This window comes from Delphinus delphis, chromosome 1 (genome assembly GCF_949987515.2).
Source record: "Delphinus delphis chromosome 1, mDelDel1.2, whole genome shotgun sequence".
Taxonomy (NCBI): domain Eukaryota; kingdom Metazoa; phylum Chordata; class Mammalia; order Artiodactyla; family Delphinidae; genus Delphinus; species Delphinus delphis.
The window spans coordinates 182,359,122-182,503,300 of record NC_082683.1 but is presented as its reverse complement, the minus strand read 5'-3'; the positions used below and the strand labels follow the sequence as shown (position 1 = coordinate 182,503,300).

Sequence of the window (144,179 nt, the reverse complement as noted above, 5' to 3'; positions counted from 1 at the left end):
GGCGCGCGCTCAGGGGAGCCTGTCCCGGGCGCCGCGGGACGCCCCCGGGGCTGACGGCGCACACGCGCGCTCAGGCGGCCTCGCCTGCCCAGGCTGCGGGCCGGCCGCCACAGCAGGCCGTGTCACACCCAAAAGGCGGCGTGTACCCCGGCGGCCCGACGGCACCGTTACGGCTCGGAGGGACGGGCGGCCCCTCGGCCGTGTGCGGTGAGGGCCAGGCTGTGGTCAGAGCCCGTTCCTTCCCGCCCTTCCCTTCCCAGCCGCCACCCGTGGCAGGTGCCTTCTTCCTTGTCTGCTCCCCCACCCCTCTCTCACACACACATACACATGCATACACATATACACACACACATATACACATATACACACACATACACACACATACACTCACACACATGCCCACATACACACACACACATACACTCACACACATGCACACATATAAACACACACACACACACTCATACACTCACACACACATATAGACACATACACGCACACACATACACTCACACACATACACACACTCTCACACACATACACACACACACACACTTACACACACACACACACTGCACGCGCATCTTCTCTCTCTGTCCAAACCAGACCCGACTGGGCCCATCGGCTGTGGCCAGCCTGAGCCACGGCCCCTTCCCGCGAACCAGATAAGAGTTTTCAGCTTCTTAGGAATCATGGGGCCAGAGCTGAACACGGCAGGTAGCTGTTCAGATAGGATTGGCACTCCAGGCCAGAGCCCCCACTCCCACCCAGGGAGGAAAACTCTCAGCCCTTCCAGGGTCTGCACCCCCCTTCCCCGCACAGTGGCCTCCCCGCCGCCCCCGCCTTGGGCCCCTCAGCCTGGCCGGGCCTGGAGCCTGGGACTCGAGGAGTTGGTGGGGTCGGGGGCGCCCAAAGCCCTCACCAGACTGCAGGATGATGCCGCTGTCGGTGTCGCTGACCTCATCCTTGCTCTCCATGGTGGACTTCTGGGAGGAGGGGGCACAGAGGAGGAGGGGCCGACACCCTTCCCAGCCTGGGCCAGGATGTGCAGGTGGCCTGGAGTTTCCCCAGCTTTTAAAAGAACAAAAAATGATACACGTAAACCCCCTTGCCTCCAAACAGAGCTGTTGAGTCAGGTGGGTGAGGGTGGGAGATGTGGCGTGAGGCCCATGCTTCCGGGGGAGTGAGTCTGGGATGGGGGTGTCAGTGCTAGGGGCGCTGCGGACAGAAGGCTCTGTGGGCCTCTCCAGCGCACCTGCCCTGGGCCCAGCCTGGGCCCCTGCCGCCTCCTTCCCAGAGAGGCCTCCGAGCCCAAGGGGTGACAGCAGTGGTGGCCACAGGGACCACGACACTGGGGAGAAAGCCCATGAGGACAGGAGCAAAGAGAGAGGATGGAAAGGAGGGAACAAGAAAAAGGTGGGAGGACAAGTCAAGGAGGAAGGGAAGGAGAGGAGGGAGGGGAAACGTCGGTGCCAGGAGGGAGGCACGGCTGACGGTCCTCAGCCCGAGACCCATCCCGCCGCCCCCGTGGGTGAGGGCACCAGGCACTCAGCCAGGCCCTGTCCCGAGGCCCACAGCCCAGGCTGCCTGCTGTCTGTCTACACCAGGCGGTCCACCCGAGGGCAGGTGCCCAGAGCCGTGAGCCAACTCCCGGGCCACCAGCTATGCCTGGGAGGCCCCTCGAAGGGGAGGGGGCCCGGACCTCACACCCCACAGCCGGGAGCGAGGCAGCGCGCACGTGCATGTGTGTTGGGCGCGTGCTGCCGGGGCTGGAGGGGTGACCAGAGCCGAAGCTGCCCCAAGATGGGAAGGAGACCACGGCCACTCTGCTTGCCCGGGCCGGGCGCACGTGTGCAGCTCAGGTAGAGTTCCAGGTGTGCGTCTGCCGGCAGCAGTCACCCCGGCCGCACCCGCTGGCGCCCCCTCTCTCCTCGCCAAGTCTGCACCCCTGCTCAGGGTCCCAGCTGGCCGGGGCCTGGCGGCGGCTGGCTGGAGCCAGGGTGGGGAGCGCGGGCGGGGCCCGGGCAGGCGGCCTGGAAGCCCAGCCACCTGCTCCCTGAGTCAGCCATTGAGCAACAGTGCAGAAGTCCTCCGGAGTCTCTGTCTGGAGCTTCTCCTGCTTCTCCTCAGGGCATCACTGCTGGGCAAGGGGGCTCCTCAGCCAGTGGGAGACAAGCTGAGCCCGCAGCCAGGCCCCTGGAGGAGGGACCGCTGACGGCCAGGCCCCAGGAGCACCTCTCTGCCCATGGACAGCTTTACAGACCTACAGAAACAGCACAGCCTATCAGAGCACCTTGGGCCTGTTAAAAACCTCGCCCTGAAAACAATAGGTACCTGCACTTTGGAGTTTCAGTTCTCCAAGGAAGTCTAGAGAGTGGAGGGGAGGATTTTTTTTTTTTTTAAGTTTATATGGGGCCTTTGCGAAGATGCCAAGGAGAGAGCCTGGCCACACGTTCTGGGAACCGAGACCAGGGTACTGGGCGTGAGTTAGCTCTGCCCGGTTCACCCTCCCAAACCCTCATCCCTCCTGGAGATGGAGCGGGACAGACGGCAGGCAGCTCCCCCGCCGCCCGCTGCAGAGCCCTGGGCAGCCTGTGGGCCTCCCCAGCAGCCAGGGGCAGGGCCCTGTCAGAGCAAGGAAGGAAGGCCGTCCTAGCACGTCTGCTTGGACGAGGGAGGGGGTGATGTGGGAGGGAAGCCATCCATTACTCACACTTACTAATTAATTATTAACCATTAAGGAGTCGCCTTGGGAAGCTCTGACAACTCAGCCCTGCTTCTCATGCTGTTGCCTGTTGCAGAGTGAGCAGGAATTGCAGGGACCGAGGGGTGGCCCAGCAGAACGGCCCCCTCAGCCCCTTCCTCCCTCTGGCCAGGGTCGGGGGCAGGCCTGCTCCAAGTAGGGCAGAGAGCACGGACCGGACGTTGGGAGCCCCAGATTCCAGCCTGGATCCTGCCATCACCTATGTGATCTTAGGGGAGCTCACCTCACCTCACCTGGCTGGGCCTCCCGTCCTCACAGGCACGGTGACAACTGGACGGTACCCGGGGCCCTGGCCAGTCCCCACACTGAATCTGGATAGCGCCAGGTTGAGCAGGAAGGACCCACACGTGGCGGCCCGCTCATCTGCCCCCCCGGGGGCGGCCCTCCAGCTTCGGGGACCCTGTCCCAGGGCCTGCAGGCTCCCGTGGGTGTTGAAGGCATGCCTTTCAGATACAGGCAGTTCTGGGAATATCCCCGCTTCTCCGCATGGGAACCCTCCCTGCCCTCCAGACCCGCAGCCCCAGGTGGCAAGCCCTATCCGTAAGAACGGAGAACAAGCAAACGAACGCAAACCCCCAGGAAAAGGCAGAGGAGGACAAAAGGGGAGGAAGGGGAGCGCCGTGCACTTGCCCTCGGGCTGAGCCACTGGGACCCTCTCCCGTCACAAATGTGGCCCCAAAGGGAGGCCCTGGGACTCTCTCGTCCCAGCCTTCCCCGCTCCCGTGGAAACAGGCCTGGGAACTACAGTGCTGGGTCCTCATCCGAGCCCACCAGCACCCCCATCACCCCTGTGCCCTGTGGCTGACGGCCACTGCTGGGCCCCCCACCCCTAGGCCGGCTTGCCCTCGCCCCAAAGACCCGCTCCAGCTGCCCCACCCTCACCTGCTTCCAGCTCAGTCCAGGAGTCCGGGAAATGCCCCCTGGTCCCAAGTCAGGGGACCGAGGGGCCTGGCATGTCTCCTCAGGGTGTCCCAGGCCGCCCCGTGCTCTCTGGCCCACTTCCGCTCCCCACGCCGATGGCCGGTGGCTGTCCCTCCCCTGGTCCCGCCTGTGTCCCTCCCAGGCTGCCCGGCCAGGGGAGCCAGGTTACTTGTTCCAACCTGAGTCAGAGGGAGGAGCGGTGAGCAAGCCCTTCCCAGAGCAAAGCCTGCCCCACAGGCAGCCCGGGCCTCTGCACTTCCGGGGGCCGCACAGGCGGGAGAAAGGGGCTCCCCACGGAGGAACCCCAGAAGAAGGCAGCAGGGATCAGGCCTTCGCGGCCTCAAGGGCCCCCCTGCCCTGTGCTGAGCCGCCCGCCCCCCCCAGATTCCGGCTCCGCGCAGCGCCCAGAGCAGGCGAAGACCCCAGCGCGTGGGGACCACCGGCGAGAAAACTACATGCTGACAAGGAGGGTCCCTGCTCCCCAGACCCTGAAGCGGGGCCAAGGCCAGATGAGATTAGAAACTCCGGGCCGGGCCGTGACCCCGGAACTCCACGCGGGGCGGCTCTGGGGTCCCACAGCAGGCCAGGCTGTTCTGATCACAGACATTTCCCTCCAGAATCATCATGGCCGCCACCTCCCTGTTTATCTTTACAACCATCCCTCCACAGGGCCCATGGCGCATTGACCTGGACCCCAGTCCTCTCCCTAGTCCACAGGAGGGCCACTGGGACCCCGGGGTCTAAGCTCAGTCCCCAACCACCAGGGGCCAGAGACCAAAATGGAACTTGTTCCCTACAAGAAATGAGCCTCTGGGTCTCCACGCCACTGACCTTCAAGGAAAACCAACAGTTTGGAATTCACTCTATTTCATTGGTGGAAGCAAGGGCCAAAGACACTGTGACCCATCACAGGAGGCAAGAAGACAGACAGCGCTGCACACGAAGGAGACCCCTCAAGGCTTAACGCCACCTGCTTTTCTCACCACGCCCCTCACCTTGGGATCCCAGCACTCACGAGTCTCCAATAGCTCCACTCCCCCAACACCAAGACGACCTCGCCAGACGCTAGACCACATCCCCAGCCCCAAGACCACCTCCCCAGCCCCAAAGACCTCCTCCCCAGCCCCAAGACCACCTCCCCAGCCCCAAAGACCTCCTCCCCAGCCCCAAGACCACCTCCCCAGCCCCTAGACCACCTCTCCAGTCCCTAGACCACATGCCAAGCCCCAAGACCACCTCCCCAGTGCCTAGACCACCTCCCCAGCCCCAAAGACCACCTCCCAAGCCCCAAAGACCACAACCCCAGCCCCAAAGGTCACCTCCCCAGCCTCTAGACCACCTCCCCAGCCACTAGACCACCTCCCCAGCCACTAGTCCACCTCCCCAGCCCCTAGACCACTTCCCCAGCCCCAAGACCACCTCTCCAACCAGAAGACCACCTCCCCAGCCAGAATACCACCTCACCAGTCCCAAAGACCACCTCCCCAGCCCCAGGACCACTGCCCCAGCCTCTAGACCATTTCCCCAGCCACAAGACTACCTCCCAGCCCGCAGACCACCTCCCCAGCCCCTAGACAAATCCCCAGCTCGAAGACAACCTCCCGAGCCCCTACACCAACTCCCCACACCTAGACCACCTCCCCATCCCCAAGACCACCTCCCCAGCCCCAAAGACCACCTCCCCAGACCCAACGACCACCTCCCCAGCCCCGAGACCACCTCCCCAGCCCCAAAGACCACTTCCCCAGCCCTAAATACCACCTCCCCAGCCCCTAGACCACATGCCGAGCCCCAAGACCACCTCCCCAGCGCCTAGACCACCTCCCCAGCCCCAAGACCACCTCCCCAGCCCCAAAGACCACCTTCCCAGCCCCTAGTCCACCTCCCCAGCCCCAAAGGTCACCTCCCCAGCCTCTAGACCACCTCCCCAGCCCCAACGACTACCTCCCCACCCCCTAGACCACCTCCCAAGCCCCAAGACCACATAGCCCTTAGTCCACCTCCCCTGCCCCAAAGACCACCTCCCCAGCCCCAACGACCACCTCCCCAGCCCCTAGTCCACCTCCCCAGCCCCTAGTCCACCTCCCCAGCCCCAAAGACCACCTCCTCAGTGCCTAGACCACCTCCCCAGCCCCAAAGACCACCCCTCAGCCCCAGGACCACTTCTCCAGCCCCAAAGACCAACTCCCCAGCCCCTAGACCACCTCCCGAGCCTCAAAAACCACCTAGCCAGCCCCAAGACCCCGCCCCCAGCCGGAACACCACCACCCCAGCCCCAAAGACCAACTCCCCAGCCCCTAGACCACCTCCCCAGCCACTAGACCACCACGCCAGCCCTAAGAGCAACTCCCCAGCCCCTAGCCCACCTCCCCAGCCCCTAGACCACCTCCCCAGCCCCAAAGACCACCTCCTCAGTGCCTAGACCACCTCCCCAGCCCCTAGACCACCTCCCCAGCCACTAGACCACCTCCCCAGCCACTAGTCCACCTCCCCAGCCCCTAGACCACTTCCCCAGCCCCAAGACCACCTCTCCAACCAGAAGACCACCTCCCCAGCCAGAATACCACCTCACCAGTCCCAAAGACCACCTCCCCAGCCCCAGGACCACTGCCCCAGCCCCTAGACCATTTCCCCAGCCACAAGACTACCTCCCAGCCCGCAGACCACCTCCCCAGCCCCTAGACAAATCCCCAGCTCGAAGACAACCTCCCGAGCCCCTACACCAACTCCCCACACCTAGACCACCTCCCCATCCCCAAGACCACCTCCCCAGCCCCAAAGACCACCTCCCCAGACTCTAGGCCACCTCCCCAGCCCCTAGACCACCTCTCCAGCCCCTAGACCACCTCCCCACCCCAAAGTCCACCTAGCCAGCCCCAAGACCATGTCCCCAGCCAGAAGACCACACCCCAGCTCCAAAGACCAACTCCCCAGCCCCTAGACCACATCCCGAGCCCCAAGACCACCTCTCCAGCCCCAAAGAACATGTCCCAGCCCCAAAGAACACCACCCCAGCCCCAAAGACCTAATCCCCAGCCCCTAGACCACATCCCGAGCTTCAAGACCACCTCTCCAGCCCCAAAGAACACCTCCCCAGCCCCTGTCCCAGCTCCCAGGGCAGGGATGACAGAGGAAGTCACCCCCCCAACCACCTTCTGTGGAGCTGTGTCACCAACACAGGCAGTCTCCCCACTCCCCCTGCACACACACCCATCTCCCCTCACATTCCTGTGCACACCCTCTGTCCAAACAATGTGAGCCCTGAGCCCTCCAGGCTGACCACCGCCTTCTTTACCTAGGCTGAGGGGCCCCAACAGGGGACAGCCCCCCTGTGCTGGGGGGCCTACTCTGGGTCTCCCAAAGAGCCCGCAGCCCTTCCCTTCCCCCCCACAGGTTTGTCACAGTCTTCCCACAACAAACAGAGGAGTTGACCCTGAAGCTGCCTCCACCCAGCCTCCACCTTGCCCATCCCCCAGCTCCGGGGGGGGGGGGGAGGGAGTGATGGAAGTTTCTAGAATCAACTCACAGCATATTTTTTAATGCATAAACTAAGATGAAGAGAATCACTAAGATAATGGATTATATTAAATACAGTTCTAAAAACAGTGAAACATAGTAATCTATATATGTTTCTTTATTAACATCAAACAGGATCTAGTAGTGGGCAGTTCCGTAGCAATGACGATGGTAAACGATGTTTCATGACCGACGGTAAACCAGGTTTCAAGACAGCGATCACAACTGCACCGTGATATGAAACCCTCTGTGGTGTCTATTAATGGCAAATCACAGATACTACCAAGGGTTACAAGGCAATGCTAAATTTCAGTAAAGGTTAGTGAAAAATAAACCCTTCCCATCCGAGTACACGACCCTCTGAATGCTATCCACAGATGCTTGGGTGCCCACGGACCCAGTTAAGAATCCCGCCCTCAGGTAACCACCCCCATCTCTGAGCTCAGGGAGAGAAGGACAGAGGACCGACCAGTCTCCGCGTTGATCCTCTGGAATCCTCCAAGGCCCCTTGCTCCCTCAAATTCACACGCAGCATTTCCCAGCCCAGCAGGATCTGAGGCTTGGAGTGGGACAAGCCAACCAACTCTCCCGACCCCCAAGGCCATGGATCTCCCTGGCTGCCATGCCCTTCAATTCAAAGTATCCAGAGTGGGCATTCCAGAGGCCTGCTGAGAACGTGGGGTTCAGCGCCCTGCTCCCAGCCAGTGCCCCGAACCCCAACCCCACAGCATCATTGGTGAGGAATGGGGTTTCCCCACACACTTGGAATCTGATCTTTGAAAGAAGGGAAAAAATTGCATCTCTTTAGGGTTTTCATCTCCTAAGGAAAAGTCCTGAATCAGAAAACTCTTGCACCTCCTGCATCCATCCACTCTCCATTATTTTTTTTAAGTTCCTCCTTTAAGTTTCCTGTGATACATGAGATCGGAAGTCAGAGCAAGGGCCCGACCTGACGCCCCCAACCAGCACCCAGCAAAGAAGAGTCTCAGGCGCTCCTACAATTTCACTTAAACAATTAAGGAGCCAATGGTCGGCTGCTCGAGCCAAAACAGTGAAAAGAGAAAGGAGGGAAATATCCCGGGACCCTCCAGGCGAGGGGGGCGGGAGATGGTTCCTCAAACTGTTTTCTTTCCCCTCTCCTCCCTTCCCAGTGGGAAAGGTGCTCGCCTCCAGCGAGCGATGGTGGAGCGGGCTGAGACAGGGGACTCCACGACGGCCTGGAATGCGCCCTGGAATCAGACCTCTAGGCTCTCCTCAAAAAGCCCCTTTGTCCGGTCCACCCTGCTCCCCTCCCCCACCGCGCCCTCCGCGTCCAGGCGGCCCGAGACTCGGCTCCTTTTGTCTGCCTTCCCGGAACCTGCCAGGGGATCCACAGGCGTGGGGAAGGTCGGAGGAGAAAGGTCGAGGAGACGGAAACATGCATTTTCGGTAGGAACTCGGAATTCCCACCCCCCGGCAAATTCCCCCCATTCCCCGCAGGGCCCCCTCCTCTAAGGCGGAAGACTGTGGGTTAGGGGCTCGATCCCCCCGGCTCCCGCGTCGCGCCCCGGCGCTCCCCCTTACCTGTCCCATGGAGATCCCTCGCCGCCCGCCTGCCCCCGCGCCCCCCGCGCGCGCCTCGCAGCCTCGGGACCTGCTCGTCCAGGCCAGCTCTCCTCCCCCTGCGACTCCTCCCGGCCTCCCCTCCCCGGAGGTATTTCATTTAACTTCGGCATTTGCAGCATCCCAAATGTTAAAGATCCCAAGACATCTGTCCCCTGGGGCGTACCAAGGCCCAGAGGAAAGAGGGGAAAGACGCAGGAAGGGACCCGGGAGTCCGATCCGGGAGCCGGGGCGGGGCCGCGCGTCGGGGCGGGGAGGTGCCCGCGGGGGTGGGCGTCCCGCGGGGACCCGGGCGCGGGGCGAGGCCGGCCCCCTCTTCCCGCTTCCGGAGGCGCGCGCGGCGGGACCCCCCCGCGCAGCCAGTTCCCGCGGCCCGGCGGGGGAGGCTCCTCCCGGACCCGGGCCGCCTTCCCTCCGCGCGCTCCGGCCGGCCCGGCGGCTTCCGCGCCTGGAGACCCGGGCTGAGCCGAGGGGGTGCCGCGCCCACCCCCAAGGGCGCTCCCCGCCCCCCGGTCCCCCATTGCCGCGGCCCCGCCGCCCCCCGGCCCCCCTGCGGCCCCGGCCGGGCCCCCTCCCGCCGCTGGCGGCCCCGCCGGGAGAGGGAGGTGCGCGCTCCGAGGGGTCGCCTCCTGCAGCGTACCGCGAGCCGGCGCCCCGCCCGTCATTCATTCACTCACCCACTGATTCAGGGAACACGCTGAGCACCTACTAGTGCCCGTCCCGGCGGATCAAAGTTAAAGGGCTTCGGGGATCCCCAAGCTAGCCGAGCAATCCCTTGGCAAGAGGGTCAGAGAAAGAAGGCCGGCAGCACCTAGGCGGGGGGGCGGCGGGGCTGACCGAGCGGAGGACGGCACAGCCTGCCCGAGGAGGCCATGCCAGGGAAACTGGGGGTCGGGGCGCGAGGAGGAGCCCACGGCAGCAGCGATGGGATGCGCAGAAGCAAAATGGCAACGGAGCTCAGGAGGGTCTAGGCGCAGAGGGCACTTGGGGTGTGGGGCCAGGAGGGGGAAGGGACTAGAAGACTGGAGCCGCAGGCAGTGGGCCGGCAGGAAGCAAGGCCGCCCCGTGCGGTTGTCCAGGTTGTGCACCAAACTAAGAGGGAACGCTCACCCAGGCTCCACCCACCAAGCCGTGGGCCTTGGCCAGAGCCGCATCTCCCCAGAGGCGGTGGCTTTTTCCAATTTGTACTGAGGCGCTAGGTGAGCTAAGTTGGCTGAAGAGTCATGTGGGCTGACTAAGGATTTCAGATTTTTATCTTGAAATTGAGGAAGAGCTCCCAGGAAACAGAACCAATAGGGGATCCCCCGTGTGTGTGTGTGTGTGTGTGTGTGTGTGTGTGTGTGTGTGTGTACACACAAAGAGAGAGGAATTGGTCCACGCCATTCCTATTCCAAAGGCTGACAGGTCCACAACCTGCAGGGTGGGGCTGGCAGTCTGGAGACTGGGGGGAGTTGCAGTCCGAGCCCAGAGGCCGTCTGCTTGCCAAACTCCCTCTTTATTAAAGTCAGTCTTTTTGCTATTCAGGCCTTCACCTGAGTGGATGCGGCCCACCGACATTATGGCAGGTCATCTGCTTCACTCAGAGTCTACTGTTTATTTCAATGTTAATCTCATCTAAAAAAAAAATACTTTCGCAGAAACATCTGGAATAATGTTTGACCAAACAGCTGGGTACCGTGGCCTAGCCAAGTTGACACATAAACTTAACCATCACACTACAGAAGACAGTCCGCCCGAGGACAAGCTGGGCAGACTCACGTTCCCGTCACTTTGGTGTGTGAGTAATTGGTGCGGGGAGAGTTGCAAAACAGGGGAACCGTGGAGAGATGGCATTCAGACAAGGGGTGAATTCTCGCTGTGGAACTGGGGGGACGGGGGGAGTCAAGAGCTATTTGGGACCTAGTCTGACTCTGTAAGTGACTGACTAAAGGCTTGGCAGAGAGGAAAGGGACGAGCCGGGGGTTCCCGTGTCTGCTTGAGTTCAGGGTAACGTGTGTTCATTTTAGGACACGGGTGATAATGTCCTGAGAGCAGCCAGGCTGCAGGGAGGGCTTGGGAGCCGCAGCAGAGCTGCAGCTCCGGGACCGGGTGAGATCACCCGGGAAGGGTGTGCAGGACGAGAAAGGATGGGGGCGGGGGGAGGAAATTCTGGGAGCACTTAAGGGGTGGACAGGTCGTAAAGCACCTCCAAAGGTAAGCATTATTATTATTACTCACGCGATGGAATAATTTGTTGAAATGTTGATTGGTAGCCCCTCCCCCTCCCAGTCACCCCTGCCTTTTCTCTTGCTGGGAGGCAGTGGCTTCCTGAAGGCCTCAGCTCTGGGCCCACTGAGACAATGCCAGGGGGCCCGAGGTGCAAGGGTAGGGATGTGGCTTTGAGGGCCCGGACACAGAGGGGAGATAGACTGGGAACGGGAAAGAAGACGCCCTGTGCAGCGAGGACCCTGAGGTGCCTCGGGAGGTGATGAGACCTCAGTAGAGATGGGGGTCGGGATGCGGGGCCCCAGATTTCTGGCCTCGGCAGATTCTTCCACTGCACGCGTCCAGGGAGCAGGAGCCCTGGCGACAAGAGACCCCCCGGGGGCCAGAGCCACTAGGATGGCTGCCTTCCCCCTGCCTTCTGGCCTCCTTTAAGCCTTAAAGGATACTGCATGAGAAAATGCAATTTTTTGCCATCCCAGCAGGCCCAGGACAGAATCAAACTGATTTAAAATAAATTAAGTAACATATGTGTCTTGCAAGCCTGCGCTTGTAGGTTGAGATTTGCAGCAACGCTGTTCCCTTCATTTACAGGTAAGGAAACTGAGGCCCCGAGGAGCTCAAGCTGTGTTAAAAGCACACAGCCAGTAAGGGACTGATGTGCTTTTGCGAGGTAGACCTTTCTGATTCCATAGCCCTAACCTGTGGCCGAAAAACTGCAGACACGCAAAGGGACCGGGCAGACACGGTGAAGGGAGGAAGCGTGTCAGGGCCGAGTGCTGGTCACCACAGCTCTTACCCGGCCTTGGTGTGTGTGGCAGGGGTGGGGCAACTGTGGAGGGCTTCCTGGAGGCAAAGTTCAAACACTCAGGCTCTGTCTCAAGGGGCCATCGCTGCAAACGTGGTCATAAGAAAAAGGCGTCTGTTTCAAAGACAAAGCTGGAAATCCACATTTTCTATGTGAAATCAGATGGGTACACCTTTGATTTTCTTGTTAAAAATTCAGAAGCGTCTGGGCTTCCCTGGTGGCGCAGTGGTTAAGAATCCGCCCTCCAATACAGGGGACACGGGTTCGATACCTGGTCCGGGAAGATCCCACATGCCGCGGAGCAACTAAGCCTGTGCCACAACTACTGAGCCTGCGCTCTAGAGCCCGCAAGCCACAGCTACTGAGCCCACGTGCCACAACTACTGAAGCCGTCACGCCTAGAGCCCGTGCTCGCGACAAGGGAAGCCACCGCAATGAGAAGCCCGCGTACCACAACGAAAAGTAGCCCCTGCTCACCGCAACTAGAGAGAGCCTGCGCGCAGCAACGAAGACCCAACATAGCCAAAAATAAATGAATTTAAAATAAATTTTTAAAAAAAGTATAGGTAAAAAAAAATTTCACAGGGGTCAAGCAAACCGTGTCTACGTGCGTTGGGCTGTGGGGCAAGGTGCTGCTCCGGGACCCGCCACCTCTAGGAGCCCGAGTTGGAAACTGGTTTGGACAGGAGGCCCGGAACACTGGAAGATGCTGGGCTTGGAAACAGAAGCCGGGCCCTCACTGGGGACTGACCGGCCCAGACCGTGGAGGGAGGGGTGGGTGCAGTTTGGGAGAGCCCACCAAGCCCGGATCAGCCTTCCCTCCTGTGCACTTTGGCTGAAGGGGGCAAGGGCACGCCTCCATCGGCCATCAGAGGGGCTTTTGGTGGCTGGGCAGCGGCCCGTCTGCACCCTGAACCCACCCACTCACACCCCTGCCCCAGTGGAGGGGGCTCACCCATACCTCTCCCTGCCCAGTGGGAGCTGCCCTGGTCCCGCTGACTCGTCCCCTGGGGCCTCAGGCCCAGCAGAGAGGATGCGGCTCCCCTTGCCCACCCCTCCCCCTGCTCTGTGGCCCAGACGGTGCCCTGTCGGTGCCCTCGGCCAGAAGCTCTCTGGAGACTCCAGGATGACTCGGAGCCGAGGCCCTGCTTCCTCTCCTGACCGCATCCTGCAGCTCGCGGCGGGGGCAGGTGCAGGGGAGGCACTGCCCCAGGCCTCTGTCTCGGTTGCCAGAAGCTAGAACTTGTCCGGACGGCCGCAGGTTGGTGAGTAGCTCTGCGAAACTCAGACAACTGACTTTGGGGCCAAGCCAGGGGACTTCATCCCACTTCTTCTCAAGGGAAGGGAACCCCGACACTGGGGCCAGACAGGAGTCAGGGCTGCTTGCAGTGCAGGGCAGCTCTGCTGCCTGGGGCTCAGGCTCAGGGCGGGAAAGGACCCACTGCCCAAGAGGCCAGCATCCTCCAGGCCGGCGGCTCTCGCTGGTTTCTCTCCAGAGTTTAGGGTCCCGCCCCGCACCCTCCCCGCCTGCCCTCTCTCTCCTCTTTCATTTTTCCTGTGCCTTCTCTCTTCCTTCTCTGCTTCATCTCCAACGCCTCCATCCCGGCCTGCGCACTGCCTGGACCAGGATCCCTGAGGCGCCACCCTCTCCTCGGCCCTGCTCCCCCCGCCGCGACCACCAGGGGGCGACAGTTCCCGGCGGAGCCTCCGGTCTCCGTGCGACGGCGGGGGGACAGGGATGGAGAGCCAGCCGGGGCCTGGGGCTCTAATCCAGCAGGGTCTCTACCTCGCTTCCCGCCCGCGAGCCCCCTGGCCCCGCTTCCCCTGCGTCCGCCGTGGGGCCACGTGTCCAGCCTGCCCCACCGCCCTGGCCTCTCTGGCCGGACCCCCTTTCCTTTCTGGAGACGCAAAGAGAACTGGGAACTTAAGAAAAGGCAGTGAATGGTGTTGAACATAATACAACTGCAGAGATAAGGCTAGATACCAGAACAAGGGGAGACAGGCATTTTGGGAGCTTTTTCCACCGTGGCAGAGACCAGCATCTAGACCAGAAGACACCCGGGTCCTGAGGGCGGGTCCAGAGGGCGGCTCCGCCCCAAGCTCCCCAGCGGGAAAGCGTGTCTGCTTGTCAGGTGGCAAGTCACTGCCCTCCTGGCCCCCACCCATGTGGCCCCTGGGTGGGTGGGTGTGCTGGAGAATCCCAGGCCCCAGGAGCAGCCCCGCCGCAGGACCCCATGGTGCTGCCCCCCGGAAAAGGCTGAGAACCGTGCAGCTGGGGGTGTGTGTGCCCTGCCCAGGGCTGGATTATCGCCAATACTCCAGTAACCCCTGCCCTTTTCAAAGGCCCGGGCTGGAGGTGCGTCTGAAATAGCGCCGGAGCCCCCCCAGCCCCCGGGCCCTTGCATCACTTTACCTGGCAGGTGCGAGCGTGCAGAGTGGCTCAGGGTCATCATTTAGGAGAGACGTTAAAACACGTGGGTTTTGGAGTCAGACAGCCTGGGTTTCTTCCTCTGTAAAATGGTGGGGATGGGATCACGCGTGTGGCCGTGATGAGGATAGTGAAACTGCGCGGATAGAATGTCCTCTGCACAGAGTAAGCTCTCAGAAAGGCAGTGACTTGTTGAAAGATGTTTTTTCGACATTCCTCATCTTATAAAAAAAAAGTTTTTCTTCTTTCTCGCACTCAATTCTCAGGAAAAAATAATAATATTTCTGCACGATAATTGCATCTTTCATGTTCCAAACCTGTTACCGGTGACCAAGTTCCACTTCCTGTGGTTTAGCTGCTTCAGGCTTCAGAAGGCGCACCTCCTCCTGTGACCAGGCCGCCGGGCCCGCGGCCTTGGCACCGGTTAACTGAAAACAAGCTAGTGCCTCACACCTTTGGCGTCGCTTAAACTCCTCAGTGATGAGAATGGAAGGGAAGGGAGTGTGTTGAAGGGAAGTTGGTTTAAACTGAGGTCAGATGCTGTTGAAATGGTCCATGAACGCCGCTGCGTGTGACCTTTCGGCACCTCCCTCAGAGCTCTGGTTCCAGTCACTCCTGCCCTCACCCTCTGTGACCTGGTGACTTAGGTCAATGCATTTCTATTGATTTGTTCATAAATGCACTCACCAAAGTGTTCTAGGTGCTCTGATTACTCTGTAGGGGGTAGGTGCGTTCCATGGAGTGGCCGAGAGGCCCCAGGAGGAGCTCAGGCCGGCTGGGCACTTGTGATGGGACGGGCAGAAGGTCCCAGGCTGGAATCGGGGGGAGATGCCACCCGGTTTGTTCAAGGAATGTCAAAACTTCACTGTTGTCTTGGAGGCTGGAAAGTGGGTGATTTCCATCTTCTTACGCACTGTTGAGAGCTGGGATTTCCAGCAGGAATAGGTAAGAAATTGAGAAGCGATTAATATGCACCCACAGGGTAACAGGGCGGTGGGGGGAGGTGAGAGGACAGAGGGACGTAAGCTTTACCATTTCTGCGTGAGCTTTTTGTTGTGAAAATGCATTCTCTGTGTATGTGCAATTTCTGTAATGAAAATAGTGTAAAACTTGATATGAAGACTTTCCAACATTAGTAGAAGCAGAGCCTAGTATAGTGAGTTCCCATTTATCATCACCTAAACTTAGTAATTATCAACATTTCCCTGTATTTCCATAGTTTATTTTTTCTTTAGTGAAATATTTTAAAGAAAAATCCCAGGCCTGGTAACCTATCACTTCTAAATGTTTCAGAACGCATCTCAGAAAAAAAAAAAAAAAAAAAAAACGCACCTTTTTCTTGTATAAACATGTGGCCATTTTCACAATAACTCCTTAGTAGTACACCTAACACCAAATCCACTCAGAGTCCTTCGGTTGTCCCAACACTGTCTTCTAAAGTCAGTCTTTCTATCTGGATCCAGTAAGGCCTACACGTTGCATTCTGCTCTTTTAATCTTGTGTGGGTCCCCTCCCCACCCTGATTGTTTTTTAATCATGTCAGTGACTTTTTGAAATCGGGTTAGTCGCCTCGTGAAATGGCCTACATTCTGTGTTTCGTCTGCTGCGTTCAACTTGCTCCTAACCCCACATTTCCTGCGACCTGGAAGGTATCGGCAAAGCCTTAGACTGGGATCCTGGCTTGTGTTTTGGGTGAGAACACCTCACAGACGGTGTCCGCTGCTCCGTCCCCCCCTCTCCCAGAGGCAGGTAGCCTCTGGTCGCCTCTCTTACAGCAATGATGTGGAGCTGACATGGGGGTTCCGGGTGACAGCGATCCTCCCCCATCAGACTGTGTTTTCCCCTTGTCACTGGGAGATAATCTGTGAGGTGACACGTCCAGCCCCCATCAGCTCCCACCGAGTGGTTTTAGTATCTTTTTCTCTAACAAACACCCATCACTGTGGCCCGAGTCAGTTATTGTACTGAGACTGCCGAAGGAGATTTTCTATGTCTAATTAAAATAGTTTTTCTCTTAAAAAGCAATAAATTCCATACGATGTGAGCAATTTCCTTCTTCGTGATCCATTTTCCCAACTCAGATTGTGACACAAGAAAACCCCCAGAAGACGTCCACGCTGGTTTATTACATTTTACAATAACCTCCCTATTTATACCACATGCTGGGGAGCCCCAGTGCTGGGGTCTTGCCCGCAGCTGCCCGACTGTCCAGCACTGGATACAGCACCTCAGCAGAGTGGTGACCGTGGGTGAGGCTCTCAGCCCCTCTCACTGCAGGGAACACTCTGGCCTCTGCAGGACATTCCCCGGCCGGAGGGACCAAATGTCCTCGGTCAACTTGAAGGCTTTCACTGAAGGGTCCCTGGGATTAACTGATACCCTGGAAATCAGTGATGTACAAAAAGTGGCTCAGTCACAAGACGGAATGCTGTGTGTGATTTTCAGTTTCAAGAAAAGAGAACTAGGAAAAGAGAAATAAAGCTTTACCCAAATTAAAGGTCCACCTGGCTTTATTTCCTTCTTTGATGCCAGTGAGGCTACCATCCCCATCTTTTTTGTGTTGCGGCTGGAGACTCAATTTACCGGGGTTATCCTGGAGGCGAGCCGAGACTCTTTTTAATTTCTGTAGTCCTGTGGTCTTGCACGCTGACTGGCACATAGTAAACTCAAAATGAAAATGAGTTGAATCAGTGATTTTGAGAAGAGAAATCCAAAACGATGGTATGACTCAATTCTATTTAACGAATGTCTTTCTCGGGTTTTTTACTCCCAATAATTATAGCAAACATACGATGCTTTTTTAATATGTGTCAGATAGTCCCGAGCACTTTTCACATATTAACACATCTAACTTTTTCACATTGTGCTACTTTTCAAGGTGCTTTGTTCCCGAAGCCGCTGCTCCTGGGGAAGGTGAGGCGGTCTCCAGAGGCGATGGGTCACACGGGGCCCGAGGGCCGGGAGCCCCGAGGAGGGCCGGGTGGCAGGGGGTTTGGGACCCACGTACAAACCAGCCCTGTACCAGGAGGAGGAGGTGATCACCGCACACACTGACCAGAGCAGGGGTGCTGGCGTCTCAACTGTCTGACAGCGGAGGCCCCGCTAGTTACACGCAGTCTGGCCCCGGATGGAGCCTTCAAAGGGACCACTGTGACATCTACGTGGTGGCCAAGAAAAATGCTGCTAATACCTTCCGGGGAAAAAAAGCAGAGCACCTTGTGATTGCAGTAACGTGACCTGGGACCATGACAGGAGAAGGGCTGGGGAGAGAAGGTCAGAAAATGAAAATGAGTACAGTTAGGCTGCAGGATCCTGAGCTAGTCTACTCTGAATGGGGCCTTGTCTCTCTTTATAGTGATCACAGTTTTAGAAAATGAGACCTGAGAAGGTTTGAGGCAGTAGCTTATATAAAAACTGAAACTTTGGGCGAACCTGAGACCCTCCCCGGCGCTGTGACTTTGCGGGCACGGGATCTGGGGTAGGGACAGCCCGGGCGTGAGCTGCTTGTTTTAGGGTATCTGTGTGGCAGGGGAAACGGGGAGTGTGCACACCCGAAGACGGTCGTTTTCAGAGCAGGACGAGCTAGATGAATCACCCCTCGTCTGGCGCCTCTTCCTGGGCAAACCACAGCCTCCCAGACGCTGCAGTTTCAGCTGCTTCGCGGGCCAGTGCCTGAGGCTTCTCCCCGGCAAAGCCCAGCACCTTCCACCCGCCTGTGGGGTTACCCAGGCAGCCCTGGGCGGGGGCGGGGGCGGGGGCTTTAGCACTGCTTCTCCCAATCCCGACCCCGAGCCCAGCACGCCTGGGAAGAGCCCCCTTCCCCCTCTTAATCGGATGCCCAAACTCCATCTCCTGAGGGGACCCTGGTTGTATTAGATTGGGTTCTTCAGAGAAACAGAATATATATAAAGACGTTTATTATAAGAAATTGGCCCAGCCTTCCCTGGCAGGCCGGTGGTTAAGACTCCGTGCTCCCAATGCAGGGGGCACAGGTTTGACCCCTGCTCAAGCAACTAAGATCCCGCATGCTTATCACGGCCACTCCCCCCCCCAAAAAAACACAACAAAACAAAGAAACTGGCCCCCGTGGTTATGGAGGTTGAGAGGTCCCAGATCTGCACTAGGCAAGCTGGAGGCCCCGGAGAGCCGATGTGAGGGGTCCCAGTGCCAGTCCGGGTCCGCAGGGAGCAGAAGCCTGATGTCCCAGCTCAGCGGGTCGGGGGAGGCTGGGTTCTCTCTGACTCTGCCGTTGTGCCCTAGTCAGGCCTTGAGCGGAGGCATGAGGCCGCCCCTGTGATGAGGGCCATCCGCTCCACTCAGTGTCTGATTCAAATGTTAATCTCATCCCAAAACACCCAGAATAATATCCGACCGAGCACCCAGGCGCCCGGTGGCCCAGTCAAGCTGACACGAGGTTAAGCGTCACACCCGGATCTTCTGAGAGCAGAAGCAGGGCCAGTGCCGGTGGCCTTCACCCCAGGTCACCCTTTGGTTTAGGGCTAATCGGTGAGAAACAGGGTAAGCCGGGCACCAGCAAACTACAAGAAGTGGAGGATGGCTTGAGCTGGGCACCAGGATATGGGCTTAAGTCCTGCCCTGGGCGTGACCTCGGCAAGTCAACACACCTTGGTGTTTGAGTTCCCATCTATACGGTGGGGGCAATAACACAAGTCTTTAAGGCAAGTTACATGAACTCTCCAAGGCTCGATTTTTTCATCTGGTGAACAGGGAGAATAATATACATGCCATAAAGTTGCTGTGAGGATTAATAAGATAGTACATATAAAACCCTTAGGTCAGGGATTCCCTGGTGGCGCAGTGGTTGAGAGTCCGCCTGCCGATGCAGGGGACACGGGTTCGTGCCCCGGTCCGGGAAGATCCCACATGCCGCGGAGCGGCTGGGCCCGTGAGCCATGGCCGCTGAGCCTGCGCGTCCGGAGCCTGTGCTCCGCAACGGGAGAGGCCACAACAGTGAGAGGCCCACGTACCGCAAAAAAAAAAAAAAAAAAAACCCTTAGGTCAGCACCTCTCATATAGTTTGTGCTCAATAAATATTAGCCATTATTTTAACACCTACTTCAGAGTGATATTGTAATAATATGTTGTATAAAAAAGGTATTTGAAATAACATAATAAGATGGTAATATTGTATTCTTTTACACTTGGGCAGATACCAAATTGGCAAATATTTTTTTACGAGAATAACGCCTGGTGTTTGTTCAGGGTGTGGTGAACGGGCACCCGCATACCTCCAGAGAGAATGTAAATTTTTCAACATTTTTGGCACAGTGTACCGAAGTCTTAAATGTTCATAATCTCTGATGAATAATTTCACTTCTAGGAATTTGTCCTGAACAAAGAATCAGAAGTGAATATAAAGATTTTTGTCCAAGGATGTTCATCACAGAATTACGTATAAGAATGAAAACTTGAAAAAAAGTTTAGGGGCTTAGTTAAATAAATGCGGTTACATTTCATATAATGATGTAATGTAACCTTAAAAAGATGTTTAGAATAATATATATATATATATATATTTTTTTGCGGTACATGGGCCTCTCAGTGCTGTGGCCTCTCCCATTGCGGAGCATAGGCTCCGGACGCGCAGGCTCAGCGGCCATAGCTCATGGGGCCCAGCTGCTCAGCGGCATGTGGGATCTTCCCGGACCGGGGCACGAACCCGTGTCCCCTGCATCGGCAGGCGGCAGGCGGACTCTCAACCACTGCGCCACAAGGGAAGCCCTAGAATAATATTTAACGACCTGATAAAATACGGCATTTTGCAAGTGAAGGAAGCATGCCACAAAATAAAGTATATAACATATATTCAACAAACTGTTACTGAATGCCAAGTTTGTGCCAGGCACTGGGTACACACTTGGAAACACAATAGACTCAGTTTTTGGTCTCATACAGATTGACCCCAATTTACTGGTTTATTTATTTATTTTCATTTGATTTACTTTATTTACTTACTCATTTATTTTTGGCCACGTGGCAGGCAGGATCTTAGTTCCCTGACCAGGGATTGAACCCATGCCCCCTGCAGTGGAAGCGCAGAGTCTTAACCATTGGACCGCCAGGGAAGACCCCAATTTAGCTGGGAAACAATGTACATGTCTATTATTATATACACAGAAAAAGAAGGTATCTTCAAGGTGGAATAATGGATGTTTTCCATATTTTTCCTTTATATTTTCCCGTAATTTCCTTTTTTAAAAAAAACAAAGAACCTGCATTACTTAAACAATCGGGGGGGGGGGTACTTAACAATTTGTAAGAGAGAGCCTGGGCCTGGGCATCCCTGGGCGTGAGCTGGGTGTCACACGGGAGCGGGTGACAGGGTCCAGAGAAGTCGGGAGGGAGAGACAGAGGCTTAAGCTGCCCTGTTGCTGGTCTGCGACCCTGACCAGGCTGCTTCCAAGCCCAGCCCCACCATCAATAAAATGAATGGATCATTCCTGCCTGCCCCAGGGTCATGAGGGCCAAGGAAAGCATGTCTATGTGCCTTTTACAAACGTGTGCTGTGCTGCAGAGATGCAAGTGGTCGCCGTTACCTTAAGCAGGTGAGTTTCCGGGTCTGGCCCTCCCTGTCCCCGACTTGGAACGAGCAAAACGGGCCTCCAGCTCTGCAGGCCTGCGATGGACGTACTTAGGGGTCGCACACAGCGCCCATTCTCATGAGAGATGCAATGGCACGCGCAGAGACACTCTGGTGACAATTCACCTCCCCGCTTCCTCCTTCCCTCCCGCGAGCCCAGCATCCCTGCCCTTGGGCTCCCGGGTCTTTCCATCCTTTGCCCCACTGGACTGAGCGGGGGTCTTGGTGGGGACGTGGGTGGTGAGGAGCTTGGGCTCTGACGAACGAGATGTCCTCACCATGCCCAGAGCGACGGTGGGGCTGAGTCATCTCACCAAGCGTGGCTTCACCCACTCTGCCATTCCCATGAACTCCCCAGATCACTCACCCAGGGGCCTGGGTGACAACACGGTGCCCTGAGAAAGGGCCCAAGAAAGCCCAGAATTAGTCACAAGTTCAAATCAGAGTCACACAGGCCGAGGTGCCCAGCCTTTGCCCAACGTTGACCTTTAAAAAACCCAGAGAGGGCTTCCCTGGTGGCGCAGTGGTTGAGAGTCTGCCTGCCGATGCAGGGGACACGGGTTCATGCCCCGGTCCGGGAAGATCCCACATGCCGCGGAGCGGCTGGGCCCGTGAGCCATGGCCGCTGAGCCTGCGCGTCCGGAGCCTGTGCTCCACAATGGGAGAGGCCACAACAGTGAGAGGCCCGCGTACCGCAAAAAAAAAAAAAAAAAAAAAACCTCGGGCAAGGGGAGGGGGCACCCTTGGAAGGGGAGGGGCAAGGGCAGCCAGGCCTGGACCCAGCTAATCCTGAGGGTTGGGCTCCTGTGATTTCTCATGTACGGCTGAGCCCCTTTGCTGTGCACCTGAAACTATCACAAGGTCGTTAATCCGCTATACTCCAATACAAAATAGTTTAAAGAAAAGAACGTGATTTCCCTCGATCTGTGAGGTGCCTGAGTAAACTAGAACCATCTCCATCCTTCAGATGAAGAACCAGAGGCTGGAGGGAGCTGGCAGAGATGCCCAAGGAAAGCCCCCGCCGGGACTGAGCCAGGTCAGGACCGGCTCTGTCTTCAGCTCCAGCACCGGGGCACTGTGACTGCTCTTTGTTCGCTGACCTTAAAAGAAGCTTGCAGAAAATTTCATGACAGAGACATGGAGGGGAAGGGGCTACCACTCCCTCACCCCTACAGCCCTTTCCTGTGTGCCTAGATCGTAATACCATGCAGCAACCCCGCTTTTACGCTTCGCGTTATTATCATTTCGGATGACGACGGGGTCCCGATGACCGTTCCCTCCACGGGGGGTTCATGCGTGTCCCCTTCCCCACCAGACACTGGGGACACAGCCTCAAACCAAACAGACATGCTCCCTTGGCTTATGGAGCTCGCATTCTCAAGGGAGAGACAACACAAACAGAGAGAAACGGGACGGCTTCCCACTAGTTGAGAAGAGAGACGCCTATGGCGCTTAACTGGAGCTAGAGAGGGAAAAGCACAGAAGGTGGTTTTTACCCAAAGGACCCTGTGGTTCCTAATGTTTTGCTTCGACAACACCAAGGCTAACAATTATTTTATATCCTCTAGCCTTGAAGTGTGTGGGTGTTTATTTAACACAAGCAACTCTGTTACCCCTTTTTTCTTTTCACTTATCAGCATTTTCCAATCTCCCAGCAGGGGGAGGGAAATGCTGAGCTTTGATAACTGCTGTGCTGGGGGGAGCTGGAGAAGTTTTCTGTCTGTCTGTCTTCAGGGAACTCAGTTCATCAGCAAGTCGGGAGAAGCAAGGTGACAGGGGTCCAGGTAGGGGCTCCGTCCGAACAGCCCAGTAAAGCCCTTCTGCTGTAAGTTGAGGTCCCATCATATGAAACGGTCACCTCTTGCCTCGGAGGGCGATGAGGTGAGGATGGGGGCAGCCCCGATGTACCGAGGTTAAAGTGTCTGGACTCGGTCCTGCCGGCCCGGCGACCCCACAGGCTGCAAGGCCTGCCTCCCTCGGGTGCGTGGGGAGGACGTGCCCAGGTGTGCTTCTTCCCAGCTTGACCTCCCAGGGCCGCTGACAGGCGGGTTTGAACTGCTCTAACCCATCAGCCCCAAAGACTGGACTCCACGCCTGCCCGGGGGTCTGGCGGAGAGGGGGGCCCTCAGAGAGAAATTCTGAGCTCCTTTCCGCAGCGACCAACACTTCTTCAGGCCAAATCCTCTTAAAAGTAGAAACACCGAAATTTCAACCCCTCCAGAAACCTCAAACGATGTCACAGAGTCAGAAAATGGACACCCTCAACATTTGTACTGGATGGTCTCAAAAGGGGTAGGAGAAAAAGCCCTGTGCTGATCTGAGAATCACAATGACACATTTCCTCTTTGAAGTGGCACCTGGCTGGCAGATGACCTTAAATCTTTTTTTTTTTTTTCCTCTTCTCTCTTTGAAACCTTCAAAATGTGAAGCATCCTTTAAAATAATGAGAATTAAAAGCTATGCCGCCCTCCCGTGGGACTGCTGTGCCCACGGTGGGATCAGCTCTCTCGGTCCCTGACCTTCACCCCAAATTCCGATCACTTTGAGGTCAACCTCAACTCCTGGGTTGAGTTTTGTCTGACCCAGTGTTCCATCCGCCTCTGCTCAAGTAAAGACCGACACAGTTGTCGGGCGAGGGCAGCGAGAGTGTTTATTGAGAAAGGGGAACTCACACTGAAGGGCCTGGTGTCCGGGCTAGGGGAGAGAGAATCCAAACACCTGATGAGAGATGCCGGAACCCTCTGTCCAGAGGGAAGGTCCAGGATAACTTCCAGGGTGAGTCCTGCCGCTTGTTGGGAGAGGGGAGAAGATACGGAACTGGGGCAGGCCCGGGCTTCTGGGGAAACTCAGGAGGAATGGCTGGGTGAGCCGATAGCAGGACTGGTTCCCACGCTTTGGCAAGCTTTGAAAATGAAGATCTGAACTGATGGTGACTAATGATTCAGCAAACTCTGCCCCAAGACCGCTGAGTATAAAGGGCTGTCGGTTTCATAGTCTGTAGGATCTTTTGGAAAGTGAGGGGCCAGAGGGTCTGGCTTGGAGGAGGTATTTCTCAGACGGCAATGGCGATTGTAGGGACCAAAGGTAACAGAGCCCAAGACAAGAGTGGCTTTTGGGGGGCTCTGGCCAGTGTTGCTATCCACGGGGCAGAGAAGGGAGGCCCACTTCCCTTTCCCCTACTCGGCGGACCCTGCGGTGTCCGGGCTGCTGTGGGCTCCATCTTGCGGGACCTTTCTTGGGCTGGAGACAAAGAGCCCAGGTGCCCGCGGGGCCGAGCGGGAGAAGACCTGGTCTCAGCCGCCTGGCGTGGGGGGAGTTCGAAACGCTGAGGTTTTGGGAAAGCTGGTGAACCAGACCCGCGGGGTCTAGGCGGTGCCGGCGGAGCCGCTCTCCGCGCTCGGGAAGGCAGGTCCGGGGAAGGCAGGTAGGGGGTTGGGGGCGGCCCACCTCGCTATGCCTCCCGCCCCTCTCCGCGCGCCGCTGCCGCGCGCTCCTCCGGGCTGTCCAGCTATGGGCCCACGGCCGAGGAGGCGTTCGTCGTCTGGGCTCGGCGGGCCGGGCTCCGGAACGGAGAGCCGTAGTCCTGGGAGAGCGAGGACGCCGAGCTGCCCCCGCGCGCCGCGCGCGCCGCGCGCGCCGAGCGCCAGCAGGCCCCGCGCCGCCGCAGCTGCGCGCGGAACGAGCGGTCGAGCAGCAGGTAGATGAGCGGGTTGGCGCAGCTGTTGACGAAGGCCAGGCAGGTGGCGACGGAGAGGCCCCAGCGCAGCGCCAGCAGCAGGCGGCAGGGCAGCGGCAGCGCGCGCAGGCTCGCCAGGTGGAAGACGGCGCGCAGCGCGCAGAAGGGCAGCCAGGAGCCCACGAAGGCGCCCTCGACGGCGAAGATGATGCGCAGCGAGCGGTTCCGGGCGCGGCTCAGGTGCGCCGGCCCGCGCAGGCGGCGCGACACGAGGCAGTAGCAGACGACGGTGACGGCCAGGGGCAGCGCCAGGGTCAGCAGCAGCGACAGCAGGCTCAGGCCCTGGAAGGCGTCGGACGGCTCCTCGGCGCACTGGCTGCCGTGGCCCCCGGGGAGCGGCCGCAGGCGGCGGAAGGCCAGCGAGGGCAGGCCGGCCGCCAGCGCCGTGGCCCACACGGCCCCGCACGCGGCCAGCGCGCAGCGCCGGGTGCGGCGGGCGCGCGCGGCCAGCGGGCGGCCCACGGCCAGGTAGCGGTCCACGCTGAGGCCGGCGAGCAGCAGGGCGCCCGCGCAGCGCGTGCCGGCCATGGCGAAGCTGCTGAGTTTGCACAGGCCCTCGCCGAAGGGCCAGAGGCCACCCCGCGCCGCCGCCGCGGCCCACAGCGGCAGCGTGAGCACGAAGCCCAGGTCGGCGGCCGCCAGGTGCTGCACGAAGGTGTCCACGAGCCGCCGCGGGCCGCGCCGCCCGACCAGCAGCCACAGCACGAAGGCGTTGCCCGGCAGGCCCACGGCGAAGGCCGCCAGGTAGAGCGCGGGGATGTAGGCGTAGCCGTAGGGCAGGTCCCGGGCCGCGCACAGCTCCTCCTCCAGCTCCAGCTCCTCCGGGGCGCCCGACCCTGAGTAGTCCCAGGACGCCGTCCCCGGGCTGGGGCTCCAGGGCTCGGTGGGGCGCATGGCTGGCGAGACCCGGGCGGACGCGGCGTCGAGAGGGAGGGTGGCTCTTCACGAACGGTGCCCAGCACCTCCCTTCCTGTCACCCACCCGGGGCCGAGGCGACTGGGTGGGCAGGAAGGGGTGGGGGAGGACGGGGGGGAGGGGGCGGGGAGGAGGGGGGAGGGGGGAGGAGGGAGGGGGGCGGGGAGGAGGGGGAGGAGGGGGGAGGGGGGCGGGGAGGGGGGAGGGGGGCGGGGAGGAGGGGGAGGAGGGGAGGGGAGGGGAGGGGGAGGAAGAGGGGAGGGGAGGGGAGGAAGAGGGGAGGGGAGGGGGAGGAAGAGGGGAGGGGAGGGGGAGGAAGAGGGGAGGGGAGGGGGAGGAAGAGGGGAGGGGAGGGGGAGGGGAGGGGAGGGGGAGGGGAGGGGAGGGGGAGGGGGAGGGGAGGGGAGGGGGAGGGGGAGGGGAGGGCCAGGCTCCTGGGGCGGAGACGGTGGCCGACGATTTGGGGCGGGGTCGGAGGCGGGGGCCGGGGGGCTTCCCAGCTGGGTCCTAGGAGGAAAAGTCCCCAGGGCTGGGACGCGGCCCTGCCTCCCTTGGGAGCCTAGCCTGTCCCTCTCCGTAAGTCGCTCGGTTTCTTTGTTTGTTCATGGGCCAAGAACGGCAACCGTCTCAGGGGTCTGGTGGCCGGTTGAAGAGGCGCCCAGAGCCCCAGGCGGTCCTCATCCCCGCTTCCCCCGCTCCCCGCTGCTGTCTGTCTCTGGGAGGAGACAGGACCAGGGGTGAGTATTTTATCTGGGGAGGAGCCTCTGCCGCAGTTCCCCTGCCTTCTAGGAAAGAGGGGTCTGCCATCTGTGCACAGCGGGCATGTTGCGGGGAGCCTGCCCTTGGGGGGCCTACCTACTATCAGGGACTGGCCACCAGGCCCTCGAATGGTGTTAGCTCCCTGAGATGCTGGGCCGCGTGCCTTAGCCCAAAGGGTGGCTTTTCTGACCAACTCAGGTTCCCAGGGAGCCACAAGGGAGGGCTTGACCCTGGAGGGGGAGGGTCAGACTGTCCAGATGAAAGGAGCAGAGCCTGGAATCCAAATCCCAGCTCTTCCCCACCTTCCTGCGTCGGCAAAACCTACCTGTTAAGCCAGACACAGATGTAAGTTCAGTACGAAAGATGACACGCGACGGTACCTGACTCAGCGGATTAGTCGTCCTAAATCAGGAGTCAGGATCTTAGAAGGCGGGCGAGATCCCTCGTGCACTGAGAGAGGTGGGGAAGGATACACGGAGAAGGGTGGGCGTGAAGCCTGGCCTTGAAGGAGGCGGTGGGGCCAGGGAGGGAACGGGGAAGGGTGCGCGGGGATGCTGGACGACTCCAGTTAGGTCCCAACTCTTCTTAGCAGACTTCCTCCCATGAGCTGCTGTGTAGCAACTGATGTGACAGTGTGCGTGTCCCCCCAGAGCCCCCGCCCCATCGTCACCAGGAATGAATGAACTGTTGGGCCATCTGGCTTTAAAAATTTGAGGTGGATTATCTATCCGTTTTATAGCATACCGTCCCGTTACAGCGAGCTCCTCCGTGCGCAACGCCCTGTTTGGGCGTCACAGAGATGCCGTTCTTGACCTTGGAGGGTGTCTGAATAGGAGGCAAGGGAGACAGATTCATGCACAGGACGTGCAGTGGCCAGCGTGCTAGAGGTCAGATGGCCTGGAGTGAATGTTAGCAAAGTCCCCCTGGAGCTCAGACGGGAGGGAGCAGCTGCCTCTGATGGGAAGAGTCAGAAACCTTTCCCGGCACCTGAGGTCAGTTCCAGAAAGGAGCTGGAAGGTGAATTCTTCGAGCAGCAGAGCCCAGGTGGGAGGAGGGTGTTAGGAGGGGATGCAGCAGAGGCAACAGGGGACTTGGATGTCACCAGTAGGAGCCCCCAGACATGTTGAGGAGGGCAGTCCCCCCATCTGCTTTGCACAGGTCAGTGCAGAACTGTGGACTGGATGGGGAGAAGCTCCAGCCGGGGGACCCCACCGTGGGCTGTTGTCATTGTTTGTGTTGGGGAGAGGCAGGGTCGGACATAGGGAACTGGACGAGGGGACAGAAAGGAGAGGATCTGTTCAAGAGAATTGCGGCACCGAGGACCTCAGCGCAGAGGAGTCGGCTGGGCCTGGACGGCCAGTGGGGAACGCCAGGGGCACTGCCCATCCACTGAGGTCGGGGCCACGGGGCGGCTTGTGTGTGCATTCCGTTTCATGTTGATTTGAGGTGGGGTGATGGAATAATTCTTTTTTTGTTGGTTTTTGTTTTTTGTTTTTGCGGTACGCGGGCCTCTCACCGTTGTGGCCTCTCCCGCTGCGGAGCACAGGCTCCGGATGCGCAGGCTCAGCGGCCATGGCTCACGGGCCCAGCCGCTCTGCGGCATGTGGGATCTTCCCGGACCGGGGCACGAACCCGTGTCCCCTGCATCGGCAGGCGGACTCTGAACCACTGCGCCACCAGGGAAGCCCTGATGGAATAATTCTTGATCCACAGCAGGCACTTCTGAGAGTGAAAGAAGCATTATCACGATCAACCTGGCCCGTTCTGCGCAAACTGGGACATGAGGTCACCCTAGCTGTGGCCCCTCTGGTCCATGGAGATCCCCAGGGGTGGCAAAGCCTAAGGAGGGGTGGGCGTGCGTGTCCACGCCGTTCCGGTCAGGAATTTCTCTCCTGGGCCAGTTACAAGACGGGAGAAGCAGGCAAGGGAAGAGGCTGGGGAATGGAAGGCTCTGGCCCAGCCCTCCACGGCATCCCAGCCCCCAAGCCTGCGTTTCTCCTCAAGACCCACATACAGCGTGGACACCTGAGGGGCCACGGGACATGTGGAGCAATTTTTCTGATGTTTGATCACGTGCTTGCTGCTGAGGGATGCTCTCGTCCTGGGGGGCCTGGGGGCCACAGCCTCCTTCCCCAGAAGGCCAGCCGAGGTGCTGCTGCCTTGCAGGAGCCCGGGACAGTCAGGGACAGGCCCAGACCTGCCGGGCGCCTCTCAGCCTGGGGCATAGAAGGGGCGTAAATCTGAAAGCTCAAGATGAACGGCCGGAAACCTCCAGGTGGAAGAGAATAGGGCAAAGAGACCAAGAGGGTCATGGAGGCAGGGGGTGGAGGGGAGGCAGAGTGGCCTGTTTATTAAAAACACAGAGGTTCTTGTTTCCTGGGCTGTGGTCTTGTGGTCCCGAGCACATGGCGGATTTTCTCTGCCAGGGCCTGGGCGTTGGGCCTTTCCGCATGTCTCTTGGTGGCAGGAAGCAGCTCGGGCCAGAGCTGGGGGCGCTGCTCTGGGCCTGGCCTGCCACGTGTCCAGCCTGGCTTCAGTGACTAAGGCCAACTCCATGACACTGGTCTCTCCTCCCCTCTTCAGGGGACCCCCCTCAGGGTTAGAAACAGTCCATGAGTGGAAACTCATCGCGGTCAGCTGAGAATCCAGGCCACTGCTGATGGGTGTCAACACAGCAGAGAGGAAATGGTCCTCCCTCTCTCCATCCCACCCGGGGGCCTTCCTAGGCCAACGGGCCCTCCTCCCTCTGGACGGCTGGAGCCCGGGTGGCCTGGTCACCTGGGCCAGCCTCACGCTGCCCGTGGGATTATCAGCTCCTGGGGTGAGGGAGGCTCGCCATCACCGCGACTGGTACAAGCCTGAGATCAGAGGAGATACTTAATAAGTAAATATCCGACGCTTTGAACTAGATGGCTTCCAGGAGCATTTTTATTTCTGGCCCTTTATGGGCTGTATATTTAAGCCCTTACCACTTCCCCCCTCAATGTTAATTTTTCTGTACAAATAATCATCTTAACTCTTTTGGAAAAATTTTGAAAATTATCTCGCCTTTTTCGTCATAAAAACCACAGTCACGTCGCAGAACGTGGAATAAGAAAAGGCGTCCCAGCCCTCGTGAAGCATGACGTGGTGAATTTCTTTCCTACCAGTGAAAGACATTTTCAGAAGTGGAGAATTCGTCTGTAATCCCATTATTCTTGGGTTTTCTGTTTTGTCAACATTCCATTTCAGATGTTCTCCACGTACATAGATTTTACACAACTGTTTCAGAGGCATGTATGTCATCAGAATGTGCCCTGTTCTATAGTCTGCTTTTCTCAATTCATGCAAATTCACATTCTTCTATGTTGCTGAATTTTCTGATCCCTTAATATTGGACATTTAGGTTGTTTGCAGTATTTTTTGCTGTTATAGAGATTTGTAATGAGTAACTGCACTTTTAGCTTTTTTCTTCTTTCACTGTTTTCAGGGTATAAATGCCCTCGTGAAGGTCAAAGGCTATAAGCATTTTCCTGGCTTGATACAAATGCTTGCAGTGATCAGTAATCACCTGGCATTGTAGGAGGGTACGGGTTCAGTGCAATCTTGTTAGAGACATTCATCAGTAAAATATATTTTTCCACTTTAATAGGTAATGAGGTCAAATGGTACCTCATTTAAATCTACATTTCTTTGAAAAAATAAGACTGAAAATCTTTCTAGATGTAATTCCTCTTATGTGAACAGCCTAATTACATCTTTCAGACATTTATCTATTATAATCTTTTGTATTTCTTATTAATGTGTATGGACTATTTTATTTAGGATAAACCATTGTCCCATTTGGTTTAAATATTTTTCCAGACCTTTTTCTTAGCGATTTTTAATTTTTTGTTTTACATTTCCATAGTCATTTGTTGCTTTTAGCAGTTTCAGAGTTTAGAATGTTATCTTCTCTTTGATGATCTAAAAACATTCAATTCTATTCTTGTTAAAATTTTGTATCTTTTTTAATCCACCTAGAGTGTGGTCATTCTTTTTAGATTTCTGTCGAAATTCCCCAACACCACTAAATTAAAAGTATTTTTAAAAACCCTGCTGTGTTGTGATGTCAAGTTCATCATGTACACACCTCACACGCTATGTCCGAGTGTCTGCTTCTGGCCAGTGAACAAACGGGTCAGATTGTTACTGACCTGAGTTTGGCTCCCACGTCAGTTTTATAACTTGACAGTTGTGTGCAGCTGGGCTCCAGTTCCTGTGTCTTAGAGCGGGCGGGAGAGGGTCTCCCTGAGCGGGTGAGGATCACATCAGAGAGCCCTGGGGAAGGCCCCCCTCCAGCAGGGTCTGAGCAGGGGGGTCAAGGGCTCCCCCCCACCCGGAGCTGCCAGGCTCAGCTTCCCCCAGCCCCATCCCCTCTTTGCTTTCTGTGCACAGAGTGGGTGGTGGGTAATGATTTGGAATTGCTCTGGGGAACTACCAAGGGATCATCCCCATCTGGGGGCTTGTAGACCTGACCACCACAGGTCCCTGGGCCTGGGCTCATGGGTGGTGAACTCCACGGGGTGAGGGGGCTTCTGCTGCAGATGCTGACGGGGCTGAGGCAGACAGGTGGCATTTTGCCAGTTCTGCGGTCGACGGGTTAACGGCCCGTGTGTGTACCTGTGTGTGCATTGTGCATGCGCGTGTGTGCATCCGAGCATGTGTGCCTGTGTGCGTGTGCAGGGCAGGGAGGGGTGTCCAGGGAAGGAAGGCGGCGGTCCTGCCCCTGCCCTGCAGCCTGCCCAGCCGAGGGGCCCCACCCTGGCTGCCGGCCGAGCACTGTGTCACATGCTCGACTGTTTCAGAAACTCTCAGGAAATAAACCTGGGTGGCGGGGAAGGGGCATCAGTGTACCCCAGGTGCGCCGAGGTGACTCAGAGTGAAAGCACCTCAGGGCTGCGACCTCACTGCCAGCCTGCGGGTCGGGGGTGGGGGTGGGGGTGGGGGTCGGGGGCGGAGGGTGGCTTTCAAGGAAAGGGAGACTCCATCCCCTCCATGGCCGGGGCGCACACAAGGCGGCAGGAACCTGACAGATGGGCGGCAGGGAAGTCCCTCGGCAGGACCAGGACCCCAGAACGTGTTTGGAAAGGAAGTCACAGCTCTCGGTAGCCATTACTCAGCCCACACAGGCTGCTCGCTAGGACCTGCCATTACTTTCCAGTGATTTCACTGAAAGCTGGAGTGGGAAAGTGGGTGCACATTTCTAGTCATTTCAGTAGGAACTGGAGCGGGGTGGGGGTTGGGGGGCGGCTCTCTTGGTTCTGTGACCCTGCCCTTCCCACCCCATCCTGCCCGACCCTGCCCTTCCCATCTGACCCTGCCCTTCCCACCCCGTCCTGCCCCTCTTACCACGGGGTGGATGCCCCACCTGTCAGGTAACAAAAGACAAGAAGAAAATGACGCCCTGCTTCCCTGAGAACCGCTCTCAACGTTACTGGAGAGGATGAATTCTACCACATGAATCAGCATGACTCGAGGCAGCCCGCGGCATCCTGTCCCGGGTGCGGGCAGCGGGGCGGCCTCGCAGAGAAGAGGACTGCGTCGGGGGCAACGTGATAAGCGGGGTGATGTCCTGAGTGGCCCCAGCGCCGAGGGGTCACAGTCACCCCAGCACCATCCTCCCCGCAGCTCGACAGACACAAGAGGAGTTAAGATAAGCCCAAGACCGTCCTTACAGTTTGACCTTTTCTACGAGTACCTTGATGACTTACCTCGGAATGTCAGACTGTCTTCTTTTCGCGGTGTCTACTGGGGATCTCCCTGCCGGTTGCCATGACAGTGACCCGGCCGGCTGGGGAGGGCTCCCGAGGCGAGGTACGGGCCCAGGCGAGGCGGCCCCGGGGTTGTGGCGGGGAGACACTCGAGATGCATCGGGACCCGAGGCTCACCTGCGAGAGCCGCCTGACAGGAGACTGGGGGCGGAGGGAGGCGAGGATGGGACACGTGACGGGGGTCCGGGCCTGGGTGCCTTCCGTGCTGCACGGGGGAAGGAGGAAAGGATGCTCTTGAAGGTTTCGGCCTTGGTGGCTGGAGGCTGCCAGGAGGGAGTTGGTTCCACTGGGAGGTTTGCTGTTCGGTTCCTGAGCAGGTTGAGCTGGGGATGGCCGTGAACTTCCAGGGGACAGGTCAGACGGATGGTGGCGGCGGGCGGGGCGTGGGGGGCCGGGACCCTGAGGGGCTGGAGGCCCCGAAGGAGGGCAGGGGGTGAGCAGGGCCTGGGGTGGGCGTCGGGGAGTGCGGAGCTCTGAGACAGGCCCATAACTCGCGGGGGGAAGATGGGGGCCCAGAGAGAAGGTCAGAAGGTCACCGTCGTGATGACCCGGCAGTTTGGAATTTCGAGCTGCCCCCGGGTCCCAGGGAATGCTGTGTGAACCGGAGGGGTCAGAGCGGGAAAGCCAACGCAGGGTTCTTACTTTGAGGGCAGAAATATCTTTAGTAGGAAAGCAGGGGTGGCCCAGCAGAGACCAGACTAGGTCTGGGTCTGATTTTCAATTCCGGGCCTCCACTGACTCACCTGGCGAATACTGACTCAGCACTGTTATGTTTACACACGGATCGCAGGGTCAGGGATGTAAGCACAGACTTCCAGTGTCCGCAGGCACAGCTGTGTGCTCCCCCGGGGCCCCGCGCTCCGCCACCTTCACACCCTGTGGGACGTGGGACGGGCAACACAGTGGCTGCCTCTGGCTCCAAGTCAAGAGGGTGCAGTTTACAAGCCGCTACCTTGCTGAAGGGCCGTGGTCGTAAAAGTAGGCCCTTACGGCGACTCAAAATTCAGGTCTGAGACCACGTTGCACGCGCGTCCTACAGCTAATACTGTAGGACCGTCTTATGTTCCTTACAAAACTGGCTTTCATGAGACTGAACTTGCTGCCGTTAAGGAGAAAAGGACTCGCTTGCCCCCATCACAGTAGAGACTCTACCAGCTGTTTTCAAGGCCTGAGTGCGTCTGCCTGGAGGCAGTCGAGCTCCCTGACGGAAGGGACCCTACCGTGGTGACCCTCGCACCTGACGACTCTTTCCCCGATACGTGTAGTCAACCTGTTGGCAGGCTTCGTTTATCTCCAGTACACTCGCGATCGCTCCGTCTTCCCATCCTTGTGAATCCAGGTATTCAAGGCCACGGGAACACACTCGGCTGGTTTTAGCTGCTGCTGCTGTGTGGATGTTTGGAGAACTGGGCACCAGAGGGAAGCCCACCTCAACCCTAAGGGCTGTTCCCCACCGCCGGTGAATGTGTGACCGCCTTTTGCAACCGTCAGACTGCGTTGTCTTTTCACGCCACAGCACCTACGGCAGTGGGAAAGGCTGCCCCGTGTGGCCCGGGCGGGGAGGGGACCTGAAATCCCCAGGCTGACACGCCGGCTGGGACGCCGCCACTTCTTAGCTTTGTGTCCCTGACAGAGTCACTAACCTTCCAAGGCCTCGGCACCCTCGTCTGTAAAATGGAGATGTCAATGCTCGCGTCTCCACGGAGAGCACGTCAGAGGACCCTTCAAGTCCTCAGGCGATGTGAAAGGGGACGGTTTCTGCTTGGTCGGGGCTGAGAGCCACGTTTCCTTTCTCACATCGACGAGAACCACCGCAGCCGAGTGTAACTGTCAGCGACACGCGCCCCCCTGTGTCTTCAGCCTGCGGTGCTTCGCACCCCAGCAGATGCTCCTGAAGGAGGGCGAGGATTCAACCACCTCAAGCCACAGACTGGGGTGGAGCAGAATAAATGCATCAGGAGCTGAGGTTCCACAGTGGCTTCGCTTCGTATGGTAAAAAAACCCCACAAAAACCCTTCGCGGGCCTTAAAATACGTTTCTGTTAACTCAGTTGCCTTTACCCTCTTCAATGGAAAGTAAAAAAATCCTTTTTTTCTTTCTTTCCGACATAAATAGGAACTCACTCTTGTTGGGGCACGTGGAAGGGAACCCGGAGAGAGCGGGCCACCGAGACGAGGTTCTAGAGCCCCGACGTGAAGAGCAGCTGACGTACCCCCCAAATGACACAAATAGTTAATTTCTCATGTGTCTCTGAGAAGCAAAACTGCCATTTTAAGGAGATGCAGGTCTACTTTTTAAGCACCCGTGATTCTGAGGGAGGGCAGAGCTTCAAACTCACGCCCGATCCCTAGGTCAGAGCCTCACAGCCGTGTTCCCTTTGCTGTTATCTCTCCGCGTGGACAGGTTACGAAATAAAGGCGCCTGTTCCTATCCACCAGGCTACCTTCCTCTGCCCTGAGTAAGGACTCCCAATGAGCCAGGCCAGGGGGCGCACTCCCGGGCACCACGGTTTGCGCACGCTTCTCTAGTGTCGCCTGAGTCTCACGGTTAAATACTTTCAGTTTTGAAAATGGAAGCGCAACTCCGTGCTGAGGCCCGAGTGTCCTGTCAAAGGACCAAAGGCGGAGGACGCACTTGGGCTTGGCAACCGCAGACATTTCTTCAGGTGTGGAATTATGCGGGAAGGATTTCTGTTGTTGTTAACCGGTTGTTAGATCTTTCTTTTTTTTAACTGCTCTGCTCTGAACGAGGAGAATCAGCAAAATCAAAGTGAAACTTAGAGAATAATGGCCAAGACCTGGCTTCCCATCGCTGCCAGAGACGGCGGGGTAGGCGGTGAGGGGGTCGCCTCAGCAGCCGTTCAGTTCCAAAGGTACAGAGGGTTAGTTCTGACACGATTACTAACTCACCAGAAGGAAGTGAAGCAACACGGACAAAATTAGTGTGGGACGAGCACAAACACTTACACGCCACCACACAGACCGTCTGAGCCGAGCACGGAAGGCAACAGACTTTCAGCACTGCCTAAGTCAGGGTTCAAACAACATCTAGTGTTAGTGGCCTCTTATGAATATCTCAACTGTTCAATGTAAACAGAGGTGAAGAGATAGGAAAAACAATATGATGAGTTTGCCCAAGTTCAAATTTTTTTTTTTTTTTTTTTTTTTTTTTTGCGGTACGCGGGCCTCTCACCGCTGTGGCCTCTCCCGTTGCGGAGCGCAGGCTCCGGACGCGCAGGCTCAGCGGCCATGGCTCACGGGCCCAGCCGCTCCGCGGCATGTGGGATCTTCCCGGACCGGGGCACGAACCTGCGTCCCCTGCATCGGCAGGCGGACTCTCAACAACTGCGCCACCAGGGAAGCCCTCAAGTTCAAATATTACCCCCAAAACCCGTATTTTATTCAAGAAACAGAAAAGGTCATTTGGTGCCATGCTTTTATTCAAATGAAAGGGGAAAAACTACACGGTACCAGGAAGTAGCAAATAGGACAGTCCTTTACAGCACAGCATCGTAAAAAACCTGTAAGCGATGCTCCGGGGCGCACGGTAAGCACACCAGACACTGCACCGCCCGAAGTGCCCATGAAACCACATTAAAAAGCTGAATTCGGCTTTAAAAACAGCCAAATAAAAACGGTTAACAGTCGTTCGAAAGCAAAAGGGAAAAGCCGAGAGGAATGAAAAGCTTTCCAAGGCTGTGTCACGTGGCAGAATCTGACAGGCCGCACTGGTAACCGTTACGGGTCTGTTTGGCAAACGTAACTGAATAATTGTCCTAATAACGTGACCCTCCAATGAAGAGAAGCACCAATGTGTTTCAATAGGGTGGACGGATATCTCCAGACTGTATGAAGTAGCGTAATTTTCATGTGTATAATTTTCAAAACATAATTTAAAAAAGATCTGCAGACTTAAATAGATCCATATTCTTTCCGCATGAAGAAAGCAAAACATACTGAGAGCGAGGAACTTCTGTGGCAACATTCACATTCTACCTTTAGACACTGTGGACATCGCTGGACACACACAAATTTGAGAATAAAGGGTGGTCCTGTCCGGTTTTACATAGTCGGTTCCTCCATTGTCTGGCAGCCAATTTAAAAAAATTTAATGGCCAAGTAATGTCACCAAGAAGATTGCTTTGATAAAGGAAATTTAATTGATCGAAAAGAACAAATTTAGTAATGTAGAATGCTTATTAATTCTCCTTTTGTCTCTATTATTTACCACATTTTGATTAGATTCACTTACTTTTTTTTTTTTTAAAACTAGTCAATCTAAACATGTATTTGACAATCATTTCCTTCTCATTGTGATAGAAACGGTTGTCTGAAAGGTAACATGTGCAGTCCCCCAGTTTAAATCTCCATATATTATATACACAGTATGTATACACGTAAAATATAAGAGTTACATATATCCTGGTCTCTTACATGCAAACAGTAGATCACAAATAGTTCTGAGCTACACATATATCTTGCACAGGTACTGGAAAAAAATCTGTGAATTTTTTTTTTTTTTACAGTTTTAACAAATATACATAAATATAAGGACATAAATTACAGTAAAATATTGACAGCATTTGAGAAAATGTTGACAACCCAGATGCACTGATGCCTAAAGGCCTTATAATAATAGAAAAGTACAGTTCAGGGACATCTCATTCCTACTCTTTTTAAAAAATAAGTAAATACATCATATGAGATATTAGTTATTTCTCTAAACAACTCAGTTAGAGAAATGTATAAATTTTAGTCTCTACTTCCCGTGAAAGAAAACAGACTACACATCTCATATATGCTACAATACTGTCTTTCCCTCTAAGTTTACACGGTTGTCACAACACTGAAACATAACAGGGTCACAGAATCATTCAAGTCTTTTCCTGAGAATGAAGTTTTTCCCCAACTAACCCTCTGGTATACACTGTTAAAGGAACAAAGACCACATAGAGAAGATTTCAAGTGTGTACTTAATCTAAGCTGAACCACTTGAAAAGGATAAAGAAGAAGAAAAACTCAACGTAAGCAAAAGAATGTGAAGCTATTTTAAAATTAAAACGTAGCCCTTTGTACATGTTTAAAAATTCTAAATATAATTTTTTATATCAGTTATAAATATAATGTAAAGACCTCTTGAGAACTCATGGCAGGAAGTCTTACATCCTCTGATTCCGAGACTATTCTCCAAGTGTCCTTCACTTCCGCCAGCTTATAAAGTGACATACTTTCAGAGAGATAGAAAGCCTTTTTGTTAAAAGAACAATCCAAATTATTCTGAGTTGGCCAGAAGTGGTGTAAAAACAGCACTGATTTAATCAGCAACTTCTTATAACATCTTCTTGGTTAAGCTCATGTGGTTTAAGTGAACCTATAGCAGCTCTTCACGACTTCTCCTCTTATTTAATAGAGAAACATTAATACTTGAGTGAATAATAAATATGGAATTGTAAATACTCAGCAGAATAATTCTTGCAAATGCTCTAACACCATTAAAACATGAGGGTTGCTGTAAAGCTAAACACTAGTGTTTCTCTCGGCGTCCTAAGAAAGACGCAAGTTACCTCTGAAGGCCTATTTCCTACTCGCATGATCTCCACGTGAAACAAAATACAAAGGTATCTTGGGACAAACCCCCAGCAGAGAAAAACAGCAAAATAAACCATCTGAAGACAGGCATGTACGTTAAAAAGTTCTTTAAAAAAAAAGCAACAAACAAAACACACAATTCGTAATCTTAGCCGTATTTCAACTAGTGTCCATATGAGAACTCAGTGCTTCGATGTATCGAATACCGAGCAGGCGAACCTCCACCTGTGAGCTGGACAGCGCGTCACCGCCTGGCCTATCACCCGTGTGGGTCCTCCTGCACTCCAAGCACTGCGGTCTACATTCCAGTTGTCATGACAACAGAGCTGGATGTCCAGTTTCAATTAATAAAAGTCTGTTGGCAATTAGAAAGGTTTTCTATAGGCAGGAAAGATGAAGTGCAAATTTAGCATGAATGTTCTGAAGCGAGTATTTCCCGGTTCCTATGCTTTAGTGGGCAAAAGTTTCTTGGGCGTCACTGGTCTCTTGGTCTGCCATAAATGGCTGTGAATGGTAATGGCATCAACACTGGCAGATAAAGTTTTAGCGGGGATGTGGCTGAACTGTTTCCTGTCAGAATTATATTTGTAAAGGCCCTCGATCATCTTTTTAGTGATAGATTTAGGGCCTATCCCAGTCAGCTTATTAATCTCTTCAGTCTCTGGGCAGTAAGTGTACAAAGACCTGAACTGGCAGCCTGAATCCCGGAACAAGATTAGGAAGTTGTTGGCATCTGACTTCTCCATCTCCTTTAGGATAAGAAACAAAAATAAAAGCCCTTAAACATTTTGCTGAATATAATTTATATAACTGTGTTACATTTCTTGGCCAGTTTTTACGACATGTAATTTAAAATATAAGTTCTTAGTAGCCGAAATGAGGCATGCAATCCACGTCTAGCACACGGGGATTGAGATGTGTGCAGAGACCTTACCGCTGAGGTCCTGTTGGCTGTGCCGGAATTGTAATCCCGGAGGGACTTAAAAGGGCTGCAGGGTCTGCTAACTCTCGGTCTCAGTCAAACTGTCTCTACCACTAACAAGCAGGCACTGGCCATCTCCTTCGCAACAGAGCTTCATTTTAAAAAAGGCAGATCACGTTATCTGCATTTATGAAACGTGAATGAGTGACTCTGGGCAAGAAAATAATTTATAATTTTATATTATCATCTTAAGTCTATGCCTAGTCTTTAATAAAATCTGCGGTCTTCCAGAATCCCGTTTGAAAGTAAACTCGGTCTAACAATGAGAACATAGTTGACAGATCTTTCATATGCTATTGAAATTCTAGGAGTCCCCTGAAGAGCATTTCCTCCTGAACTGAAAGAGAAGACTCCGACAGTTTTACAGTGTTGCCAAGTCTAATTTTCATGCAGACACGCTTACCTCCAGTATCTTTTTCTTCTGACCTTCATTTACTTTTCCAGCCAAACAGCAATGCGCTAAAGCATTTTGTATTATGTGCTTATTGGACTTTGCACTGGGTTCTTTGAAGAGCTTTGGTCCTGTGGCAGAATTTAATAACAGTAATAAAACAAAAACAGCATTCCTACGTCAGAAATACGACTGTGTTTAAACGATGCGGCTGTCCCTACGCTGATTAAACTCTGTGATGGAAAACCACATTCTGTGCCTGAGGGCCTCTGGCTGCTCTGCAGCGGTCAGAGCAGGTCAGAGCACTGCTGCATCCCCAGGGACACCCCTGGGGGCCTTCGCGGGCCTTGCTGTGATCGTCGCACTGCCCGTTTCCCCTCTTTCTCGGGTTTGGTAAGGTGATTGGTGAGCTTAACGCACAATGGGACCGCAAGTAACTTTAGCTTTTAAAAGACAAGAAAAAGCTTCATCTTCTTCTTCTTCCGCACCTCTGGGGTTTTTTCTTAGCATTTTTTTTTTCACAACGGTGTCTGTAAAGCACAGAAACCCTTTCTGCCACTTTGCTGGCACATTCGCGCTCGTGAAGGGCCGTGTGTTGGCAGGCTCCCTCCCCCTCACACTAACTCAGCTCTGCCCCGAAAGGCCCTCGGTAGTGTGCCGAGAAACTGGTTCTTTGGGAAAGAAAAAACATGAGCCCTGACCTTTACCTATTTCTAGAGTAAACTACTCCTACCGTGGCTGACTCAGGGCCAGCAATTGTTCTGCAGCCGCATAATTCCTGGAATTTTACAGTCAGCCCGTGAGCTGGTCTGAGCTGGTCAGGTGCGTGCCGCAGGCCTGCAGCTCTGGGCTCCCAGCGGTGCTGCAACACGGCCATTAAGCTGGCCTTGAAGGCTGACACGCTGCTGAACGGGGCTGTCGTAGAAGCCATAGAACAGGGAGGGAAAGCTCACACCAAGTCAGCCAGCTTTGCCTCCCGGGGCCTTTGGGGGCCACTTCCAGGGCCACACGGATGCAGGCGGGACGCGGGCGGTCTCTGCTCCTCCGCACTTCTCCTGTCCTCCCACCTACCTCTCCAGGGCGCTCACATTTCCTCTCCTGCTTCTTTTCTTTAGTTCTTACCTACTTTCCATTCCATGAGCTTTTCCTTCAATAACACCTCTGCAAACAGAGGCTGGAGGCGGGCCTGACGGGGACGTGCAAGGCTGGGTGCCCTCCTAGACCCAATGCATTCCCATGTCTTCTAGAGCCTCTCAACATTTTTTCAAGACGCACTGTTCCAGATACTGAAATCCCAGCGTTAGAGCAGGGGCTTGGTGGACTCTAGCTGTTCCCAGTACTCAGGACCGATGCACTGCTGAGGGACCCTCTCTAAAACTTCTTCAAACCCAAACCACAACACAGAAACGGCCTGCATTTTTAAGGGAGAAGTAGAGGAACGAGGTGTTAAGTGGTGCTACTACCTTTTAGAAACTTACCTTAATTCTTCTGGGACAAACCATATCACTGAAACCGACTTACCTGAAAGCGACCACCTGCGTTCACTGTTTCGGATCAGTCTTCCGTGTTTAGACCAAGAGGCAAATCAGTGAACCTTTCTTAGCACAGCCTGCGGTTAGTCTCAGCCCCATGTTAAACTGTTTCCCTAAAAATGCACAGGCACTGACCTGTGTACTCTGTTCCAGAAGCCACAGAAGAAGTGGTCGAAGCGTTCTCCCAGTCCTTCTCGCCATTTCTACTGCCACAACGGCTTGGGGACAAGAAGCCTTCTACAGACTCTGATCTAAATAATAAATAACATTTTAATGCCTCAGATAGAGAAAAACATTTGGGGTTCAGAAGGGTATACGTGAGCACCAAACACACTCAACCCAGAGGCTTTAAAACAAGAGGACGGTGATAACTTCGTCTCATTCACAGCTATACATCCAAGTCCTGAGAACTCAGCAGGCACTCCCTAAGTGTCTGCTGAATGACAGAATGAATGGTTTGTCCACATGACAATCGGCAATTAACGCAGTGGGGTGGTGATACAAAGATCAGAGCTCAGAGCTGATGACTGTCCCTAGAAACGCTCTTTTCTGTATATGGGTGTTATAGTATAAAATAATGAAATACTGATTTTTAGCTTCTAAGGTACATATATCCTAGAGAAAGAAAGAGACAGCGTACAAAAGAGATCTTTCCTAAGTCACGAGCAATAATTCCTTACTTTGGAATTATTCTAAAGGGGAAGAAAACTAGAGGCCGGCACTATACCGATGAGGTACTTTCTGTTTTTACCATGATTATATCACAATCGTAGTGGCAACGACTGATGTACAATTACGGTTAATGTCTTATTGGTGTCATAATTCTAAAATTCTGCAGGATAAGAAACTGAAAGATGAACAGACCTCTTTACATATAAATTTCTTTTAACAGAAACCCAAACTCTCCTAGCGAGCAACACTTATAAACATTTGTGACTATGGTCCGTTCACTGGGAAATACAACGTAACGTTTTCTATGAAAACGCTTACGCTGCAACTTACCTCGGGGTCCTCCTGCCTGAATGCACACTCTCGCTGTCGCCTGTGTTCAGTGACGCCAAAGAAAGGCTAGAGACTGAAAAGACACGATAAATTTGTGATCCTGAATAAAAACAAGATTAGAAATTCAAAAGGAACAACTGGAAAAGAGTCTGCTCATTAGGCAACACCAGCATATGAAAACGGAGCTCACGCAGTTTCTTTTCCTTTTTAGATGCATAATATGCTTGCATGCATGTACGCACAATTTATTCAAAATGAGCAAGGAACTACTTTTGAGAAATAATGAAATAAGTGAGGAATTAAGAGGTACAAACTTCCAGCTGGAAGATAAATGAGTCACGGGGATGAAATGTACAGGGTGGGGAACATAGTCAATAACCGTGTAATATCTTTGTACAGTGACAGGTGGTAACTAGACTAACCCTGGTGATCATTTTGAAACGTATGGAAACATCAAATGAATCACTATGTTGTGTAACAGGAACTAACACAGTGTTGTAGGTCAATTATACTTCAACAAACAAACCAACTCATAGATAAAGAGATCAGATTTGTGGTTACCAGAGGTGGGGGGAGGGAGGGGGAACTGGAAGAAGGTGGTGGAAAGGTACAACTTCCAGTTACAAGACAAACAGTCCTGGGGATGTGATGTACAGCAAGACGATTACGGTTTATAATTTATCTAACACTGCTGTGTGATATATGACACGAAAACTGCTAAGAGTAAATCCTAGGAGTTCTCATCACAAGGAACAAACATGTTTTTCTTCTCCTTTAATGTTGTATCTATACGAGATCAGATGATGGATGTTCGGTAAATTTACTGTGGTCATCATTTCATGATGTATGTAAGTCAGATCATTATACTGTACATCTTAAACTTATACAGTGCTGTATGCTAATTATATCTCAATAAGGCTGGAAGAAAAAAAAAAGAAATAATGACAAAATTAATTGCTGTTAGGATTTATTCCAGAAACAACGTGGTAATATGAGATATAATACAGTGATTATAAGGAAGAAGTTAACAATAAGAAAAATTAACAAAGAAATCAACAAGAAGAATAAAATATATTTAGGAGTATCTAATTACCAGGTAGAAAATTAATTTATTAATTTCAGCCAATACCGGGTATCAAAAATTTTCACTGACTAGAAAAGGTAGAGTTCTCTTTATTTTTTGAACTGAAGTATAGTTAATTTACAATGTTGTGTTAGTTTCTGGTGTATAGCAAAGTGATTCACTTATATATTATATTTTTATATATATATATATATATATATATATATATATATATATATACACACACACACACATTCTTTTTCAGATTCTTTTCCATTATAAGTCTATTACAAGATACTGAATATAGTTCCCTGTGCTGTACAGTAGGTCCTTGTTGGTTCTCTATTTTATATATAGTAGTGTGTACCTGTTAATCCCAAACTCCTACTTTATCTCACCCACCCTGTCCCTTTTCCCCTTTGGTAACCATAAGTTTGTTTTCTATGTCTGTGAGCATTAGAGGTCTCTTTAAACAGTCAATGTTATGTTATTTTCCTTCAGTTTTAGAATTACTCTAGGAATTCTCTAAAATTTTCCATGGCATTTAGTTTTAATAAAGTAAACATTAAAAAAATAAGAATATGCATGTTGAATTTAGAAAAAAATATTATCTCAACTCCAGAAATTATAAATTTGGATTTTTGACCATTTATATCTTAAAGGAGGGACTCATGAACTCCTGATCTTATATTCCTGGTTCTACTGACATGTTCTGTACACATTCCTGGCACACAATGCTTATCCTTCAATTTACCAGTACAGAAAGGGCAGTTAATGATCCAGGGAGCTGACGTCTGCGGGCGAGCTCCCTGCCAGGTTAGTGTTTAAGCTGGATGTTCAGCCCCTGCGTTTGCTCTGTTGGCCATATGCACGCACACATAATACACTCAAGTCACCGGAAGCATCCTCTGCTCGTTCTGGTTCTGCACACAGGGAGTGTGCAGTTCAGCCCCGAGCACCCCCTGCCAGCGTGACTGCCCGGGCTGCTGTGGCTATGAACAGACTCCTCACAATGCACGTGTTACCTGGAGGACCTTTTATGGGTGTTTTGGGGGATTCAATGTGGTCTCTGTGGATAGACTTCGGCCGCTGCTTTTTCTGCTTTGCTCCCTGAGGCCGAGGTTTGATGACCGTGTCCATGTCTTCCATGAGCTTCAGCTGCTTGCGCCTCAGGTACTCCTGCCGGATGAACTCCCGGCGGGCTCGCTCATCCTCCTTCTTCTGACGTTCTTCCTCGGTTTTACGCCTAGGAAACAAGCGGGTACATTTCTTTGTGCACAATACTGTCAGGTGTGCGCTTACGTGAGAAGGAAGAATGATTCAGCCCCTGGGAAACTGGTTCATTTAAAATGTACTTGAGGGCTTCCCTGGTGGCGCAGTGGTTGAAAGTCCGCCTGCCGATGCAGGGGACGCGGGTTCATGCCCCGGTCTGGGAAGATCCCACATGCCGCAGAGCAGCTAGGCCCGTGAGCCATGGCCGCTCGGCCTGCGCGTCCGGAGCCTGTGCTCCGCAACGGGAGAGGCCACAACAGTGAGAGGCCCGCGTACCGCAAAAAAAAAAAAAAAAAAAAAAAAGGTACTTGAGATCATTTAGGTCACTTAAATATACCATTAATAAGTAAGTACTTAAAAAATGCGTGTGTGTGTGGAAAATTACTTTCAATTAATGTTTCTGGAGAACTTTAAGATGCCTCAAACTCAGGATAAAAATATGCAACCAAGTAACACTTTGGGAAAATAACTTCTGAAAAGCACCCCAAATCAGCGTCGTCTCTATATTCTGCAAAGGTCCCTAAACACCGTTAACAAGAGTCAGGGGGGCACCACCTCCCACGGACCCCGCGCAGCGGCCCCCACCTGGTCTCCTCTTTCTTGTGCTCCATCTCAGCTTCCAGCTGTTGCTTCCGCAGCTGGGTCTCTTTCTCCCTTCTTAATCGTTTCTCCAACAAAGCTGCCCGTTTCATGGCCATATCATTTTCTGCTTTTTGATCATCCTAAGAGTGAATGTCATTGAGAAAGAGGAAACATCTGAGGCACCAATATCCTCACGTTCAATGCTTGTGGCCACATGGAGGGGTCACTCTTAATAACTGAAACTCCAAACTGTCTAGTGAAGCTCACTCCAACCGCACCATAGATGCACATGTTCCAAAATTATGAGGGGAGAAATGAATTAAAGTGGTAATACTTTTATCAAGTAACAGAGGACACAAACTTCTTTGATTACATGTTTTCAAAACTTAGGAAGTTAGCAAAGAACAACATAAAAAGGAAAAAAAAAGACAAAGTTTTTTTGGGCCCTGATAAATAACTGATAGAGCGGAGAGTTTCCCCACAATTTTTAAAACTGCATTTAAATTGTATTTAAATAATGCTTAATATAGAAAACTCAAGTAAAAGCATCAAAAAAATTAGCTACCCAAAGCTGTATCACATAAATGAAGCTATTGCTCCATGATTTTTTTTAAAAAGTTGAGGTCCTGACAGTTTGCTTGCTGGGTTCTGAACTATACCACAGGTTTTTCCTTTGAAGAGAAGACGAGCATACTTATACTCCTAACCCCAGAGCTAGTTTATGACCTGTAGGTGTCCTGAGCCTGCCCCAGCTTCTACCTGAACGCTCAGGGAGCTCAGAAGTCAGGAAAGTAACCAGCTGTAGAAGTGGTTCCCTGTCGTAAGGATGCCTTGCTTATTAGTTCAACAAGTGTTTCCTGCGTGTCTAATACATTCACAACATAGTGTCAGACATTACAGATACTAAAATATGAAAAAGATAGGGCACCTTAGGTTAAGGAGCTTCTAGATCCCACGGGGAAGAGGTACAAACAAGGTGCTTTGCACAGAAACCCAGAGAGAGATGAACTCTGAATGGAGAAAGTCAGAAGATACCCTTCAAACAGTCAGTCCAAACATTCACACGTCTGTGTCAAACAAACTACACACACTGCAATTTGCCAGGCACTTTACTATGCTCTGGGGATAAGGACATGCAGTGTCTCTAGGAGTTCACAGTCTAAGAGAAATCGTAACAGAAGCAAATCACAAGGTAGTTGGAAATTCTGGGTCAGCAGCATTACTATGAGGATGTTTAGGATACAAGAGACCCAGAGGAGAACATATTCACATCTACCCAAGGAATCATGAAAGGCTGCAGCAAACAGATGAGGCCTGAAGTTAGTGTTACAAAACATCCCAAACAGAGTTATGGGGGGAGAGGGTGGACCAACAGGCTTGGATCAGTCTGTGAAAGGCCCCTGAATACATGCTGAGGGGTTTAAGTTTATCCAACAGGCAACTCTAAGAGACTCTGTCGAGTTATGCTACCAAGTGGTAGTGTGACGAATGGGACCATGACAGAGGCAGGGAGCCCCGTGAATGAGCTATGACCACGGTCCAAGGGGGGAGTACTGGGCAGTGAAAACTGAAGTGAGGAAACGAGGGTAGAGATGGACTGTACGTTTTACACCCAAGGATGCCCCTCTGTTCTCCTTTCTCTGCAGGAGCAGAGGTAGCAAGGTCTCTAAAATTAAACACATCTATTACTGTCTACAGTAGCAGCCTATTAAAAAAAAATAGTAGTTCTACACGGTTAAGAGACAAAAGACAACCCACATTCAAATTTCTAAACATTAAAAAGGGCCGAGAGGGCCATCTCTCTATGACCAACTTCAAAGTAAGTTACCAGGTTCCAATATTTAATGATCCTAAGTAAAACTAGCAATTGTAACCACTTCAGTATTCGCGGGTTTTGACCCTAATAGGACTGCTGTACGTTTCATTTAAAACCCGAAATTATAAACTGTTGCCACTGAGTGCTGTCTTCCTATCTATATTCCCAATTGTGGAGCTATTCAGGATCACAACCTATTTACTTTAGTCCCTTAACTAAAAAGAGAAACATGAGTAGCACACATATACATGTTTCTGATTATAAAGAACCCTATATTATTCCCTATAGGGAATTTGGAAAAATGTAAAGATGAAAAAAGGGATGACAGGAGAAACATTTTTAAATAATATTAGGCTTTTCTGGTTCTAATATCTATGATAAATTTCAAGATCTTACCATCACGAGGTGATCCTGCTCAGTATTTGTGTTAGTTGGCTGTAGTATTGTTTAAACACATGTCACACCCAACACCGACCCTGAGATTAGGGGTCATAGGCTACACCTTCGCCAATGCTTCTAGAGAAGCTATTTCAGTGACAACTGCTCCAATTATACTTTTAAATGTTTCACCTTGCACGAGTCTGTCTGGTCAGTTTTCAAAAGATTTTTTAAAAAACAATACATACAAGGGAAGATGGTCAGTATTAAGAAAATAAACTAAAACAGACTCACATGCAATGCCAAGTTATGAGCTTTTTACAAAGTGGCCACTGAACACCTTTTGGAAGAGTGTGAATCACTTGGTTTTCAAAAGGCTTTGGTGAAAGTGAGAGAGTCAGAGGGACAGAAACAGCACGTCTAAACATGTACCACGATGTGATGAAAGGAGGACTGTTCTAGAAACCAGTGTGCCCGAACAGAACCGCAGTCCACCAGGGGCGGGCCAGAACACATTTTAGGGTTAATGGCAGACCTGGAACGAGAAGGGCGGCTGCTAAGGCAGCAAGCGCGCCGACTGAAAACACCCACCGGCGAAGAGGCCTGGGCCACGCGGGTCGGCTTTACCTTGAAGAAGAATCCACAGCATACTTTCTGGTCGTCATCAACTGGTTCTTTATCACTTTCTCCGTCATATTTTTCAACAGATACATCAGCCTTTTCAGGGGCTTTCAAATCTGAGAGGGAGACTTCAATCAGATTAGCACTTTTAGGAGCAGCGGGTGGGAAGGCAGGTCTGCAAGGAGGCTCTGCAGGCTGACTCACGCGGTCCTCGCTCCGGGTGGGCCACGCGGTCTCCGTGGCGGGCCGCGCCAGGCCCTCGGGAGCCGCAGGGGGCGGAGCCTGCGCCTCCTCGTCCTCCGGGATGTGCCCGTGCTGCTCCCGAGGGCCCGTGGAGCCCTCCCCCTCCTCCTCCCCCTCCTCGTCCTCCGCTCCCTCCTTGCGTCCGGACTCCTTCGCTTCCGGCTCTCCGCCGCCCCCCAAGCACACGAAGGACCTGGTCTGAATGGGGACCTGACTCGGGGAGAACCTCCTGAGCCGAGGGAGGCTGTCCACAGAGCGAGGGGGCGTCAGCGTTCGGTGCAAGGGCGTGAGTTTCAATTCATTTGGCCTGGGAGTTCTCTGAGTTTTGACGGAGAAGGAGGCGCTCTTCCTGGCAGCGGGCTGCGGAGACGGGTGGGCAGGGCGGGGGGCTTCGGCCGGCGGCCGGTGGGGCTTCCCTGCGCGGGCCGGCCGGTGCGGAGAGGGCGGGGGTGGGGAGATGACCCAGGCCTGCTGCTCGCGCATGTGCATCAGCAGCTCCTGCTGCAGCGCCAGGCGCTGCATCTCCCGCTGCAGGACGAGCAGGGAGGCGTTGAGCCTCTCGATGGAGCGCGTGTGCTCCAGCAGCTCGCCGTCCTGCGGCGGCTCCTCCGCGGGGCAGGCCGGGCTCCACGGCCCCTCGGGGTCGCCGGGCGCACTCGGGGACGGCGGCCACCTGCCCACGGGGCTCTCCGTGCCCTCCTTGGGGTCCGCCGGGGACCCGCTCCTCGGCCCGTTCGCCTTCTGTGGCTCCTTCTCCGGCGGCCGCTCCGCGTACACTTTCCCGTCTTCCGCGCCAGCCGCCTCCTCCCGGGGCGGGGAGGGGCCGTCCCCTTTCCTTTTCACCACGGTGAGAAAGGCCGTCCGCCCCATCTTCTGCCTCTGCTTGGTGAACGCGGCCTCCATCTTCTTCTTCTGGGCCTCGATGGCCCGCCGTTTCTCCTCCAGCTTCATCCTGAGATGCACCACCTCGGAGGCCAGCAGCTGCGTGGTGTCGCGGCCGTGCGGAAGGCCCGTGTCCTCTGGGGTCTGTGCCCAGGCCACCACGTGAGGGATGTTGAGCTCCGAGCCCTCCGGCGTGGTCTTCTGAGAACTGCTGCCGCTGCTTTTTCCGTCGGTGTGATTCAGCTTCCTGAACTTCTGTTCGGCAAAGCTGGTCATCTTCACGCCGGAACTGGAGGAGGCGCTGCTACCGGGCTGGGACTTGGTGCTGACGGTGCTGGGACAGGGACTCAAGGCCTCTCTGGGGTTGTAGTCCTGGAGGAATTTGGATGTGTCGTCCACGTCAGAGTCCAGACTCACGGTGTAGTCTCTCAGGGAAGAGTCTTCATCCATAGTTTCCGGAATGTCCTCTGAAGGGACGTGGATCCCCGTGTCCACCTCCGTGTTGTCAGTGACGGGGCTCGAGGCGCCTTTCGTGTCCGCCATGCTCTCGGGACTGGACTGGCTGCGCGGGACGCTGCAGTTCAGGACGCCCACGTCCTGGCTGTGGAGGAAGAAGCCGTTGGCAAGCTGGTCCGGCCGAGGGGTGTGGGCAGGCTGCTCGGTGTCGTGGATTATCTGTAACGCCTCTTCGATGCTGGGGGTCCCGACCTGACTGCCGAACTCATCGAGGAGCACCCTGCTCTGCAGAGCTCCATTCGGAAGCCTGTGAGCCATGTTCTGCTTAGAACCTACTTCGTTTGTGTTTAGGGGCACGTAGGCCATCAGGTGGCCGTGAGAGCCCACCTGAAGTTCTTCTTCAATGCTTCCTGCTCCCTCCTCCCCATTTACTGGCTTGAAGGACAGATTTTTCCTAATGTTCTTGGATACACGACTGTTGTTCAGAGTAAGTCCTTCATTACTAATAGAACGAGTGATTCCTTGGTTTGGAGTGGATCTCTGTATACTACTTTCTTTATCGAAAGAAATATCAAATGAAACGCCATGCACTGATGATCTAAAAAAAAAATTAAAGAGAAAATCTTTAAATAATCCCAGAAAGGAAACAATCTGATATCACTGAACAGCAACAGTTATTTGAAATTATGCTTCCTTCCTTTCCCATTTCTCATAAGCACATTGTCCTCAAGGCGAGGGTAAGTCTGTCGGGCCACCCGGCACATTTGGCCCCTTTGCTCACTCTATCATCGGCCCACGTTGCCCTTTTCAAATGCAGGTACTAATTAAATTGCAATCTGGCTAACAAGGGGGTGGGGGCGGGGGATGAGCAGTTCTTGAGAAGGTGAGTACACTAAAAGCAAGTCTCTGTGTACCTTTTCTCCTTGGGCCATGTCCCTATGAAGCCGTCAACATAGGACATAGATGAAGACCTTCTTATTCCTCCTTCAAATGCATAAAAGTAAAAGTCATTGAAATCATGTTAAAAAAATTTAACTTACAATAATTTAACAGATTTCACATAAGGTAAGTACATGTGGAGAAATAAAGATCATTTTGTTAAAAGCAAGCATAGAGAAGCAGCCCTTTTACTGTGTCATATGTAACACTTTTTAGAAAAAAGAACTGGATACTTTTATTCACATTTATTCTCAATCATTTTCTAGTTAACCACTTAAATGGCATTTTCCTAGGCTTTTTCAAATACATTACCTGAGGCTGAAGGATGAGCTTGGGGACGTGAGTGTCTAGAAGGCAAATGAGGACGAGAGTGTGTAAGCGCAGCTCCTTCCCCACTGCAACGTAAAATACACGTCAATCAAATGTCATAAAGTGTCTAGCTCTTGCATATAAATTTTAGATACAACAGCTGAAGTCGGAAACAACACTGTCACTTCCGACTCTCCATCCTAAGTGAAAAAAAAAAAATAATAAGGAAACATAATATAGTGTTTAAACCAAAGAATGGCGGTGATTATATGTATCTCTATGTATTTTATGTCTTTTAGCCCAAGAGCTTGAAACACTACTTTCATGTACAGCTCAACGTCCTTATGAGACAAGATACGGCACATTATTTTCATTTTACAAATAGAAAGACTGAGAATTAAAGTCAAGTCGTCAACTTGCAGTATTCTGGTCGAATCTCAATCTCTAAAAGTACAGGAATGATGAATCCTTGTGAAAGAGCCTGGCACCCCCTGCTCGCGGGCAGTCTGCACGTCTTTAACATTTACATTTCTTCTGATTTAACTCCACCCTGTTCCAGTTAATGCAGCGATCACACAGTCTACTTCTCAGTTTCTGACGACATTTGGCTACAACTTAGTTTTTCTTTTTCTACGTTTTCAGTCCACCACGGCCTACCTTGTAGCAGGTGGAACTAAGCATCCCGAGCCCAATGGGCTGAGCCTAAGCTGGGAGCAGGACGCCGTGACCTCTGCAGCCCTCTGCGACCACACTACCTCTCGGCTAATGCAAACTGCGAAGGTGGACAAGCAGCTAAAGGATACAAAGGTAAGCCACAATGCTGCGTTCTTATTATTTAATGAAAGCTTAATTCACGAGCTTTCCAGAAGCAGCAACGCCCGGAGCACGTGCACACCTTCGCTGTTGCTTAGCTCCCACAGCCCCCGCCCCTGCCCCGCACATCAGTTTCCTCTCACTGGCGTCCTGGGTCGTTTCCTGGGAAACCCGGGGAGAGGACCCCACGCTGCTCCCTGTCTCGTCCGTCTCTCTCATCCCCGCTCCAGTAGCCTTTCCACAACCTCTACCCTTCCTACATCTACAACAGGAGCATAATCCTGAAGAGATGCAAGTTCAGTTATTAAAATAGGTTCACTCTTTTCTTCTTCCCCAAGAAATGGCTAAACCGTGGTACCTTCCTACAGTTGCCTTACTTCACGCCTGCACAGAGGATTTTGATGTGGGGTGATTCCCGTACAGGTTAGTAGCCAAGCGTGTGCAGTAGCTGCTACCAACGTCTGGCTTTGCTGTCTTCTTCCTTTGGCTTTTTTTCCTCGTAAGGTCACCATTCAGGTGCGATAACATTTGTAAATGTGGCTGCATTATTCCCAGGAAGAGCAGAAATCCTTGAATCCTTCCCCAAAAGTTCTACAATGGGAGAACTACAAATGGACCATATGGAAACTCATAGAAATGAAAGGATTACACAATGACTCTTCAAGGAAAAGGATTCAGACATCCATCTGGTTATAGGAAGTTCTTCTGCTGGGAGAAAGGAAAAAGGTAGCCACTCAGATATCTGAGAGACAGAGAAGGAATGAGTCTTCCAGAGAATCTTAAGACATTTCCCAGTGTCAGAAAGGTGGAAGGTCGTCCACTCAAGTTCCTAGAAATAATAATCATGGAATAACCTAGTCTTTAACTGGAAAGTTTCAGAGGTTTTAAAGATTTAACAGTACAAGAGTTACGACCCAGAATACTGAGTGTTTTCTAAATTTTCAGGGAAGGAAATGCCACTATCCAACCGACCCAGGAAAGCACTGAGGAAGTAGCGTGTACAAAGAAGTTTCCGACGGGATAAAACAGAGACGCTCCTGGATCAGCCACACTCTAACCTAATCCCTTTGTGGTAAATCTCAGGGGTGGTTACGAAATAGAAAACTTAGTGGAAGTAAGAAAATTTATAGGAGTCAATCAGAGGGTAAGGGAAGGAAAATGCCTTCTTAATCTGAAGGAAATACTTAGCGAGATGAGAAGTTCACAGCGCTAAGAAGCCCTACCGAAGGCAGTAAGAGTAATGTAAGGGTTCTGTCCGTGCTCATTAGCACACAGTGGAGAGAGAAACTTCTTAGATGTGAGGAGGGGGTGACAACTTCAGTACAAGTTCATATTTCATGCAGAAAGATTCAATTTCTTACTCATAATTTTTAAAATGTATTTTTAATAGATCTGCTTGAATTTCTAAAAAAAAAAAAAAAATCCCCAAATACATCCGTTTTAAACTTAAAATAAAAATCAGGTAAGTTAGGGAGCCCAAAGTCAATACACATTTTAGGTTCTAGTAAATACGCATTAAAAGTGCTTATAGGATCTGCTGAAAGACAGTTTTAAACAAATTAATGTCTCTATCACATACTTGGGTCAGAAGTCAGGATTACCCGGCTATTAAATGTTTACTTTGCTTCCAGTTCAGTTCCTGATACTAAGAACTAAAGCATGAGATAAAGATTCAACAGGACAATAAATATTCCACTGTGCTCTATGAATAGCTACAGTAACCAGCAAACAAAACAGTAGGGAAAACTGCCTCAAAGATTAAAAAATTATTAAAAAATGGAAAATTAAAAAATCTCCCCCTGGCCTAAGAGCTACCTGTCGTTTAAGCGTCATATAATCTCAATTATAAACAAGTTATGCAGCAAAAGTTTAGTTTTAGGCCGATTACTTGGACCTTCCCACCTTTCAGTGCGATTCGTAAAAGCCTATTTATGAAACATTCATTTCAGTGTAAAATTTCAATTACGGTGATGTTAAAACAGGCTTTAATAGGGTAAGTTAATTGAAACGTACTTAGTTCAAAGTCCAACTGAAACTTTAAAAACTCTAATGTAATAAGATTTTGATTTCCTGAGTGAATGGAATCGATGTTCTGGACTCTACCTTGGGGTGAAGTCAGAGCTGTCCAAGGCGTTTCTCTGGGCAGCAGTTAAGACAGGATCTGAGGGCAGATCGTCCACAGGTTCAGCTACAGGAAAGGAAAAAAACCCTCAGAATTACATAGTTAGCATGTTTCCAACACTGCTTCAGGAATTATGAGCCACAAATAAATGTTTAAGTTTAACCACAATTTTCCTTATTACTTATAGAGAAATCTTAGCATATTTAATTTTCTCCTTAAATAATTTTCAAAAGGACAGATTTTCTTTAAACTGTTCTTGGAAGTGTTCTGGCTTAAAAAATCCACTTGACCGGGGCTTCCCTGGTGGTACAGCGGTTAAGAATCCGCCTGCCAATGCAGGGGACACAGGTTTCAGCCCTGGTCTGGGAAGATCCCACACACCAAGGAGCAACTAAGCCCGTGCACCACAACTACTGAGCCTGTGCTCTAGAGCCCGCAAGCCACAACTACTGAGCCCACGTGCCACAACTACTGAAGCCCACGCGCCCTAGAGCCTGTGCTCTGAAGCAAGAGAAGCCGCCGCAATAAGAAGCCCGCGCACCGCAAAAAAGAGTAGCCCCCGCTCGCCACAACTAGAGAAAGCCCACGCGCAGCAACAAAGACCCAACGCAGCCAAAAATAAATAAATGAATTTAAAAAAATCCACTTGATTAAGGCTAATTGGGAAAAAAAAGGCTTAATATAAGATAAATAAACGTATTTAAAACAAAAATAAACGAGTGTCTAATTTTGCTACAAGCTTTCACAGAACTTCAGTTACACATGGTCACTTTTACATCTATGAAATAGTTGGTATTTTGGTAATCAATTAGAGACAGAATTTCATTGGTTAGTAATTAAAACCACTGGTATAGTTTACATTTTTGTAAATAACGCTCATTTATTTTTTGCTTTGGAGGCCTAATGTAACAGCTGTTGAATATATTGAATAGTGGGCTTCACAGATGAGATCACACAAAGCGACGTACATGAAAACTCCATGTTAATGGTGAAAAGCTGTACAGTATCGTTTGGGGTAACTACTGAAGACACCTGGCTTTACGCAGTGGCCTTCGGGAAGGGCCTCAGCTGCTCTCTAGGTCTGCCTCGTTACGCGACAGCTCTGCCCTAAGCAGCTCGGAAGCACAACAGGTTAAATAAACGCTCATTTCCTGCATGTTTTACAGAATTTGGCCTGGGACGCAGTGGGCCAGCCGACTGAAGGCAGCTCCTTCTACTCACCAGACTGGTATCGCCCTCCCACGTCCCTTACCCACTGCCGCCTGAGTACGCAGTTTTCCCTCCTTCTTGGTCTCTTGCTCTTCTTTAATATTTTTTGAGGGAAGGGGTGGGGATGGGGAGAAATAAGGGAAAATACAAAAATGGGGCACCAAGGAAAGCAGCAGGCTAGCTGGGAGGCACAGTAACCCCACTTCGTGCCGGGCAGACCGCTGGCAGCAGGAAGAGCCCAGAGTTACGACGGGGGCAAGTTCTCCAGTGGGCCCACCCTTACCATGTGGAATTGATTTTCCCCTACAGAACTTAAACTCTGGTCTTATAATGGAAGCTGATGGAAAATTTGTTCTGCTTTAGAGAAAATACAGAGAGATTTTTTTTTTCTTCATTTCCAGAGATCTTTACAGTAACTTACCCCTTTATTTCTTACCAGTGTCCTTATTATGAGCAATCAATAGATCGTGGTACCGTAACAATCACAAAACCTACTAGGGTTAAGAATAAATATAACAAGCCCCTATATGGTTTAAGGGCAAGCTCAAATTACAGTTTAAAGCCAAGCCATAATTTGAGTGGCTTCTGGGCAACAATGTTAAAAACTCAGACTCTGACAGGGAACAAAAAGCTAGAGATGGGGGTAAAAGATGCAAAGAGAGGAAAGTGAGAAACAGTTAAAGCTACAAGTTCCACAGCATAAGCTGTGGAATGCAGGGCTATTCTCGCCACCCCCTTTGCCTCCCCTACACCATGTCTGTCACGGAGAATTTAGTGGCTTTAAACGTTGAGAGAGAATTTATCAAGGCTAGCCTAGGACACAGCAACAGGCTTCCCTGTAAAAGAATAACCAGGTGAGGCTATCTGAACGCTCCATCCTGCTTGTTTACGGGAACATTGATCACCTCCTTGCGGACGAGCATCGCGGGGCTGGACGAAGGAGGGCTTCACGACCTCAAACCACCAGAAGAGCTCCGCCATGAACACCAGGTAGTTACTCTGTGCGAGAGGCAAGAAGTTAGGAGAGAAAGCAGGTAACGCCCGACCAGAAAGCAATGACAGGGAGTTACCTATTAAAACACAGCTCGAAATAGCATTCACCCATCAAAATCTGTGATTTTTTTTTTAAAGAAATGATAAAGCTTATAATCCCTAAGGCTGTGCTGTGGGTTACCTTCTCAGAAGCTTTCCATTCTCAGTTATATTCCTTTCTCCTGTATGTTTATTCTTCTCCTCAGCTGAGTCCTTCCTGCTTGGCTTTTACACGTGCTCAAACCTCTGCCACTGAACGCAGCCGAAACCGGCACGCGATCCTTCACCCTCTGGCATGCGCCCACGTGGCCTGCTCATCGCTTCGGACTTCTGTAACACCGGCTTCTCCCACAACCTGCTCTCAGCCCTCCTCTCCCTAATCCACTCCAGTCTGGCACTCAGGCGCCCTCGCTCTGAGCCAGCATTTGCTCAGGTCACCAATGTCTGTGTCACTAAATGAAACAGATTTTTTTCGTCTTCGTTGCCCCCAAGCCCTCAGCAGCATCCGATACCCCTGATGTCTGAGAACTGCCGCCCACACCCACCAGCTATCGAACGGCCCCCAAAGGCACAACTGCACCTGCACATGCACTTTCTGTTTCTCTCACTGTGCCAGTCGTCTTCCCCACAAGTCTGATCAGATCCCACCCTTATTTCCCTGAATGGCAGCCACCTTCCCGGCGCACAAAGCAAACCTGGGAGTCACCGCGACACCGGCCTCTTTCTCCCCTCATACCCGATTCACCCCCGAGGCCTGCAGGTTCTGCGCCTCAACAGCCCTGGAATCCACCCACTTCTCTCCACCTGCATCGTCACTACCCTCACTCAAACTGTTTCCGCCTCTTGGTCAGCACACGGTCATTTCTTCTTCGGCTTACGAAGCCAAATTTTTCAAAATGCAACGCCCCTTCCCCCGCTCACCCTTGCCCTTGGGAGACTGACTATAGTTTACAAGCGGGTACCTGATGGGGTCCCTTTTCAGTTTCCCCAGCTTCATCTAATACCATAGTCTCCAGGGTTCCTCATCTTACCCATCAGACTATATGGTCAAAAGGACAAAGCTGTGCTCTTCACTACATCTTCAGTGTTTAAGACAGTGCCTGGTACATAACAGATGTCCAATAAATATGTATTGAATGAACATAGAAATGAATGAATAAACATATTATAAGAAAGGCCAGTCACTGGCAAAGCATCGAAATGTTGATACGGAATATCTCTGGGTAGTACGATGATTGTGATTTATAGTTTTTCTTTATACTTATAGTATACTTTCTAAAATCAAAGTATAAAATTATATCTAAAGCATTGGTGCTAGGTTCCAGCTCTACTGGTACAGTTCACTGAAAGCTATGTGTATCTTTTGGAAAAACACGTTGAAGTACCCCATAATTGTCTGTTGATAGGAAATTAATTACTATCTTAAGGACCCTGAAGCTCAACATCACTAATCATCAGGGAAACGCAAATCAAAACCACAAGGAGATACCGGCTCACACCTGTCAGAATGGCCATCGTCAAAAAGATAAGCGATAACAAGCGCTGATGAGGGTGTGGAGAAAAGGGAACCCTTGTGCATTGTTGGTGAGGATGTAAAATGGTGCAGCCCCTATGGAAAACGGCATGCAGGCTCCTCAAAAAATTAAAAATAGAACCACCCTATGATCCAGCAATCCTATCTGGGTACATAAGCAAAGAAAATGAAAACAGATCTCTTGAAGAGATATCTGCACTTCCATGTTCACTGCAGCCAAGACATGGGGACGACTCGAGTGTCCACCAGCAGATGAATGGATGAAGATGTGGTGTACGTGCAGCCACGAGAAACAAGGGAGGTCTGCCATTTGCAACCACACAGACGGATCTCGAGGGCACTGTGTGAAGTGAAATAAGTCAGACGGAGAAACACAGACGCTGTACGGCATCACTTGTACGGGAAATCTGAAACAGCCAGACCCACAGAAACAGAGAACAGAGCGGTGGTTCCCAGGGACTGGGGTAGGGGAAATGCGGGAGTACTGGTCAAGGGTGCAAACTCCCAATTATAAAATGAATACGTTCTGGGGATCAAATAACTATAGTTAATGGTAACTGTATTATATACAGGAGAATAGCTGAAAGAGTAGATCTTAAATGTTCACAACAAAAATGGTAATTATGTGACGTGATGAGGGTGCTGACTGATACTATGGTGATAATCGTTCTGCTGTATAGAAGTGAATCAAATCAACACACCGTACACCTTAAACTTATACGATGTTATATGTCAATTATGCAAAAAATTTATTTTAAGCACCTTGGTAAGATAACTGTCCTAATAACATAATTGTAATGTGTCTGGCCACTAGATGTCAGCGTAGTAAGAAATAATTTTCCCAGTAACTAGTTTATGAAGAGAATGTCTTTCTGAATTTACGATGATTAAACAGCAATAAATCTGTCACCATGTTCCTGGAATGGTACCAGATTAATTTCATTTAAGAGCTCTTCTTTCCTTCTTTCAGTTAAGACAGTCATGCAGCTGTACATTAACGTTCTTAAACACTGTAAATGATATCAAAGAATACAAACATACGGAACATAGAATAAAAAGTAAAAGTGCGCTTTAACTCCTCTCCCTCAAATCCTACTACTGCAGTCAGAAGAAACCACTGTTAACAGTTCCGTGTTCATCTCTCTACAGACCTCTTCCCACGCCTCTGTATGTGTGTAGATGTGCACACAAACAGAAAAAGGATTTTTAAAACATATGTAAATTGCATCATGCCGCACATAAGGCGTGCTCCCCACACGCTTCCCTTAGTAACTCCCAGCGAGCTTTCCGCCTCAGTAAGATACCCCTGCCTCCTTCAAACAGCTGCTTTACAAGATGTTTCAAGTGTGGCCCTCCCAAGGTGAACTGCTGCCAACTCTTCACCACCACGAACAATCCTTATACGTCCTTCTGTGCACTCTGAATGTGGTTAGACAACGCCCATCTGCCCTCTAAAAAGAGCACACCGGTTTACAAGTCCGCCACGAGGGGAAAAGAGGGCTCGCTCCCTACTCCCCACAAACAGCTGTTACTCAAGTTAACAAATGACAAGGCGGCCAGCACCATGGACCGAGCAACCTCTTGCGGGCTTAGAGCCTTAAAATACTCATTTGAGGTCAAAACTGTGGTTCTAATAATTTAGCAGAGAACACGGAAAGTGACCAAAGTCTTCTCTGCAGATAAGTATCTATTTTTAAAGTGCCTGATTGAAGAAAATGTCTTTGTATCCGGATCATGCCCAGACTAAGTTGATCTAAACATCAGGGATATATGTTATTTATTGGAAGTCCAAGGTATACAACTTAAGCAAATGTAACCTTACAATTCAATGTATTTAACGAGGTCATTTTTCTTCTTTGAGATCTCAGTAAAAGTATTTAAAATTTTTAATAGGAAGCGCCAGAAAAAGTATTAAGATAAATATGAAAATATCTCCTAACTTCCATTTTGGTAAAAACGGCAAAGTGTAAACATTCAAAATCAGTCCAGGTTTTTCTTGTGATGTGCTGGACAGTGGGGAGTGAGCGCTATTCTGGTCAACAGGGGCAGTGGCTTATTCTGGAAACGCCGTTGCCCCTGGCTCCGTCAATCTGCCTCACGGTAACCGAGGAACAGGTACAGGAAAAAGAGAGAGGCCGGAGAACAAGAATTTAAAGCGTCACGAGGCACTAGCATTGCGCTGGGAGGGGTCCTTTGGCAGCTTCTATGAAGGTGGGCATCGCAGGTGCAATTAGGACTGACATAAAGCTGTCCCTCTCGGACGTCAAACAAATCGATTGTAAGATCATTTACTCCTAAAGCCTTTAAACAGAAGTGTTAACTTCAGGCAGGTGTACGAGAGCCGTGAGCTGCAGCTGCCGGTGCCAACAAGGGCAGTGTTCCCACCATGAAGTTCTGGAACCTGTAGCTCAGAAGCCATCACGCCTTAGACACGCGTCTGTCTTCACCACTAGAAAGAACGCCCTGAAAGGACGGGGGTGTGGGGGGGTGTGTGGGATGTGTCTTTGTGTTGTCTGCTGAGTTATCCCAACCACCTAGAACACTATGAGGCGCTCAATAAACATTTCTTGAAAGAAAGGCACTAAGCAACGGCCCCGAAGCTAAGAGGTCATGTGATGTCCTGAAGCAAGGGACAAGTGTATGGCTAGTAAATGCGATGACTTCCTAAAAGGTTCATTTCCAGGTAACTGTAATATTTCCTTCCCTCTTCCTTTCCCAAGGCTTTGCCTCAAGTTCTGGGACCTGAGGGCCCCTTCTTCCCAGACAGAGTCCACAGTCCTGCTGAGTGTCCCGAGCGGCCACACCTCCTGCATGCTCCCCACAAGCGGCAGCAGCCCTCCAGGACCCAGAAACGCTTACTGGCTCGTCCGCTGTTTTACTAACAACATCAGAACAATGGTTTAATTCTGTACTATGACATTAAGTTTAGCTTTGCGCTACAAAAGAAACCTGTAGCTAACAGTGTAGGTTTTTAAGAAATAAGAAATAAAATAAAATCAGCAGAAAAATCAAACAAAAACGATTTTTTCAAGAGTTCTTTTGCCTGAAATTACAGTTAATTTCGTAAGCTTAAAGCAGCTATACTGTTTATGTACCTGGTTATATGTTTTTTCAGCAAACTTGAACAAACAAAGGGGAAGAGGATGGTTGAAATACCTTTATGGAGGAAGCGGCGTACAGCATGTCTTCCAGGGCGAAATGGCAACACTGGTTCAAATATTCTTGGCAAAATTCTTGAATCAGCTGCAGATTATAGAGGCTATCAGCCAATGACATGGTTTCTTTCAAGCAAATATCTTCAAACAGGAAAAGAGCCAGGGTTAATTCTGATAATGTACATTTCATGTTCATTTTGTTCATACCTTAATACAGATACACAACTACGTAGAATCTGTCTGACCCACACATGTAACGGCAGTGATCACTACACAGAGGCTTAGAGACCAAGCACTCCTTCGCTCAACCACTTCCTAGAATTATACATAAATGTTCTTCTTAAAAGAAGCCGTCATTACTTATTAAATTTACTGTCTTAAATATTTCTTACCATCTATCCGCAGTTTCGAGACATTTCAGTGGAACACTTACCTTCTAATCTGACGACACCAGGACAGTAAAAATGAATAAGGGCAGCTAACGCACAGCCATCCGAGCCGTCTTTCAACAAATTTTCTACCAACGGAATGCAAGGCAGTTGCTTAAGCAATGTCTGCTCTTTCCTGTAACGAGCCTACATTTAAAAAAAAAAAAAAAGATGAAAATGAATAAGTACTAAGCAACATACAGGAAAAAGACAGTATTGTAGATTCCAATGTATCAGTAATAAAATATAAGTCAAGAGAAATGAGAACTACTCACCAACATCCTTCTTTTCTAAACATTACCTAGACCTCACTTTACCAACAGCACTTTGGTTCTGAAGCCAAGTACTTAACGTAACATTACAGCGCTCATTTACATGAAATTCACTTAGCCTAATTTACACGTGAAAGCATCACAAAATGGATTTTGACCATTTGTTATCCAAATCATCAGTTCTGCTCTTTTGCAGATGATGAAATTCTTTCACTTTAAGGGTAGACTTCACTTAGACCACACGTTCTCACATGGAAAGAGTGAGACTCGAGCTGAAAGAACGAGGAGAGGCATCAGAGTTGGGAGAGCGGGCAGAGGAATGTGAAACCATTCTTAAAGGAAATGTGGCGAGAAGAAACATCACTTTAGGAACTGGAATAATATCCAATACCACGAAGATATTCTGGCTCCTCATCTGAATGCTGAGACGATGCAAATAAAGTGTAACGACTTGGCAACTGAAAAACACCCTCCTGGTTGAGGTCGCATTAACCAATAACAGAGCAAGTACGAGGGTTTCTGCTCCCTCGCAGAAAAACAGATGAAATTCTTGTTTTCTAAAGACTGGCTGGCGTGAGTGGATACAAACGTGTAAGGCGGTTCTCTAGACATGAGACGTGCTGTAGAACTCAGAGGTCACGAGAACGAGCTCTTAAGCCAGACCACCTAGGCTCAAGTCCTGGTTCTGCCACTTCTTAGCTCTGTGATCTTGGACAAGGTACTTCAGTGCTCATTTCTCGCTTTCCCCATCTGTGAACTGGGGACAATCACAGTACCTACTTCACAGCAGCACGAAGGACTACAGAAGATGATGGACAGAAGGTGCGATGCACACACGGGCACACAGCGGGTAATCGCCAGTGGTCAGCTGCTACTAGCTATTAGCTCTCCTCAGGCCAAGAAAAGTACTGCTGAAGGCTTAATGAAGATGCACCCCGAAGTACTTTCTTAGCAAACTTTACAATTGTAGTGGTTACTGATATTTAAATACAGTTTTTTTTTTAAGTAATCAAAACTAATTTTTCTTCTAACTCCATCTAACCTGATTATATTTCATAATTAAAATACAATTATGAAATATAATACTTTCGTGAGAATAACAGAAAAATATTATAATTTACTGAAGGAGAAAATTTACTATTTGGTGGTGAGGTCAGATTTCCTCTAAATGATATCCCTCAGAAGAGCACACACGTTCAAGGAGACATTTATCCCTATTTCCCTGTCACTGGCTACTCAAGAGCAAGGTTCATGGAACATCTCTTCCTCCGAAGATTTTCAGAGGAGCTTGTTCTTATGAATCAGTGGGGACTAGACATCTGTGTTTAATGGTATGTTCCAAACTCACAGACTACCTATATTCAGAAAAAAAAAAATCACACAGATACACTACATAAATTCTTTAATTGATTACTGACTTTTACATAATCCTTAGAAAACGGCCTCATTTTGCTGCTGGCAGACGGTTTAAAAATCAGCCATGAAAAAAGAGGAGAGAGGAGGGGAGGAAGGGGGAGAGAGAAAGCAATCAGCCAGTGGCCTCTTCCGGCCTTACGCTGCCCCTCACACTTGGTAGTAAGCACCCTTCCAGGTCCTCTTGGGCCGGCTAGAAACAAAAGAGTCACCTCTTGGGAATCCCCTATATGGGCTGGGCTCAGGGCCAAACTTCCCAGATCTCCAGGTCTACCCTTGTTTTCGGCCCACGGTCTGAACTGGACTGAGCCGAGTGCCCAGAGTCATGGAACAAAGAACTGAGCTGTGTGCTGTGTTGTTCCGCAACCTGCACGAGGCACACACAGACACACACGTACAGAGCTTCATGAGGCTGCAGCCACAGAGGCCCACGGCTTAGACCAATCAGAGGTTTATACGTGGCACGCCGAAACATCTTCCTGAAGATTATATCCTAGGAGAGGCATCAGGTAAACCAACTTTTAATACTCCCTGAAAGTTCATCTGCAGTTCACAAAGGGTACAGAGTCTTTTATACTTGAACATGCTCTATGCCTCACAAACTTACTGCTCTTTCTACAAATGGAGAAATCTGGCATTTAAAAGGGACATACTTTCTATCTTTCAACATTATGGTGCACTTCTAAGTTACATTTCTGTTTCCGAGGGTGTGAAATACTTAAGTGGTCTAACCCCCAGATGTCACCGTGAAAGATCAACTCTTCAAGTCAAACCAGAATTGAATCTAGCCCAGGTCCAGTGCTGGGAGGGACACAGAACCTGTCACTTCTTTATTACACAAAAAGTATCCTCTACAGTTCAGGCCAAAAGGAAATGATCCTTTCAAAGAGATGACTTTACAATACAAATAATTTACATGTGCAATTCATATTCACTTTTACTAACATTATTAAAACTAATGCAAATCTATAGCCATACTTTTTTTGTTACCTAGTTACTGATGGTCTGTGAATACTGACAGACTAGCTTACACTTTAAATTATTTTTAAAGCTTCTAATCCAAAATTTGACTAGATTTAAAAAATCTTTCTGTTTTACATTATGATCAAAAACACCTTAAAATCCAATCTCTACTTGTGACTAACAGAATTATACGTAATGACCATATCGGCAAGACATAAACGATACCATTCTACAATTACACTTCTGGAGAGCAAGTTGAAGAAGCTGTGCAAACTTACTGGAACCAATTTCCAAAACCATTTGGAAGGAGACTTCAGAGGAAGCAGCAGGAAGAAAGGGGAAGCAAAAGGTAAAGGGAAAATTCATCAGAAGTTTTTAAAATTAACAAGTTATAGTAAAGTTTCTGTTAGTGGAGTTCCAAGTTTATAGTTCTCAAAACATTTTTTAAATGTTAATACTTTACAATTTAGCTTAAACTATAGAGGTTCCTAACGATAAAGACCACCACCTTCCCTCCCCTCTCTCCTCTCCCAACATGGATGTGCGTTTTTAGGGTACCCAGGACGTGCTGTGTACTTCGGCAGCAAAGAATTTTACCTCCCAGTTCTGGGATCACACATCACGTTAGAAACTAAATTTATATCACAAGAGGGAGTAGAGAGATTCTAGGGCTGGACTTGGAATCATTAAAATTCTTAGACATTAGGAGGCCAAGTCTGATAAGGTAGACTTCTTCCCAGAAGGAAAAGAAGAAAGACTGTTTCACAAGTGCATGAATAAAAGCAAATAACAATGTAGAATGGAACACAATGATCATTTCTTTTAACGACATAAAGAATTTCTTTCAATTAATGCGGGATAAAAAACCAGTTGGCAATTCTCACCAGTTAGTATTTTTATAGAGTCTCTAAGGCAAGTAGCTACTAACACAAAGAGAATGTAAATGTTATTAATTTTACTGTCTAGGGGTGTTCCAAAGAATATAATTTTATGTCTTTAAGCAGATGAATATACAATAAGCCCATCATTTCAGATAATATGAGCATAATTTGTAACTGTTTATCTTGGTATTTCCTAGCACAGTTTTCTGGCAGCCCTAAATAAATATTTGTTGAAGTGAACCAAACTAAATGGGGTCTGAGTTAAAATTCATATTCAACTTCTATGCAGAAAGTTTTTCCTACAGAAATTAATAGCACAAATAACATTATTCGGAAAAATAATATAAATGAGGTATTTTCAAGAACTTCAAAGATCAGAAAAATGTCATCTCAAGAATCAGAAAAGTACCAGCTTCCCACAAAGAGATAATATTTCCAATAATTTTTTCTTATTGCATCAGGAAGAATAACCCTAATAATTTTTTTGCATGTATTTGCATCTCTCGTTTAGCCAAAAGTTTTTGGCAGCTGCAGTTATAATAGCCATAAAAAGTGCACGAGCAGGACCAGAGAGCAGGAAGCCCCCGGGAACGCGTCAGGATTCCCAGTGAATGACAGGAATTTCAAAAACAGGAGTTCTCTCGTTTCTGAGACTAGAAGAATCCATAACACAGAAACTGACGACAACAAGAAATTACTATGGATTATACAAAACAGAAGATAAGCAAAGGAGTCTCTCGTGGTTCAAATGAGTCTGCATTTCTTGCAAAATATTCAATACTTGACCTTTTTACTAATTCAGACAACTCTGAAAGAGCTCCCCGTGGCTGCAGCTGGAAAAACGGAACAAGTCAATACCACAGACTGGATTGTAACCCAAACTATACAACACATACTGGAGCCCATAACAATACAAATTAACACAGACTGGATTGCAACACCAAGTACAGAGCACATACACACCCATCCACACTGATACAAATAAACGGCTGAAGGACATAAATAGATGGAGAAAGTACGAATCTCACTTACAGAATTCCAGATGGTGTATAAACTCTTCCCTTCAGGGAGGGAGCTTAACTTCCCTCTCCTGGAACACGGGGTGGATTTAGTGACCCACTTCCAAAGAAAAGAGCATCAGAGGGGGAAACAGAAACGTTACAGTGAAGGAGACCACTTTCAGCAAGTGGTCAAGGTGGACACCATCAGTGACGAATCGCGTTCATGCCACGTGCTCCCTGATGTGGCGTGATGAGATGTGAAGCCACTTCTGTGGTGTTCTTCTCAAAAGGCCCACAGGCCCAACCTCATCACAGGACACAGGAGACAAACCCCAATTCGGGGACACTGGTAAAACACCCGGTCAGGACACAAACTGGTGTACTGTACATAAAGTCTGTAGTTTAGTCAATGAGAATGCACCAATGCTATTTTCTTGGTGTTGCCAAACAGGCCACGATTACGTAAGATGCTAACATCGGGGGAAACTGGACGAAGCTGTACTATCTTTGGAACTTCTCTGTAAATCTAAAATTATTCCACAACAAAGTTGATTTCAAAAATAAATACACACGAAATTAAGTGAAGGTGGCCAAAAGGCACAAACAGTTACAAGATAATAAGTACTAGGGATGTGATGTGCAGCGTGCTGTCAACACTGCTGCATGCTATATAGGAAAGCCGCTAAGGGGGTAAATCCCAAGGGTTCTCATCACAAGGAACAGATAGGTTTTTCTATTCCTTTATGCCGTATCTATACGAGAGGATGAATGTTCACTAAATCTATTGCGGTCACCGTGTATGTAAGTCAAATCATTATGGCGCACACCCTAAATTTACACAGGGCTGTATGTCAATTAGATCTCAATAAAACTGGGAATGAACGAATCAATGAACAAATGAATAATGATGGACAGACACAGATTATAACCCATTAAATAAAATAAGAATCCATCAGTTCATACAGATAATAAAGAGAGGATAGGTAGACTGATAAATAGATGAGGTCACATTTGCTTATAATAGAATCCTAACTAATAAACGTAGAAGAAATGATAAAGTTAGAGAGTTGCCATTTGTAACCGCCATAGTAAACAGTAACTGAAGTAGGCGTCGCCAATAAATGCTAAGCCCAGGAGGTGGGGCAACACTGAAGAGGAACAGAACATTTACAGTCTCAAAGTACCCTCCTCTCCAATTACTTATTACGGAAGGAAAAATAATCATCATGCAGTCAAAAAACCCAAACAACATCTGAACCAACTGATCAAAGTTAGTATCACCTAGTAGGGGCAAATGGATATCACACGCCTCTGGATACAATACTGGGAAAAGGACACACTTTACATAGTATTCTAGGCTAAAGAAAGCACAACTTAATCTAACGATGAGGAAACATCAGAAGAACTGAAATTGAGGGATAGTCTATGAAAATGACCTGTATTCTTAAAAAATGTCAAGGTCACGAATGAAAAAGAAAAGCTGAGGGCTGTTCCAGTTTAAAGAAGATGAGAGATAACAACAGCTAAATACCTTACCTGACCCTGGACTAGAAAAATATATAAAGTTCAATTGGGATGACTGACAAAACTAGAACATAGGCCGTAAGTCTGATCAAAGCACTTTATTGACATTGTTACCTATCCTGTGGTCGTGTAAATGAATAGCCTTCTTCCTAGGAAATATACATTGAAATATTTAGGGGTGAAGGGGTATGATACATGCAACCTTCTTTCAAATGTTTCAGAAAAATGTACACATATATACGTCTGTGTGTGCAACATGTAATGCACAGAGCACACAAAATGTTACACTGATGAATCTGGGTAAAGGACGTGTAAGGGTTCTTTGAACTATTCTTGCAACTTTTTGTTAAATCAGAAATATTTCAAAATAAATGTTCTTAACAAGTTATATTAAATCCATCCCAATCCAAATCTTTGTAGGGTCTTGTACCCAAATGCACAAGACTACTGATCTATAAAGCTGCTGAAGAAACCTCATTTTTATAGTACTCTTAGGCACTAGGATACTAGGTTATCTAACTAATGTGTAAGTTTCTTCAGACCAAATCATCTTTATAAAATATTGCTTGGAGAAAAAAAAGTTACGGTACCATCTCTAAATTTTAAAAATGTTTAAATATATACATGAATGTGAAAGTTTATAAGGAAGAATTTTGTTTTTACAAGAATGTAAATCAAGAATAAAATGATTCTATTTCTAGCCAAACCAAATAGTTCAAATGCCCAAAATCCCACCGTTGGGTAACAGAGCAAGGCTTCATCACCTACTCTGTGCTTGGCAGTGTGCTCTTCATGAGGACCCCTGTACTTCACAGACTATGTGAAATGAACACTTACCTTCACAAAGATTTTCACAATGAGAAAAAGGATAAAATTCATTTGAAAATGAAGGTATTGAATCTAAAACATGGCACAGATGAACTTATCTACGAAACAGAAAGAGACTCACAGACATAGAGAACAGACTTGTGGTTGCCAAGGGGGAGGGGAGATGGGGGAGGGATGGAGTGGGAGCTTGCGATTAGCAGATGCAAACTATTGCATATAGGACGGGTGAACAACAAGGTCGTACTGTACAGCACAGGGAACTATATTCAATCTCCTGGGATAAACCGTATGGAAAGGAGTATGAATAAGAATGTCTATATGTGTATAACTGAGTCGCTCTGCTGGACAGCAGAGATTAACACAACATTGTAAAGCAACTAGACTTCAATAAAAAAGTAAATGAAAACAAATAATAAAAGAGGAAAAAAATGAAAATGAAGGTATAAATGCTATGCTTGTGCTCAAGTAAAAATGTGTACTGACCCAAATATTTAAGTGAAGCACACTCATTCATTCATTTACTCAATCACTCACTCAGCAAATACTGGCTGTGAGGTCAGTATGTACAATTCCATGGGCCGAGTGCTGTGAAAAAGTCGGAGTGACGTGATCCAGTAGTGTCTGGATACCATAGTTTGCTTTTCTTAAAGGTCACTTAATCTGCAGTTGTTTGGAACACAAATAGCATTTTTTTCCATAGAAACAAGGTTTACTGGATCCTATGTCAGCATATAAAATCCCCATTTAGTTCATAATGTGTATGCAAAACTACAGAATTAAATCATATATATAATAAACGAGGTTTCCATGGAAATCCTATACCGCAGGATGATGCTGAACCTTATTCCTGATTAGAGCCAGGAGCAAAATGGGGGGTGGGGGGGGGGCAGGATTAAATCCATCTCTAGGGCAAGGATTTCTACTACTAAAGGGAGGGAAAGAGCAAGGGGGGAAACTGGAAAGGGCTGGGGGACTCAAGGGACAAGGCGGGGGCAGAGCTGGGGGAAGCAGGGAAGCGGGTGCAGATCTCCACTGGGGAAGGTGGTCAACAAAGACAAGAATCAAGCCCAGGGAAACCACTGTGACCCCAAGCACCAGATTGAGACAGAAGTGTAGGTGGTCTCCGCACAACTTGCCTGGCGCAGCTGGTGATGCACAAACCAGCTTTTTCCCTTTCCCTCCTCCGGTCTCCTCTCTTACAGAGTATCAGTAACTAGCAGCATTCGCCCAAAATGAACAGAAGTGCTGTATAATAATGAAGAGACTTAAAATAACCCAGATGGAAAATAAAGTCTCTGCATAAGATAATTTCTTATACCTCAATTCAAATGCTAGACAACATGTTTAAAGGGCTCTCATTATAATATATTTTAAAAGATGTAGGAAATATACTTTAGGTCTTAGTATATAACAAACACAAACACACAAGTGTTTGGAGAAAAAAAACTCTAAAAGCCTGTTCAAGAAGTTTAAAGAATTAATCCGTGTTAATGTTTCTTCTTCCTTCACAAAATAACCATATGTACAACTTATAATTCCTGGAATGTAATTTTAGAGGCTGGTCTTACTACAAGTCATTATAAGGCTGATATATTGAAAAATGTTTTCCTGTTTCATATATTTTATCAAACAAAGACAAACCCATTATTTTTTGCCAAAAGAATGTCAGAAGCTGAGCTCTAGTCATTAACAAATTTTCCTAAACACCGTCATCCAATTAACCTTCATTTTGCACTGCTACTTACTTGGTATTTATGGAAAGGCTTTCTACGGTACAGTTAAGATCACCAAAAACTAATTTGATGAACACACTCTTAACGCTTCCCCAAACAGCACACACATATGAACACAGGGTCTCACAAAGGCGCCTTTTTTTCTTAAGAACATGTACCTTTTGGCCTCCTGAAGCTTCCACTGTGTGGTGGTCTTTCAATTTCTGTGTTTGTTCCATTATGTCTTTCAAATGTTCATTTACCTTAAAATATAAAAACATTAATTTGAATTTATAGTCAAATATAACAGTAAAATAACATGTACCTTAAAATGCCTGTGTTCGGATCTCTGATGTCAAATACCAGTACCACACAAATGAACAGAATTCCATTTTCCCAACCAGAAAAAAGTATTTTACAGGTGTTGTTTGAAATTCTAAAATTCATGACTTTACCAAATATTTGTTGAGTACCTAGTACACGTCAGGTACTAGCTGGAGTGCTAGGGGGAAAAAAAGGTACTTGATAACTTCTGTTTTAATGCTTGGGAAACAATAAAACTTTTTTCAGTAAAAAGTTTACAATCTCTTTTAGGACTGCTAAGTGAAAATTATTTTCCTCAAAAACACTCGGAATCAAACTCTTTTTTTTTTTTTAAATGTCTTCCTTGTCTTTTATTCTTTTCTTTAAAATAAATTTATTTATTTATTTATTTTTGGCTGCGTTGGGTCTTCGTTGCTGCACGTGGGCTTTCTCTAGTTGTGGCGAGCAGGGGCTACTCTTCATTGCGGTGAGCAGGCTTCTCATTGCAATGGCTTCTCTTGTTGCAGAGCACGGGCTCTAAGCGCCCAGCCTTCGGGAGTTGTGGCACGTGGGCTCAGTAGTTGTGGCTTGGGGGCTCTAGAGCGCTGGCTCAGTAGCTGTGGCGCGTCGTCTCAGTGGCTCCGCGGCATGTGGGATCTCTGAGCCGGACCAGGGCTCGAACCCGTGTCCCCTGCATTGGCAGGCGGATTCTTAACCACTGCGCCACCAGGGAAGCCCTGAATCAAATTCTTAGGCTGTGATCTCATAGGCATGTCCCTGGATCATGAGTAGGTTTTAGTGTGGTCATAAGGCCACAGTTAAAATACATGAAAAAATTTTGCATATGGGAACTTCTTAGGGAGAAGGTCTGACTTATCTATCAGATTGTTCAAACAGCCCATAATTCAAGATGATTAAGAGACACTCTGTCTAGTGCAAAAGTATTTCTTCAGAATAGTTTAGACAAGTTTGGATTCTGAATCACTGATTTTAAGGTCAGTCCAGTAATAATAAGCAAATGTTCAAGTTAATTAATAATGGCATTCTGGAAACTCGGAATGGTACTATCAACCACTGTAACTCTAAACTAAATCAATAATTTTCTAACCTCTTCTGCTGCTTAAAATTCAGTTCAGTGCCTAAGAAAAAAAGACTGAAGAATTTGAATTTATGATAAATTTAACTAACAGTTACGATACACTCCGAGGCGTCAGAGGGAATTTAACCAACACACAGATTCATCTTGGGCTGTACTGCCAAGTAGGCTGCCGTGCTCTAAGATCTTAGGGCGCCGACCTGGCAGTGTAAAACACTCTTCCGAAGAGACAGCAGAAGCAGAAGCGACCCGGCTCTGACTCAAGACCCCCACTCACAAGCCACGACCTTAATAATTTCCTGATACCTGAGCCTTCGTTGCCAGCTGGAATAAAACCTACTTCACAAGAGGTCTGGAGACGATGGCTCTAAGACGGTCCCCAATGATCCCCCTGAGCGTGGGCAGGGCCTATAATTTGCTCCTACCCAACAGAATACAGCTAAGGGGATGGGATACCACTTTGGCGCTTACGTCTCGCACACTAAGCCCCACTCTCTCCTGCTGGCTTTGAGGAAGCACGCAGCCATCCCTCGAGCTGCCCTACAGAGAGACATGCATGGTAAGGAGCTGGGGGCAGCCTCCAGCCAGCAGCCAGTGAGGAACCGAGGCTCTCCGTCCAACTGCTGGACCTAAGCCCTGCCAACAACCATGTGGGCTTGGAGTGGACCCTCCACACCCAAACTTTCCAATAAGACCCCAGGCCTGGGCAACACCTTGACCCAACCTTGTGACAGACCCTGAAGATGGAGCATGCAGGTAAGCAAGGTCTGGATCCCCGACCCACAGAAACTGGTAATCCTGAGATGATTATAATAAGTGAGCAAATAACTGAGCTACCAGAAGTTTTAAGCAGTTAAGTTTGTGGTAATTATTACAGCAAAACAACTAATACAGAGAATAAAAGAGATAATGTATAAAATGTACCAAGTAAAGTGCATAATACAGAGCACAGACCCCATAAATAGAAACTACTGCCCTTACTTAGAAACAATACACCCCCAATGTAATTCCAGATATTACATGTCTGTAAGGGCTTTAACAAATCCTACTCAAAATACTTTAAGTTGATGTAATGGCATAAATCATCCAAAATACCAAACTCATGATTATAAGCAAATTTTACATGTTGATAATTCATTAACTTTCTAATAGGGAAACTACACGGAAAGTACAAGACCTGGTCACTTCAAGTTATTTAACCTACCTGGGTACACAAGACAGATAAATGAGATAATTAGCTTAGTAATTCTTAAGCCAGCTCCCAGATGCTGGTTAGAAGGTTCTAGCACTAAAGTTGAGTCGTGACATTCTTTGCGCAACTCACGGATAAAAGTTAAAGATGTGTGTGTATCAGAGAGCCCATCGCGACTTGGAGGCGGTTCACCGCTGGAACGAGCGCTGAGGACCAGTGAACTAGAGAACATACAACGAACAGCCGGCGCTGGCATATGAATTAAAAATAAATGTGCTAAAACGTCACATGCATTTTTAAATATCCATTAATTTAAAAATGGACACTAGCTTTTATTTAATTTTTTTCATTTAAAAATACAAAATAGTCCTGTGTATCCTTGCCTTGATGTAAGTCTAAAGTCAGTCAATACTTTTTCCTTCCTCCTGAATAATACAAAAACCTTAGAAAGGCTTTAATTCAAATCACCTCCTCTCACCCCTCATGTTACTTTAACCTAGCAACATAGTTCTTCCTTTTTAAGGGCCTCAGAATTAGGCACGATGGTGATTTTTTAATAACACTTGCTTAGATTTACCCATGTGCACACCAACCCCCCCTTTTTATCATTGCTTCCTACACCCCACCTCTTCCTCTAGGTTCCCCTTCTTTCTTCCTGAAGTACAACCTTTCAGTACTTCTTTCTGCAAAGGTCTGAATGATAGACCACCTCTGTCTGAACAAATCTCGATTACAACTTTAGTCCTGGGCCAAAGTACAGAACTCTAGGTTCGTCGTTATTTTTCTTCGGCACTTTGATGAATTTGCTGCACTGTCTTCTGGCTCAACTATTACTGCTGAGATGTCTACTATCGCGTTCCTTTGAGAGAGACTGTCTTTTATCTGTGGATTCTGCAGTTTCATTGCTATATATGTAGGCGTGGATTTATTTTAATTTCTCCTGCTTCAAACTCACGATGGTTCCTGAATTTGAACGTCTATGCCTTTCATCTATTGTAAAACATTTTCATCCATTGTCTCTTCAATTATTCTCTCCCCAGCCTACCCACTCCCTGTTAACTCCTTTTGGAATTCCAATCAGGCCTCTAGGCAAGTCTGTTAACCTCAATGTCATCTATCCCATCTCATCTCTCTGGGCTGATTCTGGGTAATTTCTTCTCGTTAATTAACTCCCCTCTTCAACTATGTCTAATCTTCTGTTTAATCTTTTTTTTTCAACGACTAAAATTGTCAATTTCTAAAGTTATATTTTATTCTTTTTCCAATATACCCTCCACGCTGCCTTATTCTTTCCTATGGCCTTTATTCCGTGTTTTATTTTCAGCCACTCAAGCATTTATTTTTGTCTTTTCAGACTGCTCTGCTCTCTGCAGCTCCTGCGTGTGGGCCTTGTTTGTCAGGTTTGCTGACTCTCCCGTGTACGTGACGGCATCTTCATCATTTCCTAAACGCTTGTTGTTGGTACTTTTGCATCTGCGAGAAGAGTGTCCCTCCCCCACTGCTGGGGACTCCCACGGTTTGGGTGTAGAAGTGACCTTCAGAGCAACTTTACCTCTGCTGGTCTGCCAGGTGCCAGGAAGATACCACTGGCCTGGCACTGGGCTTTCTGGTCATCTGTCGCCCCCCACCCCACGCTCAGTCCAGGAGGCCTCCTCCCCAGACCTGGAGGGAGATGCAAAGTCAGCCCAAGACGACCCGACAGGCCGCATCTTCTCGCCAGGGGGTGGTTTAGGTGTGGGCCTGAGAACCACCCTCCTGGGGGAGGCCTTCTGGGGGAAGGTTCCTTTGCTGATAGCAGCGCCCAGAAGACCCTACTCTCATCTTTGCCGGGCACCGTTATGACTGCACGTGTGCGACCTCTGGAATCACCGCAGCCATCGTAAAACCATGCGTGGAAGTAGCCCCGTGGCAGAGCTGGAGCCCCTGCGTTACTGACGACACTAACACCGACAAGGCCCGCCTCCAGGTGGCACTTAAGAGCAACGACATCGCGGCTGGTGTGCTCGTTTCCACTGAGGGCGCGAGCTCTTGGTGGGTCTCCACAGAGGTCACGGTTCCAACTTCCCGCAACCGGCAAAACCCACGGCCTCCTCTGGCACCCAGCGACTCTCGAGCCCCGGCAGAGGCTCCACGGCCCCTGAGAGGCCACCAGAGCCTGCAGCCCCACTTTGTTTCTGGCACCCGACAGTTTCCTTTTCTGTCTCTGATGCTCAGCTCTGTAGCATAAACCTTTCCAACTGCATTTTATCAAACACGTCCAGGAGTTTGTAACAGGAAGGGCTACTGCTGAATGTGACACGCTGCCAAAATAACTAAAATGTTCTGTCCCGGCAACATGTGTTACAAGGCGTCATAACGTCCATGCATCTTGAAGCATTTTGATGGATTTACCAATTATGGGGGGGAGGGGTTGATAGGGCCCAAACCTGGGAAAGTTTATAACTTTTTCTGGGTTTTGGTTTGGTCCTTTTTCTTAGCATTTTCTTTTCTTTTCTTTTCTTTTTTTTTAAGTTAAAAAAGAAACACTTTCAAATTCAATATCAGGTAGTTGTAACTGATCTGTCAGTTTGGAAATATCTTCATGATTTTTTAAATAGTCCTTATCTGATTCTCTCCACAAAGCAAACTGGTCACATGTGAACATTCTGAACCACTATTCCTTCACTTACTCATCCACACAGTCAACAGCGACTTACTGAACTCCGGACGTTATATTAAGAGGCTATAGGGACACAATGGTGCATAAATACAGTCTAGTCCCCGTCCTCACGGAACAAGGGAGACGGAACAAAAAAGGAAAAAAGGGTGAAAAACTCCCCCCCACAAAAGCAATCTGTAAGGAGTGGTACAAATCAATAAAGAGGTGAGTAGAAAATCACAGGAGTGGGGAGACCTATCTTGGCAGGAACACTGTCCCAGAGGCGGGCTCTGAAGCGGCAGCCACGACACAGAGGAGGATGAGAGACAAGCAAAGGCCCTGTGGTGGGAAAGCCCGGTGTGTTCGAGGGAGTGAAAGAGAACAGGAAGGCTGAACCCAAGGGGGGCTACAGATGGAACTAGAGAGAGGTAGGGCCGAGTAACAGAAGGCGCCTGTATTCACAACTCTCGTGTACCCTGCCTGACTTAGCCATTGCAATCTTGTCCTCTGTGATCTTGCTTTTTTTAAGTTTAAGCTCATTTACAGTCAACAATGCTGATAACTATTCTAGCCATGTAATTCCCATTTTTCTATGGTAGCTTTTTTTTTTTTTAATACTTGTATTATCCAGAAGAAAAGGCAACTAGGTCAGGATGAGGCAAAATAAGAGCCAGAAGGAGAGCGGAAGGTGACGTCACACCCAGAGAACAGACGCCGACGCCGGGGCTGGTGGAACCAGCAAGAAAAAGCTACTCTGAGCTACTCTGAGGTGCAGGTTCAATCAACTGGTTCCGATCATGACCTGAAAACTGAAGAGGACACGGCTGCCTAAAGGTGCTGGACGTTCCGAATCAGGTGATCTCCTTATCTTCCGTAGACTCCGGAAGTTCTACAGCGCCGAGCCTGATTCTGTGGCTTAAACTCCCTCTTCGATGTATTAAACACCACCGCTTTGCCAAACACGGCACTAGTCCAGGCACTTACCACTAAAAAAAGAAAGATGGGCACAGTGCCTGTCCTCACATCGATTATTCTAGTTTGTTCAAAGGATTAAACTCGGAAAAGTGCTATAAAGGAAACAGAGCATCACAGTAGAAAATAAGACTTGCCAGGTGCCTACTTTGGACAGGCTGCGAAGGAGAGCGCCATCCAAGCTGAGAAATGATAGCGCAGAGGCACCGAGCCGCACAAAAGGCTGGGCGATGGGCCACCCAGGAACGGGAAGCATTGCGTCCAAAGGGCCAGAGGTGAGCCCCGCAGCTGGGATGAAGGTCCTGACCTGGGTCGGGCTGGGGGGTACTTTGTCGGCACTGGTCCACTTGACATTTTCAGTGTAAGATGTGAACTCAGCATGATCCGAGTGGCCTGAAAGCAACACCCTGGGGGTCCTGGCTCTGGTCCTGCTGAGGCAGCAGGTGTCACCCGGAGCTTCCCAGGGACACCGAGGAGAGCTCTGGACACGACGGCAGGAGCGGGAGGGGGAGCCGCCGGAGGAGGAGCGTGCCGAGTGCGGTCGGCCTGCGTGGCTCTGCCCTCAACCCACGCGAGGCTGAGTGGCTGGACTCCAGCAGGGAGCGGCGGCCCCGGTGGCTTGAGGAGCAAAGGGGTCAGTCACCGGCGTGGCTGGGTACCAAGGAGGAGCAGCCTGGCCGGAAGGACTCGTTCATGGAGGGGACCCCAACCCACACGGAAACTGCCACAGATCCTTGGCTGGCCTGCACAGTGCGAGCAGGAAGGGGCCCCGGAGCCCAGGGAGGGGACAACTGCTGGGACCCGGCAGGGCGGTGGCGTGGCGCTCGGGCTTGGGGAACGCCCGGCGGTCCCGGGGCTTCACAAGGCTCACGTGCGAATTCGAGATGCGGACAGAAAAGCAGCCACTGGATTTGTCCCAATGGGAGCCTGCAGTGGCCTCAGCAGCGACTTCAGGGTGGGAGTGGGGGAGGGGACGGAGAGGTTCTGTGAACAGAAAAACAGGGTCTGAGGTGGATGGGGAAGCTTTGTTTACCGAGATGGGAGACAGCAGACCAGCCTTATTCTTAGAGGACGACCTGACAGGGAGGGAGTCGGGTGGCGGAGGAGCGTGAGTGTGGCCCACAGACCAGCGCTGGGGCATTACCAGGAGCTTCTCAGAAGCGCAGACTCTCCACCCCAGCCCAGACCTACAAGCTCCCAGGAGATTCTTTTTTTTTTTGCGGTACGCGGGCCTCTCACTGCTGTGGCCTCTCCCGTTGCGGAGCACAGGCTCCGGACGCGCAGGCTCAGCGGCCATGGCTCACGGGCCCAGCCGCTCCGCGGCATGTGGGATCTTCCCGGACCGGGGCTCGAACCCGCGTCCCCTGCATCGGCAGGTGGACTCTCAACCACTGCGCCACCAGGGAAGCCAAAGGTGAACGTTTTTAATAGTGGGGGTGTGAGAGTGAGGGAAAAGAGTTAATCAAGAACGGAAGGTCTGCGGTGGGTCGTGAAGGCCACGTGGTTTCTGACGATGAGTGGGTCCAGGATAGGACCGTGATCCCTACAGCTAACGAGTGGAGGGCAGAGTGCCACATGGGCCTTTGACACTGACGCCGATACTACAGACCACGATGGCAGGTGCAGGAGTCTTCACACTTAGCTTCTCGTTACAAGCTCCACGCAAGCACTCAGCGGAGGACACCTGAAGATGCAACTGCTTTTCAATCCGTTCGGGTCTGTCTTGCTCACAGATAAGGTCTGATTTCTCTGGGGTTACAGTTGTAAACGAAAGAGAATCAAGAGGAATTGACTATTCAAATTGGTAAAGGGAGCGACAAATCGACAATTGAAGCATCTTCAGAGCACAAATAAGTAATCACGGCTCTATAAAAATTTCCAAGAGGAGGAATCTACAATCTATATAGTCTTATGCAAGTCAGCCAAGCAAACCTAAAAATCATCTCGTTGGAAATGAGAAACTTACTTCATTCCTGGATGTAAAAAATACTTACTGAGCGCTTGCAGCGTATAGTTAGTTCCCTACTTGGAGGGCTCTGAATTTTCTAATAATCTAATATAAACTAGATTAATCATTAAATGTAAAAACACTTACTGAGCGCTTGCAGCGTAAAAAACACTTACTGAGCGCTTGCAGCGTAAAAAACACTTACTGAGCGCTTGCAGCGTATAGTTAGTTCCCTACTTGGAGGGCTCTGAATTTTCTAATAATCTAATATGAACTAGATTAATCATTAAATGTAACTACAGATATTGTGGAATAAATAAAATCTATTTCCTTCATTTTAACAGTATATATATATTTTTAAGTCTAAAAGGAATGGGAAATTTCAAGTAAGATCACACAACTTTCGTTTTCACTTTGATTTCAAACAAAAAGAGTAATGGAACCTGTCTTAGTCCGTTCAGGCTGCTACAACAAAAATACCACAGACTGGGTGGTCTGTAAGCAACAGAAATGTATTTCTCAGAGTTCTGGAGGCTGGGAAGTCCGAGATCAAGGCGCCAGCAGACTGTGTCTGGTGAGCCCGCGTTGTCACACGGCAGAAGCGGCGAGGGAGCTCTCTGGGGTCTCTTGATAAAGACAGTGGCACAGGTCCCAGGGTCAGGCCCTCACGACCTAGCCACCTCCTGACACCACCACATTGGGGCTTATGACTTCAACACATGAACTGGGGGGCAGGGGGACACAAACATTCAGTGTGCAGCAGAGTGAGGATGTGTGATGTTTTCTGGTTCTGAGACTTTTTTTTTTTACCCGAGGGAGCATATCCCTACCTTATTTATCCAGTACATGACGGCATCCTCAATGTCATAGGGCAGATCTGTGGCTTGGAAGAAGGCCGAGTACTGCTGAGCACACGCGGCCACCTTCTCCACACTGACCATCTCCACGGTGTAAGCCATCATGAGGGTGTCCATCATGGCCAGGTGAGCGCTCTGGAAACAGAAACCGAGAACAACCGTCAGAAACTGCTGCTTCTATATGTTTACACATTAATAATATTTCCTTACGAACAGGAGCAGAACTCAAGGCTATGGAAGACGAGCCTTGGTGAGAAAGCACAAATGGTCCAGGCCAGAGGTGAGCTGACGGAACCCAAGTCATCTATCACTCAGATACTTCCTGAGGACCTATGCTCAAGACACTCGTTATCTCCTGCTCAGAGCACGCTCCTTTTGCTCTTGTCCTGCCTTCGAAAATGTCGCGGTCATCGGCTCGGCAACGCAACTTCAAACTTCAGAGCAGTCTCTGAGTAAGTGCTCTCCTCACTCCTCTCCTCCACGTGGTAGAAATGTACACATGCTACTTGTAAGCTGTCTCTCAAGGCTACCCTCCTGGTCTGGTGGCTCCGCTCCCATTCGGACACCACCATGTCTCTCCCCTGAACAAGGCAAAAATCCTGAGTTTCCTGTGGCTCCAACTTCTTCCTCACGCTCTGCACACAGCACAGGACTTCTAGTCTTTCCTTTGTGGCTGCTTTTTGGGAGGGGTGGTTTCAAACAGAAACGTTATATGGGGGGAGGGGGTGTTTCTTAACATTTCCCAACATTACAAAGTATCTAAAGTCGAAAGTACCCTCTCCCCCTCCTGTTTCCCAAGAGCATCTACGGTTTGGTACGTATTCTTACCAAAGATGTAATTTTGGTAAGAATTTACACTGCTTCCTATTCTTTGGCGTCACAAACAACGCTACAACCTTGTGTGTCTCCAGGGACGATTCTCCACCGTGGGGCTACCGGGCCCGAGAGCAACCGCATGCTAAGTTTTGAGGAATAATCACTTATCTGCCCTCTAGAAAGGTTGCAGCAACTTTCACATCCCCCAAGAATGTTAGCAAGGGTGCTTGTTTCCCCACGCTGTTTGCCAACATTAGACATCATTCCCTTTTTATCATCTGTATCGGTCTGAAGGTTAAAAACCCCACTCTTGTTCAGGCTTTGCATTGCTCTGACTGAGGACGGGCATCTTTTGTATGTTGGGCAATTATTTGTATTTTTTCCTTGGAAAACTGCTTGCTCATGTCTTTGGCCTACTTTTCTCTTAGGTATACTCACCTTTCTTTATTTCTTGATTTGTAAGGGCTCATTATTTATTAGGTACATTAGCCCTGGACCACTCAGGTAGCAAATACTTTTTCCTAGCCTGTCTTTGGACTTTCAACTTTATTCGGAATGTATTATGCTGTAGAGAAGTTCTAAGTATTTACTCGGTAAAACCTGTCAATCTTAACGTTCTCCTTCACGACTTTGGAATTTCTCCCAAGTTTACAAGAGGCTCCCCCCGCACACCCCCAAGAATATAGAAATAGTAGCCTCTACCTTTTCTGTTATTGATACTTTAAATCCACGTGGAATTTATTTTTGAAGATGTTATCAACTAGGGACTAGTTATTTTTCCACATCAGAGACGTCATCATATCAGAGACGTCATCATATCATGCTCCCCTGAAGTCTACCTCGTCTTCTATATAATAAAGTCTAAGGCCCCTCCCCATCCATCCAGTTTTACAACCCACATTTCCTTCCCCCAATCTACATTCCATTTAGAACAGCCTCAGAAGAGTGTCTGCTGCTCCCCAAACCTGTCGCCAGGCTTCAAGCTCCCATGCCCTCACCTGCTGTCGCCACCTCACACTGCAGACTAAGTCCTGTTGTTGGTCTGACTGTCACCCTCTTTCCGACCCCCTTTCCAATCAAGATGGATCATTCTTCCCACAGAGTGAGTATACTATTTATACTTGCATGAAATCCTTTTCTTCTTTGAGTTTTATTGCGATGTAACTGAAATGCCACGCTGTGTGAGTTGAAGGCTGGACGTACAGATATTGTGAAACGATGAGCACAAAACGTTTAGTGACACGTGCACTGAATTCCGACTTCATTATCCGAAGCAGGGCACGGGAAACAGTATCTGTAAGAAGCTCCCCGGATGAGGCTAACGAGAAGCTGGCTGAGGACCACAGACTGTCTTGCTGCAGGACAGGCACCATCTCCCTGGTGAGACAGCGAGACCCCAAGGGCAAGGGCACTGTCTGAGCATCTTCGCACTCCTACACCTCGCACGGTGACTGACAGCGAGCACGGGCTGAAGGAAGGAAAGGAGCTGGCCTGCTGCTCATAAAGGGCGAAGAGCTAGCTCGACTCTGGAGGCTGAGGAAGTGGGTTCTGACTTGGAGGTGGTGGACCAGCGTACTGAAAGCTTAGCGGTGTTTACAGGAAGGCAGGTGCTCTGTCCGAAGCGGTGCTGTGCTGAGGGCTTTATTAACATATGAGCTCTTCCAGTTCCAATCTTTGCGGAAGTGAGGCTGGAGATAATATACATTTGTTATAACCCTTAAAGCTCTGAAGGGAGCATCGTTTATGTTTTTAATGTGAGGAAGCTGAAGCTCCAGAAATTAAATAGTTCGTCCAAACCCATGTGCTCCTCCTACTGCGTCGTGCGGTTGGCAGAAGCTAAGTCACGTACCAATAGTTAGGCAAGAAATATGTTCTGGAAATGGTAAACAGACATCATATGCAAGAAAGAAAAATCAGCATCATTATTTGAACCTCAAGTCATATTTTCACATTCTCCCTCTTTTTCAGGCGGCTACTGTCCAGAGAGAGACCCCAATTCCTTTTCAGACTCAGAGTGGACACGGGATCAACCGCAGCGCGCCCTTCCACTCAGGTGATTTCTGCGTCCTCTCTCTATTCACTCGAGCCCCAGGGAGCGGGGTCCCGTCTTTCTCATCTTTGTTCCCAGCACAAGGTTTTGAGGGCAAAGTCTCAGTAATCAGTATTTACAGCATTACAAAGCATAACTCTTTTGAACAAAAATGTGGGAAAACATCTCAGGAGCTGTAAAACCATTCACCTCCTCTTCACTAAGACTCTTTCTCTTGGCAATTTATTCTACAGATACAATTTAAGGGAGAAAACGGAGCTGTAGGAATGAAACTGACCGTTACAGAATTGTATATAACAAGAAAGGAAGCAATGTTACCACCACAATGAGCAATTTATGCCATCCTAAGCTATTTAACAATAGGGGAAAATGCGCACAGTACAATGTTGAGTAGAAGAAACAATGCCATACTATAGCAATGCTCAAAATAAATATATACATATAAATGGGCAGACGTAAGCATATGTACATATACACCTTGAATATACATATAATATATATATATAAAAAACAGGAAGGAAAAGGAATGAATAAAAATAACGCTTAGAAATGACCTTGTTATAATACGCAAAAAATACATTAAAAATCTATAGTTTACTTCAAAACTTAGGATAGTAAACGCTAAGTATAATTAGTAATACATTTTCAGAACAAAGCTCATCTCACTGATTACTTCACTTCCTAAATTTAAAAACAGACTTAAAAAAATTCCACTACAGTGTTTACAGATATTTCCATAAGACGTTCACCCACTTTTAAACTAAGAACCTTCAAATTTTATTATGATTTTTTTTTACCCCTTAACTTTATGAGGTAGAAGTAAATTTAGGAATTATATATAACAGAAACTATATACATAATGAATCTAGAAAGCATCGACAGTGAAAGATAAGCTGTAGGCTACAATCAATCCATTTGGGACGATTTATGTCTCTAAATAAAATACATGCATTTAATTGTTTACCCAAAGCATTGAGGTCAGAATAACAATAACGGCAGCTAGCACTGAGTGTTATGCTCCAGGCAATGTTTCCCGCATTTGTGTCAACTCACTTGATAACACAGCGCTGTGAGATGCACTCTTATTAAACCTGTTTTACAGATGAGAGAACGGAGCCACCTGTCCGAGGTTACAGAGCCAGGAGGTGCGGAGCTCGCATGGCCCAGCAGCAGCCTGCAGACCCCTGGGCTGGGCGCCGCGGTGGCAGTGCAGAGCCCGCCACCCAGGAGCAGCAGCAGAAAGGCTAGTGAGGAAGGAAAGCAGGAAGGTTCCCTGCATTTTAGTGAAAAAGGCAAGGACAAGGAGGCCCGGGAACTCACTGAGGCCTCTACTAGCTTCTAGATCTGGGTTACAGGTTACATTTTTGTTATCTCTGACCAGTGGAGTCTAGACAAAAATGATTTACATTTAGGTATCAGAAATGAAGGTTAAGGCTATTAAATAAAGAAGAGCATCGAAGTGTTGTAGGTAAGAAGGCTGTTAATGAGCCTCACAGATTAATAACATCCAAGTTCTACTATTTCATGGCTTTTTTATTCTTTTATCAGACGCAGGACTAAGAAAATATTTCCGAAACTGAACTCAGGCCTGTGGCGCAGTGGCCAGTGCACCAATCGTGTCCAAGCCCTCTTAGAGGGACACGGGAGGGAACAGACTTAACAGATGGACACGAACAGGAAGAATTGGAATTATTCTGCTAAAATGGCACACAACAGCATATACATATCACGCTATAGTTTGTCAAAGTTAATTCCGATTCAGAAAATAATATTTTACACATCATTTATTTATATAAACAAGTTCACCAAAATTTTCATTTATCCTTCATTTACATGGAGATACAAGGAAAACAGCACTTAAAGCCCTACTGAGATACCACTTCCCACCAGGAAGGCTATAATTAAAAAAGTCAGATAATAACAACCACTGGCAAGGATGTGGAGAAATGGGAGCCCTTGTGCCCCGCTGGCGGGAATGTTAAATAGTGCAGCCACCGTGCAAGAGTCTGGCAGTTTCTCAGCGTCTGCCCCAGCAGCTCTGCTTTTAGGTTCATTATACCCAAGAGAAACGAAAACGTGTCCACACAAAATCTGTACACAAATATTCAGAGTAGCATTATTTGTAAGAGCCAGAAAGGTGGAAACAAGCCAAACGTCCATCAACTGATGACTGGATAAGCAAAAACGATACCGCCATGATATTCTGAATGGAATATAATTCGGCAATAAAACGGAACAAAGCCTGACATAGGCCACAACATGTGTGAACCCGGTAAACAATGTTGTTTTCTAAAATGGATTGTGGCAATGCTTACACAACTCTGAATATACCAAAACCATTGCACTGTACGCTTAGAATGCATGAACTGTATGGTGTGCCGATTACACCTCAAGTCGTTACCCCCCCGAAAGATGAGATTGATTTATGATGCTCTGCTGACCCTTTTCCAGTGCAAATACCTCAAAAATGACCGTTTAGGTCTAAGTTAGGCAGTTAGCTATATCCGTGTGTTTGCAAAGTATCTTCAGAAGGACTTCAAGGTGAAGGGACACATTTTTCTGGACAGTGAAGTATTTTAGATATTATTAAAAAATAAATTAACATTTGCTTACTACCATAAGTTTGTTTCCTACATAACGTTAAGCAGGAAACATCTATACATGAATTGATGACAAAAAGAAAAATAAATAAATACGCTGAGTGAATTCTATTTTCCTCCCACAGATATTTATGTTCACTTTCTTTTTTTTTTTTATGTTCACTTTCTTAAGGCTGCAACTAATCTGGATAAAAGGTATAGTTTACTTTAGAAGATTATTATTTACGATCTTTCTTAGATACCGTTCATTATTTTAGTAGCTAGGATCTTAGCGATAGATTTCTATAGTTGGTATGAGAATAGAAATTTTCCAGAAAAACAATTTATTTCCAATCATAATGTTGGTCCCCTTATATGATAAGAAAATCTTAGCGTATCAAAAATTCAGGCTATCAAAAGTAGGCTGGACTCACAAGTGTAGGTAGTGTGCTACAGGAGGGGCAAGGTTTTTGCTAACATCACAAGGGTCTTTGGCCCAATGAGTGGAGTTTGATAGTAATACTTGCTACAAATGTAAAAAAAAAAGAAAAACAAAAAAGTAGGCTGGGCCGAGGAGCAAAAAGCACTGGCCTTAAAGACAAAGGCAGGACTTCCCTGGCGGTCCAGTGGTTAAGACTCCACGCTTCCACTGCAGGGAGCATGGCTTCGATCCCTGATCGGGGAACTGAGATCCCATGTGCCATGAGAGGCGGCCAAAAAAAAAAAAAAACAAAAAACAGAGGCGGACTCTCACTGAGACAGCAAAGAGTTTAGTTGTAACCTACAGGAGGATCCAGGCATGGCTGTTCCGGTCATAAGGATGCTGTATTCAACCTGTAGTAAACACACTCAGTACCAAAGCGGGCCAGCGTCGTTCCGCTACACCAGACGGAACGGTGGAACTGGGCGCCTTGGCAAGGGAGGTGATGTCCGTGAGGTTCAAACTCTTAACATGAATGACATTTGCTTGTGACCACACAAAAGTGATACATCGATTTTATTTGGACGCATCTGGTTAGACATGTGAATGGGGTAAAGAGAGAAAGGTAAAAAGTACGATTACCAGCATGGGACTGTTAGCACAGTGATGCTTACTTAGCTGCCATTTAACTCTGCCTAAATTGAAAACATACCGTAGGACGCACAATAAAGCAGTCGAGAGTTCTCTTTAATCTGTGTCCATAAGGGCGGCACGAGCATCTGGCTTACATTCTGTCATTTGCACTTGGTGAATCTGATAATCACACACCCAATGGAGAACTGTTTCCGAGATAATGTTGAACCAAACTGATATCAAGCTTTATTACAAAAGGAACACATGCAAGAAACAGTGCTGCCCAAACGTCTATCAAAATGCAAGTCCCAGGCCAATGAAAGAAATGCTGTCTCCTGAGCAGCTCCATCACTTCCTCTGGACTATATTTAACCTCAGCTGGCAAGTTAAGGATGTTTGCCTGAGGCTGCACCAGGCGGACGCAGACAGGGACTGCACATTAGTGGCAAATAAATACGGTAAACACAGGAAATGGTTTACAGCAGTGGTTCTGAATCTGGCTCATCATCAAAAATCACAAATTTCCCGGCCCCAAACGTCAGAGGGGCCCCAGAATAGCATCCTGACAGGAGTTCTGCCCCCAAAGGCCCTCACCACGACAGACTGACAGTGACGTCACTCCACAACCCAGCGCCGTCACGGGCGTCCCGGGGCCCACCGCCCTCCAGGGTCTCCTCTTTACTGCTTCTCTACGTGAGCCTATGGTCCAGGAGCGCAGGTGACGAGCAAGCAGAGTGCCTGCGTGCAGCCTTGACTCTACACCCCCTACGTAACCCTGGGCAAAGCCCTCAATTTCTTTATGCTTCACTACCCTCAACTGCAAAGTGGGCTGACGACAACACGGTTTACGTCAAGAACAGGGCTGGGGTAGGCACCTCTGTGACCAGGAGGTAACCTGGAGAGCCCGGCTTCCACCGGGCTGGAAGCTGCCCCAGTACGCAGGGGAAACTGCACAGAAGCGAGTGTGGACGTGCTGCGTGCTTTCTAATTAGAGGCTGGCTGGTGGACGATGACATGATGACACAGATGGACGTGGATCTCAGCCAGCAGAGGTGGACCCGGGAAGCAGTGCAGCTGTCCCCAGCCAAGACTGCACTCGCGGGGCTGCCCTCGGGAAAGGGCCCTGGGCAGATGCCCCTCTGAAGAATGAAAAGGAGAGAAGGCTGTGGTGGCAGTTTTGGACTGGAGGCTGCCCTAAGAGCTCATGATCCTACGTGTACGTCTCTCCTAGCCTAGAAGCAGGAACACAATAAACATACCTGTGCCCATCTCCACATTAAAATAAACCCAAGGCTCTTTAGAGAATGGCTGATTCCAAGTCAGAGACAGGAAAAGCACAAAGTGAGCCTGGAATAGCTAGTTGGGTCAGAAAGAAAAAAGTATTCAAAGACTGCTGGGGAGCTGTTAAAAGGATACAGGCGTCAGCCTAGCGGGGCGTCCCATTAGCCAAATATGGGCCCACATGAATACAAAAAAGATTAACAACAAGAACGAATCATAACACAAGTAATCAAAACCAAAATGAATCCATGAGTCCACAGTGATGATCACTAAAGGGGAAAGGAGGATGAGAAAGCTCTTCTTCACAGAACAATGCCAGGTACGAAATATAAAAGGAATGAGAGAATTTTTAAATCACCATATTGCAACCACCACTGCAGTAATTCATTCAGGCACAGATCACCCAGAGATGCTAAAACCGCTAGGTGGTGTATCACTGGGAAACACAATATGCAACAAATGTCAAAGTATCACTCCACATAATGCCCCCGGTTACAAAGGGAAAAGTGGTCAAACTTAGAATCACCAGTAATGGGACATGATAAGATTTAATCAAGAGTATAACACATCACCTATTCATGTCATAGCGTTCATGTCAAAAGATTTTACTTGGGCTTCCCTGGTGGCGCAGTGGTTGAGAGTCCGCCTGCCCATGCAGGGGACGCCGGTTCGTGTCCCGGTCCGGGAAGATCCCACATGCCGCGGAGCGGCTGGGCCCGTGAGCCATGGCCGCTGAGCCTGCGCATCCGGAGCCTGTGCTCCGCAACGGGAGGGGCCACAACAGTGAGAGGTCCGCGTAACGCCAAAAAAAGAAAAAGATTTTACTCTGAATCTTGTATTGATATTCTTATCCCACAAAATTACGTTTACAGAGCAAGCTTTAAATGCTGTCTAGCTAAAACAGGAGCTGCTGATATATGCACAGAATAAGCTGTTTCTGTTTACCTTTTTAATTCCTAGGTAACTGTTGGTGGCTTTCTCCCCAAACCATACCACACAAGGAATGCATTCCACATGTGTATCTGTCCATTAAACAAGTCATCAGATGGGTACAGGAGAATGTACGGCCTTAATGAAGTTCTAATCAAGCGATACTTGCCAGTCCGGTTGCTACAATTAGATACAGAAACTGAGGAGTTTTCAATAAGCCAAAAAGAAAATATATATAAAATCAAGAAAAAGGCTTAAAGAATAAAAGGCCTTCAACTGAGGTTACACATAAGCCCCCTAAACGATTCGTCAGTACACAGAGCAGAGGTCGGAAAACTGTCCTGGCATCAGTGCCATCCAGGTGAGGCAGGCTTCTCTGCAGCACCCCTTCCAGAAACAGCGCCACTCCTGAGAAATTTTAGGATCTAAAGTGAAGATAAATTTTATTTCTTTTAGTTACTATTTTGCTTTACCACACATTAAGTAACCATTTTTATAACAAGACATATGTAAATATATTATTTTGAATTAATTAACATACTAATATTCAGTTTACAAAAGACCTAGGAAGAGAAATAGGGCAGCAGAAAGCGATCACAATTGCTAAAATTTACTGACCTCTTATCGCAGGTCAAGTACTACATTAGACGCTTCCCCGGCCTACTCTAATTCATCCTCACAACTGTGGAAGGTAGACAACAGTGTCGTTCCTTACATGGACAAGAAATTGGACCGCAGAGAGCTTCAGAACCAGTCCAAAGGCAGACAGCTATTTGCTGCCACCCGAGCCTGTCCTGCTCTAGCGACAAAGGGCTCCAGCACCACCACTCTGCCTCATCAGCAGAGACGCGTTTGCCAAAGGGCACAAACCATTTCTGCTCCAAACTGCAGCATTTCCTTTCAATCTTAAACGTCCATCCTTCATACACTTTTTTTAAATCAAGCTTTTTATTTTGAAATAATTACAGGTTCACGTGCAATTGTCAGAAGTAACACAGAGACGCCACGTACCCTTTACTTGGTTTCCCCCAACGGTAACATCCTGTAAAAAGCACAGCATAACGTCACACCCAGGAGACTGCATTGACACAACTAAACCGCAGAAGCTGTCCATCCCAAGGGTCCCTCCTGTCGGCCTCTTACAGCCACATCTACCTCCCTCCTGCCCCTCCCTCTCCTTAGACCCTGGCAACACTGATCTGTTCTCTGCTTTTACAATTTTGTCCTTTCAGGAATGTTACGTGGATGCCATCATACACTATGAAGCTTTGGGGATGGGCATTCTTTACTCAGCGTATTCTGTGGAGATTCATACAAGCTGCTGTATTTATCCATCGGTTGTTCCTTTTTATTGCTGAGCCCCAATAAAGCTCTTGAGACACTGATTGCTTGAGATTATGACTGTTAACACTTCTATAAATGTACACACGTCAGCTTGAGCTCCACGCTGAACATCCGACAGAAACTATCTCACGTACACTTTTAGGGGCCTGCTAAATAGATTACGCTGAAGTACTAAATTAGTCAACATCACAGGTGGCTGAACTTTCCCAGTTTAACTGGCCTTTCTTATGAACATTTGAAGCTCTAACTAAAGTTTGCACTCTTAAAAAGAAGGTTGCAATGGCACAGTTAAAGTAAGAAGCAGTTTATTTTTGGTCAGTAGTAACTGAATTCTTGACCTAACCAGCTTATACGAAAGGTAAAGGTCTGTGAAGGTGTTTAAGGAAATAATAACTATAGGTGGTAGCCGCCCCAGAACACGTCTTCGATGGACAGCACAGGAAAAAGTCTAGAAATGTAACAGACCGCTCCAGCTCTCAGTGGCATGTCAGGCTCTCCAAGCGGCGACAGGAGGCGGTGGGCTCAGAGATACCTGTACACGCGGGGTTATCCACTTCCTACCAAGCGTGCTCAGCCCGAAACAGACGAGCACACGCACGTGTGCACCTGTACACACATACAGAAAAATGCCAAGCCTTAAAGATTTCACAAGGACTTGTCGGGCAGTGAATAAAATGCACATCTTAGTTCTTGTGCTTTTGTATGTAATCTTCAGTTGACTATTTTTAACTCATGAGAAAAAAATCTAAGCTAATTTCTACTCATTTCTTTAGGTCTTGGACTACACATGGCATCACCCAGAAAGGTTTCCCTGATCACTGCTCCCCACCTCTGACTAGATTGGGCTTAGGTGCGTCTCTGGGAGGTTCCCCAGCACCTAGAGCAGCAGCAGGTCCCATGAAGCAGTTGCCTCTTCCCTGTCTGTCCCTCCTGCTGGACTCTACGTGTTCCGATGGTGTAGCTCTGTATTAACACACATTAGGTGATCAGCAGAGGAGAGCCTGCCGACGAATGAGCATGCAAGACACACACAGTGTAGCGCTGACTGGGAGAACCAGTCCTCTCATGACACACCCTAGAGAACTGAAAACAGGTATCCCAACAAGAACGTGCAGATGAATACTCACAGCAGCACTGTTCATAGTAACCAAAAAGTAGAAACAACCTAAATGTCCATCAATTTATGAATGGATAAACAGAATGTGTTCTACCCATACAATAGAATGCTTGTTGGCAATAAAAAGGAATGAAGTATGGCTATGTGCATAGAAGAACCTTGAAAGTATTATGCAAAGTAAAGGAGCCAACCAAAAGGAGGCCACATATTGTATGAGTCCACTTATATAAAATGTCCGGAATGAACAAATCCGCAGAGACAGAAAGGAGACTAATGGTCGCTGTGGGCTGTGGCAATGGAGTGGGGAGGTTCGGGAGGAACTGTTGATGGGCTTAGGCTTTCAGGTGTGCGGTGGAAAGTTCTGGAGCTAAGTAATGGCGACGACTGCACAACACTGTACTTAATGCCACTGAACTGTACTCTGTAACATGGTAAGTTCTATGTTTTATATAGTTTATGATAAACAGATAAATAGATAAATAAACTGGTCATACAACCAAAACAAACCCCAAGATTTTTCCATTATTAATGAAAGATTTCAACCCATAGAACCAAAAATTTAAGTGAGCCCTTTGCAGAACATATATAAAGAAAAATGCACATAGGCATCTCATAGTCAAACTTCTGAAAAAAGGGGAAATCTTGAAAGAAGCCAAAATATTAATATATGAAGAAAAACAGAATTAAAAAGAGGAACAGAGAAATCCAAAATTAGTTGAAGTTTTTAATACTTCTTTTTCAAGAATCAGTAGAATAACTGAACATAAAATCAGAAGGGGTATGGAAGACTTGAAGAGCATCAAGCAAAATGACCTGATGTTTACAGAACACGATACCAAAGAACAGTTCTTTTCAAGTACACATAAACACTCACCAAGACAGATTCAAATGCTGAGGCATAAAACAGTCTCAACATAGTTAAAAGGACTGAAATCATATAAAATATGTTCTCTAACCACAACAGATGTAAATTAGAAATCAATAATAAAAAAAAAGGTATCTGGAAAACATCTAGGTACTTGGAAATTAAATCATCTGAATTTCTATGAGGCAAAGAAGAAATCACCAGGGAATTCAGAAAATACTTTGAACTGAATGGTAATGAACAACATTCACTGGTTTTTGACTCCATGTCAAAATTTGCAGGTTGCAGCTAAAGCAGAGCTTAGAGGGCAACTTATGGCTTTCAGTGTTTTTAACAGAAAAGAATACTTTTAAATCAATTACCTATGATTCCATCCTTAAAAAGCTAAAAAAAGAGGAGCAAATTAAATCAAAATAAGGAGGAGAAAGGAAATAATAAAACTAAGAGCAGAAATTAATGAAACAGTAAAAAAGCAAAAAAAAAAAAAAAAAAAGAGGGCTTCCCTGGTGGCGCAGTGGTTGAGAGTCCGCCTGCCGATGCAGGGGACACGGGTGGTTCATGCCCCGGTCCGGGAAGAGCCCACATGCCGCAGAGCGGCTGGGCCCGTGAGCCATGGCCGCTGAGCCTGCGCGTCCGGAGCCTGTGCTCCGCAACGGGAGAGGCCACAACAGTGAGAGGCCCGCATACCGCAAAAAAAAAAAAAAAAAAAAGAAATGAAAGCTGGTTCTTGGAAAAGATTAATAGACTTGATAAACCTCTACACAAATTAATAATATCAGAAAAGAAAAAGGGGGCATCACTACAGGTTCTACAGATATTAGAAGGATAATAAGGGAATATTATGAACAACCTAGTGCTAGTAAATTTGACCAATTTAGATGAAATGAACAAAGTCCTTGAAAAGACACAAAATAACCAAAACTGACATAAGAAACAAAAAAAATTTATAGCTGTAAATATAATTTACAGCATTTATAGCATTCACTACCCACCTAAACCTATTTTTTTAATGAAGTTGTAATTTTAAAATTTTCCCGCAAAGAAAACATCAAGCCCTGATGGTTCACTGGTGAATTCCATCAAACATTTAAGGAAGAAACAATGCCAATCTTAGACAAAGTCCTTCAGAAAACAGAAGAGGAAAGAACATTTTGCAACTCAACATGTAAGGTCAGTATTACTCTGATTCTGAAACCAGACAAAAAAATTAGAAGAAAAATATCTCCCATACAAATGGCTGCAAATACCCTTGAGAAAATATTAACAAATGAAATCCACCAATATATAAAAGAGATAATACATCATGACCAAATGAATTTAACTCCAGGAATTCAAGATGTAATATATATATATAATATATATATTATGTGAGAATCAATATAATGTGATTATATTGATAATCACAATATACTGTGATTATATATTGATAATCACAATATATTGTGATAATATGTGAGAATCAATCAATGTAATTCACATGTTAACAGAATAAATGAGGAAGCCATATGATCATATCAACAGAGGCAAAAAAAGCATTTGACAAAATACAGCACCTATTCATGATTTAAAACACACACATACACAGAATTCTTAGCAAGCCAGGAATAGAAGAGAACCTCCTAAACTTGATAAAGAACATCCTACAGATATTCAAAATTCCTACAGATAACATCATGCTTAACAATGAGAACCAAATACGCTCTCCTTAAGACCAAGAATAAGGCAAGGATGTCTGGTCTCACCACTTTTATTTAATATTGTCTGGAAATCTCAGGCAGTTCAATGAGAGAAGGAAAAAGAAGGCAAACATACTGGAAAGGAAGAAGTAAATCTGTTTATTCATGAACAACAGGATCGTGCATGTAGGGAATTCTGACTACTCCACAAAAAGCCTACCAGGAACAAATGCAAGGTTGCAACATACAAAAATCAATGTTCAAAATTCAACTGTATGCCTCCGTATTAGCAATGAACAATTGGAAATTAATTTTTTAAAATTCCATTTATAATCAAAATAAAAAATATGAAATAAAGTAAAATTTCACAAAATATGTGTAGAACTCATACACTAAAAACTACAAACACTGCTGAAATAAATTAAAGAAGACCTAAGTAAATTGGGAAAAGATAGCATGTTCACACAGGAGGAGTCAATAGTGCTAAAATATCAATTCTTCCTAAAATGATGTATAGATTCAACACAATTCCAATCGATATCTAAGCTAAATCTAAGCTTTTTTGTAGAAATTGACAAGTGACTCTAAAATGTATGTGGAAATACAAAGAACCTAGGATAACTAAAACAATTTTGACAAAGAACGACAAAGTTCAATGACTGACACTACCAGATTTAAGACTTATTGTAAAACTACTGTGATCAAGACTGAGTGGTGCTGGCCTAACAGACACATGTGTCAAAGTCAGTCAGTGGGGAAAGGACGGTCTTCAACAAATGGTTATGGAACAACTAAATATTCTGGTTAAATAAATAAATAAACCGTGACGCTTCCTTCCCATTATACAAAATAATAACACTCCAAAATGAGTCACAGAACTAAACGTAAAAGCTAAAACTATAAAATTCTCGAAGAAAAAACTCTTTTACAACCATGACATAGGCAAAGACTTCTTAGGACATAAAAGCACTAACCATAAAAGAGAAAAATTATAAATCGGTCTTCATTAAAATTTCTGCAAAGACATTATTGAGAAAATGAAAAGGTAAACCACAGACTAGAAGAAAATATTTGTAATACATATAATGGACAAAGGACTTGTAGTCAGAATATAAAAGAATTCTTAGAGTAAGAAAATAAAAAGCCCAATAAGAAAATGAGAAAAAGATTTAACACACAAAAGACAATGTATGAATGACCAATAAGCATATAAAAAACACTAAACTACATTAGTCATCAAGAAAACGGAAATTAAAACCATACGGAGATACTGATTCACACTAGAATGGCTAAAATTAAAAAAACAACACCAAAAGTGTTGACAAGGATGTGGAGCAACTGGAATCCTCATACACTGCTGGTGGCAAAATTAAAAATACAGCCACTTGGGCTTCCCTGGTGGCGCAGCGGTTGAGAGTCCGCCTGCCGATGCAGGGGACACAGGTTCGTGCCCCGGTCTGGGAAGATTCCACATGCCGCGGAGTGGCTGGACCCGTGAGCCATGGCCGCTGAGCCTGCGCGTCCGGAGCCTGTGCTCCGCAGCGGGAGAGGCCACAGCAGTGAGAGGCCCGCGTACCGCAAAAAAAAAAAAAAAAATACAGCCACTTTGGGAAACTGCTGGACAGCTACTTAAAAGTTAAACACGTGCTTACATATGGCCCACCAATTCAACTCCTAGGTATTTACCCAAGGGAAATGAAAATATATGTCCTCACAAAAATGGACACAAATGTTCACAGCCACTTTATCTGTAATAGGTCAAACCCTGTAAGCATCAATGTACACCAACAGGTGAATGAATACTGTGGTTTTCATCAAATGGAATGATACTAGGCAACAAAAAGGAACGGACGACACATAACAACGTGACTGAATCAACAAAGTATGAGCGAAAGCATCCAATTTCAGAAGTTCGTTTTTCCCTGCAGCGGTACGTGCTGGGAGGTGGCGGCACTGACTCCTGGGAGCCGGGCACAGGGACAGCCGTCACACTCGGACCTCCTCCGGGGACCCCTTCTGGGTGCGCCGAACCATGGATGGTGTGGGGCTGACCCTGATGCTAGGAGCTTCGGCCTCTGGGGTGTCTCTGGGCATCTCCGAGCTCAACGTGAAGACCCTGGTGAAAACTTGAGAGTGGACCACGTTACAGATTGAAAAAGGAGCCTCAAAGGAGTCAGTTCTTAAAAACTCAGCTTCCAGAGATGAGTCACCCGTGGAAAATGGGCTGTCCGGTCTGCGAGGAAGGGACCTGGAGCTGTCTGACGTGTTTTATTTCTCCAGGAAGGTATTGGAGGCCACTATGGAAGATGAAGTGACCCAGCGGTTCTCCTCAGAGGAGCTAGTGTCATGGAATCTCCTCACAAGGACCAACGTAAATTTCCAGACATCCGTCCGTGGCTCACCATGGTGTGGCGCTGGCCGTCACAGTGCGCTACTGCCTCTGAGAATTACCTTGGCTTTCACTAGGATCAGTTTGTTGGTTTACAGCAAGTACCCTGGTTGGACAGCTGTCAGGAAGCAGCCTCAAAAACCGGCTGAGTGAACTGGTCCACTGCCGGATCTATGTTCATGCCCTCCCTGTACTACTCGCTATCATAACACGCAGTACAGACCCCAGAAGGGAGGCATTTGTGTTGCAACCATACCTCCCCGTAGATGTTTTATCTTGACAATGGATGGATGCTATGCTACGGTTGGCCAGGTGCATGCATGGTGGATGGGAATTATTCAGAGCTATGGTCAAGGCCTGTCCACATGTCTGGTCCGAACGCTCAGAAATGAAGGCCTGACACCTGGTTACCAACAGACTAAAAGAACATATTGCTGATAAGAAAAAATTACCCATACTCATCTTTCCTGAAGGAACTTGCATCAACAATACTTCAGTCATGATATTTAAAAAGGGAAGCTTTAAAACTGGAGGAACCATACATCCAGTTGCAATTAAGTATGATCCTTAGTTTGGTGATGCATTTTGGAACAGCAGTAAATACAACACGGTGAGCTACCTGCTTTGAGTGATGACTAGCTGGGCCATTGTCTGTGCTGTGCGGTACGCGCCCCCCATGACCAGAGAGAAAGGAGAAGATGCAGCCCAGTTTGCTAATAGGGTTAAGTCTGCTATTGCTGTACAAGGAGGGCTGACTGAGCTTCCTTGGGTTGGAGGGCTGAAGAGAGCCTAGGTGAAGGACGTCTCTAAGGAAGAGCCACAGAAGAAGCACAGCAAGATGACTGTGGGCAACGGGTATCTCAACACGGAAGCAGACGGAACGCCACCCAGGCTTTCCAGAACTAGCCCTCGGAAATGGAATGTGGTGGAGCTTTTTTTTTGGGGGGGGGGTGCACTGTTTTGTTTTACCGTTTTTTTTATTGTTAATCTTTTCTACTGGATGACTGTCTCTACCTCTTTATGCCAGAGGCAGAATCCACGGTGCCCTTTTTGGCTTTTGTTGTTGTTACAGCATTAGCCTCATGAGCTGTTAAGTAGTTTACTGAGTTTCAACATGTTCTGCCTTTTGTAAAACGACTGTGTCACTGTGAATTGAATGAAATATTTGCACCGGAAAAAGTACTTCTAAAACATCTGTGGAACTCAGTTGTGTTTGGAACTCGTTGATACAGTAATTCTCAAGAAAATACCCCGAGCTGTGTTCGTGATTAGCTTTCTCACGCCCCCTCCTCCCATTTCCTTCTATCACTTAAACATGGATTTCGCATCACTCGAGTTACTGTTATGGTTTTGTTCTACTACCAGGTTGAAAAGAAAAATGGAGGACAGTATTTAGGAGAAAGGACAGATTTGTGGCCACTTGATCTGAAAGGTGAAAGGAAATTAAATATTTTTTACTAGCGTGCTAGACGAGACCTTCTATTTGGTGAGTTTACCAAAGAAAACGAGTCCACGTTGCTGTGTGCGCACGTCTGTATGTAGGCAACTGGCGAATAAGCTAGCCAGCAATAGGTGATAATGTTTTTAGTCTTCCTTGTTTGTACGCTAAAGATCTATACTTAAGGCCTCTCCCGTCTACTGATTTGTCTGATCTTGTAACCAAACACATTTCAAATAGGAGCCTTTGACAACTGCGAATCCCACTGAGTGTCTTCAGCGGGGGCAGGAGTGAAGGAAGCACTGTTCCTCCCCTTCCACCCCTTCGTCCTTTATTGCAGAATTTTCCCAGTTTCTTGAACAGGAAAATAAGTGGTAAAACTACCTTTTGGAAACTGAGCTTTAAATTTCTTTAAAGGGGAAAGTAAGTGTTTCCCGACTCTGCAGCATAAGCAATGTTGATAGCAATATAGTATCATCCAAGTGTTATTTCTCTTCCGGTAACCATGTAGAAAATGTGACACCGTTTTACGGTGAATATAAGTAAATTATACATTTCTAAAAAAAAATAAATTAAAAAAATAAAAGTTCATACATTATGCTTTCATCTATATGAAATTCTAGAACAGGCAAAACTCACCTACAGGGACAGGAAGGAGACTGATGGAGATCTAGCATGGGATGCAGATAGGGATCTGACAGCAGAGAGGCACGAAGGGATTTTGGGAGCCAATAAAAACATTTTATATTTTAACTGGAGTAGTATTTACATGAGTGTATACATTTGTCAAAACTCAAACTATTTACTTTAAATAGGTACACTTTATTTAAATGATGCCTCAACAAAGCTGATTTTTAAAAAGAAAGCTCTGACCTGAAAGTCACTCAGACTTCATTGAGATTCCTCTTCTTCATCTGTTAAATGTGGATAATACATAATTTCTCACCCCACAAGGCATCAAATGAGACCAAAGTACATCAAAGTACTCTAGAGGTTGTTCTGTGACACAATGATTTGTAGTGTTTTATTACTTCAGGTATTAGTCAGTGTATGACTATGGGATTAGCCTGCAGAACAATTTATTACCTGAAGATAATCTTCAAACTTCATAATCATTTATTTTTTTTTATTATTATTATTTTTTGTGGTACGAAGGCCTCTCACTGTTGTGGCCTCTCCCATTGCGGAGCACAGGCTCTGGACGCGCAGGCTCAGCGGCCATGGCTCACAGGCCCAGCCGCTCCGCGGCATTTGGGATCCTCCCGGACCGGGGCACGAACCCGTGTCCCCTGCATCGGCAGGCGGATTCTCAACCACTGCGCCACCAGGGAAGGCCCCGTAATCATTTATTTTTATGTTCCCCCACACAAATGCTACATGGATCGATACTTTAAGGAATGAAATTAGGAGTGTGCCTGGCCCACTAAGAGTGGGGCTGCAATGAGCCACCAGACAGTGGAAGCAGGAAAAGACAGCCACCATGGGGACAGCAGAGCGTGCGCTGCTTTACGGAAAACCCACGAGAGTAGATGATTATATCCAACACATCGCGATTTAAGTACAGAACGTCTGTGTTTTTCAAACGTCCTAACCATAGTGACCTGGGCAAGTTTTATTTTTATGACCGTTTATATATGGCAGCTCAGGCTCGTCCACCACCACTCAACATAACTGCTGCCACCTCATGCCAACAACGTAGAATGACAGCTATGTTCTTTCATTTGCTAACCAATGTGACATTCCTAGTAGAGCTGAACCAGCCACATATGGTGTACTTCAAAGTATGTTTGTGTTTTATAGCTTTCCAGATTTGAAAGTTTTCCAGGCATATGGATATGCCAAGCCAAAAACTGCCTCAAATCTCAAAATCGAAAACATGTTGCATAAAATACACCGAAATATGCTTCGTCATATAAAAATAACCATCAGTAAAAGCTCCAGTTAACACTCAAAAAATTACCCGAAAGGAAGTTGGTCAGCAGATTTCTTTCAGCTGGGTACGTATGAAGACTGCACCTGACAGTACTAGCTTTACCAGAGAAAAAAAGACAGTGAACCACACGAGGTTCCGACACAATCATAGCTGTTCCCTGACGCCCGCCATGCAGTCAGGACTCACCTGCCAAGCACTGTCTACGGGGAAGAGAACAAGGAAGGTCATGATGTCTCTCCCTGGCGACGTGGAAGGTTACCGCCCAGGTTTTTAGAAACTACAAAGACAAGTTAAAGTTGAATAACAGTGGGCAAAATGTCACAAGATTTGGACACAGTTATGGCAGAAACTCGAACAGCAAAGGAAGAAGTAGGAACACCTTTCCTCCAAGCCACCAAGTAGAGGTCACCATTTCCTTCCAGATGAAGGCCTGTTGGCAAGCAGTGCCGAGACACACATGCCACAGCGGCGGAACTAAGACACCTAACTTCACCGAGGCCGGCATCACGGCCTCTACACATAGATACTGGCCAGAGGTAAAGAGCTGTAGATCTGGGAGGTACCTCACTAGGTAACTGGCAGGAAAACGAGTGCTTACATGAAAGGAGTTTAAATATGTATAGGAGCCAGTGCACTTAGAACAGATGCTGTCAGCACGAGACCCCCAAGCTAATCTGGTGGCGTAACTCTCAAGAAATGCTCCTACCTACGATAAAACTGTCAAATCTCCCCTATGTTCATTCTAAGGTGAAGAAATGTGTAAAGAGATCAAAAGACTATCAAGTTTTTTTGTTAACCCTCTGAGCTGGTAATACAATACCTTACTGTCCACATAAAATGACACGACTATAATTTTGGTAGACCATAACAAACATAACTCCTTTAAAACATTAATTTTTAATGACCCATTAAGTACTGACATTATTCAAATCTAAATTCTAGTTTAGATCACTAAAAAATTCAAGAAATAATGCTATTATTTATCAATAACAATGCTGTCTAACAAAAGAAAGATAGAAAAAAATCAGTTTTCCTTGTATTTTCAGGCTTTCTTCAGTAACGTTCTTATAGCTATATGGAAACTAGCGGTGTGGCATCAATTCTGCCAAAGATGGGAAGGAAAAGCTGAATATAAACAAGTGGTACCAGTGCACCATACTGCAATTAATAAAATGTCAAAATACCCAAAGCATTTCTGAACCTATATGCCTCATCTTTTTTTTTTTAAAGGAAACTTGTAAGGTTTTTTTTCAAAACTACTTTAGAAAAATCTATGAGATCACTCTTAATATATCATGATGTTCTACATATTGAACAGACAGGTTAAAATATTTTCCCAGTCTGGGATATAAGACGAAAAGAATAATTACCGAGCAAAATGAGGATAAAAATCATTAAGAAAAATAGATGCCATCAGAACAAGAAGACTCCTGATACTATCCAGAAATGTTCAATTCTTCATCCCACACCTTTGTCTGTTCTCCACAGTGTCTTCTGTGCATTACTTAAATATTGGTTGCTTCTAACAATTCCATCCCTAACCTTCTCTCTTTCCTCTAAAACATGCCCTCCCCGGTCACCTCAATCCCGTGGCTTCAGCTCTCCAGGACTACCCAGGTGATTCCCAAATCTCTATTTTCAGCACACACCTCAACAGGCATCTCTTCACTGTAGCGTGGCCATTCCCCGCACTGCAATTCCTCCTCTCCCCGTTTCCCTGCCTCAGGAAAGGTCACTACGATATGCACTCAGCCTGCTCAGTCTTAGTGACACAGTCTCTTATTTCTATGTTTTAAACATGGAACTCTGATCACGTCACCGTTATACTTACAAACCTTTCAGTGCGGGGAGGTTCTAAACATCCATCAAGGAACTGGGCAAATAAATTATGGTCTTTGGGCTTCCCTGGTGGCGCCGTGGTTGAGAATCTGCCTGCTGATGCGGGGGACACGGGTTCGAGCCCTGGTCTGGGAGGATCCCACATGCCGCGGAGTGACTGGGCCCGTGAGCCACAGCTACTGAGCCTGCGCGTCCGGAGCCTGTGCTCCGCAACAAGAGAGGCCACGACAGTGAGAGGCCCGCGCACCGCGATGAAGAGTGGCCCCCGCTCGCCGCAGCTGGAGAAAGCCCGTGCACAGAGACGAGGACCCAACACAGCCATAAATAAATAAATAAAATTTTAAAAAAATAAAAAAAATAAATTATGGTCTTTTCACACCACAGAGTATTGTACAGTCTTGAAAAATGATGGCATGGGTGTATATTCATCAATATGGAAAGATGGTTATGACCCTTTCCAGGCGCTCTCCCTTGCCCCTAACTCCACCGTCTGCCATGCCTTCCCAGCCCTAACTCTCCCTCCTCAGGACTCTCTGCTTAGTTTCTCCATCTGCTAACAAGCAAATTCCTTCCACGGTTTGTTCAGATTTCTGAAGCAGAGACTCTCATTGGCTTCGTTTATCACCTTGGGCTAAGCAACTAGGCAGAAGCTAGGGGTCAACGACTCCTTGGATTTAATCTGCTCTTACCAAAAACTGGCTCTGGCCAAATGCAAGAAAACTCTGAAGTTACTTTATAATTAAACTATTTCTAGAGAAATACCACGTAACTCTATAATGAAAGAATCTGAGCAACAACCTAAAATCTGCTGTAACTGGATTTAGTTTCTAAACTATATCCTTGGTATTAATAGACCTAATTATATCTCAGGCATACTTCACTTCATGAAAACAAACTGGTAAAAATGCATTAATTAATTCTGTGTTATAAACAGAATTAATTAATGTGAATTTTTTTTTAAATTTCAGCTTTACTGACATAAAATTGTTAAGACATTTAAAATGTACATCCTGGTGATTTGATATATGAATATGAATTGTGAAGTTGTTTTGTTTTGTTTTGTTTTTTTACATCTTTATTGCAGTATAATTGCTTTACAATGGTGTGTTAGTTTCTGCTTTATAACAAAGTGAATCAGTTATACATATACCTATGTTCCCATATCTCTTCCCTCTTGCGTCTCCCTCCCTCCCACCCCTCCCTATCCCACCGCCCCAGGCGGTCTGAATTGTGAAGTTTTAAACGGCACAGCTGGATACAGAAAGCAGAGGTGGAGAGGGAAGTCAACACATGCTCACCAGCTGATTATCTGAAAGCAGACAGGCGCTTACTATATTAAAATGGTAAAGTAGAAAGCCAACAATCTCATCACTTAATTAGATTCTCAGGGCCTCCCTCCCCCAGAAGACCTCATGTGGAAGCTCAGTAAACATGCGGGTCGTGTCATGAATAATCAGAGCTCACGCTTTTCAAATCTGTAGGCAAACAAAAACAAAAACCACATCTCTACCACTCTCGGTTGTAATTCTGAATGACTTCTCTTTCAAAATAGATTTAATTCTTAATTTAAATATTCACTAACATCTCTTCTTCCTTCACTGAGGCAGCATCTTCTCTGGGCCAGGAGCTGGGAACACAACATGATCGACACAGCCCTGATTTTGTGGAGCTGATTCGGCACAAAAAGCGCACTCCCTGTCGGCTGGATGGAGAACTGCGAAGTAGTAAACGATTTTTCCCCATTTAGAACTTTATCTGAGGAATTTCATTTTGGCTCCAGCATACAAAAATAAGCTGAACTCTGTGATTCACTCTTTCTAAAAAAACGACTTCTTATAGAGTTAAAAAAAAAAAGAAAGAAAGAAAAAGAAAAAAGCTTTAGCAGATAAAGCTGTTTGTCGTGTGTAGGATCAGTACTATCTCTCCATCCTCATCTCCCAAACAGAAACCCAAAAGGCTTCAGAGTAGGGATAAAACGGAACCTACTGCAATCCAGCAATATAAACATGTATGCTGTACACCTAAAACTAATACAACGTTCTATGTCAATTGTATCTCAATTAAAAAAAACACTGTAAGAAAGAAATGGAGATAAATACAATATTCTATTTCCTTCCAGATTATTATCCAAGATTTTCCACCATTGCTTTTCCAATTAGTTTTAAGTGTTTTTCTGAAGTAGCTTTATCATCCAGACAAACAACAACAACAAAAATCTAAACCCTTTTAATCATAAAATTGGCTTAAGGAAAAGGAAATACACTCTCTCTTCTAAGCCCTCACATCCTTCCCTTTAGTCCATACCCAGGAAAGGGAAATATTGATAAGAAATGGACTCCAGCCAAAGCAATTGTGAGAAAAAAGAACAAAACTGGAGGTGTCACGATCCTTGACTTCAGACTATACTATACTGTCATCAAAACAGTACGGTACTGGCACAAAAACAGACATATAGATCAATGGGACAGAATAACGAGCCCAGAAATAAACCCACACACCTATGGTCAATTAATCTACAACAAAGGAGGCAAGAAATACAGAGGAGGAAAGACAGTCTCTTCAATGAGTGGTGCTGGGAAAACTGGACAGCTATATGTAAAAGAATAAAATCAGAACATGTTCTCACATCATACACAAAAATAAACCTCAAAATCATTTAAAGACCTGAACGTAAGACCTGAACTCCTAGAAGAAAATACAGGCAGAAAACTCTTTGACACTGGTCTTAGCGATCTTTTTCTGGATCTGCCTTCTCAGGCAAGGGAAAGAAAAGCAAAAATAAATCAATGGGACCTCATCAAACTTAAAAGCTTTTGCACAGTGAAGGACACCGTCAACAAAACAAAAAGGCCACCTACTGAATGGGAGAAGGTATTTGCAAATGATAAGGGGCTAATACCCAAAATATACAAAGAACTCATGCAACTCAAATCAAAAACAAAACAAGCCAAAAAAAAAAAAAAAGACCAAAAGAAAGCAACCAAAAAAAAAAAAATTTTTTTTTAAATGGGCAGAGGACCTGAATAGACATTTTTCCAAAGAAGACATACGGTCGGCCAACAGGCATCATGAAAAGATGCTGAACATCACTCATCATCTTGCTCATGACCAACCTCAGTGGCCTTTCAGTTCCTGAAACACACATCCAGGCCTTTAGCTTGCTGTCCCTTTTCCCTGGATTGTTCTTTTCCCAGATGTCACGCATGCTGCTTCTTTCTGGTATTTAGGTCTCAGTTCAAATGTCAACTCTCTAGACAAGCCTTCCCTGACCACCTCCTATGAAAACAGCATTCTTCACTCCCTCCACCTCTTTCTTTTTGATTTATTTTCTTCAGAGCGTTTACTACCATCTGCAATTATTACAATTTGTTTAGCTTTTCATCGCTCGTCTTTGCTACTCAAATATTAGCTCTGTGCAAGCAAGGCTTGGTCTGTCTTCTCATCTCTGTCTCCTATCGCCTAGACTTACAGTAATTCTCAACCAGGATTACTGAATGAATCAAGTAGTTCATACTGTACAAATTACAAGTCAAATAAATGTGGCCCTAAAAATTCAAGTTCCTGAACATGTTTCGTCCAGGAAACTCTTAGTAGGAACTTTATCATCCAGACGTGAAGCTGATTTATTTTGAGGCTCCCTCTGTCAGCGATGCTCTCCCCCTTGTCTCAGCCTAACTGAACCCTCATGGACACCTCTGCTCATTCTCGCGCACAAGGCTGCCCCAACCATTCTATCCATGATGGACCTGCACACGATTCCCCCGATCGCTCTGTCACATCATCCCGCTTTTATATGCTCCACAGTCCTTCCTCATCACTCTCTAAAGTTACCTTTTTAATCTGTTTACTAGCTGGACTGTTTACCACAAACTAAATATTTTAGCTTCAGGAGAACAATAATTAGCATTCTTAGATCCCTGAAAGTATATAAGAACTTCCTGAAAAGACAGGCCCCAGGGACGGCTTTGTAACACAGCTCACTTTGTAACACAGCTCATTAAAACCCTCTTTTCAACCACAGAACAGTGTGAGCTCAGAAGAAACCGAGTATTACAAAGATTTTTTTTCCCCCATTACAGAAGCTCATTTATCCAGGTGTCTAAACACAGGCAAGCATTCAAATGGAACAGTCTGTAAAGTTTTTTTTTTTTTGGTAAAGTTTTTAAATAATCATCTATTTTCCTCCTTTAAAGCTCATCACTGACATTAATTAAAAACAATCTGCTAAACTGCTACACTCTACCAAGCTACAAAAATGGGTCGGTATCATGGGGATGGGGATGGGGGATCAATCTGTTCGACACAGACTGGGGTGTCGGTGGCTGCGAACCACTGCTGGGACCGTGCACCGCTAGACAGCACTGGACTGTAAGTGTGCAGGTTAGAAAAATCCGCATTTCTACACCAAACCTGCTAAAACAGCTCAATCTTGGTGCTCCAATTATATATACTAATGCTGTATATATCATATAAATAAAGAAAAATCATCCTCTACAGTACTACCTACGTAAGTTTAGTAACCTACAATGAATAGATAGGTATCTTTCTTCCCTTCTTAAAAGACGAAAAGTCCTAGTTAATACACATTTACTTCACCTTCAATAATCATCAAAAAGTACTCCTGGCAGGTCTGTAATATCAGACAACTTCCTAAGTATCTTAGCTTTTGCTACTTTGAATATGTTATGGAGATGGGATTACAAACAGAAAGAATAAAACTTTCATTATTTACAAGTGAATTATCCATTTTACAGACAAAGTTTGAAGTAATTGGTTACACCACACTTTAGACACTAGCTCCGAAAGTCAAATTTTTTCAAAAGAATACGCATCTGAATCTGTAATGTATACTGCATTTCAAGTCAAATAAAATGATTAAAAAATTTTAATTGGAAAATAAGACAGATATCAAAGTGTTATTTCAGGAAAATTAATCTGGCAGCAGTATACCATAGAAATTAGATAAGATAGATAGATATAGATATAGATATTTTTTGCCTCACTGTGTGGCTTGTGGGATCTTAGTTCCCAGACCAGGGATTGAATCTGGGCCCACGGTAGTGAAAACGCTGAGTCCTAACCCCTGGACTGCCAGGGAAGTCCCTAGGTAACATAAATCTTAAGGAGGCAAGTCCACATACAAACTCTATTCCCACAGTTCTTTTCATTAAAACAGATACACGTTGGTAACTTGTATATTAGAATACATTTTTAAGAAAAACATGAGTATGGTTATTTAGTTTTCAGTACCAAGACTGTCATTTCGCCATTTTTTCTCTATTAAAAAAAAAAAAAAACTTAACTAAACAAGCAACTTTAAACGTGGGTTTATGCCACACTCATGGTCACGCGTGAAGTAGGTTCAGTCAATTGCAGTCCACATTTTTTCCAAATGGAACAGGAAAAGAATCAAGTTACAAGGATAACTGTCACATGCGTTTATCTAGCTAGACCAGGCGTGGGTCCTGAGGCAGAATGTATTTCTAACTGTGAGTCTTAGTCAAGAGAATTTCAAAAGTCCAGGCCAGATGGTTGTGATGGTCTCTTCGCTCTAAAACTTTTACAGTTAAGTCTGTCCTCACCTGGAAATAAAGGGAAATGAGTGGCTTCTTTATTTAATGTTTAGCTATGTTTCTTTCAATGGCAGGCAACAGAGTCTGTGGAACTAATTACGCTCATTTAAACAACAACTGGGACTTACTGATGGGGACATTGAAGCAGTGCACAGACTCTGGGAGCGCTGGACCCGTGGGCTCAGGAAGGACAGAAACCGAAGGGCTCCGGGGCCTCGGCAGGACACCTGCAAGCTCGGCCTCGTCTTCCACCACAGTGCTGTGAGTTTCTCCCCGCACAATGCAATCAGCCCTCCTACATCAGGCAGCCTAACTCCTGGATAAACCAGCGACAGCAGGGAGGGAGTGCAGACATGGTCTCTGGGGAAACAAACTCTCCACCATCCCAATTTGTCTAAAACATCTGATTTTTATGGCCAGAAATTAACATTTCATTTTTAAGCACTATGAACTAGGCATAATATTTGGTTCGATATGATCAGTATACATAGTGTATGTGTATATTAAAACATTAAATTATATACCTTAAATATATGCAAATTTTATCAATAAAGCTGGGGAAAAATGAGAAATATAAAATATGTTTTCAACAGATAAAGGAGACTGTGCACTATATGTAAGAGCAAGTCTTTTAAAATAATGAACATTACATTGAACATTATAATATGGACGATATTTTTCATTTCACATATTCTTAGAAACTTGGGTTATTAAAAGGCGTATTTTTCCAAAGCAATGTTGTGAAAATAAATCCTGGTGTAAAGCATTTTTAAAATTTAAAAATTATTTTGCAAAGTGACTCACTGTATTTTTAAAAGTCTGTATCTTCATACGTCAGCTGTCACTAAATGAGACGTCCCTATGTAAGAAGAGTACCTGCTGTGATCTGAATGTCTGTGTTCCCCCAAAACTCCTATGCTGAACCCTGAAGCCCCAGGTGATGGTACGAGGAGGCGGGGCCTCTGGGAGGTGGTCAGGTCCTGAGGTGGGGTCCTTGTGAACAGGATTCGTGCCCTTGTAAGAGAGGCTCCGGAAAGCTCCCTGCCTGTTCCCCCACGTGAGGTCACAGCGGGAAACTGGCAGCCTACAACCCAGAAGAGGCCTTCACCAAAACCCGACCATGCTGACTCCTTGACCTTGGCCTTCCCAGCCTCCAGAACTGGGGGGGATAAACTTCGCTTGTTCATAAACCACAGAGTCTGTGGGATTCTGTTATCGCAACCTGAGGAGACTAAGACAGCCCCTCGCTTGGGCGACCAGGACAACTCCCCTTCCCGCCGCCCTCCCCTGCTCTTGGGGTTCCTAACCCTCTCCTCTCACCATTCTGTGTGTCTGCTGCACACCCTCTCACTGTGTCACATCCTGCTTCACGCTGCCATTCTCTGCCGGGCTCCCCAGAATCCATGCAGAATAAAATCCACAAGGACAGGAACAAGGGTGGCAGCACAGCGTATGTGCAGAACAAGCACTGGGTCAGGAGTCAGGGAGGCCCGAGCCTGTCACTGTTCTGTCACCAACTGGCTACACAATCACCATCTGTTCACTGCCTCTTTGCACACCTGTTCCAGTCGGAACTGAACAAGTAGTTACTCACAACATCCATCCATAAAGTTTCCTTACTTGTTATAAAAAGAGATGGTAATAACTGCCCTATTTACTTTTCCTAGTTGTTACCAAAAAAAAAAGTGTAAATGCTTTATAAACTGTTAAGCACTACAGAAATAGTAGGGTTTTTTGTGTGTGTGTGTTAGGGTTTTTGGAAGGCCATACGTCTAAACGGGATGAGCGTGGGCTTGGGAGTCAGCAGATACAAGCTAAGCCCGAGCATCAGCATTTCTCACCTGTCTGGCCTTGGGCAAGTCAACTCACCTTTTGGAGTATCAGTTTCCTCATCTATAGAACAGTGATACTAACACCTGTATCACATATTGCATGGATAATTAACATCTATAAAGTATATTCAACTTTCCTCACACCTGACTTCATCCCCACAACCTTCCGCCTTCGGTCCTATCCCGTTTTCACACTACAGATCCTTCAATCCATGTGACTCCTCACCTCAGGTCTCCAGGAGCATCTTTAGGGCAGAGACCATAGACTTCATCACCAACGCCTAACCTAGAGTACACAGTGGGAGCTCAGTAAGTACATTAAAGAAGTGAATTCCCATCCATCTTCTTGGTAAAAACATAAATGTAACATAACAAACTAAAAAACCAGACATTTCTAACAAAATGCATGTCAATCTTACTCCATTCCTTAGTACAACAAAGACCCACTTTCACTTACATACATCCTTATGTTTTTCAACAGGTGCTAAGAAGAAAAGAGAAGCTGAAGACGAGACTCAGAGTAACCCTTATCTTTCTGACCAAAAATAAGACATAAGACCATCAGCTCAAGATTTTTAAACTAAAAGGCTGTCTCTTTACTTATTTTGTTTTTTTAACCTATTAGGTAAAAGTATCAGCATTCAAAACCACCAGAAGCAACAGAGGATGGGGAGCTAAAATCTAGAGCCTGAGGCTCCCAGAATGAAGCGAAACCAGAGAGCTGGTTTTCCCAGCTTCTAGCAGTTAGCCAACAATTAATTACTTGGAGTTGATCTAAGGGCTAAAATCTTTTGGCCAGTCCTTATCCTAGGTTCTCTTCTTCATTTCCCAACTGCGGACTTGACTTCAGACTATATTACAAAGCTACAGTCATCAAAACAGTGTGGTACTGGCACAAAAACCAACATACAGCTCAATGGAACAGGACAGAAAGCCCAGAGATAAACCCATACACTTATGGTCAATTAATCTACAACAAATTGTAGAGGTTTGAGGCAAGACTATTAAATGGAGGAAAGAGAGTCTCTTCAATAAACAGTACTGGGAAAACTGAACAGCTACATGTCAAAAAATGAAATCAGAACACTCTTTAACACCACACACAAAAATAAACTCAAAATGGATTAAATACCTAAACGTAAGACCTGATACCATAAAACTCTTAGAGGGAAACATAGGCCAAACACTCTCTGACATAAATCGCAGCAATATATTTTTCGAGCCATCTCCCAGAGTAATGGAAGTAAAAATAAACAAATGGGACCCAATTAAACTCAAAAGCTTTAGCACAGCAAAGAAAACCATAAACAAAGCAAAAAGACAACCCACAGAATGGGAGAAAATATTTGCAAAGAATGCAACCGACAAGGGATTAGTCTCCGAAATTTTCAAACAACTCACGCAGCTCAATACCAAAAAAAACGAATATCCAATCAAAAGATGGGCAGATGACCTAAAGAGACATTTCTCCAGAGAAGACATACAGATGGCCAAGAGGCACATGAAAAGATGCTTAACGTCACTCATTATTAGAGAAACGCATATTTAAACTACAGTGAGGTATCACTTCACACAGGTCAGAATGGCCATCATCAAAAAAATCTACAAACAATAAATGCTGGAGAGGATGTGGAGAAAAGGGAACCCTCCTACATTGTTGATGGGAATGTAAATTGATACAGCCACTATGGAGAACAGTACGGAGGTTCCTTAGAAAACTAAAAATAGAAGTACCATATGACCCAGCAATCCCACTACTGGGCATGTATCTGGAGAAAAACTTGGTTCAAAAGGATACATGCACCCCAGTGTTCACTGCAGCACTGTTTACAATAGCCAAGACATGGAAGCAACCTAAGTGTCTATCAACAGAGAAATGGATAAAGAAGATGTGGCACATATATACAATGGAATATTACTCAGCCATTAACAAGAATGAAATAATGCCATTTGCAGCAACAGGGATGGACCTGAAGATTCTCACACTAAGTGAAGTCAGTCAGACAGAGAAAGACAAATACCATATGATACCACTTACATGTGGAATCTAAAAAAAAATGATACAAATGACCTTATTTACAATCAGAAACAGGCTCACAGACTTAGAGAAGGAACTTATGGTTACCAGGGGGGAAGGGTGGGGGGTAGGGACACAGATTAGAAATAAAAATCATCTCAATTCCACCTCAAAAACGCTTCTGCTGAAATTCCACGGCCTCCAGCGGTGTCTCTCCCATGGCAGAGTGACTGTAACACAAGTCTGATGCCCTCCTCCCTGGTTTAAAGCCCCATCACTTCCAGGATGAAGTGACACTTGGGGGACACAGAAGCTCATCCGTGCCCTGCCCCCATCCAACGGTCTGGCCTCGGTTCTCATCGGCCCCGACACGTACCCTGGGCTAAAGCTGTGACGGTGCACACGGCTCTCACACCCTTGGCACTCACGCACCATCTACAACAGGCGCTTCTGTGCCCACCTGGCAACCCCTTCAGAGCCGTCAAGACTCAGACTAAGATTAGGACTGAGTTTGGTGCCTCTGAACTCCTGAAACGTACGTACTACAGTGTGCTTAGGTTTCTATAATCTCCAGTAGAAAGTGAGCCACTGAAGGACGGGGACTCTGTTTCATCACAGCAGGTAATACAGAGTACACGACAGAAGCTCCGTAACTAAACTGAATAAATTAATAAACGGCCTGACTGACTTCAGTTTTATTACAAATATAAAGGTTACTGTGAGATCATCTGGTGAAATAAGCACGAGTCGTCAAGTTATTTCTATGAGGAAGTAATCTGGAGTTCTAAATAACTGTTACAGATAAACTCAGACACAAGAAGCACGGCTGTAAGATACCAAGAGATGCTGTGACTTTGTAACTGAGGCGTACACGCTACCTCGAAATACTAATGGAGCCCAAACTAGGTACATGACCCATGGGAAACAGAAAGACCCGGCGCTATGCATGAAGAAAGAACCCTGCTCAACAACAGCTATGAGAATTTAAAATAATTTTTCACAGACGAGCTCTGCTCTTAAGTTTGTAAGGCACTATTATACAAGGGTGACTAGAAGTAAGTACCTTCTCAACCACTACTATAATGTTACATGTATATAATCGTTTTCCTCTAAAGTGCAATTTTTAACCTTCTTACGTGGGGAAAAGATTTTTTAAAGCTTCTACATGGGTACAGGACCCCGAGTTCCAGCGACAGAGGTGCCAAGGAAATCCCAACAGCAGCTGCTGACCAGACCAGTGTGCCGGCAGTTGGCAGGGAGGCAGGGAAGGAAAACAGGAGGAAGGAGGACTGCACGACGCTCCCCCAGCTCGGCTCGTCCGTTCCGCACTTTCCGTGAACCCAGCAGAATCGGTGGTAACCGGGGGATCACCACGCACAGTCTTAAACCACCCCCCAGGAAGACCTGATCACAACTGCTTCACCCGCCCTCCGTCCGCAGCCCTTCACACAAGGCTACAGGAGCAGAAGCCGGGGCAGAGGGCTGCGCAGGCTTCCAGAGGCACACGGCCCTGCTCCCTCCCGCCTACAGCCCCTCTCTCCTCCCACCCGCTCCCGTCGGCCCACCTCCCAGGACTTCCCGTACCCAGGCGAAGACGAAACTACAGCCAGCCGCAGCAGAGCTGGCCTGGATCCCGCCTCCGCCCCTCCCTGCGCTGGCTCCGAGGCCGAGGCCGCGTTCTCAAAGCCCCAGCTTCCTCATCTGTACAGCGGGGACCATACACTCTCCTCTAAGGACTGTTGTAAGATTTAAATTATGTGAGACGGGGGATGAAACGTGGAGGCACACTGCCGGGCACAGAGTAAGCTAAACCAACAGGGCTTCCAGGTGGGATGGTACGGGAACACGTATACAGATGGATATAAGCAAATCAGCACACAAAGTGCTTCCCAGTGTTTTGCCACGTTTTGCTTGCTTGACGCAGGCTGGAAAAAAAAGTCAACAAACCACCACTACCACCACCACCACCGACAAAAACCCCAGAAAAACAGTATGAAAACTTACCCCATGATCCTGTAACCACAAAAAGAGCTACAGACCCTCAACTTCGGCTCAGCGCCTCCCCACCATCTAGGAAGCCCACCCTACCTTTCAGCCTCATCTCACATTTATGCCTCCACACAGGCAACACTGTAAGTAGTGACATATATGCTTTCAGTTCCAACTTGGGTCAAGAATTCCTTCAGGGCAGTCACCTCTGTCACCCACCCCTTTTCCCAACCACTGGAAGCCCATTAACAATTCATCCTCTGAAGCCTTTCCTCATCCTCCCCGGCAGGAATCGTCACGCCCGTCTGTACGTTCCCAACGCCTATTGCTTAAACTCACACTTAGAGCACTTGTTTCATGCTAGTTAGCATTTTTTCCAATCTCCTTCCTCACTGGATTCTAAGTTCCACGTCATTCAAGTGGAGGTGTCAGCGGTCAGGTGAATGCACAGACCACAAAACGTAACAAAATAAAGGAACACGTCTTCACCTACAGGAATGTCCTTCTTGAGGGTAAACAAATATTTCAGTCATCTTTCTGTGTTCTAAACAGCTTCACTGGCCTGCCGCTACTACAGGGCAGTGTAATGGACAGGAGCAGGGATACGTACTAACTTTTTAGCTGATGTTTTCTGAATATCCAAAAACATCCCTTATGACAATCCTGACAGTTCACTGAGAGAACATTTTATGCCTTACTTATCAAATGATTTATCAGCCCACTTTAATTGCCATTAATTAAGCAGAGTATTAAATCTTTTTGCTACTCATTAAAAGAAAGCGCTTCAAAATAAAATCTGTGTTATATGAGGATGACTGTTCCAAAACAAGATCTGATCAAATAATAAATGGTATTTTATAAATCAAATATGAAAATCAATCTCCTTGTTTCATATCACACATCCTATATACATTCACTCTGTGGAGTTTTATAAATATCAACGCTTATTTCCTACATATACAAGCATGGCTGGAAAGCTGATTTACAACCAAGAGTTTGATTCATAAGCAGTCTACGGTTTAGACAGCATGAGTCCAAATATTAAAGTGCTCAAATTCGCTTCCAATTACAGCAGTCTAAATTAGAAAGCCACAGTTTTAGCTCATTCAGATTCTAATTCTACTTTTGCTACTAAATAACAGTGCTGCCCTAGGCAAGTCACTCAACCTCTCTAAATTCTAGGTTTTACATATTTGAAATGACTCTGGATTAGATCAGATTTCCCAGATCCCATTCTTATCATACAAATCACCTTGAACACTTGTTTGAAAATACATGTGCTGACCCCTCTTCCAAAGGCTCTATGCTAGCAGCTCTGCCTTGGGGGCCAGGGGGTCTGTGTTCAAAGCTCCCACGGACTCGTGTTCCCCAGCCTCCTCCTGTTTGGGAAGTCTCCTACTACACACCGGTTTCTGATCTCTAATGCTCTTTATGGCTCTAAAGTTCTATGAATTTAAGATTTTATGACATGGATCAAATCCCCCAGCCCAACCTGATGATATCGAACACAGTCCACACGCAACTTCATTTCGCTGTGCAGGAAAGGTCAAAAGCTATCATTCTTAACATCTGGCTCCATTTGCTGTACAAGTCCCTCAACTCTCAAGCCATCCTACATACCAGTATTTGTGCTGACAAATAATCTGACAGCTAACCTGCTTTGGGTCAGAACACACTTCTGGTGGGAGCGCTCCCCTGTGGTTCTAAGGCACACAGCTCGCCGTACGTTTAACGCGGACTCACGTGGTAGCATCAGCTCTCAGAGCCTGTGCTTCCAGCCCTGCAACTGTGCCTGGTTCACAATCTGTCCTTTACTCACATATGTGTGACAGCCATCAGGCAGACCACGACTCTACAACCCCTTCTAGCGATCTGACAGATAATTCAGTTAATAGTTATGAATAAACTTTAATACGTCATAACTACTAACTGGCTTTGAAACGTAATGCCTGAAAACACTTGCCCATGGTTATAAATACAGAAGAAAACATTTTAAAGGCTATACTCTCAAAATCTGTCTTTAAAAGCACTGTGATAGAAAGCATGTGCTCTGCAACGGGTGTTGTCATTTTTTTAAAAAGGCATTGCTTTCAATCCCCACCCACCCCAAGTTAATAAAATCTGGTTAGTCACACTTGCCTCAGAATGATATTTCTGCTACCACCACACATTTCTCTCCCCCAAAAGGCTGTGAGGCAGCATACAGAAATACAAGATCTCAAACACACCAAGATAATTTAGAGGTGGGAAGTGTGGTGGGGGTCAATATATTCAGTACAGTTAAACATACCAGTTTTCATTATACTTCTCAAAAAGCAGGACAAGGCAGGAAACTGATTCTTACTACTGTCAAACCAGACCAAACAGTTTCTCAGGAAACAAACCTTTTACTAGTACTCTGAGAAATTTTCTCACACGGGTCTTAGAAAAATAGTTAGAGTACGGCATCATCAGTCAAAATTTCACAGCAACTGGAAAACTTTAAATCAAACTGTAAGAAAAACTGCAAGTATACAATTAAAACACAGATCAGTAGGTGTGACACCGCAAGGGTGAAGGTGATGTAGTCAAGCATGAGTGCCTGATGCCCACAGACGGAAGCCAGACCCAGAGGACCAGAGGCCGTATCATCTACATCACGTTCCTCAAGTCTCATCTACTGGAGTCCGATTTAAGAGCAGGATCGATACAGAGTGAAAGAAACCTGACAGGAATGCGATTAGTCGTCTACCAGACTGCATCTTCACACACACAAGCTGCACTAGGAAAACTAATGAAGAAAATGTGGCAGGTTTGTTTCACTCTTATTGAAGAGGATCTAAAATAGATAACCTCCTCTAATGCTAGAAGGACCAGGTCATGTGACGTGTATCTTTGGTACCTGAAAGAACGGGTACTGAGCAAACACAGACACAGACTCAACGTTGCGGACGTGCTTTATAACCATCCATTTGGCCTGAACGATGGAAGCAAAAACAATCAGAGCAGGAGCATCCCACCAGCGCAGTGACTGCAGAGAGGTGGCGGTGAGCGCCTGTGGGGACACCTGAGCACAGAGACAGGTGCACAACGATAGGGGGAACCCGCAAGGTGGACCTGAAGCCGTCAGTGAGAGGTGAAAGTCTCACATCTGATAATAAACACTCTTCGTTTTCCTTAATAATTCTATTATAAATCTATTACTAAATTCATTAAGTTTTTCTTGAGACATTATTCTCCATTTCTTGAAAGTAACTGTTTTTTTTTAAGAAGGAAAATAGGCAGAAAGCAAAAGCGGGTCAATCATCTCTTTCAGCACTATATTCGGTAAACTAATTTTCGTTCATTCTTCGAAATTCTTCAATTTCAAAACTTCATCTCTTCTTCTTGCATATTTCTCTCCTTCCTCCGAAGTAAGGAATGTCTCATACAAGAGCATGATTTAATTAAACGTGCAAAGCCGCTGTTCTCATGCCATTCTTGACGATGCCCAGCGGTTTGTCAACCTGAGCTACAGCGGTACCGCAGATGGAAGCGGCATGCGATGCACCTGAGCGTCTGTGTGTCTCCACAGACTCTCATGAGAGAGGCCTGCCTGCTAGTCCCCAGCCAGCGCAGAGCCCGTCATTGTGTGTTTTCCACAAGAACGCATTCACGTTGTTAAATAAACTGAAGTATCTGATATACAGACATTTACCAAGAGGTCATTCAAGCATGTAAATGAACACTTACAAATCCCATCTCTTTCCTAATGAGAATAAAAGGATGCACTTTACATCTCTTCTAGTCTCTATGATGGAAAAAAGTTTTTAAACCAAAACAGAAATCACTTTCCTTTCGTTGGAAATTATGTAATTGTTTCTCCCAGGCCTTATAATAGCACCAAACATTCCAAAATAGTTTATTAAAATCTTCCTTAATTTGTTCACTTTGCTATACACCTGAAACACAACACTGTAAATCAACTATACTTCAATTTTAAAAAATCTTCCTTAATCTGAAAATGAGGCTTGTGAGAAAAAAGGTATTTTTTAAACTCTAGGCAGAGATGCCAATGCAACTGTAAAACCTATGTCCCTCTGCATTATGATACAATTCGCAAACGTACACACTTGAAACAAGATAACCTTGGGTGTGTAGACTCACCATCTGTATGGGCTTCTTGTGGAGATCTCGTTCTGTTACCAACTTCTCTTGGTCAGTGACGTACAGACCCTTCTGTGCTAAAGCCTGGATGACAGCGTCATGGCCCAAAAGGGGTTTGGCAGCGTCGCTCTTCAGAATGAGGCTCCCAGCGCGACAGTACAGTTCAGCCGAGAGAAGCAGATTCACAACAGGCGGCTTGATGTGTTCCTGGTCATACTGATCTGTGTAAAATGGCTCTCGAAGCTCCTCTGGCACATTTTCTACAAAGATTAAGGGGAAACAATTTCTTACAAGGTTTTTATAAAAGAAACACAGTTTATCTAATAATCATTCATGTCTTAAAAGTTAAGATTCCTTCTAAAAATAACAATAACCCTTTAGCTGAAAAGATGATTTAGTCGACCTTGGCAGGTAATCTGGAACGAGAAAGACAGAGAATTTTCCTTTACGGAAGATACGGTTCCGAGAATATTCTAAAAAGCGACTCTACCAAGCCATCAAGGAGAGCCGTCTTCTGAGTCCGGGCAGTCTGCGCAAAGTATTCCCACGTGCACGCTGGAACACAGAGAGCGAGCTACAAGGCTCCGAAGAGCCCATTCCAGCGGATCCGCTCACATTCAAGCGCTCACGACAACAGCTGCTTCCGGGCACCGCTAGGCCTCGACGCCTGGGAGTAGAAAATCCTTTGCCCAAAGCTGCCCGGCTCGCCGGCTGCCAAGCAGGACGCGCCCACTGCGCGCCGTCCCTCCGCCTCCCGCCGCCTCTGGCCTCTCCTTCCTGCTGGCCCGCGGAGGCTGCTGAGGGGCAGCTACAGCTGCGGTTCTCGGAGAACCGCCCTTACAGGTCCCGAACGCCAGCAAGCCCTGTTTCCTCCGCCTTCCCACCGACCCCACCCCAACCCCAAAAAGCCTTCCTGGGCACCCAGCTGCTCCCTTCGAGCGAGACAGACAGGGCAGCTGGGCGATGGGACGGTCTCTGAGCTTCTCTCTGGCGGCCAGGCCATCGCCCGGGAAGAACGCCAGGCAAGGACGGGCGTCGTCCCCCGTGAGGAAAGGCGGGCATCTGAGCAGGAAGCTGGCGTAGAGCCACAGTCACAGAACCTGGCAGCTCTGGCCCGACACCAGCCAGGCCCCCGCCTGCCTCCTCCGGAGCATGAGGGCTCGGGGCCACCCGCCGCCCATCGCGGCTTTGAGGAGCCTCCTGAACAGGCAGCTTCAGCGTGAGCCCGACGACGCCACAGCGCTCAGCCACGTCAGCCTTCCAAAAGGTGGACTCGCGAGTATTAATATACTCCGTAGCAATTTTACCTTCAAGTTCTTGACAGGTCCTATCATTTAGAAAAATATTTTCATCAAATAACAGTATCATAATGATTGCACGTTCACTTTCTGTATGAGTATGGTTCTGGGGAATTCAAGGATTTAGAAATAATCCTTACCCTCAAGGAGCCAGTAGTCTACAAATAATCGAGACAGACAGGTAAAGTTCAGCAATTCAGAAACTGGAGACAACACTAAGCAATAAATGATCAAGGGGCTTCCCTGGTGGCGCAGTGGTTAAGAATCCGCCTGCCAGTGCAGGGAACGCGGGTTCGAGCCCCGGTCTGCGAAGATCCCACATGCCGCGGAGCAAATAAACCCGTGCACCACAACTACTGAGCCTGCGCTCTAGAGCCCGCGAGCCACAACTACTGAGCCTCTGTGCCACAACTACTGAAGCCCGCACACCTAGAGCCCGTGCTCCACAACAAGAGTCACCGCAGTGAGAAGCCCGCGCACCGCAACGAAGAGTAGCCCCCGCTCGCGGCAACTAGAGAAAGCCCGCGCGCAGCAATGAAGACCCAACGCAGTCAAAAATAAATAAATAAATTTAAAATGAGAAAAATAAAAGAGAAAAGAAAATCAGAGGAAGCATCAACTCCAGAAGCAAGATCATAAACTTAGTTTTACATATGCTGAGTTTGAAACAATAGCAAAAATACCCAAGTGGAAATATCCAAAAAGCAGCTGGGAATACAGGACTCTGGAAAGAGGTCAAGAGTAGATGTACCAATTTGGGATTTTGGAGACATCTAAAAATATCATCCTCATTTAATAATTGAAAACACTTTCCTTCCTTCATAGCTGCATTAACCAGTAGTGAGCCAGCCTTAAACTTAGCAGCTGCCTCAGCGTGACACATGAGCTCCGCTGTAATCTACAGAACACGGTGCTGGCACTCACTTAAATTCTCGTATCACAGGAGCTAAATGGAAGCTACTCGTAGAGCAAATTTAAAGGGAAATTATTTGATCTGAAGACAATTATTATAAAATGTATACATAATAGATTTTTTTCCCCTATAACAATAAAAAGTGACTAATGCGGTGACTTGGTACCTAAACATCTGCTGTGCAAAGAAAAGTGACTGCTCATCAACAGGGTTGCAAACTTCACCGCACCTGTACATCCGCTTACATTTATTTACGGCTTTTACATCCATTCTCACACACGATCTTTATTACAACTTGGTGGAACTGTCAAATCAGACAATACACAGAAAAATATCAGGAATGTATAATACTTAAAAAGGGCTTTATGTGCGGGCACTGTCACAAACATGCATTCTTTCGTTCAATACTAACAACCCTCTTGTCCCTATTTTACAGATAAGGAACTCAAGAAAGGTTACCTTGCCCAAGGACACATAGCTGATAAGTGCAGAGTCTTAGCTCTAAACCTTGTAGCTAAACAGATTCAAAAATAACAATGGTTTGCCAGGATCAACAGGCTGGAAGGTGGAAAACATACAGCTTAGGGGCTATTTTCATTTTATTATGACGAACCCACAAATCTAAGTGATGAAAATGTAAGTTTCAAAAAGATCTCAATGCAAGGAAAAGGGAAGGAATCCAGCAAGTCAAAGAATGTTTCAAGAATATGACAAAAACAGATTATTCCACCCCAAAAGAATGCAAAACTGCATACTGAGTATTGTAAAGTAGGTCACTTTTACAAACAAGTCTTCAGGAACTAAATATGCTTAAAAGAAGACTTCGAAAATGTCTATCATTTTGCCAACAGTACAAGACTATCATTTGTTAGAAAACAGTTTGGACTTGTATCACATTTTTAAAACAAATGACCTGAAACCACATATTAGAAAATAAACAGGCAAAATCAAAGATAAGAGGTTTCACCCTGCCCCTCACCTCCAGAGTACAAGAAGGTAAGAAATTAATACTTCAAGAAACTGAAACTCCCAGAATTGCAAAGGATAAGAGACAAGTTTTTCTTGTGCACCAGGACTTAAGCAAGAACCTACCTTACTCATGTTATTATAAATCCTGACTAGAGCTAAGCTTTGAAATTAACAATCACCTGAAATGCTTGGGCACAGGCAGAGGGCACAGAAACAGTCTTGCCCAAGGCACTTTTCCATAAAGCTGAGTTAGTACTAGTTGCATCCATGCACCAGCAAATGACACAGATTTCCTTAAAGCAGTGAATGGTCAGGGTGTAAGGGGAATGCAATTCAGAAATATCAGCACTCAACCATGGGAACACTGCCTTATTTTCCAAATCTAAAAATTATGTCTAAGGCAATTACTAAGACAGAATTTGTGAGTTTCAAAAACTCCAAGTAAAAGTAAGCCCTACACCTGGAACTCTAAATTAACCAAAAGACACAAAAATGGTCAGTTAACATTTTTTTAAAAAATCATAGTACTGGTAATCAAAGAAAGTTACAATGAGACTTTGCCTATCAAAATGGCAAGTAATTTTTAAACCCACAGTTGACAAGGATGTATTAAAATGAGTACCTCACAGAAATCCAAAAAAAGAGGGGAGGGCTTCCCTGGTGGCGCAGTGGTTGAGCATCTGCCTGCCAATGCAGGGGATACGGGTTTGAGCCCTGGTCTGGGAGGATCCCACATGCCGCGGAGCAACTAGGCCCGTGAGCCACAACTACTGAGCCTGCGCATCTGGAGCCTGTGCTCCGCAACAAGAGAGGCCGCGACAGTGAGAGGCCCGCGCACCGCAATGAAGAGTGGCCCCCGCTTGCCACAACTACAGAAAGCCCTCGCACAGAAACGAACACCCAACACAGCCATAAATAAATAAATAAAGCAAAACTGTCAACAAGTAAAAATAAACACTAGTATAAAAAAAAAAAAGAGGGGATATATATATACTATAGCTGATTCACTTTGCTGTAGAGTAGAAACTAACACAACGTTGTAAAGCAACTATACTCCAATAAAGATTAATTAAAAAAAAAAGAGTACCTCCTACATGACCAGAGGGCAAGGACCATAATTATTCCCCATAATACAAACCGTAGCATCTTAGTGCCTGATCATGGCGAGCACGAAATAAATATTTGATGAATGAAAATGTTATTATTTTTTTTTAATTTTAGTCATCAGTCTTGTCCTAAAGGGACTCCCAGATTTCAAATTTCCCCTCAACTCCCAGATTCTGTACTAGTAATCCTAATGTACTCCGAGTACCTGCTTTGAAAAACCTGACAGTTTTCCCCTAGGCCACTCTTTACTTCTGCAATAGTATCCCTCTCAAAACCAAACCTTTTCCAGTTAACCTACATTCACTACCAGCAGGAGGCAGCATGACAGAGTGGGGAAAACGGGCTTTGGATTTAAAAGCTGTGTCTTCCCTGACCCGGGACCGTGAGTACAGGAACTGCCTGTCCTGAGTTCGGGCTCCCCAGCCTGCACAGGTGTGCAGCCATGGTCGCTCCTGACTTCAAGTTCCTCCACCTCTGGGCCCACCACACCGCAGACGCTACAGGGTGCCACGTCTGTCCCTCAGGGCCTGGGCACCAGCTACTCCCCGGCCCCTCACCCTCCTCCCGCGGTCGGCCCTTCCCATCGGGAGCTCAGTCAGTGGTCATCTCCCAGATACACCTTCCCTGACCCCACGCAGTCGTCCTGTTTCAATGACTACTATCCCATAATATTTAGGTTAGCCTATTTCTACTCCCTCCCACTACAATGCAGCCTCGAGGAGAGCGGGATACTTTGAGACGCAGGGACCTCTCCTGAGCTCCAGGTCCTCACAACCCTTCACAAACCCCACACCAGAGCCTGGTTTCTCAGAAACATGGAAAGGGCGGGGGGGTCCGAGCAAGCTCTGTGGGGCTGGACTGAGATGGGAAGTGTCAGTGTGGACACATGGTGGTTGGCATGTATCTGTGACAGAGAGAGTCACACCTGCACGTGCGTGTTTCCTAGCTCTGTCTGCTAAATCCCAGCGGCAATAAGCCTCGCACCTATATCTCAGTTTCTAATACGCCTCCCATTAAAACGAACCAGGACTCCTCCAGAAATGGCTGTTTCCTCCCGGGCTGGAGCAGGAAAACTGCAAGATCAGCTAAGAACGTGTGTGTGTGTGTGTGTGTGTGTGTGCGTGTGCAAAAGCTAACAAATGATGGGACCATGTCAAAAGTTCACAGGATTCAGAAGGAGATCCCACTGACCAAACCTGAGACAATCTGAACATCAAAATAAATAATGACAATAAAAGATTAGAACCCACGGAATAAAACAAGAATGTCCACCCTGATGGAAACAAATAAATGAATAAGTATGTGAAAGAAAAAGAAGGGAAAACTCTTCTTTGTAGTGGAATACCAACTAAAAATGGGATAAAATAAATGGGATAACAACTGATTCAAGCAAGAATCATTCTGGATGCTAAATTGGTGGGTTTGATGAACAGGGTATTTCAAATTATCTCCCCACGAATTGCTTCTTAATTAAAGATGGAAAATAATAACTTTATAGCGGAGAGAAGTGGCAGATACCGCCTGAAGCGAGTGATCAAAGTCTGCACCACCAACTGAACGTACATCGCGTGTCCCTGACACAACCCACACTGAAAACACAGCACCTCTTCTGTGGTCGTCCCGCCAGGTTTGTATAACTTGAATCCATCAAGAAGACACGTTAGATCCAAATGAGGGACGTTCTATAAAATAACTGGCCTACTGTTTTCATAAGATAAAAATACATTTTAATAAAGGGAGCAAATCAACACTGCAGGCTCAGACATTTCGGGGGTACTGAGAACCTGGATTTCCTACTTCCTGACCCCCCCTCCCCAGCATCTCGGTGCATGAGGGAGGATGTCAAGCGGTCTGATCCTGGGAGCAACAGAGGGTAAGGAAACTGCGCTCTGTCTAGATACTTCTCCTCTGCGGCTGCCTGGCTGCCCAGCAGTTCATCTCTGGTGCCTCCCGGGCATCCCTGCCCAAGCCCCCTGAGGAACGCAGGGATGCGGCCAGGCAGGGGGCAACGAAGCACACCTGCTGCTGGAGAGACAGGTGATGGAGGTGGCAGGGATGAGGGGGTGCGAGGGCGGGTCAGCTGGAGGCGAGCAGGGAGGGAAGGAGGGAGAGTAGAGAGTAGGTGGTCAAAGGACAAGAAGGAAGAAAGCCAAAGACGCCGGGGTGGCACCAGGGGACAGGAGCGGGGCGGGGGTCGGGAAACATCTCTGGTTACTGGGTCTCCATCACTTCTTGTCTGGGGCAGGGGTCTGTGTACTGTTCCTTCAGACTGTCTAGGTTTTCTTGTTGGGACACTGCCCGCAGCCACACCAGAATCTCATCGTCGTCCCAGTCATGGAGCCCAGGGGCGGAATGAGGGCCCAGCGTTCCAGAGAGGGCAGAGGACCACGAGGCAGGAGGTGGCCCAGGTGGAGCCTGCAGGGAACTGCCTGCTTGTGCCAGGGGCACCGGGCAAAGACAGTGCCCAGGGCAGGGGCCTGCCACCCAGCTCAGCAGGCAGCTGGGGCGCTGAGGCTTCACGATGTCCGTATCACGGGAGACAGAGACAGACTGAGACGCCGTTCCAGGTTAAGGAGCCGACGGAGACAAGTCTACCAAATGTGATGCCCGATCCTGGACTGCATCTTGGAACGGGGGAAAAAAGGAGCAACACAGGACATCAAGACGATGGCAAATCTGAACAGGGGATGTGGACTAGGTAATACGGGGTCCAAGTTAAATTTCCTTATTCTTATAATTTTACTGAGATTACCTGAGACTCATCGTTCATCTCTCATCAGGAGAAAGCCTGAAGTATTTAGGGGTAGAGGGTACAATGTCTCTAATTCTTTCCCAGACAGCTCAGAAAACATTACGTGTGTGTGTGTGTGTGTGTGTGTGTGTGTGTGTGTGTGTATACAGACACACACGGATTTGTGTGGGGGAAGGGGAAGGGAGAAAATGGGACAAAAGGTTAACAACTGGTAACCCTGGGGAAAGGGTATGCAGGAATTCCTTGTACTATTCTTATGCATTTGAAATTACGCTGAAGAGAGTCATGAAACCTCAGAGTGCCCCAAATCAATCTTCTCCCCAAGCGTAATCATTCCCGGTGTTCCCTGCGTCACAGAAGTACAGCGGCATCTAGGCGTCGTCCCTCAAGCCCCAGACCAAATCCATCACCAAACCCAGCCCAACCCTCCCCTTCTCGCAATCTCAACTCCCACCTCCTGGTCCTGGCTCTCAGAACTTTGCATCTGCACTACTGCATTACTCCTCAACTTGTCTTTGCAATGCTCACACCTGTCCCCACTCCAAACCATTCTCTACTGTAGCTAGAATCTGCTTCCTTCCCGTAGGCAAACTTGAGCAGGTCACACACCCTGCCAGACCTCAGGGTTTTCGATGACCTCTGCTTCTTTAAGGACTCAAAGCCTTCCTCTGACCTACAAGAGAGACACGGCCCTGCCCCTGGCGGCCCATTCAGTTCCTGGAACCACGCACGCTCCCTCCCCCCGCAAAGCCTTTGCACATTCTCGTCACCACTGTTCACGTGCTCTTCCTCCCTGTTCTTTACTCCCTTCCAGATTCTCAGGGGCCAGTGATCCATTCAGTTTGGTCCAATAAAGGGAAAGAACAGAACAGTTATCCTGCCTTTCCTGTACCTCAGAAAATGCACTTTTACTTCCGAGGCTATCCAATTCTGTTATAAAAGATGCTTAAGTTTGTAAAATATATGTGAATCCTTTTAAGATATTTGAAGTATAGATAAGTACTAGTAAGCAAAAAGTTGTTAATCACGGACAGAACTCAAAGAATTTACCAAATAAAGGTTAAGTGGTTAGCAGCATATGTATGTTAAACATAGTAAGGAATGGAAAAACCAGAAGATACCTAATATTCATGAGGTCCCAACGTGCTAACTATTCAAGATACACCAGGCAATAAATATTCATGATATATTAAATAAACATGAGGCTAAACAAACAATAGGCAGTGAACACTAAATATACAGGAACACTTAAAATTCATGAGTGCTTAACTGGGCCACCCATCAGTGACACACATTCTGGCCTGTGTGTGCTCTGCCCAAGGCGCACGGGCCCAAGCCTATTCATCAGGCTTCCCGACAAGCCACAGCTGCGGCAGGCATGCATGTCCTCTGCGTCTCCGATGGAGCAAGTGTGCGGCCTTGTGTCACTGTGGGCCTCCTTGTTCAAACCTCAGCGCTGGTTGTTGCAACCGTACCATCTGTGGGCAAGGCTGATGGAGCACAAAGAACGAGGTGTGGTGTGCTGCAGGACTCGGGGAGGGTGTGTTAATTCACCCCACCTTTCTTTGCCCTCGCTTCTCACTGTCAACCGATTTAACAATCCCTGTGATTGAAGCTCTCTGAGTTTGTCTGTGAATATTCCTGCTCCGTGACCTCCAGGGTGGCTGCCCGGCAGCTCGCTGTGGAAACTTCTCCCCCAGGGCACGCAGACATTTAATACAGGGAAGAGAATTCCCACTAACAAACAAAGAAGCCGTGACACAAAGAGAAATAACGAGACATTAAGTGCCTCCTGGTGGAAGTACACAAACCTATGGAGTATGCAAAAAAAAAAAAATCAAACTTGAATCTGTACAATTCTCTATATTTAGCTGTCAATGTATAAGAAATACAGGGGACAAAAAGAAACCTGTTAAACAATCTCATGGCGATCCAGGCCGTGGGAAACGACAGGACAAATACTATGGTTTCTCCAGTAAGTAAACTGTAAGGAAAACAAAATTAGATGGAGGGGGAGCCGATATATTTAAAAAACTTAGACATATCAAATTGCAAAGGCTGGCCCCTATTTAGATACTGACTGGAACAAATGAACTGTAAAACAGAAAAGTGAAAACAGAAAGATGACTGGTGACGTGGAGCGGTGTGATGCTGGCAGCACCACGGCAAAGTTTAAAAAGGGAGCGCCCGGGGACTTCCCCGGCAGTCCAGTGGTTAAGACTTCACCTTCCGAGGCACGGGGTGCGGTTCGATTCCTGGCTGGGGAGCTAGAATCCCACATGCCTCCGGGCCAAAACAAAAACCAAAACATCAAACTGAAGCAACACCGTAACAAACTCAATAAAGACCTTAAAAATGGTCCACATCAAAAAATCTTAAACAATAAATAAATTTAAAAAAATAAAAAGGGAGCCCCTGGTTGCCGGAGACACTAGTATGTTTACAGATGCAATGACACGATGTCGGGGACTTGCTTTAAATAGCCGGTGGCTGGGTCGGGGGTGAGCCGTGGCCGCGGAGGTCAGACGCGGGGTACAGGGAGCTCGCTGTCATCGTAGCTGTTTGGGACGTGCCATCGTCACATGGCTTTGTCTGCTTGAAGAGGAAGGAGGAGGCGGGAGAAGGGCAGAGAAGTTTCTCTGAGGAGCCCTGGGTGCCGTGGGAAAGGACGTGAGAGAGGGCGGGGCGCGGGAGGAGGGCTTCCCCCCGCCCCACACCGCTGCCGTCCGCCGACCCAGGTGCGCTTTCCATGCCGCAGCGAACACGCCCCGGCCGCCCCGCCCGCTTCGCTCCCCCGCTTCCCCTCCACACCTTCTGCCGAGCTGCGAAATCCCGAGGTGCCTCCGGCCGCGCCTTCACCCCCCAGGCTGGGCCTCCTGTCCCGCTTCCTCGCTTCCCCTCTGGTCACTCTCTGCGGCTCTCCTGTCTTGGGGGCCTCCCTACACTCTCCCACGGGGTGACTGGCACCTACCCACCCTGTGTGTCTCCATCACCACCTCGCCTCTCATCCCCGAGATCTTCTGAGCCCCACCTTAGCGGGACTCTTCAAGGGCCCAACGCACACCCCACCGTCTCGGCGCTGCTCTGTCCCGCCCTCTTTCCTTCGCACACACAACCTGGCCCTCTCCCACTGTTCTGTTCCCCCGTAAGGAAAATCAGTCTTCACACGCCCCACAATATCATCTTTCCTTCGCCGTGTCCAACCAACCACCAGGTCTTACCTTTGACGCGCATCCACTTCCTTCCGTATCCATCCACCTTCAAGCCGCTGCCACCTCTCACCTGGACGGTAACAACTTACTAACTGTTCCCCCTTCACAACCCTCCGTCTCCCTCCAATGCATTTCCTGCTCTGTATCCAAGAGATCTTTTTCCTTGTTGTGGCTAAATACACGTAACATTAAAATCACCATGTCAACCATTTGTAAGTGCACTCCCAGAGATCTTTTGAGAAACAGTCTTCCAACGACATTACCAAGTTTAAAACACAAACTGAGTGGCTCAGGGTCCAGGAGGGAAGGAGATTTTCCACTAGACCTAGCCCTTTACACCTCTGGACTTTTGAATCGGTGCCTGTCTCACCTCTTCAAAAACTATTAAGTGTCAAAAGTAAAATTTCAAGAACTTATAATCAAGACCTCTAAAGTCTATGTTAAAAAAAAAATGGAGGTAGCTAAAAAAGAAAAAAGGTTATTTCTGCTGTTTCAAAATCTGTTACAATACAAAATTCCACAAAACGCGTAAATTAGAGAAAAATTTACAAGCCAGCACCCTCGTCATATGAATGTCATAAAACAAAAAGAATGGAAAACAAGAAGACAGTTGAAAGAGAATCTTGAAAGTAGCAGTAAAATGCCAGCAGACAAAAATGAAACCATCTACTTTGAAACGTTCCTTTGCTGAGGACAAATGTCTTTTAAAGTATTTCAAACATTTCAAATATTTTTTATTCCAAGAGCCTAAAGTACTTAAAATTTCCTTGTAACTCCCATTTAGAGACAAAATGGTTTGAAGGAGAGGGCTGGGAGTGGGAGCGGGGGTAGATTCAAAATAACTTTTCAAGATCATACACACATGTTCCCAGGAACCTATATTTGTTAAATATGGAGTAAGGAGACGAACACTTTTTCAGTGAACTGAAATTCCATTTATCTCAAAAAACCATTTTCAGGTGCTTCATAAACACGACTAGGCCTAACACTCAGGGTGCGACCGTGACGGTTACAGAGGGACTTCGGTTTTCTCTCTAGTGCTGGAGTCCCAGCCTCTGTTTTATTTTTCCCAGTTCATAGTTGAAAAAGTTTATTTTTTTTTAATTTTTGAATTTTATTTTATTTATTTTTGTATACAGCAGGTTCTTATTAGTCATCGGTTTTATACACATCAGTGTCTACATGTCAATCCCAATCGCCCAATTGATCCCACCACCACCACCCCCGCCCCCACTGCGGCTTTCCCCCCTTGGTGTCCATACGTTTGCTCTCCACATCTGTGTCTCAACTTCTGCCCTGCAAACCGGTTCATCTGTACCATTTTTCTAGATGTCACGTATATGCGTTAATATACGATATTTGTTTTTCGCTTTCTGACTGACTTCACTCTGTATGACAGTCTCTAGATCCATCCACGTCTCTACAAATGACCCAATTTCATTCCTGAAAAAAGTATTTTGAATAAAAAGAATTCTTTGAAATTATTAAAGAAATACAATCCCATTCCACAACGGGAAACAGAATATCCAAAAGTAGCCTAAGTGTGAGATGGATCAATTCATGTTTCAATGTATACGCTTTTTCTTCTAAAGAAGGCAAAACAAATGTTTATTATCATGACTATTTGGCAAGCAGGGGAACTGAGACAAAGACTTTAGGAAAAAGGCCCCCCAAAAGGGAGCAGGTGGTAGAAGGAGAGCTGGAAAGACACTACAGTGTTGGGGTGTCGCCCTTTAAACCAGAATGTTACGTTGATGCAGAATCCGTGTTTAAAAAGAAAAGGAGAGACCCTGCAAGGCACAGGAAGGAAAGTGCTAAACGTGATCAGTGAATACAATTATTATCTCAGCAGAAGCACCACGCTGTGACTACTGACAAATGTGTAATATTAAGTTAAAGATCATTATTTGTAATTTACCAATAGAAAAGGTCCATGAACTAGTACCTAAAAAACTAGATCCACTGGGGTGGGGGGTGGGGACGACCCTGAAATGACAGACCGATGCTAAACATGTTTCCTATTTCTGTACTAACTAATCAAATACAAACAGGTTTGCTGAAGAAAAATTAAATATATTTTTAAATTCCACAAAAAACAAAAAATTTAAGACTTACTTTTGAACGGTTTTCACGCTTTCTTTGCGCCTTCACTTCCAGTATTATACTACAGAACTGTAATGAACTCTAGGCACAGAGGTAGAACACAGAGGTCAAAATACAAACTTTAGTATCATAAAGGTTTTGACTCTAATTTTTGTTCCACCATCTACAAGCTGGATGATCAAGGGCAAGTTATTTAACCCCTCTAAACCCATTTCCTCTTTTATAAAAAGGGCAAACTGTCATATTTCCTAAATTCTTATTTTCCATTTGAATATCTGTGAAATCAGGACATGTTGTAACAAATTTGTACTTCAATGTCCAAAAAACCTTTTTAAATTGAAGGTGTATCTCACAGTCTTCATAGCAGTGATTCTTAAGCTGGGGTCGTATTGGCCCCGGGAGACACTGGCAATGTCTGGAGACATTGCTGGGTGTTACAACTGGGGAAGAAGTAGGAGTGGGGAATACCACTGTCACCTAGTGGGTGGAGGCCAGGATGCTGGTAAAATCCTACAGTGCATAGGACGGCCCCCTCAACAAGGAAGGAGCCAGCCAGAAGTTCTGCAGTGGGAAACCCTACCTTAGAGTGGCAGACGAAGAAATAAAATGGTATCTAATAGGGTCGTTCTCAGAATTAAAATAAGGCATATAAAATGTTCAAAACTGTACTTAACACAAAGTATGTGCTCAATAAATCATAGTAGCTTTTTCAAAAATCCAACGTGCTTAGGATAATTTATTTATCTGCTAAACAAATACCAAATTCCCTAACGTGGTCCTTCAAACAATCCCAATTTACCTTTCAAGCTGCATCTCCCACTACTCATCACATAAACCTCCTCCACTCCTACTGGTCTATGTTGTTGCACTAATGGTACTCGGGTTCGGAGCTCTGTGCCGGCACACAGACCACGTGCTCCACCCGCCACCCGTATTTGCCACTCAGGCATGGTTTAAATACCTGTAGCCTTTGACACTGTTAATAAGACCACCCGCCTGGAAACTTTCTCCTTCCAGGGCCTCAGTATCTTTACACTTTCTTAATTCTCTTCCTAACTCTCTGCTCTCATTCCACCTTCTTTTCCTCAGCCTCCTCCCAAAACTATTCTAAGTGTTCACCACCCTAGATTCTGTCTCAAATCTTTTCTGTCGCTCTACGGTGTCATCTCCTTCTGATTTCAATCACACTTTATACGCAGAAGATTCCCAAATTGCTATTGTGTTGCCTCACCTGGTCAATCATACTCCCTACCCACATTTACAGCTACCTACCTTACTAGATTTCTCAGATAAGGTATCTGGCCAACACATCAAGCTTAAGGTTCCCCAGAACAAAGCCGACTTGCCATTTAACTTGCTGCTCGCCATCTCTGCCAGCGGCACTGGACTCACCCTTCCCAGTCACCAGATCTCAAAAGCTCAAGTAACCTCATTCTCCTTGCCACCTCAGGGGGCCTCATCCTCCCCCCAGGCACCCCGAATTCAGTCATTTAGAAACACGAGGGATTATACCTTTGCAATGTTTTTTTCTATCTTTTGCCTCTTTTCCATTAATTTGACTTCTCCCCAAACAGCACATGGTAAAGTGGGAGGCCTGAAATCAGGTTCAGAGCACAGCACCATAAGCTGGGTGGCTTTGCGTGAGTCCCTAACCCTCTGGGCCTCATCCCCTCATCAGTAACACTGGAGTGATGGACAGTTTCCACCTCTCAAGGCCGTCATGAGGATTAAAATGAGATGATACATGGAGAGTGACCGACACACAGTAAGTACTCAATAAATATTAGCTGCATTTCCGCGCGGCTGCTTCAAGCTCTCACCATCTCTTGCCCAGACTCCTACGAGAACTTCCCAAACAGGCCTCTCTGCAATCAGTCTCTCTTAACCAGAGTGCTGTCCGCTGACAGCACATCCTTCACACGTGCATGAGAGTCAGGTGTGAGACAGGATTTTGAGAAAACGTGTTGGGATATATAAAGAAATGAAATAAGGGGTATTTAAAATAGCAGATGATTTTATATTCTCCTATATGTTTTGTAGTTTGTATCAAACTACACTGTATGAAAGGGAGAATGATAGTTGATAAAGTTGAAATGATAAAGTGACACTAGGAATTGGGCCTTAAGCTCCATGTTTCGAACTCCAAATGCTGGGAATTCCCTGGCAGCCCAGGGGTTAGGACTCAGCGCTCTCACTGCCATGGCCTGCGTTCAACCCCTGACTGGGGAACTGAGAGCCTGCAAGCCTCACAGAGTTGCCTCCAAATGCAAGAATTTAGTAAGGAAGAAGGTCATAAAAGGGTCTGCACCCACCATTTTCCCCAAAGCACTTAGAGCAAACTCAGTAATATCACTGCTAGATGGGTTAAGCTGTTCAAATACAGTAGACACAGCACAGTTTAACTCCCCCCTCTTCCGCAATTTGCTTAAGGTATCTATTTGGTTTACAGATTAAAATTCACCTAAACAAACTTATTCTTCATTTGATCAAAACCGTACCTGCATTCTTCCACAAAATAAACTATGAAGATTTGAGTTATGTGGAATATTTTTAGTGTAAAGAAAAAGAATATGATTCCAAGCTCTGATAGAAGACTTCAAATTAAGTAGATACTCTATTTGCTTTCTAGGTACTACAATGCTAGCGCTTTATTTACTTTTTATAGTTCAGTAACTTCATTCTGTGCCCAAAATTGATTTCTAGCTATGATTTTAAATGAATTGTCCAACATAGGGTTTAAAATTGACTTCTTTTTAATATGTCAAAAGTTAGAAACTTTCTCACAGAAAAAGACTAAATTGGTGACTGAGGACCGGACATGTCATCATTAAAGAAGCGATTTTAGTAAATCATAACTTAAATTTGGGCTAATGTTTTGAATGATTAGCTGAACACCACCTGCAATACCTCTGAAATATGTTGTCTACTATCATCTGCCATGTAACAGTGTCTGCAGCAAATGCACAAAATTTACATCAAAAGAAATGAAACACGACATTGTTTCAACTCACTCCATGTAAATTTGTACTTTCAAATACTGTTGATTAAAGAATAAACAAAATGCACAAAGATAACATTCTTAATAATATAATTTCTCGTTACTAAGTGACTCTTAAGGTCTTCTGAGCTTGATTTTCATTCCATTTTGAATATGACTTTCATCCACTCTAACTGTTGCCAAGACAACTGCAAGTACCAACAACGTTCATCTAAGCCATCTGAGAGTGTGTTAAGATCTGCCCACCCTTTAAAGGAAATAAATCAATAAGACTTCTAACGCGTGCTGTGCGCCCATTCTGCACACTGGCAGACGAGAGGCTTACTCTGCAGAGCAGGGTAAACAGTGCAGACTTAAGAGTCAGAAAGACCTGCACTGGCCCGCAGGATCCACCGCTCGCCAGATGTTTAACCTTGAGCAAATTCATCTGAGCTTCTTCCCTCACCTGCAAAATGAGGACAATATCTTTCCAGAGGGATGCTGTGGGAATAAACGAAGCAATGTGTTTGAGGTATCGGGCATACAAGAGGCATGCCTGCCCTCACCAACGCCATACCCTTTAGGCAGACAATCAAATCAAAGCTCACGTCTGCCCGTACTAAAACTGTGACCGTGGGGAAGTTGTTTAACCTCTCTCTGCACTGGCGTCCTCTCTTTTTTAAATGGGGAGTACGCTACCTACATCACAGAGCTGCTGTAAGTCCTGAACATACAACATAATGCAAAGCATCTAGCGCAGTGCCCAGGCACAACACACATTCCACTGACACTCTGTTTCTTCCTCTTCTCTTCTTCGCCAAGTGTGTTCAACACTTGTTTCTCAAGTGGTCCAGGATCTAGTAAACTTGCCTGACAGGCATCCAGAGAGTAGGCCGTTTTCTGGTTAGGAACCCTTGTGAATCCAGGGCAACGTTGTGACATCTGTACTACAAGTTTCCTCTCAGTTTCAGAAGGAAAGAAAATATTTTTGCTATTCCCTCTGCCTTCCATTTTGTACACACTGCTTTTCCACAGAGGTCACTATATCAATTTTACTCTTTCCATCTTTTCTAAATACTTAAATAGGGACTTCCCTGGCAGTCCACTGGTTAAGACTTCGCATTCCAATGCAGGGGGTGCGGGTTCGATCCCTGGTCGGGGAGCTGAGATCCCACATGCCTCCCAGCCAAAAAACCAAAAACATAAAACAGAAGCAATATTGTAACAAATTCAATAAAGACTTTAAAAAATGGTCCACATCAAAAAAAAATCTTTAAAAAAAACCCCAAAACTTAAATAGCTTTCATTTCTCTTCTAAATGGATATTAGCTTCAGTATGCTGCTTAAGTTAAAACCAAAATACATCAATTATTTTCACCACCAATATCAGTGGTGCCAGAAAACAAAAATATACTAAACACCTTGTGTTTCCTCCGAGCTGCCCCTCTACACATTTGGTTCCAAAGAAATCTTTAAAATCTAAATTATTTCAAAATAAATTTTTTATTATATTTACTCCTGATGCTAGTTTTAAAACCTTTAACATCAGGACTTCCCTGGTGGCGCAGTGGTTAAGAATCCGCCTGCCAATGCAGGGGACATGGGTTTGAGCCCTGGTCCAGGAAGATCCCACATGCTGTGGAGCAACTAAGCCCACGCGCCACAACTACTGAGCCCACGCGCCACAACTACTGAAGCCCGTGCACCTAGAGCCCATGCTCCGCAACAAAGAGAAGCCACCGCAATGAGAAGCCCACGCACCACAACGAAGAGTAGCCCCTGCTCGCCGCAACTAGAGAAAACCCGCACGCAGCAACGAAGACCCAACGCAGCCAAAAATAAATAAATAAAACCTTTAACATCTTTCTACTTCAATATCAAAGCATGATAATTCAAATAAAACAGAAGCTGTCATAAGCACAAAATCACTGTAACGTGAAGTTTCCCTCAAAACTAATTCAAATAGTTTTCTAAACACTGAGATTCATTTGCTAGTTAACTAAATATGCAGCCCTGATAGTCACCTGTGTATGTATCCAGCTGTGTATGTTTAAACAGTAAGAATGCATTAAAACATTTACCCACAAATTTTCACGGTCCTAAAGTTGGAAATAAGCCATCCTCTTCCCCTCAAAAAAAACAAAACAAAAAACCCCCTGTATTTAACATCCGGAGAAAAGTCTGTAAATACTAAGAAACTTCTCAATAAATATTTTACACATCCAATCTTTATGAACTAGGCCACAGAAATCTTACAAAATAACTCAAAGTTATCAGATTAAATTACCTTTCAGGAGCATCTCCACATGAGAAGGTAATGCTTCCAGAGCTCCACAACATGGGCTCCTAAAGCAACAGCTAAGGAATTACAACAGGAGGCCCTTTTCCTGTCATTTTGCAAGGACTGGGTAAAGGTGGGAGTGTCTGACGCCTACTGTCCTATACAATTTGTGTCAACAGCACATGCCCTCAAAAAACTCTTCTATTAAAAAAAAAAAAAATCCCACAGTAGGGAGTTGTTGTTTTTCTTAATTTATGAAGCCAAAATGTTTGGGAAAAGGAATGTGTCTGAACACGAAGTAAAAATAGGACGTGACACTCAGCAAGCTAAATATTAAATAGCTGGTTTAATAGAGCCTGAAACGTGTACGGGAGGACACGGGCTTCAAAAATGACGACAAAAATTAATACTGCGCTCCGACAGAGGCCACGGTACAGTCCACGGATCCTGAATCGCAGCCATGGTTACAAATGTCAAAATCAATGTAGTCTGTGTGCCATCCACCTCTTTCCAATAATAACGAAACCAACTCAGATTTCTCGGTGGTGTAATCACAACTATGACTGTGGGGGAAATGAATGCAGCACAATGAGGAAAATACCACAAATTAAAACCACCCCATGTAAAAACATGACAAAATTGGTCACTGGGGGGGGGGAAAAAAAACCACCCACTTTTGCTATCCAATAAAAGAAATCTGGCTGCATCCCACCTGCCCAAATCAAGGGCTCCTGATTGAAGAGCAAACCTGCGTTATCCCCCCTCCTTTCTTCTCCCATCGCGTCCCCGAGCCTGTGCGCGGAGACACGCGCGAAGGGGACCAGAGGATGGGAAACAAAACGGGGACGCGCGCAGCCTGCGGGGACGGAGGGATGGAGGGATGGGGGGCGGGCACCACGTACCTGTCCCGAAGGCCTTGGCCACCAGCCAGGCCAGATTGCAGGCGATTTTGGCCCTGGAGAAGTCATAGTGGTCGAAGGGCTTGATGGCTGGAACAATGAACGTCCTCCTCCCGTCCCGGGGGTCCGCAGCATCCCCCATCTTCACGCGCTCGGGGCGCCGGCCCGCCCTTCACATGGTGCTGCCGGCCGCGGGGTAGGCGCTGGGGGGTGGGGGTCGGGGTCTGGGTCCGGGCCGGGATCCGGGCCGCTCAGAGCATCGGCCCCGCGCGCCCGGCCCGGGATGAGGCGGCGCCGCGTCCGGCCGTCCCGCGAGCCTCCCGCGAGCGCGCGTGCGGGCGCCTCCCCTTTGTCTCGGCGCGGCCGGGCCCGGGCGCGGCGGGGGCGTCCTCAGCGGTCACGTCGCGGGGGCCGTCCCGCCATCGCGCCGCCCGCAGCGCCGCCCTCCGCTCGCGGCCCTGCCCTCGGGGCGCCCGCCGGCCGGAGCGCGGGGCCGCTGGGACTCGCCGGAGACGCGGCCGGGGGACTCGAGCGGCCCCCACCCGGCGCAGCCGGAGCCGCCGCAGAGAACGTCAAAGTCCCTGCGGCGCGGGCGCCGACAGCCGTCCCTCCTGGCGCCCGCTCCCCGCCGCCGCCGCGCTGCCGCCCCGCGCCCTTCGCCTTGCGGACGCCGTCAGCCCGGAGCTCGGGCCCCGCCCGGCCAGCCCTGCCCCGCGCTTCCCCTGCGGCCGCCCGCGCTGTAGCCGCCTCCGCCGCCGCAGCTGCGGTTTTCCAGCTGCCGCACTGGACCGAGCGGCGGCGCGGGTCTGCGCATGCGTCCTCGCGCGGCCCGCCCCGCCCGCCGCCCCGCGGGGGTCCAGGCGGCCCGCGGAGCATGCGCGGTGGCGGCGGTGGCTCTGCTGGTCAGCCGAGTGCACATCCTGGCGTCCTGGCCCGGCGTGAGGCGGCCGCTGACCCTGCTGGAGAGGCGGGGAGGGAGGGGGAGACGGGCCTCGCTGTGGCTTTCGTGTTTTCGCGACGCAGTGCTGAGGCACAGAGAACTGATGTTTAGTAAAATGCTTATTCGGTGACACACACTTTGCTGCCAACTTGTGCCTAAACAATTCCATCTAGTCCTCGAAGTAACCCGAGGGGATGGGTGTGATCGCTGGTTGACCACAGAGGTATAGAGGTTAACGTGGGGTGATTAAGTCACACGTGGGGCTTGACCACGATTGAGGATCTGGGAAGCTCCGCACCAGTGTTGATTTCACGACTTCAGGATACTTTACTCCATGCTCTCCACTTAAATGTCCTCTCTCGGGAGGGGGCACATCCATCAGCGCCTCCAAACAAAGCGTCAGTTCCTGCACAGAGCCAACCGCATGACCTGGCATCCACAAACCCTTGTGGCTGCATTTTGTCAGAGCTGCTCCGTTTTCCCGAAGGGGCGTCTTCTCAGATGTCAGTGTCCTGGCTCGGCCGTACTCCTTCTGTCCCCTTGGCTCACTCCTACTTGGCCCGCAAGGCTCTCACAGGAATCACCTCCTCCTGGAAGCCTTCCCTGACAGCTCTTGATCCTCCCGGTCAGGGCTGCCAGGCAGGTGCTCTCCTGTTCCCAGAGCACCGTGTTCTTGTTCTGTCCCAGCTCTTGCACGTACTGTACATGCAATCATCTAGGACTTGTCTGTCTTCCCACTGATGACAGCGTCTATCTCCCGCACCCGTGTAGGGCCCAACCCATAGTACTTGCTCAATTAATGTACAAGGACTCGGGATGGATATCATTGTAGTTCACTCTTGTTGAGCTTATTTAACTCAGAATTCCTCACATTATCTCCTTTCAATACATTATTGACTTTTAATTGTCCAACCCTGTGTTATCCTCATTTCACACACATACAAAAAAAGGAAAGCTCAGAAAAATTTGAAAATTACCCCAGATCACACAACTAGTAAACTGGTTGACCCAAGATTTGAACCCAGAACTGTCTTACTGCAAAGCCCATGCTTTAACTACTAGGGCTTCTCTGGTACTCCCTGCCCTTAAGATAGAAGCAGGACATATGAAGTATGGGGGGTGGGGAGGGGGCTTTGGACCCTACTATCTAAAAGGGCAGCTCCACTGGCAAGCAGGCCCCTTTGATCCCTACAGATACTCCCCCGGAACCTAGTAGGGCATTACAGATAAACCTACTAACAATAGGGGCTACAAAAAGAAGACAAGAATAATACACCACAGGGTGGTTGATGTCATTTTTCAATGAGTGAATGAATATTAATAAAGTATTTCTCATGGGCCAGGCCTTTTGCTAGATCATTCAGGGGATAATAAAACTAGCACATGAATGACAGTTGACACAGCCCATTCATATGATAACTACCTTAATTCTCACATCCATGCTGTGAAATAGGCGTTATTACTATCTTCCAATTCTAGATACAGGACTGAGGATCTGAGGGATTAAGTTGCCTGGGCAAGATTTCATGGCTGATTCATACCTGGGGCTGGCTTCAAAAACAAGCACAGGTCTTCTGGCTCCACTCCCAGGGTTCCTTTCCCTGTGCCTGTTCCCTCCCCAGATTATGGAGGTTGACATGTACATAAGTAAATACAATACAATGATGTAAGTGCACATAAAGTGCAGAGGGGACATCCGGATAGAGGAATCGGGGGTTTCGTAGAGACTCTGTTAAACCAAATGCACTCAAGTTCACCTTCAATGAAATCCTAAAGTGACAAGTCAAATTAAGAGAAACCTATATACTGGAAAGGTTGAAGAGAGACACCAAAGCATTTCACCAGTCACCGTGACCATCTGCAAACAAATGCAAGATTCTTGAGGCCAGAAACCACGCCCAACCAACTCTATGCTGTGTCTGTGACCTAACACAGTGCTTCACTCACACAGGGTGCTGGGTGAATGCTTGTTGAATCTTACGGAAAACAATTTCAACCTAAATAAACACAATGAGGAAGAGAAGGGAGCACAGACAGCTGTTCTGCTTGTCCTTCGATTCAGTGGTGATGCATTTAGTAGCGATGGCGTAACTATGACCCCAATTGGGTAGGAGTGTGTGTAGGAATGGAAAACAAAAAAATGCCTACACAAAGAGTAGCTTTTACTTTCAGGGAGGCTGTGAAACTTGGGGTCATAGTAGGAGGCTATTATTAACAGAGAAACACCCTGAGTACAAAGGAGGAGGATTTACTTTCAGGGAGACAGACACTCTAATAGGGTGCTCTTTGTGATACCTTCCGAATGATCCCTTTTAACAACTGGAAATCTCTGCAGAGTACCGCTGTCAAAAAGAAACGCTCTCCGCGGCCTTCTTGAGGTATCTGACTTCATTAAAAAACAGAAACAAAACCCAATGATTCTTTGGGCCAACTTGTCCAACTGCACAGCCATCCCTCTATTTTTTATCTCCAGGCTTGGAATCTAGCCATCAGGCAACAGTTACACTATTCCTACATGTCTATTCCTCATCCTCTCTGTTTTAAAAGTTGATCTCCTTTCTCCTGGAAAATCCACAGTGTCAGCCAGACTTCCTTCCTTGGGGCCGTCCTCCATTTCTCTGTCTTTGGATAGACTCATACATTTATTCATTCATTCATAAGCCAATATTGATTGAGTACCTGCGTGCTGAGGCTGCAGTGTCGAACAAGACAGCTGAGAAAGCAAATTTTGAATGGGAAAACAGAGATCTCGGGGCCTGGGCAGCCCAGCTCTCCTCCCGTTGTCATGATTACATCTTCGTAGGCTCAAAGCCTTGGTACTTCACCCACGGAAATCTTCATTGCGTCCCCTCGGAAACAGAGAAACACTAAACACTACGCTACACTAAGCACTACACTAAGTGCACGTTATTTCTTTAACTGAAGGCGTGTATTCACATACTGTCATCCATGTTCAATTAGTTACGCTGACAGGAGCTAACGCTTATTGACACTTTCTGTGTATCAGGTCCTGCTCCACATACATTAACTTTTTTAACCTTCACCACAGCCCTATTTTCCTCATTTGGCAAATGGAGTAACCAAGGTACAGAGGACTTAAGGAGGTGGTGGAGACCTTATGTTATTTTGAAACTCAAGGAACTAGAATAAGTCACCTTTGAATCATCCAAGTTAAGAATGACCGGCAGGGGTGGGGTAGGTTTAAAAAGGACAAGAATGCTAAGCTAACCGATGACAATAAGAGGTTAAACTGGCTGAAGTATAGCCGCATCTGATAAACCAAGTTGGGGTAGAAGAGTGTGGGCCGAATGGCGGCCACTCCATCATTTCTAGACACGGTTGTGGTTTTCGTCCGCAGAGCTAACAGAGTTCTACAAGGATTACCTCATCAACCTTCACAACGACTCCAGCAAGGCCTGTGTGGTCTGAGGCCAAGTGTGGAGCTGCAGCAGCTGAAACACTGGGATCCCTGAAACCTCCCAGCGGGGCGGGAGGTGAGTCAGTGTCTAAACCCAACCGTGAAGCCTGGCCCTCAGCTTCCCAGGGGCGGCCCTCCCGTTTCCCAGATCCCTAAGACATTTGTCCTTTATTTATTCCCTGCTCAAACCTGAGTCTCCAGTAATGGGCAATGCTTCTACCACTTTCAGAATCACTGAAGACAGGTAAGGATGTTGGAGGAAACAGAAAGAACACCAATCTGGGGGAATTCCCTGGTGATCCAGTGGTTAGGGCTCTGCGCTCTCACTGCCGGGGCCGGGTTCAATCCCTGGTCAGGGAACTAAGATCCCACAAGCTGCATGGCGTGGCCAAAAACCAAACAAAACAAAAAAGGGAGTGAGGGCTTCCCTGGTGGCACAGTGGTTAAGAATCCACCGGCCAATGCAGGCGACACGGGTTTGAGCGCTGGTCCGGGAAGATCCCACATGCCGCGGAACAACGAAGCCTGCGCCACAGCTACTGAAGCTCGCGCACCTAGAGCCCGTGCTCCGCAACAAGAGAAGCCACCACAGTGAGAAGCCCACGCTCACTGCAGCTAGAGAAAGCCTGCATGCAGCAACAAAGACCCAATGCAGCCATAAATAAATAAATTTATTTAAAAAAAAAAAAGGTAGTGAGGATACTGGGCTCCACTACTCTTTGGGCACATGATTTGGGGGAACACATGTCACTTCTCTGCTCTCCGATTTCCACTTCTGTAAAACAAAGGAGGTAGAGTTATGCAAATTCTAAGGTACTCGCAATGCCAGCAGTCCACAATGGGAGGGTGACATCTCTGTACTTTACCAGACCATAACTGAAGGTTTAATCAGTCAGCTGGCTAGCACTCAAGATTTAAATCTTTAGAGCGGAAGTTACTTTTTTTATTTCCAGAAAGCATTATGATAGGATAATGCAAAAAGGCTAGGGGAGGTTACAGGACAAGAAATGGGGTCCTCCAGTGAAGGCAAGGACCAAATAAAAACTGGAAGTGGGGGCTTCCCTGGTGGCGCAGCGGTTGAGAGTCCGCCTGCCGATGCAGGGGACGCGGGTTCGTGCCCCGGTCCGGGAAGATCCCACATGCCGTGGAGCGGCTGGGCCCGTGAGCCATGGCCGCTGGGCCTGCGCGTCCGGAGCCTGTGCTCCGCAACGGGAGAGGCCACAACAGTGACAGGACCGCGTACCACAAAAAAAAAAAAAAAAAAAAACTGGAAGGGGACTTCCCTGGCAGTCCAGTGGTTAAGACTGCGCATTCCCAACGCAGCAGGGAAAGGGGCACGGGTTCAATACCTGGTGGGGGAAGATCCCACATGCTGCATGACTCGGCCGGAAAAAAAAAACTGGAAGGAGTCTAGCAAGAGGGAATGGATGCAACTGTTTGTGGGTAGATCGGTAGTTCTGCTACTTGAGTCATCAAGGTCTAGAGTTTTAGAACGTCACCTAGTCACTCATGAAGATTTTGTTCTCTTTATCAAGTTCTTGATGGAAACATCCCACATATCCACCAGTAGAGGATTGTGTCAAGACTGATCAAATAAATTACGCTGTACGTCGGGATCATATAGAGAGATCTCCAAGACATCATATGGTCAAGTAGAAAGAGGGGTGCAGAGTAGTAGGTTTTAGTTGGTATTTCGAAAACGTGCCTGATATGTTACTACAAATTCAGATTATGAAGAATCAGGTATATATTAAAATGTGTGAAACTATCATAAAATAACAATAAAAAAATTCTTGGGACTTAAAAATCCCGAAAACCAAAAACAAAAATACCTATTCATTGACTCTCCATGGATATTCCTGAACATTTGAACAGAAATTGGAGGAGTAGGTGAGAGACCTAGGTTTCTCTTTATATGCTTTGGTACCTTTTGATTCATAGGCAGCTGTACTTATTCCAAATATTAACTTAATCTATTTTAAACTCACCTCTTCACTCTTTGCTGCGATGTGGCTTCGGCTCCCCCGGAACCACTGACACTGTGCTCACAAAAGTCCCTCAGGAGCTCCCGTTGTGACTCCTGTGCTCCTGTTTCTTTGGCCCCTGTGACGTGTGGCACTTACAACTGCCCCTTTGTTCCCGAGGCCATCTTCTCTCTCAGGTTCCGTGGGCTCCGGGAGACCCGTGTTCTCTCTGCTGTCCTTCCGAGCCCAGCAGAGGAGATGGTCAAAACCCAGGCCTTGGTCCCCTCCTTCCTCTACACTCCTGCTCTTGGCATGACAGGGATGTCTTGATGGCTTCAACTCTCATCACTGGACCAGGTGGTTCCCTAATCCGCGTCTCAGCCTCTGCCTCGCACGTGCTGCTAACATGTGTCATTGTCCTTGAGTCCTGCACCAACCAATCCGAATATCTCTCACTTCCGTTCCCTCTCATCCACTCCCACTATTTCTCACTTTCTGAGCCCACAGGTGAATGTGAGAATCTTCCTAAACCTGGATTTTGGTGATCCAGCAAATATCCACGACCAGCAAACTGTCATGGTTTCCGACTATGTGTCTGATACTGTCCTAGGCCTTTCCCGTACTGCGGCTTATTGAACTGAATAATACGATAGCACGTCATCGAGGTATTAATCACATTTTACAGCCGGAAAATGGAGGCCCAGAGAGAGTAAGAGAATTCCTCAAGGTTTCATGGGGAGAACAGCGCGGACGCTCAAAGTCGCGCCTCCTGATTTCAAGGTCAGGAATCTCTCCATCCGCACACACCTGCTTGCTCGCTCTGCTTGGCTTCCTAGGTGCGGTCTAAACATTCGCCTTGATTCTGAGGATCCCCTACGAAATGGCCTTCGCTATGTTCGTATTTCCCCAGGACTCTCCAGTACATATCGAGCCATACTGCTCTCAAGACCTTGAACATATTGAATCCTTTCCCAGGCTGACTGGTTTGGATGATTTTTTTTTTAACCTCCTTCCATAACACCCTCCACCAGACCAACGTGAGCTATGGAAATCCTCTCGTCTTTCAATATCTGCCTCAAATGCCACCTTCCCCATGAAGCCTTTACAGCCCCACCCTTGGCTTCCCGCATCGATCTGTGCCCTCTCATGGTAAGTTTTGTCTTGAATTATAATTCTTTCTGTGCACCATAAGAGACAATCTTCTCATGCAGCTCAATATTAAAAAAAATAAACAACCTAATCAAAAAATGGGCACAAGACCTAAAGAGACGTTTCTCCAAAGAAGACATACAGATGGTCAACTAACACATGAAAAGATGCTCAACATCACTAATCATTAGAGAAATGCAAATCAAAACTGCAATGAGGTATCACCTCACACCGGTTAGAATGGGCATCATCAGAAAATCTACAGACAACAAATGCTGGAGAGGGTGTGGAGAGAAGGGAACCCTCTTGCACAGTTGGTGGGAATGTAAACTGACACAGCCACTATGGAGAACAGTATGGAGGTTCCTTAAAAAACTAAAAATAGAATTACCATATGACCCAGCAATCCCATTACTGGGCATATACCATGAGAAAACCATAATCCAAAAAGACACATGCACCCCAATGTTCATTGCAGCACTATTTACAATAGCCAGGACATGGAAGCAACCTAAATGCCCATGGACAGACGAATGGATAAAGAAGATGTGGTACATATATACAATGGAATATTACTCAGTCATAAAAAGGAACAAAATTGGGTCATTTGTAGAGACGTGGATGGATCTAGAGACTGTCATAGAGAGTGAAGTCAGTTGGAAAGAGAAAAACAAATATCGTATATTAACGCATATATGTGACATCTAGAAAAATGGTACAGATGAAACCGGTTTGCAAGGGAGAAATAGAGACAGATGTGGAGAACAAACGTATGGACACCAAGGGGGGAAAGCGGGGGGCGGGGTGGGGCAGTGGTGTGATGAATTGGGAGATTGGGATTGACATGTACACACTAATATGTATAAAATGGATAACTAATAAGAACCTGCTGTATAAAAAATAAATAAAATAAAATTTAAAAAAAAAAAAAAGAGAGAAGAGACAATCTTATTCTGCTTTATAACCTCCATCAGTGCCTAATATATAATAGACCACAGCAAGTATTTGTTGAATAGAAGAAAGAATCAGTGAATTAACAGGTAACAAAAAATACACATTAACACACATTCTAAGACCGTGAAACAGACCAATATAACTTAACTAGCTTATATGGGAATTGAAAATGGAAAGTTAATCTCAATACTACACTAAGTCGTTTCCATTGGTTCCTAAATACTAGTCTATTATGTTTTATTAGAATCTATAGTGAGAAAATGTAGTGATTTTTTTCCATAAACTAATTTTCTTCCTCTGAAGGACTATTTTTTATTATGAGATTGTTCCCTTCCTGATTTTTTTCTGTTAAAATGTCCTTTCTCTCAGGGAATAACCATGATTATTGACGATGGTTGAGCTTTTTGTATCATTTAGAGAAATGAAAAGTGGACAACCCTGTATTTTCTCCTCTCCAGTTTATTCACTTATTCATTCATTTGGGAACCATCGCTGCTCTGTGAAATCCCAGTCTGGAGGTCACTGCTCTAATCGACCGAACTAAGTGAATTAGTCCTGCCTAGGCTTCTTAGACAAAACTGGCTCCAAATAGCATTCAGAAAAACAAAGCACAGATGTGTTATTTTTGTGTTACCATATTTGCTATGGAAACAGTTATCACTCTCATTTCAAATATGTTCGTATTTGAACAAGTGATGGCATATGGGCTAAATTTTCCTTCTTTTTTAGTCACTAAAAATATAAATCAATTCTTCCTTTAAACCTCTTGTTAGGAGTTATGCTTCAACTTTTGTGGACCTCTTTCTAAATGGATTTCGAACTGTTGCTGAAGATAGGATATGGTCGTTCCTTTCGTGATGCCCTATAGACAGCTAGAAAAATGTACTGCCCCCCTCCCCCGATGTTTGATCTTTTGGGCCAGGGTACTGGGACGATGCTGCATATATGATTTTGATGAACAGAAACAAAATACGGTGGCTTCCTTCTCCAGATTTAGTTTTCTCATCTGTCCCCATCTTCCTTCCCATTTTCTACATCAGAGAAAGGCAGCTTCCTGTTTAGTTTCTTCTGTTGTTGATTTAAAGGTTCTGGATAAAACTGGAAGAGGAAAATTACAGCTTGGGCTTGAGCATTTGAAAAGGAAAAAGCCTGTGGCATCCAAAATGATATTGCTTATGGCGCTTGGGTAACTCAACATTATCTTTGCCACTTGAGAAACACTTGGGGTCTTCAAAATCAAAGCTGGAGGTGAAAAGGCAGGAGAAGCAACAAATGGCCCAGAAGGTTAAAAATGTGCAAAGATCGTCCTCCACGATTCCCAAACAAACGAGGTGTCCTTGAAAACAGAAGAAAGACTCCGGAGCTTCAGCTAATCCATTTTAAACCTGCTTAAACCTGTTTCTTCTTGCATTTTAAAACATTTTTTGATACATTAGTGGACACAATTCAGAATAATAACAAGCATTTGTAAAGAGCATCAGGAGATTTTTATTTGAAGGTAAATAGGATCGGAAATGCTCGGAGCCACCTGGACATGTGCGAATAGCAAACCATTTTCTCACCACCGATCTCGTTTGTCCACATGAATATTCACAGAGCGGGGCTGGTTCAAGCAGGTTGGATACTTGGACATCATCTAACTTTTGATTTCATTTGAAGTGAGTTTTGTTGTTTGCCTTCCACAGGCCACTTAGCTAGTCTGGTTAACTTTTGGGAGTGAGGATGGACGTGAGAGATGAGAGCAGAGACGTGGTGGGTAGGATCGGAAAAAAAATGGTCGGGACCACAGCCTGTTCCCAAATCGTGGCCAGCACTTTTTAAAGTATGTATTTTTTCATTAGGAAAAGGGAACACAGTACAGATAACTTCAGGAACCCTACATTAATACTAAAAACAATTTAGAATACGGTCTTCTAACTGCAATTGAGTATATTTTTTATACTTAAAACTCACAATTTTTTCTCACGGTGAAAGCAATCCACATTTATTTCTTTGATTTAGAAAATACAGAAAAGCAAATGGAGAAAAGAAACACCTGTAATTTCACCACCCAGAGATATGCTTTGTATGTACTTCCATATATTTTGTACCAAAGTGAGATCATATTGTACATCCCATTTGTACCTTGTTTCTTTCACATAATAGTATTATTAATATACCTTGATATTAATAATTATTCATTTAAAACATCAATTTAATGCATAGTGAATTCCATTGTTTCGATGCATTACTTTTGTTTGTTTGTAACCAAACCCCTGTTACAGGATATTTTTGTTATTTCGATAATTTTTGTTTTTATGATAAAGCTGTAAGGAATACCCTTGAACATACATCTTTGCTTACTTCACTGATTATTCTTAGATATGGATAAGTTCTTAAATGTGAATTGTCCATTCATTTTTG

The 144,179-nt window shown here is 47.3% G+C and overlaps 3 protein-coding genes, 1 non-coding gene and 1 pseudogene across 4 annotated transcripts in view; 2 read left to right on the top strand and 3 right to left on the bottom strand.

Annotated features, from left to right (window-relative positions):
* Positions 1–3,744, bottom strand: part of INAVA (innate immunity activator) — a 16,926-nt gene extending 13,182 nt beyond the window's left edge. Inside the window, exons 1-2 of the mRNA XM_060011339.1 lie at positions 3,647–3,744; positions 923–1,071 (exon numbers count right to left, since the gene is read on the bottom strand). Coding sequence (XP_059867322.1) covers positions 923–977 — 55 coding nt within the window. The 5' untranslated portion in view covers positions 978–1,071; positions 3,647–3,744. The remainder of the gene's footprint in view (positions 1–922; positions 1,072–3,646) is intronic.
* A 20,606-nt stretch (positions 3,745–24,350) lies between these two features.
* Positions 24,351–25,472, bottom strand: GPR25 (G protein-coupled receptor 25). Its single transcript, XM_060011326.1, has one exon. The coding sequence runs from the start codon at positions 25,470–25,472 to the stop codon at positions 24,351–24,353; it is 1,122 nt and encodes a 373-aa protein (XP_059867309.1).
* Positions 25,473–36,291: 10,819 nt separating this feature from the next.
* On the bottom strand, positions 36,292–134,123 carry CAMSAP2 (calmodulin regulated spectrin associated protein family member 2). The gene is made up of 17 exons (XM_059998806.2): positions 133,355–134,123; positions 114,841–115,100; positions 77,967–78,128; positions 69,167–69,250; positions 60,399–60,540; positions 59,967–60,106; positions 55,150–55,243; positions 53,017–53,101; positions 50,104–50,186; positions 49,767–49,836; positions 47,278–49,450; positions 44,460–44,596; positions 43,628–43,848; positions 41,540–41,612; positions 40,673–40,788; positions 39,018–39,136; positions 36,292–38,381 (listed from the first exon to the last, which is right to left on the bottom strand). Exons 1-17 carry the CDS (start codon positions 133,491–133,493, stop codon positions 38,076–38,078), a joined length of 4,404 nt encoding a protein of 1,467 aa, XP_059854789.1. The 5' UTR covers positions 133,494–134,123; the 3' UTR covers positions 36,292–38,075.
* LOC132416334 (small nucleolar RNA SNORA62/SNORA6 family) lies at positions 83,828–83,972 on the top strand. The gene has a single exon (XR_009517565.1). It is a non-coding gene; the product is annotated as a small nucleolar RNA SNORA62/SNORA6 family (small nucleolar RNA).
* Positions 93,577–95,994, top strand: LOC132415722 (glycerol-3-phosphate acyltransferase 3 pseudogene; annotated as a pseudogene).
* Positions 134,124–144,179: the final 10,056 nt, after the last annotated feature.

Excerpts from the sequence above, each read along its gene's own strand:
- GPR25 (XM_060011326.1), bottom strand. The coding sequence starts at position 25,472 with ATGCGCCCCACCGAGCCCTGGAGCCCCAGCCCGGGGACGGCGTCCTGG.
- CAMSAP2 (XM_059998806.2), bottom strand. The coding sequence starts at position 133,493 with ATGGGGGATGCTGCGGACCCCCGGGACGGGAGGAGGACGTTCATTGTT. Across the intron at positions 44,597-47,277 it reads GCTGTGGATTCTTCTTCAAG|GATGATCAAAAAGCAGAAAA; the intron begins GTAAAGCCGACC and ends ATTCACTCTTAG. Across the intron at positions 41,613-43,627 it reads ACCCATAAAAGGTCCTCCAG|TCTCTAGCCTTTCTTTGGCG; the intron begins GTAACACGTGCA and ends GTGTCTTTTCAG.